At 37.5% G+C, this 144,179-nt stretch overlaps 2 protein-coding genes across 3 annotated transcripts in view; both read left to right on the plus strand.

Annotated features, from left to right (window-relative positions):
* Nucleotides 1–32,116, plus strand: part of plcb1 (phospholipase C beta 1) — a 77,514-nt gene extending 45,398 nt beyond the window's left edge. Inside the window, exons 13-32 of the mRNA XM_089120581.1 lie at nt 113–197; nt 278–464; nt 3,442–3,518; nt 5,260–5,356; nt 5,438–5,522; nt 7,321–7,445; nt 9,494–9,648; nt 10,823–10,987; nt 11,065–11,164; nt 13,468–13,572; nt 14,808–14,923; nt 17,211–17,346; nt 17,432–17,485; nt 20,032–20,251; nt 20,343–20,523; nt 22,119–22,195; nt 22,278–22,367; nt 24,056–24,113; nt 24,196–24,282; nt 27,183–32,116. Of these exons, the coding sequence (XP_088976707.1) occupies nt 113–197; nt 278–464; nt 3,442–3,518; nt 5,260–5,356; nt 5,438–5,522; nt 7,321–7,445; nt 9,494–9,648; nt 10,823–10,987; nt 11,065–11,164; nt 13,468–13,572; nt 14,808–14,923; nt 17,211–17,346; nt 17,432–17,485; nt 20,032–20,251; nt 20,343–20,523; nt 22,119–22,195; nt 22,278–22,367; nt 24,056–24,113; nt 24,196–24,282; nt 27,183–27,386 (2,404 nt within the window). The 3' untranslated portion in view covers nt 27,387–32,116. The remainder of the gene's footprint in view (nt 1–112; nt 198–277; nt 465–3,441; nt 3,519–5,259; nt 5,357–5,437; nt 5,523–7,320; nt 7,446–9,493; nt 9,649–10,822; nt 10,988–11,064; nt 11,165–13,467; nt 13,573–14,807; nt 14,924–17,210; nt 17,347–17,431; nt 17,486–20,031; nt 20,252–20,342; nt 20,524–22,118; nt 22,196–22,277; nt 22,368–24,055; nt 24,114–24,195; nt 24,283–27,182) is intronic.
* A 1,064-nt stretch (nt 32,117–33,180) lies between these two features.
* plcb4a (phospholipase C, beta 4a) lies at nt 33,181–76,725 on the plus strand. Of its 2 annotated transcripts, none has more exons than XM_039691041.2 (37): nt 33,181–33,269; nt 34,687–34,775; nt 36,351–36,431; nt 37,656–37,715; nt 38,645–38,788; nt 42,059–42,138; nt 42,543–42,596; nt 42,956–43,037; nt 43,570–43,670; nt 44,735–44,792; nt 45,016–45,124; nt 46,030–46,240; nt 47,674–47,767; nt 47,935–48,014; nt 48,933–49,017; nt 49,109–49,199; nt 49,534–49,629; nt 51,205–51,302; nt 52,665–52,809; nt 54,159–54,243; nt 55,801–55,925; nt 56,946–56,997; nt 58,515–58,617; nt 59,458–59,622; nt 60,507–60,711; nt 60,791–60,879; nt 61,178–61,307; nt 63,761–63,813; nt 63,911–63,976; nt 64,113–64,228; nt 66,013–66,088; nt 66,187–66,362; nt 69,477–69,578; nt 71,270–71,327; nt 71,416–71,502; nt 72,893–72,929; nt 76,232–76,725. In XM_039691041.2, the coding sequence occupies exons 2-37, from the start codon at nt 34,692–34,694 to the stop codon at nt 76,315–76,317; spliced, it is 3,564 nt and encodes a 1,187-aa protein (XP_039546975.2). In that variant the 5' UTR covers nt 33,181–33,269; nt 34,687–34,691; the 3' UTR covers nt 76,318–76,725. The 2 variants fall into 2 exon arrangements, with proteins under 2 accessions (XP_039546975.2, XP_039546976.2); XM_039691042.2 differs by having other exon boundaries at nt 51,208–51,302.
* Nucleotides 76,726–144,179: the final 67,454 nt, after the last annotated feature.

A 144,179-nucleotide genomic window follows, 5' to 3' on the forward strand; every position in this document is an offset into this window, starting at 1 on the left:
TCACATCCGTCGCAGAAGGACTCGTAGTTACCCAGGAATGAGAAACTAATTGAGTTCGGTGTTGTGATAGTTGTTTTATGACGGCTCTAATGTTGTTGATATTGAATCGCAGCCCCAAACAGCAAGCCAAAATGGCAGAATACTGCAGATCGATATTCGGGGACGCTCTGCTGACCGAGCCGCTTGAGAAATATCCTGTAAGTTTATCACTCCCACGTCCACTGGTGCTCTTTGTGCAGTCGAGGCGATGTTCTCATCATGAGACGTTGTGTTTCAGCTGGAATCAGGTGTTCCTCTGCCGAGCCCTCATGAGCTCATGGGAAAGATCCTCATCAAGAACAAGAAATCTCACCCGAAACCGTCCGACGGGAGCGCCAAGAAGAAGCTGTCCGAGCAAGTGTCCAACACCAACAGCGACTCGTCCAGCGTCTTCGAGCCGTCGTCTCCCAGTGCTGGACCTGCAGGTATCGCTAATATTACACACCGTTTCACCTTCAAATCTGCATGTCCATAAAACTCAATGGGCCCTATTTTAAAGCTGCTTAAAAATGATCCAAAATACAGCCAGTGTTCAAAACTCTCAGCTTGCCGTAGGTCGATTCAAAGCGGTAAGCTTTAAAGGATTAGTAAACTTTTGCTGATAATTTACTCACCCCCATGTCATCCGAGATGTCCATGTCTGTCTTTCTTCAGTCGAAGAGAAGTTAAGGTTTTTGATGAAAACGTTCCAGGATTTTTCTCCATATAATGGACTTCAATGGGGACCAAACGGTTCAAGGTCCAAATGAGAGTTTCAGTGCAGCTTCAAAGGGCTTTAAATGATTCCAGACGATGAATAAGGGTCTTATCAAGCGAAACGATCGCTCATTTAAAAAATAAATAACAAAGTTTAAGTTTTATAAGCTCAAATGCTCGCCTTGCTCTGTTCTGTGATGCTCCCCTTACGAAAAAGAAGTATATTTCAAGTTCATTTTATGTAGTATACTTAAGAAATGTTCAAGTATATTTGTAAGTATACATTACGTAGTAAGTATACTAATGTCACTATGTACTAGTAGTAAACTTGTAAGTGTACTATTTTAATACCGCTCACGGCCCACTTTTAGTACATAAAAGTATATGTTTAAGTGTACTATAAGTGTAACAGTAAGTGCACAACTAGTTCATAATTATGTATCTCATGTGTACTGGAAGTGAATTTGTGGGTATACTAGTAGTTTACTTTTTTACTGTAATACTTATACAAGTATACTTTGAATACTTAATTATACTTTTAAGTATTTCTGGATCAAAAGATTGAGTACAAGAACAGGACAAATATACTTGCTTTTCTCTCAGTATAAGTCAAGTACACTTTGAAGTATATTTCTGAGAAGTACAGGAAAAAATAAACTGAAAGTATACTTTCTTATTTTTAGTTTAAAAGAAGTATACTAATGGCACACTTGAATGAACTTCTTTTTCGTAAGGGTCGTTCATGACTCTCCTGTTCGAACTCGTTCATCAAAATGAACGAATCTTTTTTCATGTCATTTGGTTCATTCAACGAATGAAACGAACGAGTTGACTCGGGAAAAGATTCGTTATTTTGACGACCAGGAGAGTCACGAACGCTCATCACAGAACAGAGCAAGGCGAGCATTTGAGCTTATAAAACTTAAACTTTGTTATTTATTTATTAAATGAGCGATCGTTTCGCTTGATAAGACCCTTATTCATCGTCTGGAATCGTTTAAAGCCCTTTGAACAGTTTGTAGTTTGCACTGAAACTCTCATTTGGACCTTGAACCGTTTGGTACCCATTGAAGTCCATTATATGGAGAAAAATCCTGGAATGTTTTCATCAAAAACCTTAATTTCTTTTCGACTGAGGAAAGAAAGACATGGACATCTTGGATGACATGGGGGTGAGTAAATTATCAGCAAAAGTTTTTTTTAAAGTGAACGACCCTTATTTGAAACTTCTCTTAAAATGAAATGAAAACCCTTGAAATGTCACATCTATCTTCAGTGAAAAGAAAGAAAGGCCAGTAAACGGCAGTAACTCGTCATCAGCTCGATTAGCCTCACCGCGAGCCGGTCTCTGTGTTCAGCCTCATGTGGAGAGTCAAGCGTCTGACATTTCAGACCCTCCGCAGGTCCGAGACGTGTGTGTTCATGTCTGACAGAGGCGTCGGAGCCGCTGATGGATGCCAGAGGTTTGTAAAGGTTGAATCCGGACAGCATTGATGCAGAAAGCAGATGTTGAACAGCTGGGTGGGAGACCTGAACGCATGCTGAGCTCGACGCCTCCATCACACACTCGTTCACAACGTTCACAACCAAATAAAGCTTAGAAACTCCTCTGGAGAGGAACACACCTGTCAAAAGACGCCTCTCCTGCTCACCAAAGCTGCATTTATTTCATCTCAAATACAGTAAAACAGTCATATAGGAAAATATGTTTTGAATTCAAATTTGCTGTTTTCTATGTGATTATATACAGTAGTAAAATGTAATTTATTCCTGTGATCAGCATCATTACGCCAGTTTTTCAGTGTCACATGATCCTTCAGAAATCACTCTAATATGATGATTTAATGCTGATTTGCTCAATTATTAATTATGGTTCTGATTTTTTTTTTTTTTAAATGTCACTTTGCATTGTTAATGGGATTTTTTTTTTTTTAATTTTTTATCTGTTTTAAGCTTAAGGAGAAGCATGTTTTATACATATATTTATCTTAACTTATTATTCTACTCTATGCTGTAATGATGAAATTTCTCACTTGTGAGACAAATAAAAGCTGATCTCTAATCTAAATGCTTACATTTTTGTGGAAATTGTGATGCATTTTTCTTTCAGGATTCTTTAATGAATAGAAAGTTCAAAAGAACAGCATTTATTTGAAAAATAATCTTTTGTAACATTATAAATGTCTTTACTGTCACTTTTGATCAATTTAATGCAAAGTGTTCACTTCTGTTTTTATTTTAATATTAATTTTAATATGGTAGTGTATCACATTTTAGACACGAATCTGAACTGTTTTCAACATTGATGATAATCAGAAATGTTTCTTGAGCATCAGATCTAGAGTGATTTCTGAAGGATCATGTGACTGAAGACTGGAGTAATGATGCTGAAAATCACAGGAATAAATTATATTTTACTATATATTCACATAGAAAATAGATATTTTGAATTCTAAAAATATTTCCCAATATTACCGTTTTTACTGTGTTTGTGCTCAAATAAATGCAGCCTTAAAAATCGTAATTAAACCAAACATTTGACGGGGGTTACAAACCTGTCCCTTGAAAGCAGCAGATCTGGTGTGTCTCAGGCATCTGAACGCCACACACACACACACACACACACACACACACCTGCTCGATCTGATCTCAGACCTGCTCTGCTTTGAGATTGATTTGAAGTATAATGTTCTGTGTGTCGTTCAGCGCCGGCAGAGGTGGAGGCTGAGGATGACGAGGATGAAGATGATGACGATGACGACTGTAAGAAGTCCATGGACGAGGTCAGTAAGAGTTTGTGTTCTTATTGACAGGTGTGTATCCATAAGTGTTATTTATGTACAATTATACTATTTATTTATGCTATAATTGCTTTTGTTTTTATATTTTCTGTTTTAATTTTAGTTTAGAAGTTTTAGCGTTTTAGTACTTTATTTCAGTTAGTTGGAAAGGCAACATTTCTTATTTCTATTTTTGTTGGTTTAGTTTAATATATTTTTATATCTTCAATGTATTTTTATTGATTTAATAAAAACACGGTATTTTAGTAATTAAATAGAGAAATAAATTAGTACTTAAACGTATTTCAAGTAGTTGCCATGGCAATGCTTCTAATTCATATTATATTATTTATTTATTATTTATTCATTTCAGTTTGTTGCAAAGGCAACATTTCTATCTCTTTGTTGGTTACTTTTAAACAAAAATTTATATAGCTTCTTTATATATTTTTTTAATTTTAATAATTTTAGCAATTATACTGTTTTTAATTAGTTGCCATGGCAATATTTCTAATTTCTATTGTTTATTTATTTTTTTTTTATTATATTTTATTTATTTTTTTTTGGTTTCTTTTTAAAATATTTATATAAAGCTTCAATGTATTTATTGATTTTAGAATCTTTTTATTTTGGTAATTTTGGTATTTAGACTTATTTAATTAGTTGCCAAGGCAATGTTTCCAATTTCTATTATTTATTTATTTATTTATTTATTTCAGTTTGTTGCAAAGGCAACACAAAAAAAATATTTTTATATAGCTTCTTTATATATTTTTTTTAAATTTGAGTAATTTCAGCAATTATACGTTCTAATATTATATTAATATTTCTAATTATATTTTCTAATTTCTGTTTTTTATTTATTTTTATTATATTTTATTTTATTTCAGTTTGTTGCAAAGGCAATATTTCTCATTTCTATTTTTTTTTTTTGGTTTATTTTTAAAATATTTATATAAAGCTTCAATGTATTTATTGATTTTAGAATCTTTTTATTTTGGTAATTTTGGTATTTAGACTTATTTAATTAGTTGCCAAGGCAATGTTTCCAATTTCTGTTATTTATTTATTTATTTATTTATTTATTTATTTCAGTTTGTTGCAAAGGCAACATTTCTATCTCTTTGTTGGTTACTTTTAAAATATTTTTATATAGCTTCTTTATATATATATTTTTTTTAATTTGAGTAATTTTAGCAATTATACTTTCTAATATTATATTTTTATTTCTAATTATATTTTCTAATTTCTGTTTTTTAATTATTTTTATTATATTTTATTTTATTTCAGTTTGTTGCAAAGGCAATATTTCTCATTTCTATTTTTTATTTTTTTGGTTTATTTTTAAAATATTTCTATAAAGCTTCAATGTATTTATTGATTTTAGAATCTTTTTATTTTGGTAAATTTGGTATTTAGACTTATTTCAATTAGTTGCGAAGGCAATGTTTCCAATTTCTATTTTTATGTTGTTTTTCCCTCTACATTTATGTATGGCTTTATTTTTTTTTATTTCAGTTTTAGTTTTTATTTTAAGTTTGAGAAATTTTATTATGTGTTGTTGCTAAGGCAACATTTAATTTTTTTCTATTTCTAATTTCTTTTCTATTTTTTTGGTTCATTTCTAATTTTAGTTTGTCCTCTTATATTTACATTTTATATCAGCTTTATTAAAAAATGCAAAAATACAAATGTTTTCAGCAGATTGTCAAATGAGTGTGTGTGTGTGTGTGTGTTTCCTCAGGGTACAGCAGGATCTGAAGCCTTCGCCACTGAGGAAATGTCCACGCTGGTCAACTATATCCAGCCCACAAAGTTCCACTCCTTCGAGGTTTCCAAGAGTGAGTACGACTGCATGCGAGCCGAGAACACACACTGATTTGAAGATCTCGCTCAAACTCGACGTGTGTGTCTGCTTTCAGAAATCAAGCGCAGTTATCAGATGTCATCGTTTGTGGAGACCAAAGCCCTGGAGCAGCTGACCAAGACCCCGGTGGAGTTCGTAGAGCATCCTTTACCCCGTCGCCTCCAGGAGGAGTGTGTTTGAGTTCTGTAGCTACGTCACACACAACCCACATAACACATCAGACACATGACAGGAAACCAGGACAAGTGCATCTATTATTTATGCCGTAACTTATGACCCAAATAACACTTCAGAACTCTAGTCCATTCGACTCTTCTGAAGCGGTTTAGGTGTGTGTGAAGAATGCTCACATGTGCACAGAAACACACTTCACAATATCAGATCAGAGGGAATTGGATTTCTTTTATGAAAGGATATTGTTTTCATTTTATGCCATTTTTCATCAAAACCTGCCAATACATGTCTGGGTCACATTTCACCACAAATACAAATTAAAGAAATGAATGAGAAATTTACATTTGGATTAAACAGAACAAAGCCTATTTTTAGGGCCTTTTATTAACAATTAATATAATTTTAAATTTTATAAACAAAGTACATTTTCACCCTCAATATTGTGAAACACAATGATATCATATTTAAATCGCATTTATGTGTGTGTGTATATATATATAGTCCTGATATGATGTAATGGAATATATATATATATATATATTATTTCACATTCATTGTTTTACTTTTTCATTTATTTTATTTCGAACATTTTTTATTCGAGAGCCTTTATTTGAAATAGAAACTTTTTTGATTTTTGTTTTATATTTATACAAAGCTTTAGTTTATTTTTATTTCAGTTTCAGTTTTTCGTAATTTCAAGATTTCAACCTAAACTGATTTCAGGTCGTTGCAAAGTCAACATTTGAAAAGCAAAGATTGGGGTTGCTTTTTTTTTTTTTTTTTTTTTAATATTTCTATATAGTTCAATCTATTTTTTTTTATTAATTTAACTTTATTTCAGTAATTTTACAACTTAAACTTAGTTCAGTTAGTTGCCAAAGCAATGTTTCTTATTGTTTTACTTGATGAATAAAAGTGTTAATTTTAATATATATATATATATATATATATATATATATATATATATATATATATTTTCCCAAACTAAATGTGTAATATAATTTTGGGTCAGTAAATGAATCTTTATATATGTATATGTAATGCATATGTATTCAGGTGAAACTCAAACAATTAGAATATGGTGCAAAAGTTCATTTATTTCAGTAATTCAACTTAAAAGGTGAAACTAGACTCATTTCATGCAAAGTGAGATATGTCAAGCCTTTACTTGTTATAATTGTGATGATTATGGCTTACAGCTTATGAAAACCCCAAATTAAAAATTAGAATATTGTGAAAGGTTTTCATAAGCTATAAACCATAATCATCACAATTATAACAAATAAAGGCTTGAAATATCTCACTTTGCATGTAACGAGTCTATATAATATATTAGTTTCACCTTTTAAGTCGAATTACTGAAATAAATGAACATTTTGCAACCGAGTTTCACCTGAATACATATACAGTACATATATACATATAAAGATTCATTTACTGACCCAAAATCATATTACACATTACACAATATTCAAATTTATCGAGTTTCACCTGTATGTATATGTAAATATGAAAGTACATTTACCCCAAACTCTCTCTGTCTCTCTCTCTCTCTATATATATATATATATATATATATACACACACATCCAGACAAATATGATTATTTCTTATGCCAATAGAAAAAATAGTGGCAAAAAAGTCTCTATGACAAATTATAATATTACACGGACATGTTGAGTCAGATTCAGGGATGTATGGTCAATGATTTCTTGATGTATCGGTGCCGTTCATTACGTCAGTCCCTTAACTGTGGTCATTTAGATACAACAAATTTCAGCTGAGCAGAATCTATCCTAAAGGAACTCGAGTGGATTCCTCCAACTACATGCCTCAGGTGTTCTGGAACGCCGGCTGTCAGCTCGTCGCACTCAACTTCCAGACCATCGGTGAGCACATCCATAACACTCCTTCAGATAAGGGATACTTCAGCATTTAGCATTAAGCTTGTAGTAGTATTTTCAAATTACCGTGCTTTCCACCCTCATATCCCCCTGAGACGAGAGATTTATGGATTTTTTTGTCTGGAAAAAATCCTCCAATGACTCAAAAATCGTCATTTCACGTCATCGGAGGATTTTGTTGTCCAGAGGCTAAAGACTACAGTCAGTAGTTGGTCTGTCCCGCATGTCCTCAACCCGCCCATAGATATATTATTTCACATTTATTGTTTTACTTTTTCATTTATTTTATTTAGAACGTTTTTTATTTGAAATAGAAACGTTTTTGATTTTTGTTTTATATTTATACAAATCTTTAGTTTATTTTTATTTCAGTTTCAGTTTTTCGTAATTTCAGGACTTCAACCGAAACTGATTTCAGCTCGTTGCAAAGTCAACATTTGAAAAACAAAAAATTGGGGTTGCTTTTTTAATATTTCTAATTCTATATAGTTCAATGTATTTTTTTATTAATTTATCTTTATTTCACTAATTTTAGAACTTAAACTTAGTTCAGTTAGTTGCCAAAGCAATGTTTCTAATTTATTTATTTATTTTACTTGATGAATAAAAGTGTTAATTTTAATATATATATAAATATATATATTTTCCCAAACTAAATGTGTAATATAATTGGGGTTGCTTTTTTAATATTTCTAATTCTATATAGTTCAATGTATTTTTTTATTAATTTATCTTTATTTCACTAATTTTAGAACTTAAACTTAGTTTAAAGTCATAAATCGAAAATCCATAAATCAATAAAAATCCATAAATCGCCCATAGAGGGAGGATCTCACTCACAGAATGAACACATAGTGTCGGCCATCTTTTATTGGAAGCTAAGCTACCCTGTAAAAAATATTTTCATGATTTGTTATCACAACATTATTTCTTTTGTCAAATCAACTTAAATAATTTACGTATTTCAGATAACATAATATTTTAAGTTCCTGATGATTAAACCAATCACCTGCATTGTATTAACTTAATTTTTCCATTTCAGTGAACTTAAATTTTTAAGGCAGCCAGGTTACATAATTTTTTAAGTTAAACCAACAATATTTATTACAGTGTACAGTAGCAGGCTCTTGTTCTGTGAAGAAAGCTGAGTAGTCGGGGTTATCATCCTCTTTTTCCAGGACATGTCCGGCCGTCAGAGATGTATAAAGTACTAGAAACCCGGACTTGAGTAAAAGTACAAGTGCTCTATCACAAAAGTGACTTGAGTAGAAGTTGAAGTGCTCTTTAAGCACCACACTTAAGTAGAAATACTAAAGTATTCAACATTTTTTGTACTTAAGTATTTACTTTTGTACTAAAATTTACTACTTAAGTACTAAAAGCAAAAGTACAAGTATTATGTCATGTAATTATTAAGCAAGGCAGTCAAAAGTTTGAATTAGCTATCAAATAAGGCGCTTTGGTGGGTACAAATTTGCTTTGGCGGCCGCCAAAAAAAACCAATACCATTACCCTATAAAACTGGCGTGTGATTTAGACAGCATGAAAGCCAACTTGCAACGAATGATTCGTAAAATTTTTATAATTGTAACGAGTAACTAGCAGAAAAAATATCGAAGTAAAAGTATTAAATTCATCGAAAATATCTACTGAAGTAAAAGTAGAAGTATGAGAAAAAAAACAATACTCTAGTAGAGTACAGATACAGCATTTTAGTACTTAAGTTCAGTAATCATTGTTTACATGCACAGCTTTAGTTTCAATCGAACTGAATTCATTCCGATTGGTGTTACCGGTAGGCGTGGCCTCCTAGGGCAGCGAAGCAAGTGCATTCTGGGAGTTGTTGTCTTTCATCCACTTAAGCCAAAAATACATTTTCTGGCTTTTCTCAGTCTAGAAAGCTCCAAATTCAAAAATAATTTCACATTTTCTTCTACATAAATGACCCATTTTAAATACACATTCACTTTTCCAGAGGTGGAGTATCCCTTGAAATGTCAAGTGTAATTGTGTGTTTGACTCTGCTCTCTCAGATCTGTCCATGCAGCTGAACCTCGGCATGTACGAGTACAACGGGAAAAGTGGCTACCGACTCAAGCCAGAGTTCATGAGGCGACCGGACAAGCATTTTGACCCCTTCACAGAAAGCACAGTGGATGGGATCGTGGCCAACACCTTATCAGTGAAGGTCAGCTTTATCACACTCACTAGATTTATGACTTTAAGTGCATTTATTTGCAATGCACTATGCAGGATTTTTTTAATTTGATGCATTTAGAGTTTATATGAAGAGTGCCATTTGAAATTTTCTTCTAGAATGATAATTTTTATCAAACTTGTATATTTAAGTTCAGTAATTTCACTTAAATCATATTTTTAACGTTCAGAAGAAACTATCAAAAATGATTGCTATTTTGTACAAGTTGCAGTATATTTTGAGTAAAAATGCATTACGTTTACTTTATAGTTCACTTGTCACACCATACTTAACGTATGGTATTGAAATTTGGGGAAACACATACAAAACTAGAACCAATCCAATTTTTTTATTACAAAAGAAGGTTATCAGATTAATTAACTATGCACCTTACAATTCACCAAGTAATTTACTGTTTCATCAATCAAAAGTTTTATGATTTAGTCGATTTGTACACATTAAAATTTATTTACCAAGTCAAATATAATAAAACTCCTAAATGTTTGCAATTATTATTTTCCCAGCGAGAAAGTAAATATGATCTTAGAGGATTATGTATATGTAACCAACCACAAGTACATTCTACATTAAGAGAACACTGTTTATCAAATAAAGGAGTTCAATTGTGGAATAGTTGTTGTAATGAGTTAAAACAAGCCACGTCTATTTTTCAGTTTAAAAAATATTACAAGAGAATAACATTGGAATAATATACAATAGAATAAAAATGTATTAGACAGGCTTGCTTCTGGTGTGGACAATGGTCCACTAATGTGTTAATGTTAATTTTATGAACAGATGTTGTCATTAATGAGTTACATTTGATTCTAAAGTTAAGGGCAGGCATAATAAGCTTTAGCTTCCGCCTGCACCTGGTCATCTATAGTATTTATGTTTCGAATGTTTTGATTATTTGATTGATTGATTGAATGATCTGTAAATGACCAAACCGAATAAATGAATGAAAATGAAAATGAAATCGCAATGAAGATTACCTATTAATTGTGATTTACTGTAAGTGAAATAACTGACCTTGAATATAAAATCTTGATAAAAATTATAATTATAAAAGAAAATTAGACGGCTTTTGCATCTGAACTCTTCATATATATGTTGCACTTTGATGTTTTTGTGCAAAAAAAAATGTCATCACCTCTTCCATTAGATCATATCAGGACAGTTCCTGACTGACAAGAAGGTGGGCGTTTATGTGGAGATTGACATGTTTGGACTTCCAGTTGACACAAGACGAAAAGCTTTCAAGACAAAGACGTCCCAAAGCAACGCCATCAACCCTGTGTGGGACGAGGAGCCCATCGTCTTTAAAAAAGTATGATGTTTTTGCTGTACTAATCGTCAGATGGCTGGAGAGCATGAGAAATAGACTTGTGTTGTTTGTTTGGTCAGGTTGTGTTGCCCACCCTCGCTTCCCTGAGGATAGCCGTGTTTGAGGAGGGAGGGAAGTTCATTGGACATCGGATCATTCCCGTCTCAGCCATTCGTCCCGGTGAGAGTCTCTGTCATGTTTATTAAAGGTCCCGAATGTTGTTTTGGAGTCTCCTGGGATAGATTCACATGCAATTCTCCCAGTGTTTGAAACGCTTCGTTTAAGGATTCAGTCTCTCTAATGCCTGGTTCAGATTACACGATTTTCGTCCGATATTGGCACGATCCGTTTGACGTAGGGTGTCGTGGGGATTCGTGAACGACAACGGGCGTCGGGACGCAAGATTTGATTGTATCATCTCGTATAGACGAATCCGACGAGCGTTCTGTGTAGGCTGCCATCTTGTGGCGACGCCATTACTGAGCTGTTACACAGGCATATAGACATATGCACCGGTATGTAAACAAACCTCGGTGATAACGCGAACTCACCCTCGATGACAGCTACAGCCAGGCAGAATGACTTGTTGGTTTGATCTGTGACTGCAGTGGCCTCCAGTCACAGATGAAGGTACAAACGATCTTACAGATTAACGTTATTAATGAAAATAGCTTGGCAAGCTAGCTAGGCTAACGTTTGCTAATGAGGAAACTATGAAAAGATCTGTCCATTTGGCGACAATAAATAAATAAATGAATGAAATCAAATAAACAAATTCATGTTTTTCATTTGTGTCCATTATTTATCTCATTTTCACATTGCAACAGGCAAGGGTAAGGTAACGTTACAGCTAGAAAGTATACATAATATCGACCAATTAGTGTTTTTAAACCATGGAAAGAGGTCAATAATACAGCAGGAGAACAATTATGTCACATAACGTTACATTTAGCTCAGGAAAGCCATTTAATGACCATAGCATGTAAATTGAATAGAGCAAATAGCAAGAGAGGAGATTTTGCTGATCACTATATCACATATTTATTATATTTTTTTTACTTATGTCATTAAATAATTGTTATTATACGCGAATGTCCACGTCTTGTACTCGCCCAGGAAATCTGTGTAAACCGTACGGCACCAGACAGGAGCAGTCGACCCGGGGTATTCACAATGTTCTCTCTTCAAAATTGAAATTTTACTGCCACCATTGAAACAATTTATAACGGAAACTGTTTACCCACTCGACATTATACAAGGGGTAACGTTGTAACATTAGTGACAGTCGTAAATCGCGGGCTGTGTAAATTCCAGTGGACGCAAGTTGCAACTAAAACAATAGGAGGCAATGGCGCAACGCTACCCAGCAACAGCTCAGTAATGGCGCCCCGCTTACTTCCGGTAGTTTCGCCGGATTCGTCTATAGTGGGCGACAACCTACGTCGCTACGACATCACGACAAAAAGACTAGCATGTTGAATTTTTTTTACGGTCGTCCACGACGGTTCCGTCACATGTATGAGGTCGACCAATAGGAGCACAGAAGCTTTTCCGTACACAACTTTCAAAAATGGCGAAACGAAAGAGAGACGATGGTGCTAACGTTAAAACTAAAAGTAAAAATATTTATAAGAAAACAATATTTTACCTCAAGTTTTCTTTGGAGTATTCACTCAAAAAAATGAACTAGGAAGGTTGTGCACTTTACATAATATATTTATATATAGTTTACTTATAATAATTGTGTTTTTTGACTATTAAGGTCTATGTAATTGTGTCTCAACTTGACAGTACAAAATCCTAATGTGTTGTCTAAACACAAACCATTTATGTTAAGTAAAAAAATGTGTACATCCAGAGGGTGGCAGTATAGCGCGAGACGACGGCCATTTTGCCCGAACTTAATTTGATTGTGTTCAATCTGCTTGAATCTACGAACAACTTAAGTTTACTTAATCCGTTTGTGTTGGATTACGTGATTGATTTGTGTTGCCTTAACTGAAACTGGGCAGTGCTTTTAGTTGAATTAAGAGAGAATAAATGTTAAAATTAACATTCGAATCGAAATTAACATTAACGAATCGAACTGTAAAATTTGTGTCAATACCCAGCCCTAATATTTAAGCCATAGTGTTGATTTAATTAACTACAATTCATTTTGTGATTACACACTCTAAAAAATGCTGGGTTGTTTCAACCCAATTTTGGGTAAAATATGGACATACCCAGCCATTGGGTTAATTTTTTTAATTACATTTTTAACCCAACATTTCCTGCAGGAATTTTAAAAATTGTATGTTTTACATTAAATAATAGTTATTAAAGGAAAAATAGAAATGTGATTTCACCTAAAAAAAAAAAATTTTTTTTGAATATTTTCGTATATAATTATTAATTTATTCATTTAGATACATTTAAGGTTGCAACATGTAAATGCAGAGGGGTTTATTGTATTAAACGCTAATTTTCTCATATTCTCGCAGGTTATCGTTACATCGGTTTGAGAAATGAAAAGAATCAAGCTCTTACTCTTCCTGCTATATTCGTGTATATCGAGGTCAAAGACTACGTACCGGATACATTCGCTGGTAAGAAGTTCATTACTATCATCACCCGCCATCTTTAGCATATTACTACTGTGGTGTCCATATGAATGAGTGAATCTCACAAGCTGGATCATAATCAAGAAATCATACTTTGCACACAGAAAATGAACATCAAGCTGCTTTGCATTACTAGCAGTGTTGGGTGTAACTAATTACTAAGTAATTAGTTACTGTAATTTAATTACTTTTCCCTTGAAAAATGTAAAGTAAGGGATTACTCTTAATTTATCTGTAATACTTCTGATGTAATTGAGGTAAATCAATCCGATCTCACAGCGATTCGTATGCATTTTATGAGGTGTCTAAATCGTACGACAGCACTCGTATGAATTATTGTAAAATATGTATGAAAAAGTGTGAAATGTCATGAGATCAGACATAAAACAATAGTGGGTTTAACATCAAAATGTATTGTCTGATGTTAAAAAGTTTGTTTTTATAATGTAACCTTCTCCACCTTGGTCAGTTGAGAATAATTCATGCAATTTTATAGTATTTATTTGAAAGAATTAAAACAGATTCGTGTCTATCATTGTATTATTCAGCTGGTTGAGATTGATACGGGATTTTGAAAGTAATTAGTAATTAAAAGTAATTAAATACTTTTTAATTAGTACAGTAATCTAATTACACTGTTGAAGAGGTAATTAGTAACTATTAATTAATTACTTTTTTAGAGTAACTTACCCAACACTGATTATTAGCAACATATGTGACAGATATATTCAGTATTCGTCACTGTGCTTTTTGTGAGGAGCTTTTCAATCTTCATCCCAGCGGGGGTTTTATGCTCATTTGCATACCGAAACTATGAGATGGGGGATTTAGGGACAGATTTACGCCTCCAGTACCCAGAATGCTCCTGTTTGTGTTAAAAAGTGTTACAGCGGCGAGGAACAACAACACCGACCTTCTCAGCAGCGTTTCACACGTCTGCGTCTACTCGTCTGTTCTCCTGTCAGACGCAAAGACCGATCTCAAGAGACGACTTTTTTTCCTTAAAGCTTTGCCTTATTAAAGACACATAAAAACAAAGTGACCTCATCTATTTAAAGCTAAACATGCAAATATAGAAAGTGATATAGACCCCACAGAAGATGTTACAACTTTAATTTCATGTCAAGTAATCATCGATAAGACTTTATTTAAGTGCCTTCAGCTCATAGTATCTAATGTGTGTGTTTGACGTGACTGACATGTGTGTCTGTGTTGAACAGATGTCATTGAAGCGCTGTCCAACCCCATCAGATACGTCAACTTAATGGAGCAGAGATCCAAGCAGCTGGCGGCGCTCACTTTAGAGGAAGGAGAAGAGGAGAAGGACACTAAAGAGGTTCGCATCTGTCTCGCCTCGAATCTTCACACCTGGAAGTCGGTTACAAATTCTAATAAACCATCAAAACTTGAAGGAAATTCATTTTAATGGTAACACTTTACAATAAGGTTAATTTATTAAACATTAATTAATGTATTAACTAACCATGAGCAATACATTTACTGTTTTTGTTAATCTTTGTTAACGTTAGTTAATACAAATCCAGCTGTTCATTGTTTGTTCATGTTAGTTCACAGTGTATTGACTAATGTTAACAAGATTTTAATAAAGTATTAGTAAATGTTGAAATTAACGTTAACAAAGATTAACAAATGCTGTAGAAGTATTGTTCATTCTTAGTTAATGTTAACTAATGAACCTTATTGTAAAGTGTTACCATTTTAATTAATCAAAACTAAATTTGACTAAGGAATTTATCTGACAATTTTTTTTTTTTTTTTTGAAAAAGCATACAGTACATTGACTACAACATAATATTTCATTGGTTCTCTTTTGTTTTTGCATTTGTTCAAAAATTTGTCCAAAAATGATATCGGCTCAATTTGGCATGTTATCATAAATAAAATGATCAACTCCAAGCTCAACTATACGGAGGCGTATTTCATTCACTTGAAGAAAAAAAATCTACTCTGTTTTTCTGAATTAACGGGTTAATTTTTCATGAGAAAAAAAAATGCTCTGTTTTTCTGAATTAATGAGTTAATTTTTCATGAAAAAAAAAGAAATTTTTTTGCTCTGTTTTTCTGAATTAATTTTTCGCGAGAAAAAAAGTTTTTGCTCTGTTTTTCTGAATTAACGAGTTAATTCAGAAAAACAGAGCAAAAAAAAAAAATCCATGAAAAATTAACTCGTTAATTCAGAAAAACAGAGCAAAATATTTTTTTCTCATGAAAAATTAACTCATTAATTCAGAAAAACAGAGCAAAATATTTTTTCTCATGAAAAATTAACTCATTAATTCAGAAAAACAGAGCAAAAACTTTTTTTCTCATGAGAAATTAACTCATTAATTCAGAAAAACAGGGCAAAAACTTTTTTTCTCATGAAAAATTAACTCATTAATTCAGAAAAACAGAGCATTTTTTTTTCTCATGAAAATTTTACTCGTTAATTCAGAAAAACAGAGTAGAATTTTTTTTCTTCAAGTGAATGCAATACGCCTCCGTACAACTATGCAATATGTTTGAAAAACTTTAACATTTTTTTTTTTTATAATATTTGAATAAAGGGTGAAGATTTAAATTTTCCTTGGCCAGACATCAGTGTGTGTATATATATATATTTGAGGTCTACAGTATTCATATTTGAAGTAATATTCTGTGTATATATATATATATATATATATAAAATAGGGCTGTGCAAAAGTTAATTGCGATTAATCGCATCCAAAATAAAAGTCTGTGTTTACATAATATATTTGTGTGCGCTGTATATAATTATTTTGTATATATAAATACCTATGCATGCATGTATATATTTAAGAATTATTTGCGCTTAAATTCTGTATACATCTATAAATACATAATCTATATTATATAAATATAAATATTTTATATATGAATAACACATTTTCTTAAATATATACATGCATGTGTGTGTATTTATATATACAAAATAATTATATACAGCACACACAAATATATTATGTAAACACAGACTTTTATTTTGGATGCGATTAATCGCAATTAACTTTTGCACAGCCCTAATATAAAACAATGAAGACACTTCACTGCCACTAACATATACATGTACACACACGGTTCCATTGCAGACTTTTTGAGTCCCCTGTTGGTAAGTTAGTTTCAGGTCCCCTCTTGGCTTTTTTTTTTTTTTTTTTAAAATAAAAAAAATTATATTTAAATTTATATTATGAAAAAAAAAAGCGTGAAAGTATGTCATTTTTGTATGTCATTTTTGTTTCTTCAGAATGACCAGAAACACTAGTCCCCCCTAGGCCAGTGTAGAGCGATGGTCCCCTGTTTTTTAATATAGACGTGTACGTGTGTGTGTTTATTTAATTTATTAAAAAAAAGAGCCTTTAAAAGGGGCAAACCAATGCTAATGTCATATATTAAAATGAATTTCTCAGATGCAATATACATGAGCATCAGTTAGTGCTGGATTCATAATGGGATCACTTCACTAATTACTCTAAACTCTAATCACATTCCCGTTGATTTACTGTTATGAATTATTAGGTCATTTCTCCTTGATTTCAGAAAGCGCTCTGTTGCTGTTGAACTGTGTGTGTGTGTGTTTGACAGAATGGTATCTTGTCGTTCAGGCGGATCCAGGTGTTGAAAACCCCTCGGAGGTGAAGAGCGAACCCAAACCCGCGCCGGTCGAGAACGGATTGAGTCACGCTCCCAGTGCGGCTCCGAAACCAGCGTCCCAGATCAGCGCACAACCACATTCCTCAGGTCAGACCTTCACACTCACACATCAAACAAGACCAGAGAAGAATGATGAATGTTATTTGATATGCATGAATTATATGTGTTTCAGGCTCAACGAAACCAGCGGCAAAGACTGAAGATCTCATTCACAGCGTCCTCACTGGTCAGTTAAACACATTTAATGGCCTTTATCAGCTGTGGGAAAGATTCGAAAGAGACCCGATTGAGGGAAAAAAAAAATCTGAAATAACTGCACGGTTTAAATATATATAATATCATTTTAAATTATGAACTTGTGTTTTTTTTCATATTATACATATAGTGTAATAATAGTAGAATAAACAGAATAAACAATCCATGGAAAATGTAATATTATATATTTAATATATATATAATAATATATAATATATATTTAAATATTAAATATATATTATAATATTTTAGTATAATATATATATATATATATATATATATATATATATATATATATTTAATATATTAAATATAAATACTATATAAATAATATTCCACACACACAATATTTAAATTTATTAAATATTTATTAAACAAATATGTAACAAAGTTAAAGGATCACAGGTGGCTCATTATCAATTGCCACGGCTCTCGGCAAATGTGTGTGTGTATGTGTGTGTGCGTGTTTTGTAAACATAAATTATAGAATAAACAATATTTTAAAACTAATTAAAATATATGCAGATAAAATAATATAAGAAATGTAATACATATGATTTTGTTTTTGTAAACATAAATAATAGAATAAACAATAGCAGGTTATTTAAAAAATAATTAAAATATATGAACATAAAATAATACACAAAATATAATTATATATATATATAAAATTATATATATTAATTAGTAATTATATATATAATTTTGTGTTACATATGTCAATTTACACATATATATATATACAGTATATATATATATATATATAGTAGCCCTCAATCGGGTCATGGGGTTTATACGACCCCAATCGACTTTTACTTAATAAAAAAAGGTTCCCTTCCCTATATATATATATATATATATATATATATATATATATATATATTTTCTTCATGTGTCAAAAAAAAAAAAAAAAAAAAATCCGGCATAAGTCTGGAAATTTTTACACAGAAATGAAGGCCTAGTACTAGAGCATAAATGCAATGTATCATAAAAAAAATAATATTTCATATGCAAGCTAATAGTGTAGTTGAGGAATTGTGTGGTATATGAATACAAAAGTACTTTATATCTCCAAAAACACAGCATTAATGAATAGATGAGAAGTAAACAATATATATATATATATATATATATATATATTATTTGTATGATTAAAAATGTATATTTTTTGTACAATTACTCAATCAATTATTGTGGTCGTATAGACCCCGAAGCCCAGAAGTGTAAACAGGAAACCAAGACCATTTGAAGGTTAACATGTAAAATAATAGGGCTGGGTATTGAGACAAATTTCACAATTCGATTTGATTTCAATTCACAAGCTTGCTATTCGATTTGATTTCAATTCACAAGCTTGCAATTCGATTCGATTTCAATTACGATTCGATTCAATATTGATTATTTTGGATATCAGTTACAATAAATGGCAGTTTTTCTCAAGGGAATCAAATCTCTTAACTAATGCTGTAAACTATGGGAGTCTAGTTGTAGCCAATAGCTTCATTAGCCTAATATGAAGGTAATAATGAACTGTTTTGTAGCTATACAAACACTTAAATTACACTTTTATTTATTTTTATAATAAGAAGATTATATGAAATATTTAAACATTTAAATGGTGGCTGTCATAAAAACTTGCCAGATTTATTCAAAAATGCATTAAATATTGAAGAACATTAAGATTATAATGCATATGTAATATGGTGTATATATTTAGCAAAATGCTCCTCTCTAGAGTTATTTTTTCTAGCTGACTAACGAGTTTATGTGGGTTTTCTGAGGTAAATATGACGATACATGACATTGATTACAAGCTGTTTAACTGACGTCTTTCCACGGTTGAAACGTAGATTGAGCGAATCAATGTGACATGATACGGATTTGGATAAGTTGTACTCTATCTTTAACACACTTTCAGATGCTCATTCATGTTTATTTGGCGCTGTGACTGGTATTATTAAGCCGGAAGAGAGATCAGCGCTGCTGCTTCTCCAGAGCGATCTCACGCCACAGCGCCAAAACGCTATTTATGTTTTTGAATTTCTAAAGAAAATGAATGTAATTTGAAAATTGAGACTTTGTTTCATATCAATAGTAACAAAGGACAAAGATTATTGCGATTTTTTTGGATGTGCGCAGCCGCGATACAGTGTCCCATTCATTCAAATGAAACAGGATGACTAATCGATTCTTGAGATTTAAGAATCGATATCGGTTCGTTAAAATGAGAATCGATTAATATCGAGAAATCGATATTTATTACCCAGCCCTATAAAATAATAGGCTACACAAACATAAATAATACAAATAATTCAGTCAAGTTTTTTCTAAAAAATCTAAAAAGAAGCCATATTTTGCTTATGTTATATGAGACATCAAATACAATTCTGTTTTATTAGGTAGCTGTTGAGTCTAAATCATTTCGAAGTTTCACTATAAATGATTTCAACACTTCTGACACTTATTATGCATCGACGTAATAAAATCTGGAGGAGTAATTTCCTCGAACTGTTTCAGAGATGGAGGCGCAGGCCGTGGAGGAGCTGAAGCAGCAGAAGGGCTTCGTCCGAGAGCAGAGGCGACACTATAAAGAGATGAAGGACCTGGTGAAGAAACACCACAAGAAGACCACTGAGATGATCAAGGAGCACACGGCCAAATACAACGAGATCCAGCACGACTACCTCCGCAAGCGGGCCGTCCTGCTCAAATCTGCAAAACGAGACGGTAAGAAGAGGTAGGTAGACGTCCTCTGGTCGATCGCTGTGGGAGTGTGTGTCCAAACATCCGCTGGACACACACGTCTCACACACCGGGTCTGCCGTCAGGTGCCTGTCCTCCAGTCCTGAACACGGACCCTCGTTCTTCGAGCAGGAGCTGAACAGTCTGGATCAGGACAGCGGGCAGAAGCTGTCGGACCTGAAAGAGCAGCAGCAACAACAGCTCCTGAATCTGCGGCAGGAACAGTATTACAGCGAGAAGTACCTGAAGAAAGAACACATCAAACAGGTCAACATCACTCATTGCAACTTGGGTTTTTACATTTTTAACTTTTTTTTTTTAATAAATTATAGAAGATTCAACGCAATTTTTTAAAGTCAGTTTAGTATAATTTAAGTAGATTTGATGGTACGTAAAAGCTTAAAGCAAACTTACATTTTACATCAGAAATATTACTCAAAATAAGGCTCAAACATTAGGAAATTATTTCAAATAAATTTGAGTCTTGCAAATGACACTTTTATTGATTTTTATTTATAATTGACTCTTTTATTAATTTGCAATTTACTCTTTTATGACTATATATCTATATAATTTTATATAATAATTGTATGTGTATATATATATAAAGTTTAGTGTATTATTTTACATGTTAATACATTTTTTATATTTTTTTAAATAACCGGCTTATGTTTACAAAAACAAAATCATATTAATTCAAATATAATATATTTTAATTATTTTTTAAATATTGTTTATTCTATCATTTATGTTTCCAAAACACACACACACACACACACACACACTTGAGACATAGAGCCATGAGAGAACGGAGCGTCACCTGTGCGTCGCAACAATCCTTTACATTGTTACTTATTTATAATAAGGATAATAATATAAATGAATAATGCAAAATATAAAAATATATATTTCATATAAATATTAAATATTTATATATAATGTTAATAATATAATATACATTTGGTAGAATTTAAGTTGGAAATAATTTGATTGTACTTAAAAGTTTAAAGCAAACTTACATTTTGCATCAGAAATATTATAATTTTTAAACTTTTATTGATTTTTTTTATTGATTATAGATATTGACTCTTTTATTCATTTGCAAAGGACTCTTTTATGACTATATATATATATATATATATATAGTGTATTATTTTATATGTTAGTAGATTGTAATTATTTTTTAAATAACCTGCTATTGTTTAGTCTATTATTTATGTTTACAAAAACAAAATCATATGAATTGAAATATAATATTTGAATTATTTTAGAAACATTTTTTATTCTATCATTTATGTTGTACAAATCACACACACACACACACACAGTTGATAATGAGCCTCACCTGTGCGCCGTACCTATCCTTTAACTTTGTTACATATTTATAATAATGATAATAATATAAATTAATAATGCAAAATATATACATATATATTTAATATAAACATTATATATATAATGTTAATAATATAATGTACAAATATGATATGTTTCTGTCATATTACACATACAGATATAATTCAATTAACAAATCAGCAAGTTAAAAAAAAGTAAAAAAAAAAAAAAAAACATTAGCAAGTTTTTTAAATAATGCTTTTGTTCCTTTATTGTTAGTCACTTACTTTTGATAAACTTTTTACATAAAGTGTAAAATAAAAATATAAAGCAGCAAAGTGTGCAATGTAAATGTCTGCATCTAGAAAGAAGCTTTTTTTTTGCTTACCTTTGTGTGAGAAATCAAGAATAAATGACTGAAACATTTCTGATGTTCAACAAAGCTCTATATACATATACATCAAATATACATACGTATAAATATACATCAGTCAGAAAGACTGATGGCGTGTCCTCTGTGTTCGCAGGTTATCGAGAAGCTGACCGGCATCGCTGAGGAAAGTCAGAGCAACCAAATGAAGAAAATCAAGGAGCTGTGTGAGAAGTGAGTTACTAATATCACAAGCGTCTTTAATAATTCATAAGGTCATGTAGCGTCAACCTCGCTGTTTCGTCTGTGTTTACAGAGAAAAGAAAGAACTGAAGAAGAAAATGGACAAGAAGAGACAAGAGAAGATCAATGAAGCCAAATCAAAGGAGAAGCACTTGACAGAAGAGTAAGAGTTCATCTATTCATCATTTCCAGATAAAATGTGTGTTTTGGTTGAAATAATTCTTTTAAATAAATAATTCTTTTTCTCCACGGCTTGGCCTTCTGACCGCACTGAGATGCCATTTTGTCTCTCGAAAACAGAGATTTTTTAAGAATATATCAATCTGAAACATCGTTTCCTCACTGTATAGTGTAGACTGTGGAAACATATACTGTATATTTATATGATAATGTCATATATATTTAGGGCCTAAAATGAACTTTTTGCCACACCTGCCAATGGCCGGTTACTTACTAAAATGTACCGCTCATTAATATTTTTTATAGGCCATTAAACTGTTTTTGCAATGACACCAAAATTTTTAGATGGCATTTAGATTTCAATTTCAATACCACAGCTAAAATTACTAGGCTAACTAACATAAATGTAAAACGTTATTAAAGACGAGCTACAGTAGTTTTCAGGTCGAGACATTGAATAAAGTAATCAAATTACACTGGATATAGTCTTCGCTGTGAATAAATTAAACAGATTATTCCTTATTAACGTTTCAAAAGATATTCAAGCAAGAGCTGCGAGTGATTTTTTCTTTGTCCTTTTGTTGTTTGATTGACATTAAAGGAGTAGTTCACTTTTTTTTTTTTTTTTTTTACTTTTTCTGATAATTTACTCACCCCCATGTCATCCAAGATGTCCATGTCTTTCTTTCTTCAGTCGAAAAGAAATTAAGGTTTTTGATGAAAACATTCCAGGATTTTCTCCATATAATGGACTTTAATGGGGTCCAAATGGTTCAAGGTCCAAATGAGAGTTTCAGTGCAAACTGTTCAAAGGGCTTTAAACGATTCCAGACGATGAATAAGCGTCTTATATAGCGAAACGATCATTCAATGAACAAAATGAACCAAATGACTCAAACAGATTTTGATGAACAAGTTCGAACAGGAGAGTCATGAACGCGCATCACAGAACAGAGCACGGCGAACATTTGAGCTTATAAAACTTAAACTTTGTTATTAATTTATTAAATGAGTGATCGTTTCGCTTGATAAGACCCTTATTCATCGCCTGGAATCTGTTCAAAGGGCTTTAAACGACACCAGATAATGAATAAGGGTCTTATCAAGCTAAACGATCGCTTATTTAATAAATTAATAACAAAGTTTTAGTTTTATAAGCTCAAATGGCCTTGCTCTGTTCTGTGATGCGCGTTCATGACTCTCCTGTTCGAACTCGTTCATCAAAATGAATGAATCTTTTTTTGAGTCATATGGTTCATTTTGTTCCTTGAATCAACCAAATGACTCAAAAAAAGATTAATTTGAAACTCTCATTTGGACCTTGAACTGTTTGGACCCCATTGAAGTCCATTATATGGAGAAAATCCTGGAATGTTTTCATCAAAAACCTTAATTTCTTTTCGACTGAAGAAAGAAAGAAAGACATGGACATCTTGGATGAGTAAATTATCAGCAAAAGTTGTTTTTTTTAAAAAAGTGAACTACTCCTTTAAGCCAAACTAATTATTAATCGATTTGGAGACAAAAAAAGAAGATTCATTTCAGGTTATTTTCATTAATGCTCTGGGAGGCAATTAAAGGAATGGAAAGAATTGTATTATTCTTTATAAAACTGGCCTCTAGATGGCAATAAAACATAATAAATGCATCTCTCTCTCTCTCTGATTTCAGGGAGAAACTGGAGATCAACCGGTCTTATGTGAACGACGTGGTGCAGCACATTAAGAGGGTAAAAGAGTTTCCCCATCTCTCAAGATCATAAATGAGAATAAATATGATTCTTTACACTTTTCTGTCTTTTTCGTCACTAGCTGGAAGACGCTCAGACTAAAAGACACGAGAAGCTTGTTGAAACCCATAAAAGCATTCTGCAACAGATATTAGATGAGAAACCCAAGGTAAGAGTTAACAAATAACAATGATATGGTACCAGAGTAATACCTTATTTCGGATGCACACCACACCACGCTTTTATCTCATTTGGAGATTAACGTCACATAAATGAACACTGCAGAATGAAAGATATTATTATTGCTATAGTGCTGTTACTGTTATTGCTATGAAAGAGTGCTGTTGCTTTCTGGGAAGTTTGACAGATGAGTGTTGATGAAAGAGTACAGTTGCATCAATACATATTTCACAAACGTCATTGATTTTCTGCATCTGTCATTCACTATCATGCCTTTATGCTCAACAACACTTTTTTGTCAGTTGTTTAACTGGCAAATTTAAAACCTGACAAATTTAATAATAATGCTTTTTTTTATTTGAAAAATTTTAATATTTGAAATTTTGTTGTCTGAAGGGAAAACAAACAAGGTACAACGAGGATCTTATAATGTTACAGACTAAAAATCAGTGCAGATTTCATGTATGCCACGAGCTGAAAGTGGGCGTTTGTACAATTACACTTAAAGGCTTTTTCTTGCTAAACACGTAACACTATCAATCAGGCGACAGAAGGTAGAAGAGTGTGTGAATCATGCTGATCATTTAGGTGCATATCAAATATGAAGTTGAGAAATAGTTCTCTCAAATGAAAATTCACTCATCTTTGAAGGTTTGTACTGCGATGAGGGCGAGAAATGATGCCAGTTTCAATCCAGCCCTTTAAATATTTCATGAACTGTAAGGATTATATGATTTGGAGAATTGCCGTGTGATCCGGCACATTTTTAGATGCAGAAACTGAACAAATGTGCTTTTTAATGAGATTCAGAGACCGGATTCAGATGTGTGAAAACTGCCTGGATTGCAGCTCTTTGATTGGCTTATGAACTGTCAATCACTTCAGACCTGACCAATCATTTTACATGGAGTCAAGTCTCTCTCCCCGAGCATATAACTCTCCAAATTCAGTGTTTAATGTGCATAACTAAATTGATATGAGTGCATTCTTATCTATAAAAGAATCTGGTGAAATATCTCCATGCATCTGTTGATTTGGCCCGGATCGGCCCGGATCTGCTGCAGCATTAGTGAATATTGATCCGGATCTGTCAATACCGTCACATGTCACATTACTGACCCGTTCATGCCACGACTCCTGCGCTCACAGCACACACACCTTCACTCACTGAACCGCTCACTCTTAGAAGAAATGGTTCTATTTAGAACCAGAAATAGTTCCATCCCCCGCTTCATATTTGGAACTCCAAAATGGTTCTATATAGAACCTTTTTTTTTTTTGGTAAAAGGTTCTATTGGCCAAGTATGGAACCCCAGGGTATATAGAACCCAGAGGAACCCTTTTTTAAGAGTGTTTAGAACCTTTTAGGGGTTCCAAATACGTAGCGCTGATAGAACCTTTTAAGGTTCTATATAGAACCTTTTCTTCTAAGAGTGCTGAGAACTGATGAGGTTTACAGGGAGCATATCCTTATTTTTTGTTCTTTCAATTTAATATTTAATCCTCTAATAATGCTTATTTAACCTTATTTTAACCCTATTTTAAATTTATAATACATTTAAGGTTATTATTAAATTATTTTTAAATATGTTAAATTATTTTTTCAGGATCAATTCTCTCTCGGACTTTTTTTTTAATGGACTTTTCCCACATTTTATTGTTTTTAATAATAAATAATTTATTTTTTTCAAAAAATTTATCATTATATTTATTTCAAATTTAAAATAAATTATCATATAAGTTTATCTGATTTTCTTTTTTAAGGATCATTTTCCGCACTCTTCATTTACCCTTTCTCTCACTCTTACGATTAAACATGCTATTGCTTATATACTGTATATATATATACATATATATATCTTTATTATGTATTTGTTTCTTTTTCCCCCTTGGATTCCTATTATAATGTTAATCAATGTTTGTTTGTTTTTTGCTACAAAAACAAGCACGTTTTTTTTTTCATATTAATTTTTTCTCAATCTCTCTCTCTGACTCTTACAGTTAATCATGCTGCTATTTTAGACATTTCCACAATTTTAGAATTTATTTCTGTCTAATTGTTGGTTAACCTGTTTGTTTTTTGAGAAGCAAATAATAACGTTCCAAGAACATTCTTTATGGGTTTAATTTTTTTAAACCATAAAATAACGTTGCCAGAACTTTGCAGGAAGGTTATTTGTAAATAATTCAAACAGAACATTCCCTAATTATTTTTAGTTATTTTTAGTTTTAAAACCATAAAAAAATATTAATGGTTTAACTTAAAAAAGTAAGTAACCTGGTTGCCTTAAAATTTTAAGTTGATTGAACTGGAGTTAATACAATGAAGGAGATTAATTTAATCATCAGAAACTCAAAATAATAAGTTATCTGAACTAAATAAATTATTTAAGTTGATTTGACAAAAGAAAAATTGTTGTGACAAATCTTGAAAATATTTTTTTTACAGTGTGTGAACTAACCTTCCAATTACAACGTTACTGATGTTTTTGTGCAATGACCTATACAGAGCATTTAAAGGTGCATTGCGCAACATTCCTCTCTCTCTCTCTCTCTCTCTCTCTCTATATATATATATATATATATATATTGACTTTATATCGGCCATCAGCCACCCTGCTCTCTCAGATATCGGCATCGGCCATCCAAAAACCCATATCGATCGACCACTACTTTTTATAGTGTCCTGGTTCATGACGTTCCGTCACACCATTGGACTGATTTTTACATGTGCTTCAAGACATCATCATTCCCTTCCCTTAGCATCAATTGACCTTGAAAGGGATCTAACATTTGGGAGCGTTCTGGGAACGTTTTTTTTTTTTAATAACGTGCACTAATGATCAGTTTTGATTTCCTGTAGACTAATATTTTGACCTGTGTTCACAGCTTCAGAACGACCTGGATCAGGAATACCAGGATAAATTCCGGCGGCTTCCATTGGAGATCCAGGAGTTTGTGCAGGAAAGCACCAAGAGAAAGACTGAGGATGTAGAGCAAGAAGTTCTTCCTTCTTCCTCTTCCACGCTGGAGAAACTCACGCAGAAGAGCGCACAGTCTGAAGACGACACAGAAGAGGAGAAGAAAGACTGATCCGACCCTGTCAGAAACCTTCAGACCTCTTCCCACTTTTACGTTCTTACCGAGAGATATGGACGGCTTGGTGGAAACGTGGCTTAACGTCACGCTGGGAGGTTTTTTATTTCACTTTGTGTATTCTACTTGGCTGAGTACACACTAAGGTTTAAATATGAATTATTTCTAATGTTCTGTTGATGTGCTTCTCATAATAATGAGTGAAAACAAAATGGGAGAGAATGCAGGTGTATAGAGATACTAATTATCTTTAATAGAGGAATCTCACAAAAACATCACGGATCAAAACAATCCGAGTCATATTTTGTGTTCGTGTTCGAAATCGCTCCCTTTACGCTCGTTCGATATTCCCTGCATGAATCCACTGATATAGTCGTGAAGAAGTGAATGAAAACGAGTGAGTGAATCGAACACTGCTACTGCTTTAGAAACTTTGAACTCTGTCATGTATAAACCTTAATTAAACTATTTAATAATCACTTAAAAAGGAAGTTATGCCTGTGTGATATTACGCTGTAGCCACCAGCATGGACGGATGGATGATCTTGGTCGACTCTCACAGTGCATTATGGGTATTCTCTAGCCTTTGAGTGCGGCTGAATGTTCTTCACTCGTTAATATGATGCATTATGGGATTGATCGAGTGCACTCGATTACGTCCAGCACTACAAATGTCTGTTCCCTCAAATAACGCCCTATTTAGGGGAATAAGGGGCGATTTCAGACAGTATCTGAAATATGACCCGGATGTGTTCTCGACAGGCTTTGTGAGATTCACTCTTAAGGCCCGTTCACATCAACGACGATAGCCGTAACGATAAAGATATAAGATGTGTCCCAAATGATGCACTATAAACTATGTACTTTACGGTTTTGAATGAACTTTATAAGGTTATTTTTGTCATTCAACATTTGAGTCTGAAGCCCCTCCCCCTCCTCTACGTAATTCTGTACTACATTCCCCATGATGTCATGATCATGTGACCATCCGGCATCAGTTGCGTCGCTCACGGGATAGGAAAGTGTCCGTCGTATGCACTAGGGATGCACCGATATTTTGGCCGATAACCGATAATTCTTTATATTGACAGCCGATAACCAATATATATAAATCCAAATTTTTATATAATTTTTGAGAGCCTGATTATAAAAATAATAGTCTCACCATTAAAAGCCATGTCCCAAACACACAATTATAATGTTCTCGTTATAATGTAGCCGATATTAAACGTGCAGCACATGAACTGTATTTTAATATATCGGCCGAATTTTCTTTTCGGGCCGATAATGCTAACATTAAAAATCGCCCGATATTATTATGGTGGCTGATATTTCGCGCATCCTTAGGCCATGTGTCCACCAAACGCCAGAATATTTGCTGAAGACGCCGTGCTATGGGCGTTTTATTAGCGCTGCATTTTTCCGTTGAGACGTTTCGTTGCTATGATACAGAATATCCGCAGCACAGTTTACTTGTAACTAATTTCGCAGATAATTTGTTTCATACTAAAATTACATTTTTCATCCATTTTGTTCGGTTAGCTATGCTGGTTGATGTCGTTGTACAGAAAGAATGTTGGGTCGGTGTGGTATTAGCCCCGCCCCTCCTCCACTGTGATTGGACGGCAGTGATGAGCGCTGCATTTTATCAGAGAATGCCTAATTGAAGAGAATTGGCACTGGCTGGTTACTTCCGGGTTCTGGACTGGCTGCAGTAACACGTCTGTCCATGCGGGGGCGCTCGCGGTCGAGTGCAGAATGAATGGGAGTCAATGGGGTTTCACCCCCAGAAATCCACTTTTCTCAGGATGTAATTTTTTGTCAAGTAATTTGAAAGTTGCATTCAAAAGGGAGGGCTAAGAAAATACACTCAGCTGAAAATTTAATTTTTAAGTTCACTGATCTGTTCAAAAATGTGATGACGTCACACAATAGCAGAATGCTAGCGTGTTCTGGCCAACAACAGCCTAACCTGTAAGAAATCAAAAGGACATAAGTACCCGTTCATTCGACTTTTGGCCTATAATCTATATTAAACTTGCGGAATCAATAATAAAATCGATGTTAATTTAACGACAAGCAGGTGAAAGAGACACATTTAGCCGTTTAGCCCCATAGACTCCCATTCATTCTACTCTTGCCCGTGATCACCTCCAGTGGAATTCTAATGGAACTGCAACCAAGATGACACACATCGGGGCTAATAGGAAGTGCCAAGGCTCTCCGTTAGACGGGCTCTGACAAAGTTGAACATTTTTCAATTCTCGGCGACCAGTAAAAAACCCCGGGCTCTCAGCGCTTCAGGGCGAAAAAAAACGCTCAGCGCCTCATTACGCTCATGGCGTTTAAAAAACGCGGCGCTCCCATTGAAAGCAATTGAAAACATACGCCAGGCGCGTGGAAAAACACTTTGGTGGACACACGATCATCTGGATACTTTTTGACAAGTACTGTGAATTCGGACATACTTATGTTGTCACATACTGTTTTTCGCCCAGTATACCGTAGTGAAGTACGTGATTCCAGATGCAGCCATTGTATTTTCGGTTAATTGAGTGGATCATACGGGTATTTAAAGTGCACTTTTTCCTTTAGGAATTTTTCGTGTAAAGACAATACACTATTTATCCTACAAAATGACTTTGAGATATTGCATTTGTACTGTATGTGAATCGGGACGCATCTTTAGTTTTAAAAATCATCCTAAATACAAAAGAATAGCAGAGTTCATAAACATATTTACAGCCAATCATAATTCAGAGATAGAGCACTTGTGACAAAACTGCTGCGTGTGTGTGTGTGTGTGTGTGGACGATATCGCTATCTTTATCGTTCTCGTTCTTGGTTTGAACGGGCCTTTAACAGACATGAGTTTCTGAAAGCTTCATGGTTTATTTGCACTGAAACGGATTGCTGCTGTTGGTTTGGTTTGACTCTGTGCTTGCTGTGTATATATATAACAGGATTGATTTTCCACCTGTACTAATGAAACACACTGGTCTGAGGTGCTGAGAGCCTGTCCAACACTGACCTGGAACAGTTTCAGGGATGCATGCTTACAGTCAGCCCAGCGCTTGTGCTTCTACACATTTGTAAATGTCAGCAATATAGCTTGTGTTGTAATGTGATGAACTATTATCAATTTGTGAAGATGTGTTTCAAGTTATAAGCTCTATTTCTTTTCGAACCCATAGGTCGTTTTAAAAATATATAAATGCATAGTGTTTATTTGTTGTATTAAGGGACCATTTCATTTCTTCCGGTTTCTATAGGAGACTGTTTTAATTCGCTCTTTTGTTACTACAGTTTGAATTTTTCCCGGTTTGCATCAATATCACTTTAATGACTGTGTGAATCTCATGGAAACATGACCTGGTCACTTTACACCCCAAAATCAGTGACAGATTGAAATGACCAGAACAGACGCACTATAATTATAAATTCAAAAAACGATGCATAGGCTACATTGATATTTTTTTGCATTATGAAAAGATTTTTATAGTCATTATTTATTACTAATTTTTGGGGTCAAATGTGACCTGGATTTCTTGAGATTCACCTCAGTTATAAATAAAATTAGTAATGCAGATGAAGGCAAAAAAAAAAAAATTTAAAAAAAAATGGATATGCACTTTGGATGTCCCGAGGTATTATGCAATCTTTCTACATAACTCAGAAAGCATGTAATATTTCCTTTTTATTATGTAGGATATGTTTAAGGATTTTTATGCCATTGTTAATTTTTTCTACTTTATGCCATTCATCTATAATTAGTTATTTCATTAATCTGTTATATACTTCTAGATTTAAATTTTGTAATTATATCTGTAATTTTTTATATATATATATATATTTAATTATAATTGGTTTAGTTTTTCGGATTTCAAGTTTATTGACACCAAGTAAGTAATGGGTTTAAGTTTCGACATTTCGTTTTCTGTATATTTGCAAGGTTTCGATATTAATTATCTGTGAAATAGGCTACTTAAAAAAGGGCCAAAACGTGTTTCCTTTCACTTTGTTTTCAGAGCCGGTGACAGATCGCTTTGAGGAAACCCTCTTCAAACACAAATGTTGAAGCCTTGCATAATATCAATTTGCTTTGAAAAGAGTGTATGATTTCAGTGAGGTCATTGAAGCAGCTTTATCGTTCACTCGATGACTTAATTTCCCCATAATCACTAGTTTGCATGTAACATGAATCTTGTATATTCACTTCCAGTAGGCTAGTGTTATTGAATTTTTACTACACAATTCTGTGCCATTGGTTCCTTTCCACCAAAATCTTTTTTGCAATGTAAGATTACTTGAATTACTTTTATGACTCAAGAATATTTTCGATCGTTTTGAAGTGAAGTCCCGTGCCTTTGAATGTTGAATCTATGTTAGATGTGGAATGTAAAAAGTGTTGATGAATTATGAATAGAGCTCATTTTTTGTATAAACCTTACCGTAAGCGCACTTTTAAGATATTTATACTTCTACAGACTTAGATAGGCTAGATATGACGTGTCAGACTATTGGTCATGGATGCTACTGAATGCCACTTTATTATTTCCGACGTCTGTTGACAGAAAAAAAAATCCCTATTTAACGTTGAATGACATTTGATTTTGTCCACTTCTGTTATTAGTTTGACAAATATCAAGATCTTTGGAAGACAAATATTGTTGAATGTAAGTTGTGCTCGTGTTGTGCATTGGTTTTAATAAAATTGTTCTTGTGAACTTCGGGCTTTGAACAATAATGCTCATTTTGGTCGTAACTTTGGCTGTGAAATAAAGGTTTTATGACCTTTCAGACCTGTTTTACAGACTATATCACTCCTCTCACTGATGAGAATATTAATGGTGCATGTACTTTTTAAATCACTTTAAATAACTTGCTCAATTTTCTACCGATTTTCAAACGGTCTGGTTTGTTATAAACGGCAGAGATGTAGGCCTAGTTATGATACTGCATACTTATGAATAATAAGTTTAGCCTATAAATAAATAAATAATCATCCAGAATTATAGTAAGAAATTGTAATAATAATTGTAAGAAACCAAACCGTTTGTAAATCCGTCAAGAATTCAACGAGATAATGGTATTTCCTACATCAGATACCACAGAGTCCGCCAGAAAGCCTGACTGTGACAAGATGGCCGCCGGTGATGACGATAAATACTCCGCCGTGAGACATCTAGCCTTTATATACATATCTATATTAGCCAGGTTAAGTTTTTACAGTAGCCTATTTAGGCCTACTAAATTTAATTGTTGAGATTTACCTTTTATTTCCTTAAAAAACTTATTTCCTTGTATTTTAATATTTATGAGAAACTGTAACGCGGAATACGTCCCGCTCAGAGCCATGTATGGCTCTGGTCCCGCTTTTTAAATAAGAGCCAATCGCTGATTGGTAAAGTAATTGCGTCACTGACTCGTCAAGACTAAAAATGGCTCTTTTTTTGCATAAGAAACATGTATGGGACAGTTCATGTCAGATTTTGTTGTTAATTTGAAAAATGATTTGAAAGGGACTTTGGTAATATTGAAGTAATGAGGTCGTCGAACGCGTCTGGTCAAACCTATTATTATATAAAAACCATGGGTAAGCATCAGAAATAGATGGTTTGACCCTTTAAGGCACTTATATTATGGTTAATGTTTTTTTTATTTTATTTTTACCATAATTGGCTATTATAAAGTGTTCTTAATAATATTTGAAGAACGTTTTAGATGAAACCTGGATTATGATGTGTAGGCTGTGTGTGTGTGTCTGTGTAATGCAGGATGCGGCCTGTGGGTGTCGCTGTTCAGTCACATGAACTGGTTTAACATCATTCCCATCAGGCATTAAAGGGAAAATCAATCACTGGAGCAGCAGTACAGCGGGTGAGTGAACTCAAACTCGACTTTAAACTAATACAATTATGTAAACTCTGTTAAATATCCGATGAATTGCCCGATTTGTTTGGATTATTGAGATTAAATCAACTCGACAACAACATCTGTCCGTCAATCATCTGATTTGAGACAAACTGATTGAGTCAGTGCGTTTGATTCACGCATTTTGTGTATCAGTCGTTTGTTTATGTTGTAAAGCGATTCAGTAAATGTATCAGTAATTGGTTAAAGTCTTACATGTTTACATACAACATCAGATCCCACACCACACACTGCATGGTTAACCGGGGCTAGTTGTCACACTTTTACTGAGAGTTTACTTTTTTAAAGTAATTTTTGACCATACACACACTCTAAAAAAAAAAAAAAAAAACTTTTTTACATATCTATTTATATGCCCTTTTTAAAAGTGTATTATTAGGAAGAAAATCTGATCTCTCTCTCTCTCTCTCTCTCTCTCTCTCTCTCTCTCTCTCTCTCTCTCTCTCTCTCTCTCTCTCTCTCTCTCTCTCTCTCTCTCTCTCTCTCTGTGTGTGTGTGTGTGTGATGGTATTTGTGTCTTATCTGTGGTGTTTTCTGAGATATGTGCATATATATATATAAGTTTCCGTGTGCAATCTTTAATGTGTGATTCATTAACCATGAGGACCTGAGAGTGTTTTCAGGAGTACAGTGTTATTTTTCTTCTTTAAAAAAATTAAACCTGTGAATGTTGCATAACTTGAGAAATATGCATAATTGCAAAAGTGCATAATTCCCTTTAAATTATATTGTTTTTGCGATCTTGATGACAACGTTGTCGTTTATATGCAAAACTTTTCAAAAACGCAAAGGAAAAACGTTTCCGTTCTAGTACAGACCATTAAATATCGTAATAATATACAATATATTTTGCATTTTTTTAGGGCCTAATGGTGTGAAGACCCTATTGGAATTGCTCTGTTAATTTTATATTGTATTTAGGAGAATATTATATATTTTTTTATGAGAATTAAACCCATTCGCATTAAAAATACAGTATTCTCATTATCCTAATGTGTAAAACGGTGAGAACAGAGTGTGATATTTGGATGTCATGGATCATTTGTTAGGCTGTTTTTATTTAGGAATATCTTAAGATGAAATTATTTAAATCTCCTTAAAGTTGAAGATATTTATGATCTGTGGTATAGCGGAAAAAAAAAGGATTTTCAGTTGAATATGTGAACGTGCACAAGTCTTGCAATGAGTAATAATGAAAATAGTGATTCTGAGGTTTCTGAAAAAAATAATGATGATCATAATAAATGCAGGAGCATCTTTTGGGCTGGTGTTCTGAGATGTTGTCAGGCCTGGTTTATATGGACCTCCCACACAGGACTGAGAGATGAGCTCTGAATGCTGTCGTCTTATTTCCATCCTGCAGGTCAAATGGCGAAACCGTACAAGTTCAACTGGCAAAGGTCCGTTCCTCATTTCATGCAGGAAGGGGCATATTTTGACAGATTTGATGAGGTATGAATATTTCTCAGATTCATTGTCTCATTGTCTGAAAAACGTGTTTATGTGTTAAGTCATGAATAGTTTTAGAAGAGGAAGATACTAAATCCAAGAATATATAATTTTATATATATATAGATATATACATACATGTATATATGCATTTATATGTGTGGTAATCATGCATTTACTTATACTGTATATTACACATATCATATGTGTGTGTGTATATATATATGTGTATATATATGCATTTTTAATCATGCATATATATATATATATATATATATACAGTATATATATAAATGCATGATTATAAATTATATATATATATATATATATATATATATATATATATATATATATATGCATTTATATGTGTGGTAATCATGCATTTACTTATATAAATGTGTGTGTGTATATATATATATATGCATTTATAATCATGCGCATATATATAAATGCATGATTATAAATTATATATATATATATGTGTGGTAATCATGCATGTATATATATATATATATATATGCATTTATAATCATGCATTTATGTATATATATATATATAAATGCATGATTATAAATTATATATATATATATATATATATATATATGCATGATTACCACACATATAAATGCAAATATATTCTTGGATTTAGTACCTTCCTCTTCTAAAACTATATACACATATACATAAACAGACACACATATATATATATACATATAATTTCCTTTAAAATTGTAAAAATAAAAAATACATTTTTAGACCATTAGGGACTTTAATGATTGTGAGCTTGTGTCATTTATTTCAGGTCACGAAAAGTTTCTTATGGTTTCAGTGTTAAAACTAACATAAAAAATGAATATAACCATGTTGTAGTTCCCTGTAATATATCATTGTTTTAATGGTAATGCACTAAAAAAAGTTTTAAAAACTACAATTTTAAATCACCTCGATGCTTTTCAGTGAAAATGTGTTTAATTAAAGCGCTCTTTCTTTGCCTAGTACCCGGATTCATTTAAGATACTAAATATATACCATGATTTATGTAATGTTTGAAGTAATGTCATCATTGATTCGCGAGGACGATGGACGCTGGTGACTTGAATCGCAGAGGATATTGTGAACATCTGTGTTCTCAAAGACACGCGTCCCCTGGGAACGTTTTCTCGGGATGGAGAAGTTTATCTTGGAATAAAAGTTTTCTGGAAGGATGTATTCTCATGAACGACGTGTCAGAGACGGGATCTGAGCTGTTAAACCAGCGTACAGATTTCCCATGAGGCTTTCAGAGCACTTGGAGGTCTCTCTATTGATATGAGATATGAAATTCAGCTTTATTTGTTTGTTATCATTATCTCTTGAATACTTAAATTTATTCTGTTGACATTATGAAGGTGGTTTATTTTACTGTGTTTATTTCTTCCCAAAATGCGAAAAGGAGTTTCTTTCTTTCTTTCTTTCTAATGTGGAGTTTCTCATAATTTGAGCTTGTTTATACATTTATAAAACAAGATCATAAAGTGCTATAAATATTACAGTTGCATGTATTTGCAGTTGCAGTTCTGCTTTATTTCTGTTTTGCAGGATCCGTTTGTCTTTGAATCAAACTGTTTTTTCAAAGCGGATGCTTTCGGATTCTTCCTGACGTGGAAAAGTGAAGGAAAGGTACACAACTTATATGAGAACGTAATGCATTCATGTGTTATACTTGAAAAGTGTGTAGTTCACTGGTGATGTGAAATCACATCATATTTTCTGGAAAATAAGTCACAATGGGTTCAAATTAAACACACGGATAAGTCACATTGGTGTATAAGTCACATTTTACTCTCACTGTTCATTCAGAAATCATGTAAAATACATTTACAAACATTATAAACATGGACGTTAGTTCACCTCACTTCACAACAAATACTTTCAATTGAGCAGTATTCAGGACAGGAATAAAAAATATAAAACAAACATAAATTATAGTGGCATTCATTATAAACAGGGTTTGAAATGAACTTTTTTTTTTTACTCTACGGACAATTTGACTACTAAATTAGGTTATAACTAAGTTATCGGCCATTCAGAACTTCTACCAGCCAGAAAAATAGAAATGAACCAGATTAACTGTGTCACAGCTATAGGCTGTATATATACAATAATATACTTTGGATTTCATCCATTCATTTCTTATTCAAATGAAACATCTTCATCCTCCTCCTTTTCACCAAAACTGTGTTTTGTACTGTATCATAAAATGTAGGATGTTGGAAAATAGCAATGTCTTTTCTGTTCACCAAATGTTTTTTAATCTTCGCCATTTCGTCAATGCATGAACAAGCGTGCCGTTATTTGTTGCGTAGTGACGAGTGTGTTCAAGTATGAGCAGAACTTACATGAACTTCACCTGCAAAGTGAGTAAAGATAATAAGTAACACACCAAATTGGCTTGTGATTTGACAGATTACCTTTTTAATTTCAAACCCTAATTATAAACATTTATTGTAAATGTACACCAGTTTGAGTATATAGTATGACACTATAATTTTATGTCAACAATAATGATCATCAAAATGTTATTTTTTCTTGTAAATATAATAAATAGCTTGAATTTAACTCTGATTGTCCAAACCACATCTTAACACCAGGTGTAAACGGGGCATGACCTCCACCGTCCCATGCTTTGGTTCACTGCAGTTTTAAGCAGAAAATACGCCGCAATAGTGTCGACTTATGAATCTGCACTTGGTTTGTCTTAAAGCATATTTAAAACACCACATCGACACATAAATGCGTTCATTTTTAGGTTCATACGTCTAAAACATTTAAAACTTCATCTGTAGTACAAAAAAAAGCATGTCTTAACATAATCTTTATTTGTTTCATGTCTTTTTCACTTAGGAGGGTCAAGTATTAGAGTTTTCCCTGATCAACAGCATACGTGATATCAGTGTACCAAAGGTAAAACCAATCAATTCAACCTGAAACCATATTTGCTTTCTAAAAAGGAGTAGTTTTGCTGATAATTTACTCACCCCCATGTCATCCAAGATGTCCATGTCTTTCTTTCCTCAGTCGAAAAGAAATTAAGGTTTTTGATGAAAACGTTCCAGGATTTTCTCCATATAATGGACTTCAATGGGGACCAAAACGGTTCAAGGTCCAAATGAGAGTTTCAGTGCAGCTTCAAACGACACCAGACGATGAATAAGGGTTTTATCAAGCGAAACGAGCGGTCATTTCGTTCATGACTCAAAAAAAGATTCGTTCATTTTGATGGAGTTCGAACAGGAGAATCACGAACGCGCGTCACAGAACAGAGCAAGGCGAGCATTTGAGCTTATAAAACTTAAACTTTGTTTATTTTCCGCTCGTTTCGCTTGATAAGACACTTATTCATCGTCTGAAATCGTTTAAAGCCCTTTGAAGCTGCACTGAAACTCTCATTTGGACCTTGAACCGTTTGGACCCCATTGAAGTCCATTATATAGAGAAAATCCTGGACTGTTTTCATCAAAAACCTAAATTTATTTTCGACTGAAGAAAGAAAGACATGGACATCTTGGATGACATGTGGGTGAGTAAATTATCAGCAAAAGTTTTTTTAAAAAGTGAACCACTCCTTTAGTTTAGCATTTAATTTTATTGTGAATGATCCAACAGTGCATGTTATTTTTTTAAGAATCTGTCATCTTAATAACAGCTCTTTGGCATTAATGCAATTAAGTGCTACTGTTTTTTTATTTCCATTAAAAATCTTGTTTCATTCCTCAAGCAGATAAATTAATTTGTCAGCCAAACTGACAGCTCTTTAATGACCATTATGAGTAGTTGTGATGATGAACTGCTGTGTTGGTTTTCTAGTGCTCTGTTTCACACACTCTCCGCAGGACCCAAAGATTGTGTCTGCGCTGGAGGCCACGGGGAAGAGCGAAGCGAACCTGGAGGGCAGGATCATCTGCATATGCAGCGGCACAGACCTGGTTAACCTGAGCTTCATGTACATGGTCACGCAAAACATCAGCGCTGCCAAGGTAACACTCGCTGTGAGCAGGCCAGGGTTATTATAGGTTACGAAAACTACACGTCACACTTTATTTAAAGCTGTTGTACTTACACTTTACCAACATATACTTACTATAGTAATAACAGGAGATGCATAAAGCGACTTTAAAATACAAGATTGTTGCAAACTAATTGCTAACAGTCTCACACACACACACACACACATACATTCAAGTTTCAAGTTTCAAGTTTATTGTATTTATAAAGCACATTTAAAACAACCTAGGTCGACCAAAGTGCTGTACAAAATATATCTATTAAAATCCATATAAAATAAGAAAACAAAAACATAAAACAAACTATATAATATATATTAACTATATATTAGTGCTGTCAAACGATTGCAATATTTAATCGCGATTAATTGCATTGATGTCATAGTTAACTCGCGATTAATCGCACCTTTTATCTATTCTAAATGTCTCTCGATTTCTTTTTGTCCGTTTTTTTTTCTCCCCTTATTTTAATGCTCTTATCAATATGGAAAAGAGGAAAGGTTTTTTTTATTGAAAACAAGATCACAGCTCACTTTGAGAACACACAGATCACTTTGATTTTTTCAATGGGACCATTTGGCAACTTTTTTTTAAAGTAAACTTTACGTTCAGAATGTTATTGGCATCCATTTCGGCGTCTCACGCTCGTCATCCACTCAAAACGTAACGTTAACCTACTATTAGGGCGGCTCGCAAGCCCAAACAAGTGTGTGTGGCGTGCCTGTTGTTTCCGGTCTAGCTAGATCCGCTTACGTTTTGGTCGACGAAGAAACAAAACGTCCTCGTGCGCATGCCGCGTCCTGTTGCAAAAGCATGTGAAAAAAACGACAAAGTTTGCTAGGTAAAAAAAAAAGCGTGTTAATCGCGCGATAAAAAAATTGACGCCGTTAAAATGGGTTTGCGTTAACGCTGTTAATAGCGCTTTTAAACTTTACATTATATTTCTGCATATAAAAATCTGTTAAATGATATATAAATAATGTGACCAAATATTGAACCTGTCCCTGAAGGAAGTTCATCAAACTCGCATCTAGTTCCTTCTCCTGACATCTGCCCGTCACTGCCGTCCCCACTGCGGGTCTATCGGCTCCTCTCGGGGGTCCGCTCATGACCCTCTGGGATGTGCGCACTTGTGTTGAACTAGCAAGCAGCTGCTGTTTCGGGACTCAGTTGGTCTCGGCTTCATGTTTTGTCTGAAACATGTGCTTGATTCATTATTAGATTTCCAGGAAGTAAGAGTGTTTGCATTAGGGGAGAATTAGAAGTGACATCCTTTATGCCCTGGAATCTGGTGTAAAAATAGCACACTCATAAAACGCTAAGAGAGAAAAACATGTTTACTAAACAGAATCTCCCATCCATGCATTTGTTCGTTCGTTCATTCGTTAATTCATTCATTCATTCATTCATTCGTTCATTCGTTCATTCATTAATTCATGCATTTGTTAATTCATTCATTCTTTCATTCATGCATTCGTTAATTCATTCATTCATTCATTCATGCGTTTGTTCGTTCGTTTATTCGTTCTTTCATTCATTCATTCATTCATTCATTCATGCGTTTGTGCGTCCGTTTATTCATTCATGCATAAATGCATTTATTCATTCATTCATTCATGCATTCGTTCATTTATTCATTCATGCATTCGTTTGTTCATTCGTTCATTCATTCATTCATGCATTCGTTTGTTCATTCGTTTATGCATTTGTTTGTTTGTTCATTCATTCATGAGTTCGTTCGTTCATTCATTCATTCATGTGTTCGTTCGTTCGTACATTCATTCATTCACGCATTCATGCGTTCGTTCGTTCGTTCATTCATTCATGCATTCGTTCGTTCGTTTGTTCATTTATTCATTTATTCATGCATTTGTTCGTTTGTTCATTCATTCATTCATGCATTCGTTCGTTCGTTTGTTCATTCATTCATTCATGCTTTTGTTCGTTCGTTTGTTCATTCATTCATGCATTCGTTCGTTTGTTCATTCATTCATTCATTCATTCATGCGTTCGTTCGTTCGTTTGTTGATTCATTCATGCATTCGTGCGTTCGTTTATTCATTCATTCATTCATTCATGCGTTCGTTCATTCATGCATTCATTCATGCATTCGTTCATTCATTCATTCATGCATTCGTTTGTTCATTCGTTCATTCATTCATTCATGCATTCATTTGTTCATTCGTTTATGCATTTGTTTGTTTGTTCATTCATTCATGAGTTCGTTCGTTCATTCATTCATTCATGCGTTCGTTCGTACATTCATTCATTCACGCATTCATGCGTTCGTTCGTTCATTCATTCATGCATTCGTTCGTTCGTTTGTTCATTTATTCATCCATTTGTTCATTTGTTCATTCATTCATTCATGCATTCGTTCGTTCGTTTGTTCATTCATTAATTCATGCTTTTGTTCGTTCGTTTGTTCATTCATTCATGCATTCGTTCGTTTGTTCATTCATTCATTCGTGCGTTCATGCGTTCGTTCGTTCATTCAATCATGCATTCGTTCATTCGTTCATGCATTCATTCATTCATTCATGTGTTCGTTCGTTCGTTTGTTGATTCATTCATGCAATCGTGCGTTCGTTTATTCATTCATTCATTCATTCATTCATGCGTTCGTTCATTCATGCATTCATTCATGCATTCCCTCATGCATGCATGCAACCTTTTAGCCTCAATCATTTTATGTGTTTTCCCCAGTGCATTACTGAAGGGTCAGTTCACCCAAAAATCAACATTCTTCCATTGCTTACTCATGTACCCTAATATCACTCTATCTTTTTCCAATGCAAACAAAGCAGTGTGCAGGATCTGTCAAGCTCTAAAAAGCAACAAAGCATGGAAACTAAACAAAAAAGCATCATAAAAATATAATGACACTTAAGCATATGAATGAGAGGAATATACAACAGGGGTCATGGGTTTGATTCCCAGGAAATGCATGAACCGATCAAATATACTTTGTCGTGAATGGAAATGTAATGCATTCCACGGAATGAAGGAAGAAATATGGGTTTGAAATATCATGAAATTTGATCAGATTTTGCTTTCCTTGTGAATCGAAGCCATGACCGTAATGTTTCTAGTGTCATGCTCTTTCTGAGAAACTAAAAATGTTAACTCGTGCATTTGTTTTGGTTTCATATTTTTGTTTGTCTCAATCATTTTGGCCATGAATAGACTGGAAACTCAGTGACATTTGAAGTTTTCCCCTTATTTGCTTGTGCATGTTTGCAGAAATGGACAGACGGCTTGCGGTCACTGATTCAGAACTCTCGAGCGAATAACGTGTGTCCGATGACGTGCCTGAGAAAGCAGTGAGTGCCACCAGATATACATCACAGCTAACACAAGCCGCTCGAGAAAGATTTCATGAAGTATTCAAAGCCAGCATCCGTATTTCAGTCTAATTACTTATATAAGCCAATTACCCAGAAAAACATTATTAAAAAAAAAGAAGTATATTCTTGGTTGAAGTCAATCTGCTGAAAAATCATTTTGTATAAACAAGCAGAAGTCGTTTTTACAGTAATGCACGTAAAATGAAAGTCTATGAGGCAAGAAATATGAAGCATCTATTAATTAATTGCACTGGGAAATACATGTTATTTATGGCGGGTGTTTTTTAGGGGCGAATTCTGTTGTATCTGAACTGTTTATGACAATCTAGAAGATTTGTATAATGTCTTATCACTTTCATGTTCTTATTTGTGTCCTGCAGTTGGATGCGGTTGTCATTTTTGACCAACGTGAACGGAAAAATCCCTGTCAGGAGGTACTTCTAATGTGACGAGGTTTTTACATGCTTTAAATATAAACTTTATAGTTGTTCCTCACCCAAGGTTGTTTCTCAAGGCTAAATAAAGATGCGTCTTAGCCATAACTAACACATTGTTTAGATTTGTCCATGTCATATCCTTGAATAAAGACCCTCACACATTAACTTTAGTCAGGTCATATACAAGGACATACACATATATTCATAAGGATATGTATCGACACTACATTCATCATATTTCTGAGCGTCTATTAATATAAATAAATTGCTTCCACAATCTATTGAAGGACATTCACATATTGAAAAGAGTGAAGTCTATCTTTATAAGTGTTGAATGTGTGTTTGATTTTGTTCAGTATCACAAGAACCTTTGCCTCGGGCAAAACGGAGAAGGGTATTTTCCAGGCACTGAAGGATCTTGGTTTACCCAGTGGAAAGGTAATGTTTAACAGCACTTACTTTCTCTCAGATATCATCACATATATGAAGATCCAGGATAGTCTCACGTTTAGTTTTATTACATAGACCTACAAGGCTTAGTCTAGTCCCAGATTAAAAATGCAAGTTTGAGCTGTTTTGACTAAAAGCATCTTGCACTGACAGATCTTTAAATATATCAGTGGCATTGTTTTGTCTCAAGATGCACACCAGTCATTTTTATAAAAACTTCTACAACTGGCTTCATCTAAACCCTGTCTGTGAAACCAGGCCTTAAAGGGATAGTTCGATTTTGGTATGTTTTATCTTACCTCAAGGGCATCCAAGATGTATGTGTCTTTGTTTCCGCAGTATTTTCAATTTTGATATTTTTAGGTCAAACCGTTCTTGTCTGTCAGTCATATAATGGAGGTCTATGGTCACCACCTCAAAGAGCATGCACAGAGAAGTCCAGATTAAACATGATTTAATGACTCGTAAATGTAAGTACACATTGATGGCCTAATTCATTCATATTCATGTCTTTTACCAGAACGATGAGATTGAGCATGAGATCTTCACGTTTGACAAGTTCTACAGCCTGACGCAGAAGATTTGTCCCAGAACCGATATTGAAGAACTCTTCAGGAAATTGTAAGCATGCAACCTGCACTTTAGCTCTTTATTATTTTATATATACAGTATATTAAATTAAATATGAGCAACAAATATAAAGCTTTATTATGTGAAACGTGTGAAATCAGACAAGGAATTGTGTGAGCTTGTGTATTGCTTTTAGTATTTTGATAAATGATTTGTAAATAGTAATATATGGATTTGTATCTGTTATTTATTGTTATAATTTACCTTCTTTTTCCTAATGCATGGGATTTTTTCCCAAGAAAAGTCATAATATCATATCATTTCAAAATTTTAGTTCTTTCCCTTAGTATTTTTTCAATTTTTCGTATTCTCCTTTCTTTTCATTTCCTTTTTTTTGTGTGTTAATAATACCTACCACCAAAAATAAAGACAATAAATAACAAATAAATAGATATTTTTTTCATCTCAAAACATTTGTAACCACACCTGTAATACATAATAATTAAATAATAATAATTTATCATTATATCAAATATCTCTATAATCTTTTTTTTCGAAATGCATAACTTACACCTGCAAAAGAGCTGTTTTCTTTGTAAATATGTCACATTATGTAAGTGAAATGGTTTTTGAATGCAGTTTCATGCTGATATTTGAATTTTGAATTTGAATTTGAATTTGAATTTGAATTTGAATTTTGAATTTTGAATTTGAATTTTAATTTTGAATTTGAAATCTTTATTTCAAACATGAAAAAGAATATATATTTAATTCTTTGCTGTTGACATACTTCCATTACATGTGCGAAAATGAATAGGAAGAAGTAAAATTTATATACTCCTACCCCCTAAATTCTTACAGTCTTACATTTACAATTTTATATTCAATTTTTAAGAAAGAGACTCCTGATCAAACCTCTTCAGTGTCCTGCAATGGTTTTCCGTCATGTTGGTTGAGTTTTTCCCAGGAGAACAGTGTTATATTTAAACATGCACTGCCTGAGGAGCTGTAATATTAAACCATTAATCTAACTAGACTGAATGAGAAACTAGAGTAGAGTAGAGTAGTGAATGGAGTGACGTCACGGATTAATCAAGTTTTGCTTTTCTTTTCAGCAATGGAGACAAAAGCGACTGTTTAAGCGTCGACCAGTTAGTCCACTTTTTAAACGAAGTAAGCAATGTTTTCTTTCATTAACTTTTAATATCCTGCATGTCATTAGAGTTTATGCATCCTGAAGGAACAATAAACATTAGATCATATTTGATTTTAACTTCTCTTCTTCAAAGCAGCAGCTTGTTCCTTTGGCTTAACTTTGTGCATGTGTGTATATTCGAGAAATATGCTTTTCTTGAGATGTAGTGAATGTAACCTGCAGGGTTTTTCTCTTGTGTAGAATCAGAGAGATCCACGTCTGAATGAAATCCTCTTCCCGTTCTTTGACTGCAAATGCGCTTTCCAAATCATAGAGCGATATGAACCTGATGAAAAACTGAAGATGAAAGGTGTGTGTGTGTGTTATGATTAAATCTGACTATTTTGTGCAACTATTGCTATTTATTATATGGCCCTCTTGAATACTGGATTGTGATTGGTCAGGGCTGGCATTGTGCAGTTAATATATAAATAGGTTTTTTTTTTAAACAAAATCAAATAGTTTAGGTCTAGTTTATTTATTTATTATACAAGTAGCTGTTTAACCCTCAAACCGTATTCACTTTATAGCCCTTAATCCTGTAATTGTGGACAAATGTGGGCTCAGGTGTGATCCTAATTTTTATTTATTATAAATGTTATATCACTGACTTCGATAAAGTTTTATCTATCCGTTTATGGTGTTTTTTATTTTATTTTGGGGGTATTTTTTAACTTATTTACTTCAAAAAGTACCATATTTTCAATGTAAATTATGCTTATTTTTATGTTTTATTATTTTAATTTTTTTAACTACATTAAAATATCATTTAGCTAAAATCTAAAGATGAAGTGACTTTGCTGTCTTATTTTGGCTTATTTCAGAATGCTCTAAATTGCAGTTTTTCCCATTCATTTCTATGGGTGCCCATTTTTGACCCAAATACAAGATTAAGGAGTTTTTTCCACCCACTTAACATTGTAGAATTGAGTAAAAAAAAAAATGTGTGTGTTCAGGAGGCAAACTTAGGAAAAGTAGCCAAGTCTTGTACCGCTCAGATCAAGGGAAGTATTTTTTAAAAATAAATCAAAACTATTTTGCCCACATTTGTCCAGAATACGGTTGGGGATTAAGAATATAAAATATACTGTCATGTTCTCATTATTAAATTCCTGATTATGTAAACACAGTTTTGTAATCTTGCAGCACCCTCTAGTGTCGAAGTACAGTAACTTACAGATGTTAAAGGACATGATCTCTTTTGTACACTTGCAGGTCTGATGTCATGTGACGGATTCTGTCGGTATCTGATGTCTGATGAGAACGCTCCTGTGTTTCTGGACCGGTTAGAGGTGTATCAGGAGATGGATCATCCGCTGTCTCATTACTTCATCAACTCGTCTCACAACACTTACCTGAGCGGGAGACAGTTTGGAGGAAGATCTTCAGTGGAGATGTACAGACAGGTGCTGCTGACCGGCTGCAGGTACACACACTCCGCATCACTGCACGCTCATCATCTGTTTATGTGGGTGCTTTTACATGTGGAACCATTAGGGATGTGAATTTCTGCCAAAAATGCCATTCGAAAATCGAGGAGAAAAAGTCGATTATCGTTTGGAAAAAAAAAAAAAAAAAAACGCACACTCACAATGACAGAAAGGTCAATTTCATCTTTAGTGATTTGTCATCATACAAACTGGGTAACGCTTTAGATTACCGCTTTAGATTAGATTAATGATTGACTGAGCTCTGATCCAATGGCGTTGGGCATTGTCATGTTGACAGTAAATCTAACCCAATCATATTCGTATCCCTCTTCTAGACACGCCCCTGATCAACAGTAATAACAAAAACAAATATTATTCAGCATTGTGAGATCATTTGTTAGAGCTTTTTAAATGACAAAAAATACCACTCATCAACTTTTATTCATATATTGTATTTTAGATGCATAATAATATATTATTTGAAAATACCATTTGATAAAATACAGATTCTAACAAAAATGAGAATGCTAACGTAGAAATGTTAACCTGTTTATTTTGCATTTACAATAGGGCTGTCAAACCATTAATCGCGATTTATCGTATCCAAAATAAAAGTCTGTGTTTACATAATATATGTGGGTGCACTGTGCATAATTATTTTGTATATATATAAATACACACATGCATGCATATTTAAGAAAAAAAATATTATTTATATATAAAATATTTTTATTTATTGATAATATAAATGATATATAAATCTCTATTCAGTATTCTTAAATATATACAAGCATGTGTGTACTTATATATATATATATATATATATATATATATATATAATTATACACAGTGCACCCACATATATTATGTAAACACAAACTTTTATTTTGGATGCGATTAATCATGATTAATCGTTCGACAAGCCTAATTTACAATATAATTTATTTTAACAAGTTTATTTATTTATTTTAATATTTTTTAAATTATTTTTAAATGGGTAACACTTACAACTTTCTTTAAAAACAAACATTATTGCATTATTATGAGATAATTTGCTAAGAAAAAAAAAACATCAATATTGTTTGAAAAAATTCCTTATCAATTAGAGTTATTGCTAAGTATTATCAAATATTATACAACCTACCATTTGACAGAATATAAATTCTAACAAAAATTAGAAAGTGAACAAGCATATTTTACTGCCAGTACATTTTGAATAATGGCTACATGAAAATGAGAAATATTATAAAGTGGATGTTTAGTAATAAATCTGTCAACAGGCCATGAAAAAATATGTTGCAAGTGTTGTTGATGTATAGATGGTTTCACTTTTTTTTTTTTTGCAGCATATACTATAAAGCCATGCTTGAAATTGATGCTAAGTAACAGTCATTTTGAATAAATTGTGTGTGTATTGGTGTGTGTGCAGGTGTGTGGAGCTGGACTGCTGGGATGGAAAAGGTGAAGATCAGGAACCCATAATCACTCACGGCAAGGCCATGTGCACAGACGTCCTGTTCAAGGTCAACACACACACACACACACACACACCTCTTGTGTTGTTTCTTCAGTGAATGTTCCACAACAATCTTATATGAATAGTCAGCTTTGAGTTTTGAATAGTCAAGTAAATCCAGTCCAATCAGCATGAATGCCTTGACTGAAAACATTAACAGTATGTTATATGCAGGACGTCATTCAGGGAATTAAAGAGACGGCCTTCATGACATCCGAGTATCCTGTGATTCTGTCCTTCGAAAACCACTGCACGTACGTATGCGCTTTATTAATCAGAACAATTTATCCAGATCCTCTTTAAAGGAGTAGTTCACTTTTAAAAAAACTTCTGCTGATAATTCACTCACCCCCATGTCATCCAAGATGTCCATGTCTTTTTTTCTTCAGTCGAAAAGAAATGAAGGTTTTTGATGAAAACTTAACAGGATTTTTCTCCATATAATGGACTTCAATGGGGTCCAAACGGTTCAAGGTCCAAAAGAGAGTTTCAGTGCAAACTGCAAACTGTTCAAAGGGGTTTAAATGATTCCAGACGATGAATAAGGATCTTATCAAGCGAAACGATCGCGCATTAAAAAAAAAAAAAGTTTAAGTTTTATAAGCTCAAATGCTCGCCTTGCTCTGCACGTTCGTGACTCTCCTGTTCGAACTCGTTCATCAAAATGAACGAATCTTTTTTCGTGTCATTTGGTTCATTCAACGAACAAAATGAACGAGTTGACTCGGGAAAAGATTCGTTCATCTTGAAAAAAAACGAGTTTGAATAGGAGAGTCACGAACGCCCATCACAGAACAGAGCAAGGCGAGCATTTGAGCTTATAAAACTTAAACTTAAAAATAAGTGATCGTTTCGCTTGATAAGACCCTTATTCATCGTCTGGAATCGTTTAAAGCCCTTTGAACAGTTTGCAGTTTGCACTGAAAGTGTCTTTTGGACCTTGAACCGTTTGGACCCCATTGAAGTCCATTATATGGAGAAAAATCCTGAATGTTTTCATCAAAAACCTTAATTTCTTTTCGACTGAAGAAAGAAAGACATGGACATCTTGGATGACATGGGGGTGAGTAAATTATCAGCAAAAGTTTTTTTAAAAGTGAACTCCTTTAATATCTCACAAACTATATAAAGAAATGCTCAATAAACACACTGTAATTTCACCTCTCCATCAGGAAACATCAGCAGTATAAACTAGCGCGCTACTGTGAGGACATCTTTGGAGATCTTCTCCTTAAACAGCCGTTAGAGGATTTCCCAGTAAGTGTGTTTGTGTTTCGGTGTGTGTGTGTGTGTGTGTGTTTATTCAAGAGCTCGTAACACACTTACCTGCTAATGTTTTCTCTCTCAGATGGAGGCCGGATGCCCGCTGCCGTCTCCAAACGACCTCCGAGGAAAAATCCTCATCAAGAACAGAAGATTAAAACCTGACGTTGAAAAAAGTAGTGATTTTCATTTCTACCAAACACCATAGTTACTATGTGTAATTAATATGGCATCTTTTTCTTTGAAAAAAGTGGAGTGTAGCGACTATATTTGCATATTTTCTGAAGAAAATCGAGTTTTTCCCCATGCAAAAGTCTCGGAAATTCTGGTCATCATAACTAAAGGTGTGTTGACTTGACACCAGATTGGAATTACCGTAATTATGAGATTGTAACTTGTAATTACAACTTGTAAACTCTGAATTTTCGGAGAGCTGTGATGTGCCGTAAATACAGCAGAACTAAAAAACTGACGTGCGTTTAATGAGTCAAACATGGTTTTAATCCACAGAACAGCTGGAGCACTTCAGGAAGCACATGGAGGCCGGAGAGCCCAGCATCTCCACAAACATGTCTGAAGATGAGAACGAGGAGGAGACGTCCACCGGTGAGGAAGAGCCATTAAACGGGACCTATTATGACCCCTTTTTACAGGTTATAACTCTCAGGTGTCTCCACAGTGTGTCTTTGTGAAGTTTCAGATCAAAATACCCCACAAATCATTTATTATAGCATGTTGTTAATGCCCCTTTTTGGCTGAAAGCAAAAACACACTGTTCTCTTGTGTATCTTTAAATGCAAATGAGCTGCCCTTTCCAGAAGAGGGCGGAGCCTTGTGCAACTCAGGGGAGGAGCTAAGCTAACAGGGCACATAGTGACAAAGTGACTTCACAATGTATAAAAACACAAACGTGAATTTTGAGGCACTGTTTATGATTTATGGGAATATAAAAAAGGTGTGGGTGGGTTTGTACCATTATAGGGTGGTTGTGTAACACTACCCACACGCATTGATGTTCAAACACCATGTAAAAGTGAATTTTGCAGAAAAATGCATTGCTGTACCTGACATACAATGAGATCATATCCTATTATTTATTATGATATATTAAAATTATTAACTATTTGCAATACTTTTAAACTAGAGATAGTCTATAATCTCTGTTTCCTTGCGTACTAATAGCAAAAAACTACATTTATTTTAGACAAAGTGTTGTAAATTACATTCAGGCTATTCAGTATTTTAATTAATGAATCGACCCCAATGGCCTGTTTACATATAATGTTTTATAGTTCTTTAAACTATTATAAAATTTTAATATATAAAATAAATAAAATAAAAAAATAAAAATGTATACAATTTTGGTGATATGTGTGAAGATGTTGTGTCTAATAAGCCCATGAGGGCTGGGCACCATAAAAGGTGTTTGACACTTAAATAAACAATTCAATTCAATTAAAAAAATATATAAAAGCTTAGTTCCAGGGTATAAAAGGTAAATATATTTCTGCATATTCTACTACATTTAATTTAGATGTTCATGACTATTTTTTTTTTTTTTTACTCTCTCTCTCATTAACATGCTGTTATCGGTAACTAAAACTATTACAAATAATGCTTGTTAAATGAAATAAAGTCTGAATATTAGATTCAAAACTCAAAATTGAAAAACTTTAGAAATGTTGCTTTGGCAATTAACTGAAATAAAATAAGTTTCAGTACTAAAATTACTAAAGCTTGAACTAAAAAAAAGAATAAAATAGAAATATAAGGAAAACTAATAAAAATTACAAAGAGCACATACATTTACCAACACTGGAAATACTGAGAAAACAAAATCAAAATATATATTCATCATTTTATTATATAAAAATATAAAGGAAAATGTAAAAATAAAGCTAATTCAAATAATTTATAAATACTGTAATTGTATGTAAATAATATCACAGTGATATTGATACCTGTTTAACTAGAGTATTTGTCATGAATGCAAATAGTCTGAATGCAAAAATCCATCTTGACTGACTATCCTTTGCATATTTTTGAATATTATTTTCATCATGTCTCCTTCCTTAAAGTACTCTTGTTTTTTGCTTGTAGTCTGTATTTTGAAGTATTGCATTGATTTCACATTTCGTTTTTTTTTTTTTTTTTTGAGTAATGTATTTTCTCCATCTTTAGCAGAGCTGTTAAACGAAGCTCATCCCGAGCGGATTCACGGATGTCTGATCACTGAGGAAGAGAATCGGGAGGAAGAGGTTCTGCTCAGACCCAGAAAGGTTCTTACAGCATTACATTTTGACCATTACAGGGATAAATTTAAAAATATAAACTGATATTTTATTTTAATCACGATTTTAATTGATAATATATTTTTTTAATAAATACAATTAATTTACAAAAGAAATAAACAAATCTAAGATATTACCTCTTTATAAATTCTCAAATAAAAAATAAAGCAAAGAAAAAAGTAAAACTATGATATTTTATTTGCTAATAAATGACAAAGAGTTGTAATGTCATAAATGGTGCTTATCAGTGTTATTTTAGCGTCATTGATATTCAATATTAATAATTTCAGTTTCAGTTTGTTTTAGTAATTTATTTTAATATATTATTAAATATAAATATATTATTTATTATTAATTGAATAAATATTTTATTTATTATTTTTAGTTCAAGTTAAAGTGCAATGATTTCATTTTTCCTTTGTGTTAAAAAAAGAACATTCCTGTTAAACCTCTTTCTTTTCCACAGAAGAAATAGTTATACGTGTGATTGAACTATTGCTTTTAAAGTACACTGTAAAAAAATATTGATGGTTTAACTTAAAATTTTAAGGCAACCAGGTTACTTACTTTAAGTTAATTGAGTTAATACAATGAAGGAGAATGATTTAATCAGCAGAAACTCAAAATTGTATGTTATCTGAACTAAATACATTTTTTTAAGTTGATTTGACAAAAGAAAAAATGTTGTGATTACTACGCTGTAAAAAAAATATTGTTGGTTTAACTTAAAAAAAGTAAGTAACCTGGTTTGCCTTCAAATTTTAAGTTGATTGAACTGGAAAAAGTGAGTTAATACAATGAAGGAGATTAATTTAATCATCAGAAACTCAAAATAATAAGTTATCTCAACTAAATAAATTATTATAAATTGATTTGACAAAAGAAAATATTTTGTGATAACAAATCTTGAAAATATTTTTTACAGTGTAGTTATTATTTCTACATGGTTTAAATACATTTTTAAACTGGCACCTTAATGAACTTTACATCAGAACTTCTGACAGTTCTTCAGAGAGTGTGTGTCATCAGATCCGGAAATGGAGACAGTGTGTGTGTGTTGTGTCATTTGGTGAGTGTTGTGAATGCAGAGTTCAGAACTAACACACAAGCCTCTTCTCATGATAATGGACTGGACAAGCATTTATATTTCTGCCAGATTACTGTCTTTTCTACTTCTGATGATGGCAATCTCGCAGACACACACTCTCATCTACATCATAAAGACAGAAAATGAGTCTGTAGAAATGTAACTTAGTATTCCAGATTTGAGCGGGTGAGATCGGCCTGGACGGACACCGCATTTTCTTCTTTGTATTGTTGTCATGCGTTCTCTGGTGTTTATGTTTTCAGGCGGACGAGACGAATGTGGCCGACGAACTCGCATTGATTCAGTCGTACACGTATGTGGCGGCCACTACTAACATCCACCCGTATCTGTCCAGTATAGTCAACTACGCTCAGGCCGTGAAGTTCATAGGCTTTGATGAAGCCGAGGGCAAGTACATTTTGCACTAAAAACACATTAGCCAAGTTTCCATCCAAAGTTATGAATTTAACTGGAATATCGCATAAAACATTTGGGTAACACTTTACTTGAAGGGGTGTGCATAAGACATAATATGTGCATAATATGTTATGAATGTGAAGGAAAATTTATGCATGTTTATGACAACTGTCATTAAGTGTCATTCGCTCAACGAAAATGTTTTAATTAATGATACTTTTATTTAAATTGATATGTACTTGAGTTGTCTTTGCCTCTTTTGTGTTTCTTTTATGATTGTATTTGTTTTGTGATTGTGTCTAATTTATTCTGCTATCTTGGCCAGGTCTCTCTTGAAAAAGAGATGTTATATCTCAATGAGACAAACCTGGTTAAATAAAGTTTAAATAAAAAAATAAATAAATAAAAAATATGATATTTTTAATGCAAATATGACTTTGCCAACATTCTTACTTTACTAATGAATTCGTTTTATTATATTCAGTTTACATTTTAGTTATTAGAAATTTAACGCTAACCACTAAAGATTTAACGCCTTTTATTCACCTATATATTATAGAGGTAAATAAACTATAGAGATTATATCACTTTTGCTTATTTATTAGCAAATTAAATCATATGTTTAAAATACAATCTAATATTTTTTTTCTTTTTTTAAATTTTGAATCCATGTTTTATTATTAAATTGTTTTATTTTTTATTAGTAATTTTTTTTTCATTTGAAATTGTTTAATTTTCTTTAGTAATTGTGTTATGTGCTTCTGTCAGATTTTAGATTTTATTATCAAATAAAATATTAAAAAATACATGGCTATATCAGTTTTCATTAGTACATTTATTTTTCTTATTTATTAGCAAATTAAATCATATCTTTAAAATAAAATCTAATGGTTTTTTATTTTTTTAATTTGTGAATCCATTTTTTATTATTAAATTATTTTATTTTTTATTAGTAATTTTTTTTTTCATTTGAAGTTGTTTAATTTTCTTTAGTAATTACCGGTATGTTATGTGCTTCTGTCATTAACATTTAGTTTTAGTTTAATTTAATGTTTCAGTTTATCTTTTGTTCAGTTTTAAGTTTTATTCAATTTCAGGTAGTAATTTTTAGCGCTTCAACAAACTTATTTCAGGCAACATTTCTATTATTAGTTTAAGTTAATCTAATATTGCCTTATTTTATTTCACTTTGATTTCAAATAGTGTTCTAGAATTTCATATTAAATGAATGTTTTAAATATCTTTAGTTGAGGATAATATCTATCTAGACCTAGTTTGTAGAGTGTTTGTGTCACACAGGTCGTCTGGTTCACCTCCACATCTTCTCTGTATGTCCACAGAAAACAATATTCATCACAACATGTCTTCCTTCAACGAGTCTGTGGGTTTGGGATATTTAAGGACAAACGCCATCGAGTTTGTGAAGTATCCTTTCTTTTACATACTAAGCCATGTGTCTCATGCTCTTATCTGCCCCTAAAACATCTAAATGTCCATCTAAACATTTTTGCAGTGGAAAATATTACACTTTTTTTACGTTTAATTTTGAGGTTTTTGCTGTTGAGCTTGTATTTCCTTTCTCTGTCCCCAGGGGGCGTGCGAGTGCAGAAAATAAGATGGATGGTTGGAAACAGTTTGCAGTATTTTTTAGGTTTTTTATTGCAAGTACTGTTTTAATGCCTTTTATTCACCTCTAGATTTTAGATTTGATTATCAAATAAAATATAAAAAATACAAGGCTATATCAGTTTTCATATGTAAATTTATTTTTATTTATTACATTTATTTTATTACATTATTTAATTATTTTAGTTGTTAGCCGATTAAATATCTGTAATTTTCTAGATTTTAGAGGGGGATAAAATATAGAGGTAATATAATAGTTTCATTTATTTTATTCAGGAATTTTATTTTACAACTATTTGCCATTTATTAGCAAATAAAATATCATAGTTTTTCTTTTTTCTTTTCTTTTTTATTTGTGAATTTATATAGAGGTAATATCTTAGATTTGTTTATTTCTTTTGTAAATTAATTGTATGTATATAAAAAAAAATTAGGAATTTAAATCGTGATCAATATAAAACATAGTTTATATTTTATTTTATTTTTATTTCATTATATATTTGTAACTTTTTTATTTTCATTTATATTTATTCATTCATTTTTTTTTTGTAATATTGAATTCATTTTTATTCATTACATTTATTCTGTTTCATTTAATAATTGTAGTTTAATACTGAACCCTAAAGTTTTTTATTTTTTATTTTAGAGGTAATATCATAGTTTATTTATTAACAAATTAAATCATATCAATAAAATATCCTAGTTTCTCTTTTTTATTTTATTCGTGAATTGTATGTATTTTTCATTTTTTTATTAATTCATTTTTATTTGTTAAATGTATTTTATTACTTAAATTAATTTTATTTATTAGAAATTAAATTCTGAATACCTTTTATTCAGATCTAGATTTGGGCTCTTTTAAGAGTATTTTGGCCCAAAATTTCCTTGGACATTTAAGTCTCACCGAATCTCTCTTGATCATTAGAGAACACGAGAATAAATCAAGTATGATCTGTTTTCAAACACTGCAGGATCTTTTATCATAATCCAAATTTATGAAGAAAAGAGGTGAAGAAATGGCTTTTTGATCTCAAAGTCTTTTAATCAGCTGGTGTTTCTGTGATTTTTAGCAGATGTATGAAGTCAGAGTGTGTGTGTGTGTGTGTGTGTGTGTGTGTGTGTGTGTGTGTGTGAAACTAAAAGGAAAGCCTCTGAAACGCATGAGGGTCTCGAGGTTTATAATGAGAGATCCGTCATATCTCTATTCTCATCCAAAAGAGTGATTTCAAAGAGCGTTTGTACTGTGGAAACTCAGGCCGACAGTGTGAGGATGCCTTCAAGGGTGAAGTTTAAAGTGTGCGGCTCCACAACTCCCCGAAACCTTTCCGTTTGAGTTTCCTTGAATGAGATGCGCAGCTACAACAAGCGTCAGATGAGTCGCATCTACCCTAAAGGAGGACGAGTGGACTCCAGTAATTACATGCCACAGATCTTCTGGAACGCCGGCTGCCAGATGGTGTCTCTGAACTTCCAGACCCCAGGTACTGCAGACCACTCACACACACACAGAGAGAGAGAGAGAGAGAGAGAGAGAGAGAGAGAGAGAGGCAGGTTTAGTGATAAGGTTAGTGTGTGTGTGCTCCTGAAACTGGAGTTTGCTCTGGTTTGTTCTGTTGCTGTCGGCTGGAGAGGGTTTGATGTGTCAGTCATGATGTCAGAACGCTTTAATTCCAGTTCCACACTCACTCAAACAAACTGGCATTTTAATAATCATAATAACACTTCTCAGCCCTTCCAAGTGCCACATTTTTTAATTATATTTAATACTGATAATGTTATTATTATATATAATAATATAATGATAATTATTATAAATTTTTGAATCTTATTACTTATTTGATTTGAGTAAAATATGAAATGTTAAAAAGTAATAAAAAATGCATGATAATATATTAGTTAAATTTTTGTTTTGTTGTTCTTATTGAATTAATTTTTAATACATTTTTTTGTCATACATTTTTTAGTGAATCTATGTCTATTTATTATTATAATTATTATTATTAATATATATATATATATATATATATATATATATATTGTATATCTATAATTATTTTATTATATTGACACATTTAATTTTTGTGATAAATGCTTATTTATGATACCAATAATACTTTAAATTTGGTGTAAAATATGACATTTTGAAAAATAATAATAAAAAAGTATTAAAAAAATGCATGGTAGCATTTTTTTATTTTATTTTTTTATTTGGTTTTTAATTGTTATTTTTATTTATTACAATAATAATTTAATTATTTAATTTATTATCAAATTAAATATCAGACATTTAATACTGATAATACTTATTTCTTTCTTTTTGATTTTGAAGTAAAATATAAAATGTAGAAATAATATTAAAAAGGTTAACATGCATGGTAACATATATTAAGAATTTTTTTATTATTATTATTATGTTTATTAATAATTCCATCAAACATCATTTGGGGTCAAAGAGAGGTCAAACCTGTCCTGATGTTGTGTCTGATTGTTGTTTCCTGTAGATTTGGCGATGCAGCTGAACCAAGGGAAGTTTGAGTATAACGGCTCATGTGGGTGAGTAAAACACTACTAATTACACTGAATAACTCAATTAGAGGGGTTTACCTACAATTAATGCAGTGTACTTGCTGTTAATCTAGTTTGAAGCTGTAGAAAAAAGCTAAACATCAAATTAAAAGTAGGGTACGTTTGACGGCTGCGCTATTCATTATTACTCGAGTTTTTTGACAGCTATTGCATTAATGAACCATCATGTGCTCACAGATGATCCAGTTACTCTGACACATTTATCACTAGACAAAGCATCATGAGTTTCACTCAGAGAGACAAAAATACAACGCTCCATCAAGTCTAAAAGATCTTCCATCAAAGTTTCATTGATCTGAAGTGTCAGAACTTCATTGTGTCAGAACTTTTATTGCAACTAAAACCGTGTAAACGTCAACACTTGACCTTCAGAAACATATTCTACATGTCAAACATCATGCACAAAAGCAACTTAACTAACATTAAGTAGGGGGAGAGAGCGGGGCACAACCTAACACATTTTGGTTTTGGCTCATTATTAAGTTAGATGCAACTTTTTTTACACAAGCAACTTACACATATATGCTACAAATGAACACTTCAAGTTTAATTCTAGCAAATGGCAGAAGTGCAAATGGTCCAACTTACCCCATATGCGGGGTTAACTGTAACAGACAGACGGGTTAGTTAATTACACACATAATTCAGGACTATTTTATTTGTATAGTTTGATATTGTTTGTGCATCCGTATAGATAGATACCCATACATCCAATCATCCTTCTATTATGGATCAATATTATGGAGAGAGACGTAAACACAGTTTTGCAATAAATAATAATAAATAAAATCATAAAATATTTTAATTGCAATTGAAATAGATTTGTGTGTGGCAGCTGCATGTAAAATATTATTATTCATAATAATAACAACAGTAATAATAATATAAATGAGCTTAAAATCTAAATTTAAAGGGTTTATTGCATTAAAAACAGGCCATATTTTTAATAAATCAACAAGTGACCAATGCAAAGTAAACTGATGAAAACATTCCAGGATTTCTCCATATAATGGACTTCAATGGGGTCCAAACGGTTCAAGGTCCAGATGAGAGTTTCAGTGCAGCTTCAAAGGGCTTTAAACGACACCAGACGATGAATAAGGGTCTTATCAAGCGAAACGATCGCTCATTTAAAAAATTAAATAAAAAAGTTTAAGTTTTATAAGCACAAATGCTCGTCTTGCAAAACAAGTTTTGTGCTTATAAAACGTAAAGTTTTTTTTATTTATTTTTGAAATGACCGATCGTTTCAAAAAATATAAAATATCAAAAACCTTAATTTCTTTTCGACCGAAGAAAGAAAGAAATGGACATCTTGGATGACATGGGGGTGAGTAAATTATCAGCAAAAGTTTTTTTTGCTGTCAGTGTTCATTTGCATATTAATCAACACATTCATCTTGGCTATGTCCATTAGCATCGTGTTTAGCAGTGTCGGCATTAATGAAACCCATCAGTCCTGATGATATGTGTCGAACCCTCAGGTTTCTTCTGAAGCCTGATTTCATGCGCCGGCCCGATCGCATGTTCGACCCGTTCTCAGAGACGCCGGTGGACGGAGTGATCGCTGCCACATGCAGTGTCCAGGTGTGTGTCCTTTCAGTCCGACTGAACTTTAACAGGCTTCCTGTGGTCATGGGAAATCTGCAATCAGGCTTGGAAAACCACAGGAATGTCTTTAGTGAACATGCGTTTCCCTGCGTCTGAGGAAACCCTGATCGCAGCTTCTCAGTGAATCAGTCAGACTGACTAAATGATTCATTCACATCTATTTATTTACATTTTATTAATTTAAATATGTTTGTTGTTTCCAATGAATCAGCTTAAATCATTTAGAATCACTAAATGGTTTATTAAGCAATTTGTCTGAATGTTTATTATACATATATTTATTTAAATCTGCTTATTTACATTTATTAATTTCAGTTTATTAGAATTTTCAATGAATAAGTTAGACAGATGTAAATAAATAAATATGTATTGCCTACTGATTCATTTATCTGTTCAACTTATTCATTGAAAAGAACCAATTAAAGTAAATTTAAATATATGTAAATTATTAAACAATGAATTATTGCCTCCTGATTCATATATCTATTTAAATTGACTTTAATTGGTTCTTTTCAGTGAATCAGTTAGATTAAATGATTCGTACACTTTGTCTGAATATTTCTTAACTTATTTATTAATTATTATTTATTCGAATTCTTCCTTTAAAACCAAGTGAAAAGACACTTTGACACATTGCCTGAATAATAACACTTCATGTTTAATGACAGACACATTGAGTACTGAGGTTTGTTAGTGCTAGTGTTACACTGTTAATTATGTGACTGTAATGCGTGTACTGTTAATCATTCACTGTGAATGAAAGCGTCTGCTCGCACCCAGCTGTTCTTACTTCAGGAATGAGTGTTTGTCTCTCAGGTGATCTCTGGACAGTTTTTGTCCGATAAGAAGATCGGCACGTACGTGGAGGTGGACATGTACGGGCTCCCCACGGACACCATCCGGAAAGAGTTTCGCACCAGGATGGTCATGAACAACGGGCTGAATCCGGTGTACAACGCAGAATCATTTGTCTTCAGAAAGGTAACCTTTATGCCAGCGACGTCTTTGTCTCGATTACGATCTTTTTACCCTGAAGAGCCAAAGTGCTCGTTCTCAATGATTCTTAAAGGAGTAGTTCACTTTTAAAAAAAACTTTTGCTGATAATTTACTCACTCCCATGTCATCCAAGATGTCCATGTCTTTCTTTCTTCAGTCGAAAAGAAATTAAGGTTTTTGATGAAAACATTCCAGGATTTTTCTCCATATAATGGACTTCAATGGGAACCAAACGGGTGAAGGTCCAAAAGAGAGTTTCAGTGCAAACTGCAAACTGTTCAAAGGGCTTTAAACGATTCCAGACAATGAATAAGGGTCTTATCAAGAACCCTTCAAGTCATGACTCAAAAAGGTTTGTTCATTTTGATGAACTACTTTGAACAGAAGAGTCACGAACGCTCATCACAGAACAGAGCAAGGCGAGCATTTGTGCTTATAAAACTTAAACTTTGTTATTTATTTATTAAATGAGCGATCGTTTCGCTTGATAAGACCCTTATTCATCGTCTGGAATCGTTTAAAGTCCTTTGAAGCTGCACTGAAACTCTCATTTGGACCTTGAACCATTTTGGACCCCATTGAAGTCCATTATATGGAGAAAAATCCTTGAATGTTTTCATCAAAAACCTTAATTTCTTTTCGACTGAAGAAAGAAAGACATGGACATCTTGGATGACATGGGGATGAGTAAATTATCAGCAAAAGTTTTTTTTTAAAAAAGTGAACGACTCCTTTAAGGTACAATTCTTGCATAGTGTGCCTTTAAGCTATTCTAGGTCACGTCGCTCTCGTTTTACGTTTAAAAGCCCCTTCCTTTAAGTCGGAAACACAAGCAGAGTAAACGACACGCGACGCCTCGATCCCACAGGTGATCCTGCCGGATCTGGCTGTGCTCCGGGTGGCCGTGTACGATGACAACAGTAAACTGATCGGACAGCGGATCCTCCCGCTGGATGGACTGCAGTCCGGCTATAGGCACATCTCCCTGAGGAACGAGTACAACAAACCTCTGTCTCTGGCCACCGTCTTCTGCAACATCATCCTCAAAACATACGTGCCTGACGGCTTCGGAGGTAAGCACGCTAACGTGACGAAAGCAAGTCCATTGAGTTTCATCACAAGTCTTCACGCTGACAGATCTTTTCGTTTCAGCTATTGTAGATGCCCTGTCTGATCCCAAAAGGTTCTTATCCATCTGTGAGAAAAGAACAGACCAAATGAGAGCCATGGGCATTGAGACGGTGAGCATCTGCATCATTAATGCACACACAACCTTGAGAACATGTACTTGAATCAGTTCTTCAACTGTACCAATCGACTGCTAGCATTAAACTTTCAGCATTGATGTGCATTTTCAGGCATTTTTCTCACTTGTGCATCTATTTGATACACATGTTGGCTGCTTAATTTTACATGCACAAATGATTTGACAAAATAGTATTATAATTCGTACTTCAGATAATGCAGAATCCAGTCGTTTATTTCCCCATGCTGTGAAGGAGAATGATGATGTTTAATGCATTCTGGTTGTTTATTCAGTCAGATATTGCTGATGTGCCGAACGACCGCTGGATGGGGAATAAGAAGCGGAGAGAGAATTCGGCCGCGACGACACCGCAGAAGGACTCGGGGAAACTGGGACAAAATACGGTCACCTGCTCCAAAGAGGGTAACTATAAAAGTTCAAACGAGTTAGACATGGGTAGTGGCTCTGTGTCGGAGAAATAGAAGTACATAAATCAGTCCGACAGTGAATTTGGAGAGGACATCAGATAAGTTTTGAACTAATATTAAATATATATAAATATTTGATTTATAATGATAAATCTAATGCACATTTGTAACTTTAGCTAACATTTTAATTCAAAGCAATTTAGTAATTTGACATATTCCTAAGTGAAACAGGACGAATGAATATATGAATGACTGAATGAATAAATTCATCTAGAATTTAATACAATTTCTATTTTATCATTTATATATACATACAAACATGTTACAAACCTGAACCTAATGGATATATACTGTGTATAGACAGTACACAGTTATATATTGATCAAGGCGTGTGACTGTTCTGACTTTCAGCCAATTATGTCCAATTTTCAGCATCAGTTTAGAAATTCCTGTCTATTCATTGTATGCATTTAGTGTATAGTGTACCTAAAATAAAAATAATTTTATATACAGGTTTGTTGCTTAATTTCTTTGTACATAAGTTTACAAGAGGTTAATTAATACACGTTTTTTTTTATAAATATGGATTTGTATTACATCTTGTTTCATTATAGTCGAATCCAGAATCGAATCAAAATCGAAAATCGAATCGAGAATTGAAATCGAATCAAATTGAGAACTTGTGAATCGAAATCGAATTGAATTTGAACATCTGAAAATCGAATATCGAATCGAGAATTGAAATTTAATCGAATTGAGAACTTGTGAATCGAATTCGAATCGAATTTGAACATCTGAAAATCGAGAATTGAAATCGAATCGAGAACTTATGAATCAAAATCGAATCGAATTTGAACATCTGAAAATCAAATCGACAATTGAAATTGAATCGAATTGAGAACTTGTGAATCGAAATCGAATCGAATTTCAACATCTGAAAATCGAAAATCGAATCGAGAATTGAAATCGAATTTGAACATCTGAAAATCGAATCGAGAATTGAAATCAAATCGAATTGAGAGCTTGTGAATCGAAATCGAATCGAATTTGAACATCTGAAAATCGAAAATCGAATCGAGAATTGAAATCGAATCGAATTGAGAACTTGTGAATCGAAATCGAATTGAATTTGAACATCTGAAAATCGAATATCGAATCGAGAATTGAAATTTAATCGAATTGAGAACTTGTGAATCGAATTCGAATCGAATTTGAACATCTGAAAATCGAGAATTGAAATCGAATCGAGAACTTATGAATCAAAATCGAATCGAATTTGAACATCTGAAAATCAAATCGACAATTGAAATTGAATCGAATTGAGAACTTGTGAATCGAAATCGAATCGAATTTGAACATCTGAAAATCGAAAATCGAATCGAGAATTGAAATCGAATTTGAACATCTGAAAATCGAATCGAGAATTGAAATCAAATCGAATTGAGAGCTTGTGAATCGAAATCGAATCGAATTTGAACATCTGAAAATCGAAAATCGAATCGAGAATTGAAATCGAATCGAATTGAGAACTTGTGAATTGAAATCGAATCGAATTTGAACATCTGAAAATCGAATCGAGAATTGAAATCGAATCGGATTGAGAACTTGTGAATTGAAATCGAATCGAATTTGAACATCTGAAAATCGAATTGAGAATTGAAATCGAATCGAATTGAGAACTTGTGAATCGAAATCGAATCGAATTTGAACATCTGAAAATCGAAAAACGAATCGAGAATTGAAATCGAATCAAATTGAGAGCTTGTGAATCGAAATCGAATCGAAGTTGAACACCTGAAAATCGAAAATGGAATCGAGAATTGAAATCGAATCGAATTGAGAGCTTGTGAATCGAAATCGAATCGATTTTGAACATCTGAAAATCGAAAATCGAATCGAGAATTGAAATCGAATTGAATTAAGAGCTTGTGAATCGAAATCGAATCGAATTTGAACATCTGAAAATTGAAAATCGAATCGAGAATTGAAATTGAATCGAATTGAGAGCTTGTGAATCGAAATCGAATCGAATTTGAACATCTGAATCGATACCCAGCCCTAATAATAATGCAATGGGGGAATATGTGTGTGTCCTGATAATGCCAAATGTCTGATGTTACCAGTAAAAAGTGGCCGACATTATTTTAAATATATATAGTCAGTGAAAGAGTGCAAGCATATTCATGTACAATAATTCAGTAATTTCAGCTTCAGATTCATGAATATTGTTATTCTTGGAGTCCAAACCTATTCATTTAAACACCCAATGTAATATCAAAGTTAGCATTTTAATCAACAGTACAGTAGTTTTTGTTAACCTTTTACCATGTCTTGGAGTATCGCAATAATATCGTATCATGATATGTGTCGAATCGTTACACCCCTATAAAGCACACATCTCAGAATCAGTTCACATTTGCATTAACATATTTTATTTTGTGAACCTAGATGCATCAATTCTCACACCTCAACTGACCATCGATGACTTACAGCAAACGAAGGTGACAACCCAACCAGACACAATAAAGGATGTGATTTGCGTTGCTGAAATGTGAAATATGGCAGCGCTGCATTCATTTGTCTGTAATCTCTCCCCAGACCTACTTGAAACTAGTCAAGAAGCAGCAGAAGGATGTGGAGGCTTTGAAGAAGAAGCATGCTAAGGTGACTGAAGGCTTTTGTATCCCTGAGTTCATTGAATTGATTATGAACACTTTGCCGGAGTGTCACACACACTGAAGCCTGTAGGGCAGGAAAACTGACAGCACGGATACAAAGACAATCCTGCTTCCTATTTCAGGCACACGCTGCACTGCAGAGCGCCCACTGTGCTCAAGTGGACAGGATTGTTGCTCAACATGATAAAGAGAAGCAAGCGCTGGAGAAGCAACTCGAAAAAGGCTGCAAGAAAGCGAGGTGAACGTGATGTTAGTTTTTCAGTGCACTTTTCTCTTCATACAGGTACTGCCATCAAAGTTTCAGGTTTACGTGTGTACTGTGGCACCAAACACACGTGTTCACTTCAGGCACATATTTATGAATGTGAATTTCCCTCGTGATGTTTGAAGTCAGTGTTTGAGTCAGCTGTGATTTGATGATTTATTTAGTGGATGTATGAAGTCAGTTCTGCTGAAATTCACACAGATGTAGAGAGTCTCACATGAACTATCCACAACGATGCTCAAACAAACACAGTGCTGAGACATTCAGGCATTAGTGTCCATTATATATATTATTATATTATATTATATTATATTATATTATATTATATTATATTATATTATATTATATTATATTATATTATATTACTTTTTAGCATTTTATATAATCATAATAAAAATAATAATAATAAATAATAAAAAAATAATAAAATAAAAAATAATAAAAAAATCTCCATGCTATAGATAGATCATTGTAGATCTCCATGCTATAGAGTGATCATTGTAGATATCCATGCTATAGATGATCATTGTAGATCTCCATGCTATAGACAAATCATGGTAGATCTCCATGCTATAGATAGATCATTGTAGATCTCCATGCTATAGATAGATCATTGTAGAATTCCGTGCTATAGATAGATCATTGTAGATCTCCATTCTAAAGATAGATCAGCATGGAGAAAGATAGCATTAAGATCATTGTAGAACTTAATGCTATAGATAGATCATTGTAGATCTCATGATAAAGATAGATCATTGTAGAACTCCATGCTATAGATGGATCATTGTAGATCTCCATGCTATAGTTAGATCATTGTAGATCTCCATGTTATAGATAGATCATTGTAGATCTTAATGCTATAGATAGATCATTGTAGATCTCCATGCTATAGAGTGATCATTGTAGGCCTTAATGCTATAGATAGATCATTGTAGATACCCATGCTATAGATAGATCATTGTAGAACTCTGTGCTATAGATAGATCATTGTAGATCTCCATGCTAAAGATAGATCATTGTAGATCTCCATGCTAAAGATAGATCATTGTAGATCTCCATGCTATAGATAGATCATTGTAGATCTCCATGCTATAGATAGATCATTGTAGATCTCCATGCTATAGATAGATCATTGTAGATATCCATGCTATAGATAGATCATTGTAGATCTCCATGTTATAGAGTGATCATTGTAGATCTCCATGCTATAGATAGATCATTGTAGATCTCCATGTTATAGATAGATCATTGTAGAACTCCATGCTATAGATAGATCATTGTAGATCTCTAGATCATTGTAGATCTCTAGATCTCCATGCTATAGATAGATCAGTGTAGATCTCCATGTTATAGATAGATCATTGTAGATCTCCATGCTGTAGTCTCCATGTTATAGATAGATCATTGTAGATCCCCATGCTATAGATTGATCATTGTAGATATCCATGCTATAGATAGATCATTGTAGACCTTCATGCTATAGATAGATCATTGTAGATCTCCATGCTATAGATAGATCATTGTAGATCTTCATGCTATAGATAGATCATTGTAGATCTCCATGCTATAGATAGATCATTGTAGATCTCCATGCTATAGATAGATCATTGTAGATCTCCATGCTATAGATAGATCATTGTAGATCTCCATATAATGACCCGTGTAAATCAAAGCCAGAACGTTGTGAAGTGTAAGCGCTTGTTCTCAGTCATATTTTAGTACAGGAACGAACACACTCTCCCTGTTTGTTCATCCAGTGAAAGTTGCAGCCTTGAAATGAGCAGAGACATCGAAAGGCAAATGAACACCGTAACGACCAATCACAAATCCAAGGTATTGAGGTGATTTTCATTTGTTCCCTTCACATTCCAGCTACTTGCCTTTACAATTTTGAACATTAAAACAAAATGTGCTTGTGTCCCTGTCCGCAGGTGAAGGACGTGGTGGCGGCTCACGCGTCTGAATGGGCGGAGATGATCAAGTGTCATTCGTCTGAAGAGCAGGCTGTGAGAGAGCAGCACGTCATCCAGCAGTGTGAGACGCTCCGAAAGCTGATGTTCATGGAGCATGACCAGCAAACACACCAGCTCACACTCGTCCATGAGAGGTGAGCGCTTCTGAAGAGTCCGACTGAGTTTAGATGAAAGCTGGTGTAGTGTCCGTGAACTGTTCACCGCTGACGACTCGGATCTCTCTACAAAGATGTTCTTGTCTTTAAAGCTTTCTGTGCTACTGAATCACACCGTTTCTGATGTGTTTGTGGCATACAGCTAATTTGCTGAACATGAAAAGTGACTGTTTTTGCTATTTATATACTTACTATATTATATACAAAATATTTTATGCATTCATATTTTATATATATATATATATATATATGGAAACATTTATTTTTTTAATGTTTTTTTTTTTTAGGGAAGTCTCTTGTGCTTATCAAGTCTGTTTTTATTTGAACAAAAATACAGAAAAAAACAGTAATACAAATAATTGTTTTCTATTTTAATATTCTTTAAAAATACCATTTATTGCTGTGATCAAAGCTGAATTTTCAGCATCATTACTCCATTCTTCAGTGTCACATGATCCTTCAGAAATCACTTTAAAAATTATTTTAGACTCTCTAAAAATTATTAAAAAAAAATTTACCTGTGATTTTTTTTTTTTTTTTTTACGGGATACTTTGATGAATAAAAAGTAAAAAAAAAACAGTATTTATTTAAAAATATAAATCTTTTGTAACAATACACACTACCGTTCAAAAGTTTGGGGTCAGTCATTTTTTTCTTTCTTTTTTTGAAAGAAATTATTACTTTTATTCACCAAGGACGCATTAAATTGATGGTAAAGATTTATATTATCAGAAAATAATTTTTATAAGGATTACACTTTCCAAAAAAAATATTAAGCAGCACAACTGTATCCAACATTGATATTAAATTATATTAGAGTAATTTCTGAAGGATCATGTGACACTGAAGACTGGAGTCAAATTCAGCTTTGATCACAGGAATAAATTACATTTTACTATATACTAAAATAGAAAACTAAAATAGATATATATACTACTGATAGATCTATTATATATATATATATATATATATATATATATATATATGAAGAGTTCAGATGCAAAAGCCTCTAAGTGTCATTTGAAATTTTCTTCTAGAATGATCATTTTTATCAGTTCAGTAATTTCACTTAAATGACAATTTATAGGTAATCTTCATTGCCATTTAAGTGAAATCACTGAACTTAAATATACAAGCTTGATAAAAATGATCACAAAAAAAAATTATACATATACAAATATGTAAACTTTGACTGAAAATAGTGTTAAAAAGATCCACCAATAAAATTTTTAAAACTTGAAAAAGTATTTTGCTACAGTTTATATGATTGTGGTGCCTTGAAAAAGTATTTTGTTACATTTTATATGATTGTGGTGCCGTATTTAATTTAAATGAAGTCAGTGTCATTATTTTCTGGGCACACATGCCTCCTTTCCTTTCTTATGCAAACAGTGCATGCCGGATTAACAGAGGACATCACTGTGTGCCTGATAATTGCTATTAACGTCTGTGTACAGTTTTTATTGATCGTGTCCGCAGTAATTCATTAAGTGATGGATATGTCCAGGCATATATCCAGAAGTGAAGTCGAGCACACCTTCGGCATGTGCAGTCCCGGTAAAGTCCTGTATTGTGGGGAATTGCTCCATGTGAAGTGTGAGCTGCACTAATTTTGTAGGCATAACCTGATTTGCATAATTCGTTTAGTAAATCGAGTGCTGAAACAATGCTTGCTAAACAACACTATCAGTGGGTGCAATTCATTCTCACTGAATTCTCCCTTGTGTGCGTTTCTTATGGGCTTTTGTTCCATACGACACGTGTGTGTGTGTGTGTGTGTGTGTGTGTCTGTGTCTGTTCCTGCAGCTGGTGTTTTGTTCTCTGTGGAGTTAATGTAAAATATACAATAAGAACACAGAGTTATCAAGCGTTTATTATTGCAATTGCACTTTAAACCGCATATACTTTCTACTTCTGTTGCACAGTGAAAACAAGATATTATCACAGCTTTTATATTGCAATAACGGTCTCACAAATTAGTTATTTTTGTTGAAAATAAAATAAAGATAGTTAATATATGAAATAACTATGTGATAATGTCTACTGTATTTATGTATAATTAAATATTCATTCGATTATTTTCCTTTTTATTAGAAATTTGATGGACTCAAAGAAAAACATCAATTACAAATAACGGTAACACTTTACCAAAAACTTCAAAAGCATTTATTAACCTTAGTTAATGTTCATTTTAACATTTACTACTACATTATTGAAATCAAAAGTTGTTAATGAACCTGAGCTAACATGAAGTAACAATCACAGTTTTTTATACTAACATAATCAAAGATGAATTAATACTTAACAAATGTATTGCTCATTGTTCATATTAGTTAAAGGAGTAGTTCACTTTTTAAAAAAAACTTTTGCTGATAATTTACTCACCCCCACGTCATCCAAGATGTCCATGTCTTTCTTTCTTCAGTGGAAAAGAAATTAAGGTTTTTGATGAAAACATTCCAGGATTTTCTCCATATAATGGACTTCAATGGGAACCAAACAGTTCAAGGTCCAGATGAGAGTTTCAGTGCAAACTGTTCAAAGGGCTTTAAACGATTCCAGACGATGAATAAGGGTCTTATCAAGCGAAACGATCGCTCATTTAATAAATAAATAACAAAGTTTAAGTTTTATAAGCTCAAATGGTCGCCTTACTCTGTTGCTCTGACTCTCCTGTTCGAACTCGTTCATCAAAATGAACAAATCTTTTTTCGAGTCATTTGGTTAATTCAATGAACGAAATGACTCAAAACATTTGTTCATTTTGATGAACGAGTTCGAACAGGAGAGTCACAAACGCGCATCACAGAACAGAGCAAGGCGAGCATTTGAGCTTATAAAACTTAAACTTTGTTATTTATTTATTAAATGGACATCTTGGATGACATGGGGGCGAGTAAATTATCAGCAAAAGTTTTTTTTTTTTAAAGTGAACTACTCTTTTAATAGTTAGGACCTTATCACATTGAGTACTACTAACATATGTACAAAACTTGCATGGGACACTTTTTTTATATAAATATATAAACGTAAATACAGCCCTACTTTTAACATCACAGAGCAAACCGATGATTGTCCTTCTCCTCTTCCAGACAGAGTAAAGAGCTGCGAACCAACCAAGCGAAGACCTCAATGGAGAGCAGCAAAGCCATCAGTCAAGACAAAAGCATAAAGAACAAGGCTGAGAGGGAACGGTAATAACAACTGCTCCCCTTTAAAGATCATACGACCAGCATTACTTTAGAGTTGCTCTTTCCTTTGGGCTATGCTTGTATTCTGAGACATTGCTTTCACAGTGTAATGACCAAACAGAGCCAATCTTGTGCAATTTCATCCATATAATTTGGGAAAACACCTTTTATAACTATTATTGTATACTTCTCTGATTGCATTAGTGATGTTCTGGTCAGTGCACTAGTTTCCACCTTTGTAAAATTACACTTTTTTTTGTTATTCTCTCCAAATTTGACCATACAGTGCATACATCATTCAGCAAAATAAACCCCATCTCCACAATGCTTCGATATGTTGACATTAAACTTTGTTTTTTTGGTAAACATGTTTTTGCACCGTAATAAACTTCTACAAATCTATAACAACGACAAAAAAAGCCTTGTATCATCAATCTATAGACCAAACTTCACAAATGAGGTTTTCATACCTTTTTGACTTTAACACACCAATAAATTATAATAATTTTAAAGGAGTAGTTCACTTTTGAAAAAACTTTTGCTGATACTTTACTCACCCCCATGTCATCCAAGATGTCCATGTCTTTCTTTCTTCAGTCGAAAAGAAATTAAGGTTTTTGATGAAAACATTCCAGGATTTTTCTCCATATAATGGACTTCAATGGGAACCAAACGGTTCAAGGTCCAAAAGAGAGTTTCGGATGCAGCTTCAAATGTCTTTAAACGACACCAGACGATGAATAAGGATCTTATCATGCGAAACGATCGCTTATTTCAAAACTTATTCCAAAAATTTAACTTTTCTAAGGACAAATGCTAGCCTTGCTCTATTCTGTGAGGCGCGTTTGTAACGTCACGTAATACGTAATTACGTTCAAAAGGTCACGGGCGACGTAGCCGAAAGTACAGAATCAAAATCGTCCGACATCGTTGTTTTACCTTTTAATTCCTTTTTTTGTAAACAGCGTTTGAGTTAGTTTGCACGTTCAACCTATGCGTTCAACTTGTAAACACTGACTCTGTACTTCCGGCTAAGTCGCCCGTGACCTTTTGAACGTAATTACGTATTACGAGACGTTACAAACGCGCCTCACAGAATAGAGCAAGGCTAGCATTTGTCCTTAGAAAAGTTACATTTTTGGAATAAGCTTTGAAATAACCGATCGTTTCGCATGATAAGACCCTTATTCATCGTCTGGTGTCGTTTAAAGCCCTTTGAAGCTGCACTGAAACTCTCTTTTGGACCTTAAACCGTCTGGTTCCCATTGAAGTCCATTATATGGAGAAAAATCCTGGAACGTTTTCATCAAAAACCTTCATTTCTTTTCGACTGAAGAAAGAAAGACATGGACATCTTAGATGACATGGGGGTGAGTAAATTATCAGCAAAAGTTTTTTCAAAAGTGAACTAATCCTTTAATAAATTTAATATGTTTGATTCGTTGTTAGCTCTTTCATACTAACAGATTGGCGAGCATTCATCGCCCACTAATCCTCCGCGATAACACCCTGACCAGTCCGCGAACTCAACGATTTGTAAATCGGGCTTAAAATCTTGTAGTGTGAACTACTGTAGGCTGTAGTGTGTGCACAAACGTTTAAGCCAGTGCCACCTAATGGTCAAAAGTTATAACTTAGAAGCAATAATCTACTTCTAGGCTTTACAAACTCTGATATTGATATTGTTTCCGCAGGAGAGTTCGAGAGCTCAACAGCACGAACACAAGGAAGTTTCTTACGGAAAGAAAGAGGGTAACGATTCTAATCTTGTTTCAGATGTGTGTTTTTTTTCAAATGCATGTTTCTAATTATGTAAATGAACATGGGCGTTGATTGACAGCTCGCCATGAAACAGTCTAAAGAGAGCGAGCAACTCCAGGCGGCTCAGCGTGAACACCTCGAGAGGCTGGAGAAACACAACGAGGAGGTATTTGGATGTTTGGGTCGTTCCTGCTGTGCTGTGCCACTTCCACATAACCAGTGTGCTTCTGTAATTAAGCATGCATATCCATATAAAGGGATAACAGACTTCTCTTTCATATTGCGAATCTATTGAAATGTTGATTTGGTCAAACAGGATTAATGTTTTAGAGGCGCAAACCAGTGAACCGACATCACTGAAGTCATTGATCCTTAATCATGCAAAATGATGTCACTTCCTTGAAGATGATGTCATAATTCATGTTTTTATTTGACAAAAGACTGAGGATGAAAAGTGATATAGGAAAAATGAAAAAAAAATATAACTGATTATTATCAGTTAACCCTGTAAAGCCTGATATGAGAAATTAAAATGTTTATTGAAACTTTACACAGTATATTTAAAAAAGTCTAAGTATGCATATGTGTCTTTGTTGGGTATCATATTTGATAAATCAAGCTTTTATGGCTCATATAGTGAAAATATGGAGTAAAACTCCAGAAAATATGCAATTTGATGCAGATGCTGATATTTATTTAGACATATAGGAAATATGCCAATGTTTAGTGGTCGTGGGCGGAGCATAAGCAATATGACATCATATAGCTCAAAAAAATCCAAAAGGCTTGATTATTGAGAGGGTTTCGGCTTTTTGGGGATAAAAAAAAGAGTGAATATAATTTTTTTTCATTGTATGGTGGTTGTCCACACGCTGCATAGACACATTAATATGCAAACAGCTTATAAATGTGAATTTTGCATCTGATGACCCCTTTAATAACATATATCAAATGCATATAAATATCAGTCATCACTTAGTAAGATTAGTTTAATTCAAATTTAATAAAATTTAAAATGTAATTAATAAATATTTAAATGCTTAGTTTTATGATCAAATCTCTGCAGTTTTTAAACATATAATGCAATACAATGATGATTGAGAGATGAACAGATAAACCTTCCTCAAAAGCCTGATGATCATATTTGAGACTCACATTTGAACATGATTTTACTAAAAAATAATATATGGATAATCAAAGTTGCTTCAGTCTAGTTGATCTTGAAATATCAGGAACAATATAAAAGTTATTCTGATGTTGACTTGATATGAATTAGTGCAGATTTCATAGCAAAAAGGTGGACGTGTGTACAGTTACACTATAAACTATATCAGATTGAGTGTTAACAGGTTTATTAGCAATTACATTTTTTTGAAACTTGATTAGAAATGCTAATAAATGATGGTTTTGTTCTTAAATTATTTTAAATTCTAAGATATAATAGTGTGGCACGACAATATAATGCATAGCAGGAATGACCCGTTTGATGATGCATGAAACTGTCATGTGGATGTAATAAATCACTCACTATGAATTTTATTTTGTCTTTTATTTAGCTGTTGAACTCATGCTATGCAAAATCACAATGCCAAGGTAGGACTTTCTTCTCTTAAATCAATTTTACAACGCCTCCCCTTCCCATGATTCTTTCATTTCTCCTCGTATGGAAGTCCAGTCCATCATGTGTGTGAGTTATTGCTCGTCCTCCACACGTTCACAGACTACTGATCAGACAGACACGGCCGAGCCGTTCCTCATGGGTTCTCTGTTTATTTTGCCCGTCAGGAAGCTTGCACTCATCTGGAGATGTCAGTGCGTGTTCATGCTATAAAAAAATGTGTAAAAAATTGATTGAATACTGAATTTTGCCTCTTGTACCACAAATGTGAAACCTCTCTCCTCAGTTACTCAGCGTCATGCCAGTCTAAACCCTTTTGACTTTCTTTGTTCTGAGTTCACTCAGGTCTGTCAAGATCCAGAAAGGAGAAACCCTCACATTTTGGGTTTCACTGAAGAAAGTATTTCTGCCTTGTTTTTCCAGTACAAATACATAAAGCAAGATACACCCCCTTTTTGAGCATTGACGTGGAAATGCACTACCTAAACTTAAACCCTTTGGACTAAAGGCTTACGGTTGGTATCTTTTAAAAGAAAAAACTAGGCAGATTATTGATGAAATGGAATACATTTATAGAATTAAATTATGTAAAAGTTATTGACGTTTAAGTTTATTGTTACGATTCTTAAAAAAATATATAAATTAATATAGTTTTCAGCCTAAAAATGACAAAGTCAAAGCCTTATATCTAACCAATTTGAAGTTAATATCACAAACATTGAAGTTCCCATGAGAGTTTGTTTAGGCGTAATACCAAAAATAGCCACTGGGCGACATTGAATTCCATTGAGTTTAATTGCCATAACATATTAATAAATTTCTGTCTAAATATCACTTCTGTCACAAAATATGAAACCTTGAGACTCAGACCTTTCTGACAATATGTGTTTTGTCATGATTAGAAAAGGTTTTGATCATAAATTATAAAACGTGATGAAGCCCAAAAGGGGCGGAGCCTGATAAAATAATTTAGAGTACTATGTTTCTATGGTAACACAACAATATCAATTTCAAAACAGCTTTCACAGGATGAATTGTGAGTTCGTAAGCTTTCAAATGATTATGAAAACTACTAAAATATGTGATGTAATACAAAAGGTGATAAAAAATATATTTTAGGGGATAATAAATATAATACACTTTTTAGAGGATAATATTTTTTATTGACAAATACAATATTATATGTTTTATTGTGAACTTTTAGCATGCAAATCAAAGTTTGAATGATTAAAAGTGTGTTTTTTGACTTTTTGTTACAAAGGTGAAAACTGATTTGTCATATATTACTTGTCATATATTAATCCATTACTCTTCCAACATATATTTTTTCTGCAAAATCATCAACAAATATGTATTCTCGAGCCTTAGACCTTTCCAACGATATATAGTTTGCCATGATTTAGTAGAAAAATATTGAAGTAAACTTAAATATCCTGCTAGGAAGAGATTACATATTGTTTTCTGAAAAATGTAACGTTACCAAAATGAAGCAAGTTTATGATTAAAACAAGAATATCCGCCAATAGGGTCATACAAATAAACTTAATTCAAGATTATATTTTCTGACTCTATTTGTCAATATTTTAAGACTTGAGACATGACTTCTCAAGTAAATGTATCTTGATTCAAAAATGTTTAAATATTTGTACTGGAAATCAAGACAAAAAAAAAAGTATATATATATATTTATATAAATTTATATATATATATATATATATATATACAGTATATATCAACTTTTATTTATAAAGCACAATAAAAACAACAGTAGTTGAACATTGTGCTGTACAGAAGAAATAAAATATCGTAAAAAAAAAACAAGACTGACCGCAAAACTAATGAGAAGGGGGGGGGGGGGGTGTTTACATCGAAACCACCAATTTGGCCATTCAACATTAAATCAAGGACACTTGTAGGCCAGTGAAAACAGGTAGGTTTTTAACTTAGATTTAAAAACAGACTCAGTGGATATTAATCTTAAAGATACAGGAAGACTATTCCATAGTTTTGGACCAACAACAGAAAAAGCACGGTCACCTCTCGTCTTCAGCCTTGATCTTCTTATCTCACGATATATATATATATATGAAGAGTTCAGATGCAAAAGCCTCTAAGTGCCATTTGAAATTTTCTTCTAAAATGATGATTTTTATCAAGCTTGTATATTTAAGTTCAGTAATTTCACTTAAATGTCAATGATAATTACCTATTAATTGTCATTTAAGTGAAATTACTGAACTTAAATATACAAGCTTGATAAAAATTGTCATTTTAGAAGAAAATTTCAAATGGCATTTAGAGGCTTTTGCATCTGAACTCTTCATATATTTTGCAATGCATGAACTATTGCTTTAACATGTTTGACATTGCAAATGTTCTCATCTCCAGACTGAGGTTGTGCATGTTTCTTTTGCTGTTGATTTAAATGCAGTGCATAAACGAGTTGATTTTTCTATTCTCTTCATCCACTTCAATCACCAGAGGAAACACTGAATGTCACATTGCGTTTCCACTGATGGCTGGTACATAGTCCTATAATACGCTTCCCAACCAGGCTAATCTAACTAAAACACAGGACGTGTCATGTGACCAACTTCAAAATGTTGTTTGTGAGCTTGCAATATCCTCCATACAGAAATGTTTGTTCCCCAGCGCACGTCTCATGTTGAGATGTCATTCAATAAACAGGATTTGTGAAAATCCAGGGCTTTTTATAACCCGGGTCTCTCTCGATAGCATATCCTCTAGAGGCCGGCGCTGTAATTCCTCATTAAAGAGAGACTATCGTGCTGTTCCCCATGTTCCTCGTCTTTAGTGTGTAATGTTGCTGGTTGAGCATGAAAACGCTCCAGTTCTCCTCTATATCAGTGTCAGTGTTTCTGAACTCCTGAAACGCCTCCATTGTAGTCGAACACGTCACAATATTCCTCATTATAATAATTCATGCGCAAAATAAAGGGGCGGGGCCTGGTTGAGTTAGTTAGTAGTGTGTTAAACTGGCTGTGATTTCCCAATCACACTCGAAGCGCTCGACCAATCACAACACACTGCTCCAGCCGACCAATCAGAGCACAGTGTGCTTTCCAGAAGGAGGGGCTTCATAGAGACAGGAAGTAAACAGAGCGTTACTGACAGACTGGGAAGAGAGGAGCCGCAACAATGGAGAATATGAGGAGAATAATCAACATTCAACAGGAAAACTTGTTCTAGTAGAGCCTGAAACACATCAAGACTTTGTAAAAGGGCGTAACATTTTTTTTCTTCACTGTCATTACAGGCCAAAGAGACGCGGCACATGAGGACACAAGAGAGGACAGACTGACGACCAATCAAACTCGCGGCTCATGTGAGGTCACACAGTGAGAACACACCCGTAAACGCACTTTTAGTGATGTACGCTTCATATTTATTTACTTTTTATGAATGTTGAAATATTTATGAATATTGTATATGAGCACACAGATGCTTAACGAGATGAACTTTAAAATTTTGATCTTTGCTTTACAGTAACTTTTAATGTCAACATGCAATTAAAATCGACTATATTTATTTTTTAAAAGAGACATTCCTGCTATAATTGTGAATGATTCACCAGTGCTTATTATTATAAAGAATAAACGTCTTTTACAAAATAATAACTTGATTAACCCTGATTGTAAACCTGGTACAGAACGCCAACTTTTTACCACACAATCAATTTATTTTTGTATTTTGATACATATATTTTGTACATTTGCCACAACCTGAGTAAAATGAATTGTGAATGCTTTGTTTTTAGAAATTTGTCTTTAGAAATAACAGTTTTTCATACTGATGTATTATAAAGATCATCCAAAATACTTGTTACACTTGACTAAAGTAACATTACATTAAAAGGTAAGACTCAGGTAAGATGCAGTCCTAGTCCTAACCATGAACTTAAATCTGATTGGTTGATTGAAATGTTGTTTCTGGATCAACAAAGGATCATGTTTTACTGGTGAAATCTGGTTGTTTGTTGAAATGAATGGGATCATGTGAAAGCAGCTTAACGAATAATGAGCTTAATGAGCATATAATGTTTATTTTATGCATACTTGATCATGTTTTCCCTCATAGTCGTCCATCTATTTCTGTCTGCAAACATGACGTCTCTTTGTCACAATGATTATTATGCAGCATGTCAGAGATGCACAGCATTGAACACAGAAAATTGCTTTTATTATTATTGTTTGTAATACTTTCTTGACTTATTTGCACACTAAAACCAAGCTGTTGGTATCGACAAAGCGTATCGTCGTTGTTTTTGTTTATGTTCTTTGTATTCCACATTATGAATTCAATTGTAGGAAATGAAGCATTGACCGACGTGTTTCATCTGAAACTGCGACGATGATCGAATGAATTGCTTCTTTAAAAGCGTGCGATTGCAGGCGGTTTCATCATGCACACGGGTTCAAATGACCGCTTCACATAAAACACACTGAGCCAAAATGATCCACAATGAAACGTCTCCTCGCAGCTCAAATCACATGTAAGAGATTTCTGTTGACGCATCGAGTCTTGCATGACGCCTGTTCCACATCGCAGGAACATTGTCATGTAAAGTGAGCATGCAAAGATCGCTGTGGTCTATAGATTAGCCCCAGTTAGTGTTGTGTGCCGTAACAAACACACACTTGCATGCATGAGCAGTCAACATGCTATAACTGACTCGTGTCGTGTTGTCTGTCTCTGAATTAGTCGTACAATCGTTGAAGCAGATTCTGAGTTAATTGAGTGAAAACGCAAAGCCGATGTGTTATGATATAACAGCTGCTTCTGTGATTCATTTTCCTCCCACTGAAATGTGCATGAATACATGCGACTGAAAGAATAACAGCTGCACTGCGCTTAAAGCAATATCCCTGCTTATTTGCAATCTAATGACTACATAAAACTAGGGGTGTGTTATTTTATCCAAGGTTGTGCGTGTGCAAGGATGCCAATCTGAACAAATGACTTGAGTTATCAGCTGATATGACTTTTGCTTCATTTGTCTGTAAATGCGTGTGCACATTCAGGTCTTAAAATACATGCGTAAATATGAATAATAAGATAAATATGCAACCTAACATTGGCTACTACAATATATAAATCAAATTCATTACATTGGTGATGTATAAACATGAGTTCATCCACTTGGACATTTTAACCCTCAAACCGTATTCACTTTATAGCCCTTAATCCTGTAATTTTGGACAAATGTGGGTACAGAGGACATATAAATGTTATATCACTGTCTTCGATAAAGTTTTGTCTATTTTATGCTGTTTTTTATGCTATTTTATGCCATTTATGCTGTTTTTTATTATTTTGGGTGTATTTTTGAATTTATTTACTTCAAAAAGTACCATATTTTTTATGTAAATTATGCTTATTTTTTATGTTTTATTTATTTATTTTTTAACGACATTAAAATATCATTCCAATAAGTTCTTAGAGCTAAAAACTAAAGGTGAAGTCAGTTTGTGGTCACCTGGTGTCTTATTTTAGCTTATTTCAGAATGCTCTAAATTACAGTTTTTCCCATTCATTTCTATGGGTGCCCATTTTTGACCCAAATACAAGATTAAGGAGTTTTTGTAGAATTAAGTCAAAAAAATTGTGTGTTCAGGAGGCAAATTTAGGAAAAGTAGCCAAGTCTTGTACCGCTCAAATAAATCAAAACTATTTTGCCCACATTTGTCCAGAATACAGTTTTAGTATGTTCTTAGAGTATTAAATGAAATGTGAAATTTCTGTGAAAATATGCTTGTTACCATTTTTTTCATTAGATTTAAATAACGTCCTAATCACAGAAGAACTGGACATTTTACAATTCTTAAAATGTTAAACTTTTATTTTTTTATTTTTTTACAAATAAACAAAAAAATACAATCTTTAAATGTATGCTTTTAAACTCTGTTGGTGAATTGCATGGTAGACATCCATTATGTTTACAAAAATACGTTTTAAGAATGGTATGCTAACGTATAAAGACTGTTATGTAAAACTTTTCAGAAAAATAACCTTCCATGAATGGTGTATACAGTATTATTTTTAAACTAATGTTTTGGGAAGAACATTACATTAGTGTTCATGGATTTAAAGGTACTGTATGAACTTCTGTTTTGTCTGTCAGCGTCTCGTCTGTTCACTTTAATCATGTTGCGTGTCGTGATTCAGTGAGAGAACTTCCGGTTTTGATTGTGTTTCTCTGTTACACGTCCAGCTCAGTTATGTTTCATAATACTGTATTGGACGCGTTATAGCCCCCGGTCATACTGCAATTCTTGCAGCCAGATAAATAATAGAGAAGATGAGGAGGATTGTTTCGCATCCGGACCTCTTATGCTGATGAAACGGATCATCATCTGAGGAAATACAGGAGAGGTAGATTTCTCTTCAGAATATTCAACATCTGTGTTAAATGTGGAGAATTAACTGCGCCTGTCGAGAGGTTAAATATACCTCTGACTGTGGGGAATATTTCATATGTCTGAAACATAATCACAGGCCATAAAGACAGTATGAGAGCAGCAGCGTGTGGTGATCACTGAGGAGAGCGACCCGGAGCCGCCGAAGCGGGACTGTGATGAGGAGGGAGTGTGTGACCCTGTCGGGTTCATGCTGTTCCTCAACCTGCTGAGATGCTCGCTTTAAAGCGCTTCCTAAAGGTAAAACGCATAATTATCCTGCCATTCAGGACATCTTCGTCTAAGGCTGCGTGTATGGAAGTGTAATATATATATAAGCAAAAAAGAGAGATATATATTTAACAAAAAAACGTTATATTGCCAAAAGTTTTTGGACGTCTGCCATGACATCCTATTCTTAATCCGTAGGGTTAAATATGTAGTTGCTCCACCCTTTATAGCTTTAACAGCTTCAACTCTTCTGGGAAGGCTTTCCACAAGGTTTAGGAGTGTGTTTATGGGAATTTTTGACCATTCTTCTAGAAGCACATTAGTGAGGTCAGGCACTGATGTTGGACGAGAAGGCCTGGTCTGGTCTGCTCTTATTAATCCCGAAGCTGTTCTATCAGGTTGAGATCAGGACTTAGTGCAGGCCAGTCCAGTTCCTCTACACCAAACTCCCTCATCCATGTTGTTAGGGACACGTTGCTCAGTCATGTTGCAACAGGAAAGGTTTATCGCCAAACTCCAAATTGTCTTGGTATGCTGAAGCATTAAGAGTTCCTTTCACTGGAACTAACGGGCCAAGCCAAACCCCTGAGAAACATCCCCGCACCATAATCCCCCCTCCACCAAACATCCCCGCACCATAATCCCCCCTCCATCAAACAACCCCACACCATAATCCCCCCTCCACCAAACATCCCCGCACCATAATCCCCCCTCCATCAAACAACCCCACACCATAATCCCCCCTCCACCAAACATCCCCGCACCATAATCCCCCCTCCATCAAACAACCCCACACCATAATCCCCCCTCCACCAAACAACCCCGCACCATAATCCCCCTCCACCAAACAACCCCACACCATAATCCCCCCTCCACCAAACAACCCCGCACCATAATCCCCCCTCCACCAAACAACCCCGCACCATAATCCCCCCTCCACCAAACAACCCCGCACCATAATCCCCCTCCACCAAACAACCCCACACCATAATCCCCCCTCCACCAAACAACCCCGCACCATAATCCCCCCTCCATCAAACAACCCCGCACCATAATCCCCCCTCCACCAAACAACCCCACACCATAATCCCCCCTCCACCAAACAACCCCGCACCATAATCCCCCTCCACCAAACAACCCCGCACCATAATCCCCCCTCCACCAAACAACCCCGCACCATAATCCCCCTCCACCAAACAACCCCACACCATAATCCCCCCTCCACCAAACAACCCCGCACCATAATCCCCCCTCCACCAAACAACCCCGCACCATAATCCCCCCTCCACCAAACAACCCCGCACCATAATCCCCCTCCACCAAACAACCCCACACCATAATCCCCCCTCCACCAAACAACCCCGCACCATAATCCCCCCTCCACCAAACAACCCCGCACCATAATCCCCCCTCCATCAAACAACCCCGCACCATAATCCCCCCTCCACCAAACAACCCCGCACCATAATCCCCCTCCACCAAACAACCCCACACCATAATCCCCCCTCCACCAAACAACCCCGCACCATAATCCCCCTCCACCAAACAACCCCGCACCATAAACCAAAATATCTTTTTGATATTACAGTACAAATTGGTATGTAGTTTTGAGGTTGTGTTTATAGTTGAGAGAAAACTATATTGTGTTGGTTATCAAGAAAAACTGGAATTGAGCATATTATGTGTATTTATCTTAGAAATGTGCATTTCTATTAACATACATTTTTAATATGAGTCAAGTGGGGTGCACTGAATTTTGGGATACAGATTTTGTGTGCACATTGTAACAAACGTAGTTGTTCATCCAAATAATCCATGCACACACGCTATGCTGAAATAGTGTGCAGCATTCTCTTCTCTCTCTCATACTCTAGGGATGGATATGGAGATATTTGGCAGAGAAAAACACACACTGCTCTCTTGTCAGGGCAGTGTGTGTGTGTGGGCCGACGCAGAACTGAAGTGCAGGGCGACTAAAAATACAGCCGGCACGCCACTCACGAGGTGAAATTTCAATTAAGACACAAGCACTTCATCATTATTCCACTTGGCTGATGATTACGATCTGACATTTTAACACACGCACACACGCTGATATATATTCTGCCACTTTCTTGGCAAGAGGAAGAAGGCAATCGTACAATTATCACTTCAACCAGTCAATCATTTAACCTTTTCTTTGATAGATTGGCACAATTTTGATGAGGCCATAATAAGAGGGGTCAGAAATGATACGCTCCAAACCAAACAACAGCTTTGAAAGGAAAGTGATCGCGGACGCGCCCAGTCAAATGATAGAGGAGGGTTGTAAAATGCAAAGCGTATAATAAAATGGCCTTTACGCTAACTTTATGATGGGCCTTTTGAGAGGATAAAAGGCGTCTGTTTTAAGGGTAATTTCACTTGTTCTGCTTCAGGATACACTGGCTTTGAGCAGTTGATGGCAATGCAGCTCTTGATATCAGGAGTTTAATGGCTGACTACTGCTGGCCATGGAGGTGAACCAATGCTGATAAGAGTGTGTGTGTGTGTGTGTGTGTGTGTGTGTGTGTGTGTGTGTGTGTGCAGTTTTTTATCCTAGTGGGAACCTGACAGCGCATAGACTCATGGGGACTCACTGTGGGGACCTAAATTGAGATTCCCATGAGGAACAACAAGCAAGCTTATAAATCATTCAGAGTGAGTTTTTGGAAAATGCAGAAAATTTTGTGTGATGGGAGAGAAGGGGAGAGAATATACAGTTTGTACAGTATAAAAACCAGTATGTCTATGGAGAGTCCCAACAAAGAATTACCTGGTGATATTGCTTCAAGCCTGGAGATACTGCTGTCTGCATTAGCATCAGATGTGTTCAGACACAAAATCTAGATTTCCGTAACACAAATATGATTTTAATATGAAAAACGAAGCCTCAGAAGCCGCTCTGTTGTACATCTTTCTCATTACGGCCAATTTAAGTTCACAATCGCACAGAACTGAATGAATCATACAAGAGACGATCACTTTAACATGTACAAACCCTCGCGTTGTGTAAACAGGAGCCGTAGATCCCGATGTGTTCGTGTTTCAGGCAGCACGATCCTGTACGAAAGAGTGAACTTAACAAGCTCGAGGAGAAATGAAGATTAATCCAATATTTGCTTTTCACTGCGGTACAATCGTGGATATCAGCAGAGAATGCTAAACAGGCTGAGCTTTATCAAACACACGCTTCTTCATTAGGCTACATGGATTGTGCTTCAGTTCAGATTCAGTTTATTAATGTGACAAACTGCAGTGTGTGGACGTGAGGATTTACTTCGTTATTGTGAAGTAGCTATTTCACGACAGTTCATAAAAACGTGTCATTCCTCCTTATTTTGAACTGAATAAATCGCCACCCCTCTGAAACACATGATCTGATTCCTGAGAGCTGATTCTTTCAGTGAACCTTTTGAATCGGTTTGCAAATCACAGGACTGACCCGCATCCATAATGCAGTATGCATTCAGGGCTTGACATGAACTCTTTTGCTCACCAGTCTCTAACCATGTTTCCATCGACACGTTTTTATCCGAATTAAGTGATAACAGTAAAATTCGATTCAATTTCATGAATATCGACTCAAATGAAATAGGTTCGGTCTCATCGGATTTTATCTTGATCGATATACGGCTTATGCGATAAACGCTGATGGAAACGTTATTTGCCGGATAAATAATGAATTGCGATCTCAAATAACCCAGTTATTGGACTCTATCAGAATCCAGAGTTTCAAGAAGATTGGAGAAACTTATTTTTTCGACCCCCCCCAAAAAAACGACAGTGTTACCCCTTTCGTTTTTTTTTTAGAGCGAAAAAATAAGTTTCTCCAATCTTCTTGAAACTCTGGATTCTGATAGAGGGCCATGGGACTTAGACCTGAGTGCAAAAATGGAGGCTCTAGACCCTTCCAGAGCTGAGATATTGAGATACCATTATAAATATCTCAATATCTCAGCTCTGGAAGGGTCTAGAGCCTCCATTTTTGCACTCAGGTCTAAGTCCCATGGCCCTCTATCAGAATCCAGAGTTTTGAGAAGATTGGAGAAACTTATTTTTTCGACCCCAAAAAAAACGACAGTGTTACCCCTTTCGTGTTTTTTTTTTGAGCGAAAAAATAAGTTTCTCCAATCTTCTTGAAACTCGGGATTCTTATAGACGGCCATGGGACTTAGACCTGAGTGCAAAAATGGAGGCTCTAGACCCTTCCAGAGCTGAGATATCGAAATTCAAAATTTCGACCCGAAAAAAAAAACGACAGTGTTACCCCTTTCGTTTTGTTTTTTTTTCGTTTTCGGGCGAAAAATTAAGTTTCTCCAATCTTCTCAAAACTCTGGATTCTGATAGAGGGCCACGAGACTTTGACCTGAGTGCAAAAATGGAGGCTCTAGACCCTTCCAGAGCTGAGATATCAAAATTCAAAATTTCTACCCGAAAAAAAACCCGACAGTGTTACCCCTTTCGTTTTTTCCGTTTTTGGGCGCAGTGTTACCCCTTTCGTTTTTGTTTTTTTGGGGCGAAAAAATAAGTTTCTCCAATCTTCTCAAAACTCTGGATTCTGATAGAGGGCCACGAGACTTTGACCTGAGCGCAAAAATGGAGCCTCTAGACCCTTCCAGAGCTGAGATATCAAAATTCAAAATTTCGACCTGAAAAAAAAAACGACAGTGTTACCCCTTTCGTTTTTGGGCGAAAAATTTAATTTCTCCAATCTTCTCAAAACTCTGGATTCTGATCGAGGGCTGTGAGACTTTGACCTGAGTGCAAAAATGGAGGATCTAGACCCTTCCAGAGCTGAGATATCGAAATTCAAAATTTCGACCCGAAAAAAAAAACGACAGTGTTACCCCTTTCGTTTTTTTCCGTTTTCGGCGAAAAATTAAGTTTCTCCAATCTTCTCAAAACTCTGGATTCTGATAGAGGGCCACGAGACTTTGACCTGAGTGCAAAAATGGAGGCTCTAGACCCTTCCAGAGCTGAGATATCGAAATTCAAAATTTCGACCCAAAAAAAAAACGACAGTGTTACCCCTTACGTTTTTTTCCGTTTTCGGCGAAAAATTAAGTTTCTCCAATCTTCTCAAATCTCTGGATTATGATAGAGGGCTGTGAGCAGGGCCTGAAGTTAATTTTTTCGGCCACCGGCCACTGTGGCAGGTGGATTTAAAAATTCACCCGCCACAGAGACTTTTTACCAGCCATTTTTTTTTTGCCTCATAAACGTAAAAAAAAAAAAAAAAAAAAAAAACCCGGGAATTTCACAATATTCTTCTTTAACTTGTAAGAACACACATTTTAGTGCTGTCAAGTAATAATAACTCTAATAACATACATTTAAAAAAAATCTTTTTATTCATTGATTTTGACAGACACACACACAACATATATAGTATATACTCAACAGATAGACCTACCGCAGCTCGTAAACAAATCACACGCGGCTGTGTTGATGGCGGATTTAGTCACGTACAGGTCTTACTCTTAACAGCTTTTAGTTACAGCGTTCAGGAACGGTTAAATATGAACTAAATTAATAATGTTATTACTGATAAAATTACCGGGTACCGGACATTTTCTCACCGGTTCCCAACTCCCAACATGCACAGTTGCACACGCACACACATCTGTGCAACTGTCATTGTACTTTAACCTACAACAGCGACGCATTACATTATCTCATCCCATCTCATCAACAGTTTCATACTCGCACACGTAGTCAGAAAAAGAGCCTCATCTTCTTTCTGATCGCATGAACGTTACGAAACAACAGTCGCTGTCATAAATCAGCCACTCACGAACCTTGCCATTGCCGCCGATTGTTCACTTTGTATTAAAAATGTCTTCTTTACTTTTCTTTTTCTCATCCTCATCTTTTTGTTGGCTGTTTGTTTTGTTTCAGCTGGCCTCTTTACCCCAGTAATGTGCCGCCACATTTTAGCTAAAGTCCACCGCAATAGCGGACTTCGTTGAAATGTAAAAATCCTAATGAATCACTCAATTCTCATTGGCTACCCGCCAATGTGGCAGGTAGATTGACAGTGTTACCCGCCAATAGCAAAATTCACCCGCATTTGGCAGGTGGTCGGGTGTTAATTTCAGGCCCTGGCTGTGAGACTTTGACCTGAGTGCAAAAATGGAGGATCTAGACCCTTCCAGAGCTGAGATATCGAAATTCAAAATTTCGACCCCCCCCCAAAAAAAACGACAGTGTTACCCCTTACGTTTTTTTCCGTTTTCGGCGAAAAATTAAGTTTCTCCAATCTTCTCAAAACTCTGGATTCTGATAGAGGGCCACGAGACTTTGACCTGAGTGCAAAAATGGAGGCTCTAGACCCTTCCAGAGCTGAGATATCAAAATTCAAAATTTCGACCCGAAAAAAAAAAACGACAGTGTTACCCCTTACGTTTTTTTTCGTTTTTGGGCGAAAAATTAAGTTTCTCCAATCTTCTCAAAACTCTGGATTATGATAGAGGGCCACGAGACTTTGACCTGAGTGCAAAAATGGAGGCTCTAGACCCTTCCAGAGCTGAGATATCGAAATTCAAAATTTCGACCCAAAAAAAAAACGACAGTGTTACCCCTTACGTTTTTTTCTGTTTTCGGCGAAAAATTAAGTTTCTCCAATCTTCTCAAAACTCTGGATTATGATAGAGGGCTGTGAGACTTTGACCTGAGTGCAAAAATGGAGGCTCTAGACCCTTCCAGAGCTGAGATATGGAAACTCAAAATTTCGACCCGAAAAAAAAAACGACAGTGTTACCCCTTACGTTTTTTTCCGTTTTCGGGCGAAAAATCAAGTTTCTCCAATCTTCTCAAAACTCTGGATTATGATAGAGGGCCGCGAGACTTTGACCTGAGCGCAAAAATGGAGGCTCTAGACCCTTCCAGAGCTGAGATATGGAAACTCAAAATTTCGACCCGAAAAAAAAACGACAGTGTTACCCCTTACGTTTTTTTCCGTTTTCGGGCGAAAAATCAAGTTTCTCCAATCTTCTCAAAACTCTGGATTATGATAGAGGGCCGCGAGACTTTGACCTGAGCGCAAAAATGGAGGCTCTAGACCCTTCCAGAGCTGAGATATGGAAACTCAAAATTTCGACCCGAAAAAAAAAACGACAGTGTTACCCCTTACGTTTTTTTCCGTTTTCGGGCGAAAAATCAAGTTTCTCCAATCTTCTCAAAACTCTGGATTATAATTGAGGGCCGCGAGACTTTGACCTGAGCGCAAAAATGGAGGCTCTAGACCCTTCCAGAGCTGAGATATGGAAACTCAAAATTTCGACCCGAAAAAAAAACGACAGTGTTACCCCTTACGTTTTTTTCCGTTTTCGGGCGAAAAATCAAGTTTCTCCAATCTTCTCAAAACTCTGGATTATGATAGAGGGCCGTGAGACTTTGACCTGAGCGCAAAAATGGAGGCTCTAGACCCTTCCAGAGCTGAGATATGGAAACTCAAAATTTCGACCCGAAAAAAAAACGACAGTGTTACCCCTTACGTTTTTTTCCGTTTTTGGGCGAAAAATCAAGTTTCTCCAATCTTCTCAAAACTCTGGATTATGATAGAGGGCCGCGAGACTTTGACCTGAGCGCAAAAATGGAGGCTCTAGACCCTTCCAGAGCTGAGATATGGAAACTCAAAATTTCGACCGGAAAAAAAAACGACAGTGTTACCCCTTACGTTTTTTTCAGTTTTCGGGCGAAAAATCAAGTTTCTCCAATCTTCTCAAAACTCTGGATTATGATAGAGGGACGCGAGACTATGACCTGAGCGCAAAAATGGAGGCTCTAGACCCTTCCAGAGCTGAGATATGGAAACTCAAAATTTCGACCCGAAAAAAAAACGACAGTGTTACCCCTTACGTTTTTTTCAGTTTTCGGGCGAAAAATCAAGTTTCTCCAATCTTCTCAAAACTCTGGATTATGATAGAGGGCCGCGAGACTTTGACCTGAGCGCAAAAATGGAGGCTCTAGACCCTTCCAGAGCTGAGATATGGAAACTCAAAATTTCGACCCGAAAAAAAAAACGACAGTGTTACCCCTTACGTTTTTTTCAGTTTTCGGGCGAAAAATCAAGTTTCTCCAATCTTCTCAAAACTCTGGATTATGATAGAGGGCCGCGAGACTTTGACCTGAGCGCAAAAATGGAGGCTCTAGACCCTTCCAGAGCTGAGATATGGAAACTCAAAATTTCGACCCGAAAAAAAAACGACAGTGTTACCCCTTACGTTTTTTTCAGTTTTCGGGCGAAAAATCAAGTTTCTCCAATCTTCTCAAAACTCTGGATTATGATAGAGGGCCGCGAGACTTTGACCTGAGCGCAAAAATGGAGGCTCTAGACCCTTCCAGAGCTGAGATATGGAAACTCAAAATTTCGACCCGAAAAAAAAAACGACAGTGTTACCCCTTACGTTTTTTTCAGTTTTCGGGCGAAAAATCAAGTTTCTCCAATCTTCTCAAAACTCTGGATTATGATAGAGGGCCGCGAGACTTTGACCTGAGCGCAAAAATGGAGGCTCTAGACCCTTCCAGAGCTGAGATATGGAAACTCAAAATTTCGACCCGAAAAAAAAACGACAGTGTTACCCCTTACGTTTTTTTCAGTTTTCGGGCGAAAAATCAAGTTTCTCCAATCTTCTCAAAACTCTGGATTATGATAGAGGGCCGCGAGACTTTGACCTGAGCGCAAAAATGGAGGCTCTAGACCCTTCCAGAGCTGAGATATGGAAACTCAAAATTTCGACCCGAAAAAAAAACGACAGTGTTACCCCTTACGTTTTTTTCCGTTTTCGGGCGAAAAATCAAGTTTCTCCAATCTTCTCAAAACTCTGGATTATGATAGAGGGCCGCGAGACTTTGACCTGAGCGCAAAAATGGAGGCTCTAGACCCTTCCAGAGCTGAGATATGGAAACTCAAAATTTCGACCCGAAAAAAAAAACGACAGTGTTACCCCTTACGTTTTTTTCCGTTTTCGGGCGAAAAATCAAGTTTCTCCAATCTTCTCAAAACTCTGGATTATGATAGAGGGCCGCGAGACTTTGACCTGAGCGCAAAAATGGAGGCTCTAGACCCTTCCAGAGCTGAGATATGGAAACTCAAAATTTCGACCCGAAAAAAAACGACAGTGTTACCCCTTACGTTTTTTTCCGTTTTCGGGCGAAAAATCAAGTTTCTCCAATCTTCTCAAAACTCTGGATTATGATAGAGGGCCGCGAGACTTTGACCTGAGCGCAAAAATGGAGGCTCTAGACCCTTCCAGAGCTGAGATATGGAAACTCAAAATTTCGACCCGAAAAAAAAACGACAGTGTTACCCCTTACGTTTTTTTCCGTTTTCGGGCGAAAAATCAAGTTTCTCCAATCTTCTCAAAACTCTGGATTATTATAGAGGGCCGCGAGACTTTGACCTGAGCGCAAAAATGGAGGCTCTAGACCCTTCCAGAGCTGAGATATGGAAACTCAAAATTTCGACCCGAAAAAAGAAACGACAGTGTTACCCCTTACGTTTTTTTCAGTTTTCGGGCGAAAAATCAAGTTTCTCCAATCTTCTCAAAACTCTGGATTATGATAGAGGGCCGCGAGACTTTGACCTGAGCGCAAAAATGGAGGCTCTAGACCCTTCCAGAGCTGAGATATGGAAACTCAAAATTTCGACCCGAAAAAAAACCGACAGTGTTACCCCTTACGTTTTTTTCCGTTTTCGGGCGAAAAATCAAGTTTCTCCAATCTTCTCAAAACTCTGGATTATTATAGAGGGCCGCGAGACTTTGACCTGAGCGCAAAAATGGAGGCTCTAGACCCTTCCAGAGCTGAGATATGGAAACTCAAAATTTCGACCCGAAAAAAAAAACGACAGTGTTACCCCTTACGTTTTTTTCAGTTTTCGGGCGAAAAATCAAGTTTCTCCAATCTTCTCAAAACTCTGGATTATGATAGAGGGCCGCGAGACTTTGACCTGAGCGCAAAAATGGAGGCTCTAGACCCTTCCATAGCTTAGATATGGAAACTCAAAATTTCGACCCGAAAAAAAAACGACAGTGTTACCCCTTACGTTTTTTTCCGTTTTTGGGCGAAAAATCAAGTTTCTCCAATCTTCTCAAAACTCTGGATTATGATAGAGGGCCGCGAGACTTTGACCTGAGCGCAAAAATGGAGGCTCTAGACCCTTCCAGAGCTGAGATATGGAAACTCAAAATTTCGACCCGAAAAAAAAACGACAGTGTTACCCCTTACGTTTTTTTCCGTTTTCGGGCGAAAAATCAAGTTTCTCCAATCTTCTCAAAACTCTGGATTATGATAGAGGGCCGCGAGACTTTGACCTGAGCGCAAAAATGGAGGCTCTAGACCCTTCCAGAGCTGAGATATGGAAACTCAAAATTTCGACCCGAAAAAAAAAACGACAGTGTTACCCCTTACGTTTTTTTCAGTTTTCGGGCGAAAAATCAAGTTTCTCCAATCTTCTCAAAACTCTGGATTATGATAGAGGGCCGCGAGACTTTGACCTGAGCGCAAAAATGGAGGCTCTAGACCCTTCCAGAGCTGAGATATGGAAACTCAAAATTTCGACCCGAAAAAAAAACGACAGTGTTACCCCTTACGTTTTTTTCAGTTTTCGGGCGAAAAATCAAGTTTCTCCAATCTTCTCAAAACTCTGGATTATGATAGAGGGCCGCGAGACTTTGACCTGAGCGCAAAAATGGAGGCTCTAGACCCTTCCAGAGCTGAGATATGGAAACTCAAAATTTCGACCCGAAAAAAAAACGACAGTGTTACCCCTTACGTTTTTTTCCGTTTTCGGGCGAAAAATCAAGTTTCTCCAATCTTCTCAAAACTCTGGATTATGATAGAGGGCCGCGAGACTTTGACCTGAGCGCAAAAATGGAGGCTCTAGACCCTTCCAGAGCTGAGATATGGAAACTCAAAATTTCGACCCGAAAAAAAAAACGACAGTGTTACCCCTTACGTTTTTTTCAGTTTTCGGGCGAAAAATCAAGTTTCTCCAATCTTCTCAAAACTCTGGATTATGATAGAGGGCCGCGAGACTTTGACCTGAGCGCAAAAATGGAGGCTCTAGACCCTTCCAGAGCTGAGATATGGAAACTCAAAATTTCGACCCGAAAAAAAAACGACAGTGTTACCCCTTACGTTTTTTTCAGTTTTCGGGCGAAAAATCAAGTTTCTCCAATCTTCTCAAAACTCTGGATTATGATAGAGGGCCGCGAGACTTTGACCTGAGCGCAAAAATGGAGGCTCTAGACCCTTCCAGAGCTGAGATATGGAAACTCAAAATTTCGACCCGAAAAAAAAACGACAGTGTTACCCCTTACGTTTTTTTCAGTTTTCGGGCGAAAAATCAAGTTTCTCCAATCTTCTCAAAACTCTGGATTATGATAGAGGGCCGCGAGACTTTGACCTGAGCGCAAAAATGGAGGCTCTAGACCCTTCCAGAGCTGAGATATGGAAACTCAAAATTTCGACCCGAAAAAAAAACGACAGTGTTACCCCTTACGTTTTTTTCAGTTTTCGGGCGAAAAATCAAGTTTCTCCAATCTTCTCAAAACTCTGGATTATGATAGAGGGCCGCGAGACTTTGACCTGAGCGCAAAAATGGAGGCTCTAGACCCTTCCAGAGCTGAGATATGGAAACTCAAAATTTCGACCCGAAAAAAAAACGACAGTGTTACCCCTTACGTTTTTTTCCGTTTTCGGGCGAAAAATCAAGTTTCTCCAATCTTCTCAAAACTCTGGATTATGATAGAGGGCCGCGAGACTTTGACCTGAGCGCAAAAATGGAGGCTCTAGACCCTTCCAGAGCTGAGATATGGAAACTCAAAATTTCGACCCGAAAAAAAAACGACAGTGTTACCCCTTTCGTTTTTGGGCGAAAAATTTAATTTCTCCAATCTTCTCAAAACTCTGGATTCTGATCGAGGGCTGTGAGACTTTGACCTGAGTGCAAAAATGGAGGATCTAGACCCTTCCAGAGCTGAGATATCGAAATTCAAAATTTCGACCCGAAAAAAAAAAACGACAGTGTTACCCCTTTCGTTTTTTTCCGTTTTCGGCGAAAAATTAAGTTTCTCCAATCTTCTCAAAACTCTGGATTCTGATAGAGGGCCACGAGACTTTGACCTGAGTGCAAAAATGGAGGCTCTAGACCCTTCCAGAGCTGAGATATCGAAATTCAAAATTTCGACCCAAAAAAAAAACGACAGTGTTACCCCTTACGTTTTTTTCCGTTTTCGGCGAAAAATTAAGTTTCTCCAATCTTCTCAAATCTCTGGATTATGATAGAGGGCTGTGAGCAGGGCCTGAAGTTAATTTTTTCGGCCACCGGCCACTGTGGCAGGTGGATTTAAAAATTCACCCGCCACAGAGACTTTTTACCAGCCATTTTTTTTTTGCCTCATAAACGTAAAAAAAAAAAAAAAAAAAAAAAAACCCGGGAATTTCACAATATTCTTCTTTAACTTGTAAGAACACACATTTTAGTGCTGTCAAGTAATAATAACTCTAATAACATACATTTAAAAAAAATCTTTTTATTCATTGATTTTGACAGACACACACACAACATATATAGTATATACTCAACAGATAGACCTACCGCAGCTCGTAAACAAATCACACGCGGCTGTGTTGATGGCGGATTTAGTCACGTACAGGTCTTACTCTTAACAGCTTTTAGTTACAGCGTTCAGGAACGGTTAAATATGAACTAAATTAATAATGTTATTACTGATAAAATTACCGGGTACCGGACATTTTCTCACCGGTTCCCAACTCCCAACATGCACAGTTGCACACGCACACACATCTGTGCAACTGTCATTGTACTTTAACCTACAACAGCGACGCATTACATTATCTCATCCCATCTCATCAACAGTTTCATACTCGCACACGTAGTCAGAAAAAGAGCCTCATCTTCTTTCTGATCGCATGAACGTTACGAAACAACAGTCGCTGTCATAAATCAGCCACTCACGAACCTTGCCATTGCCGCCGATTGTTCACTTTGTATTAAAAATGTCTTCTTTACTTTTCTTTTTCTCATCCTCATCTTTTTGTTGGCTGTTTGTTTTGTTTCAGCTGGCCTCTTTACCCCAGTAATGTGCCGCCACATTTTAGCTAAAGTCCACCGCAATAGCGGACTTCGTTGAAATGTAAAAATCCTAATGAATCACTCAATTCTCATTGGCTACCCGCCAATGTGGCAGGTAGATTGACAGTGTTACCCGCCAATAGCAAAATTCACCCGCATTTGGCAGGTGGTCGGGTGTTAATTTCAGGCCCTGGCTGTGAGACTTTGACCTGAGTGCAAAAATGGAGGATCTAGACCCTTCCAGAGCTGAGATATCGAAATTCAAAATTTCGACCCCCCCAAAAAAAACGACAGTGTTACCCCTTACGTTTTTTTCCGTTTTCGGCGAAAAATTAAGTTTCTCCAATCTTCTCAAAACTCTGGATTCTGATAGAGGGCCACGAGACTTTGACCTGAGTGCAAAAATGGAGGCTCTAGACCCTTCCAGAGCTGAGATATCAAAATTCAAAATTTCGACCCGAAAAAAAAAAACGACAGTGTTACCCCTTACGTTTTTTTTCGTTTTTGGGCGAAAAATTAAGTTTCTCCAATCTTCTCAAAACTCTGGATTATGATAGAGGGCCACGAGACTTTGACCTGAGTGCAAAAATGGAGGCTCTAGACCCTTCCAGAGCTGAGATATCGAAATTCAAAATTTCGACCCAAAAAAAAAAACGACAGTGTTACCCCTTACGTTTTTTTCTGTTTTCGGCGAAAAATTAAGTTTCTCCAATCTTCTCAAAACTCTGGATTATGATAGAGGGCTGTGAGACTTTGACCTGAGTGCAAAAATGGAGGCTCTAGACCCTTCCAGAGCTGAGATATGGAAACTCAAAATTTCGACCCGAAAAAAAAAACGACAGTGTTACCCCTTACGTTTTTTTCCGTTTTCGGGCGAAAAATCAAGTTTCTCCAATCTTCTCAAAACTCTGGATTATGATAGAGGGCCGCGAGACTTTGACCTGAGCGCAAAAATGGAGGCTCTAGACCCTTCCAGAGCTGAGATATGGAAACTCAAAATTTCGACCCGAAAAAAAAACGACAGTGTTACCCCTTACGTTTTTTTCCGTTTTCGGGCGAAAAATCAAGTTTCTCCAATCTTCTCAAAACTCTGGATTATGATAGAGGGCCGCGAGACTTTGACCTGAGCGCAAAAATGGAGGCTCTAGACCCTTCCAGAGCTGAGATATGGAAACTCAAAATTTCGACCCGAAAAAAAAAACGACAGTGTTACCCCTTACGTTTTTTTCCGTTTTCGGGCGAAAAATCAAGTTTCTCCAATCTTCTCAAAACTCTGGATTATAATTGAGGGCCGCGAGACTTTGACCTGAGCGCAAAAATGGAGGCTCTAGACCCTTCCAGAGCTGAGATATGGAAACTCAAAATTTCGACCCGAAAAAAAAACGACAGTGTTACCCCTTACGTTTTTTTCCGTTTTCGGGCGAAAAATCAAGTTTCTCCAATCTTCTCAAAACTCTGGATTATGATAGAGGGCCGTGAGACTTTGACCTGAGCGCAAAAATGGAGGCTCTAGACCCTTCCAGAGCTGAGATATGGAAACTCAAAATTTCGACCCGAAAAAAAAACGACAGTGTTACCCCTTACGTTTTTTTCCGTTTTTGGGCGAAAAATCAAGTTTCTCCAATCTTCTCAAAACTCTGGATTATGATAGAGGGCCGCGAGACTTTGACCTGAGCGCAAAAATGGAGGCTCTAGACCCTTCCAGAGCTGAGATATGGAAACTCAAAATTTCGACCGGAAAAAAAAACGACAGTGTTACCCCTTACGTTTTTTTCAGTTTTCGGGCGAAAAATCAAGTTTCTCCAATCTTCTCAAAACTCTGGATTATGATAGAGGGACGCGAGACTATGACCTGAGCGCAAAAATGGAGGCTCTAGACCCTTCCAGAGCTGAGATATGGAAACTCAAAATTTCGACCCGAAAAAAAAACGACAGTGTTACCCCTTACGTTTTTTTCAGTTTTCGGGCGAAAAATCAAGTTTCTCCAATCTTCTCAAAACTCTGGATTATGATAGAGGGCCGCGAGACTTTGACCTGAGCGCAAAAATGGAGGCTCTAGACCCTTCCAGAGCTGAGATATGGAAACTCAAAATTTCGACCCGAAAAAAAAAACGACAGTGTTACCCCTTACGTTTTTTTCAGTTTTCGGGCGAAAAATCAAGTTTCTCCAATCTTCTCAAAACTCTGGATTATGATAGAGGGCCGCGAGACTTTGACCTGAGCGCAAAAATGGAGGCTCTAGACCCTTCCAGAGCTGAGATATGGAAACTCAAAATTTCGACCCGAAAAAAAAACGACAGTGTTACCCCTTACGTTTTTTTCAGTTTTCGGGCGAAAAATCAAGTTTCTCCAATCTTCTCAAAACTCTGGATTATGATAGAGGGCCGCGAGACTTTGACCTGAGCGCAAAAATGGAGGCTCTAGACCCTTCCAGAGCTGAGATATGGAAACTCAAAATTTCGACCCGAAAAAAAAAACGACAGTGTTACCCCTTACGTTTTTTTCAGTTTTCGGGCGAAAAATCAAGTTTCTCCAATCTTCTCAAAACTCTGGATTATGATAGAGGGCCGCGAGACTTTGACCTGAGCGCAAAAATGGAGGCTCTAGACCCTTCCAGAGCTGAGATATGGAAACTCAAAATTTCGACCCGAAAAAAAAACGACAGTGTTACCCCTTACGTTTTTTTCAGTTTTCGGGCGAAAAATCAAGTTTCTCCAATCTTCTCAAAACTCTGGATTATGATAGAGGGCCGCGAGACTTTGACCTGAGCGCAAAAATGGAGGCTCTAGACCCTTCCAGAGCTGAGATATGGAAACTCAAAATTTCGACCCGAAAAAAAAACGACAGTGTTACCCCTTACGTTTTTTTCCGTTTTCGGGCGAAAAATCAAGTTTCTCCAATCTTCTCAAAACTCTGGATTATGATAGAGGGCCGCGAGACTTTGACCTGAGCGCAAAAATGGAGGCTCTAGACCCTTCCAGAGCTGAGATATGGAAACTCAAAATTTCGACCCGAAAAAAAAAACGACAGTGTTACCCCTTACGTTTTTTTCCGTTTTCGGGCGAAAAATCAAGTTTCTCCAATCTTCTCAAAACTCTGGATTATGATAGAGGGCCGCGAGACTTTGACCTGAGCGCAAAAATGGAGGCTCTAGACCCTTCCAGAGCTGAGATATGGAAACTCAAAATTTCGACCCGAAAAAAAACCGACAGTGTTACCCCTTACGTTTTTTTCCGTTTTCGGGCGAAAAATCAAGTTTCTCCAATCTTCTCAAAACTCTGGATTATTATAGAGGGCCGCGAGACTTTGACCTGAGCGCAAAAATGGAGGCTCTAGACCCTTCCAGAGCTGAGATATGGAAACTCAAAATTTCGACCCGAAAAAAAAAACGACAGTGTTACCCCTTACGTTTTTTTCAGTTTTCGGGCGAAAAATCAAGTTTCTCCAATCTTCTCAAAACTCTGGATTATGATAGAGGGCCGCGAGACTTTGACCTGAGCGCAAAAATGGAGGCTCTAGACCCTTCCATAGCTTAGATATGGAAACTCAAAATTTCGACCCGAAAAAAAAACGACAGTGTTACCCCTTACGTTTTTTTCCGTTTTTGGGCGAAAAATCAAGTTTCTCCAATCTTCTCAAAACTCTGGATTATGATAGAGGGCCGCGAGACTTTGACCTGAGCGCAAAAATGGAGGCTCTAGACCCTTCCAGAGCTGAGATATGGAAACTCAAAATTTCGACCCGAAAAAAAAACGACAGTGTTACCCCTTACGTTTTTTTCCGTTTTCGGGCGAAAAATCAAGTTTCTCCAATCTTCTCAAAACTCTGGATTATGATAGAGGGCCGCGAGACTTTGACCTGAGCGCAAAAATGGAGGCTCTAGACCCTTCCAGAGCTGAGATATGGAAACTCAAAATTTCGACCCGAAAAAAAAAACGACAGTGTTACCCCTTACGTTTTTTTCAGTTTTCGGGCGAAAAATCAAGTTTCTCCAATCTTCTCAAAACTCTGGATTATGATAGAGGGCCGCGAGACTTTGACCTGAGCGCAAAAATGGAGGCTCTAGACCCTTCCAGAGCTGAGATATGGAAACTCAAAATTTCGACCCGAAAAAAAAACGACAGTGTTACCCCTTACGTTTTTTTCAGTTTTCGGGCGAAAAATCAAGTTTCTCCAATCTTCTCAAAACTCTGGATTATGATAGAGGGCCGCGAGACTTTGACCTGAGCGCAAAAATGGAGGCTCTAGACCCTTCCAGAGCTGAGATATGGAAACTCAAAATTTCGACCCGAAAAAAAAACGACAGTGTTACCCCTTACGTTTTTTTCCGTTTTCGGGCGAAAAATCAAGTTTCTCCAATCTTCTCAAAACTCTGGATTATGATAGAGGGCCGCGAGACTTTGACCTGAGCGCAAAAATGGAGGCTCTAGACCCTTCCAGAGCTGAGATATGGAAACTCAAAATTTCGACCCGAAAAAAAAAACGACAGTGTTACCCCTTACGTTTTTTTCAGTTTTCGGGCGAAAAATCAAGTTTCTCCAATCTTCTCAAAACTCTGGATTATTATAGAGGGCCGCGAGACTTTGACCTGAGCGCAAAAATGGAGGCTCTAGACCCTTCCAGAGCTGAGATATGGAAACTCAAAATTTCGACCCGAAAAAAGAAACGACAGTGTTACCCCTTACGTTTTTTTCAGTTTTCGGGCGAAAAATCAAGTTTCTCCAATCTTCTCAAAACTCTGGATTATGATAGAGGGCCGCGAGACTTTGACCTGAGCGCAAAAATGGAGGCTCTAGACCCTTCCAGAGCTGAGATATGGAAATTCAAAATTTCGACCCGAAAAAAAACCGACAGTGTTACCCCTTACGTTTTTTTCCGTTTTCGGGCGAAAAATCAAGTTTCTCCAATCTTCTCAAAACTCTGGATTATTATAGAGGGCCGCGAGACTTTGACCTGAGCGCAAAAATGGAGGCTCTAGACCCTTCCAGAGCTGAGATATGGAAACTCAAAATTTCGACCCGATAAAAAAACGACAGTGTTACCCCTTACGTTTTTTTCCGTTTTCGGGCGAAAAATCAAGTTTCTCCAATCTTCTCAAAACTCTGGATTATGATAGAGGGCCGCGAGACTTTGACCTGAGCGCAAAAATGGAGGCTCTAGACCCTTCCAGAGCTGAGATATGGAAACTCAAAATTTCGACCCGAAAAAAAAAACGACAGTGTTACCCCTTACGTTTTTTTCCGTTTTCGGGCGAAAAATCAAGTTTCTCCAATCTTCTCAAAACTCTGGATTATGATAGAGGGCCGCGAGACTTTGACCTGAGCGCAAAAATGGAGGCTCTAGACCCTTCCAGAGCTGAGATATGGAAACTCAAAATTTCGACCCGAAAAAAAAACGACAGTGTTACCCCTTACGTTTTTTTCCGTTTTCGGGCGAAAAATCAAGTTTCTCCAATCTTCTCAAAACTCTGGATTATGATAGAGGGCCGCGAGACTTTGACCTGAGCGCAAAAATGGAGGCTCTAGACCCTTCCAGAGCTGAGATATGGAAACTCAAAATTTCGACCCGAAAAAAAAACGACAGTGTTACCCCTTACGTTTTTTTCCGTTTTCGGGCGAAAAATCAAGTTTCTCCAATCTTCTCAAAACTCTGGATTATGATAGAGGGCCGCGAGACTTTGACCTGAGCGCAAAAATGGAGGCTCTAGACCCTTCCAGAGCTGAGATATGGAAACTCAAAATTTCGACCCGAAAAAAAAACGACAGTGTTACCCCTTACGTTTTTTTCAGTTTTCGGGCGAAAAATCAAGTTTCTCCAATCTTCTCAAAACTCTGGATTATGATAGAGGGCCGCGAGACTTTGACCTGAGCGCAAAAACGGAGGCTCTAGACCCTTCCAGAGCTGAGATATGGAAACTCAAAATTTCGACCCGAAAAAAAAACGACAGTGTTACCCCTTACGTTTTTTTCAGTTTTCGGGCGAAAAATCAAGTTTCTCCAATCTTCTCAAAACTCTGGATTATGATAGAGGGCTGTGAGACTTTGACCTGAGCGCAAAAATGGAGGCTCTAGACCCTTCCAGAGCTGAGATATGGAAACTCAAAATTTCGACCCGAAAAAAAAACGACAGTGTTACCCCTTACGTTTTTTTCAGTTTTCGGGCGAAAAATCAAGTTTCTCCAATCTTCTCAAAACTCTGGATTATGATAGAGGGCCGCGAGACTTTGACCTGAGCGCAAAAATGGAGGCTCTAGACCCTTCCAGAGCTGAGATATGGAAACTCAAAATTTCGACCCGAAAAAAAAACGACAGTGTTACCCCTTACGTTTTTTTCAGTTTTCGGGCGAAAAATCAAGTTTCTCCAATCTTCTCAAAACTCTGGATTATGATAGAGGGCCGCGAGACTTTGACCTGAGCGCAAAAATGGAGGCTCTAGACCCTTCCAGAGCTGAGATATGGAAACTCAAAATTTCGACCCGAAAAAAAAACGACAGTGTTACCCCTTACGTTTTTTTCAGTTTTCGGGCGAAAAATCAAGTTTCTCCAATCTTCTCAAAACTCTGGATTATGATAGAGGGCCGCGAGACTTTGACCTGAGCGCAAAAATGGAGGCTCTAGACCCTTCCAGAGCTGAGATATGGAAACTCAAAATTTCGACCCGAAAAAAAAACGACAGTGTTACCCCTTACGTTTTTTTCAGTTTTCGGGCGAAAAATCAAGTTTCTCCAATCTTCTCAAAACTCTGGATTATGATAGAGGGCCGCGAGACTTTGACCTGAGCGCAAAAATGGAGGCTCTAGACCCTTCCAGAGCTGAGATATGGAAACTCAAAATTTCGACCCGAAAAAAAAACGACAGTGTTACCCCTTACGTTTTTTTCCGTTTTCGGGCGAAAAATCAAGTTTCTCCAATCTTCTCAAAACTCTGGATTATGATAGAGGGCCGCGAGACTTTGACCTGAGCGCAAAAATGGAGGCTCTAGACCCTTCCAGAGCTGAGATATGGAAACTCAAAATTTCGACCCGAAAAAAAAACGACAGTGTTACCCCTTACGTTTTTTTCAGTTTTCGGGCGAAAAATCAAGTTTCTCCAATCTTCTCAAAACTCTGGATTATGATAGAGGGCCGCGAGACTTTGACCTGAGCGCAAAAATGGAGGCTCTAGACCCTTCCAGAGCTGAGATATGGAAACTCAAAATTTCGACCCGAAAAAAAAACGACAGTGTTACCCCTTACGTTTTTTTCCGTTTTCGGGCGAAAAATCAAGTTTCTCCAATCTTCTCAAAACTCTGGATTATGATAGAGGGCCGCGAGACTTTGACCTGAGCGCAAAAATGGAGGCTCTAGACCCTTCCAGAGCTGAGATATGGAAACTCAAAATTTCGACCCGAAAAAAAAACGACAGTGTTACCCCTTACGGTTTTTTCCGTTTTTGGGCGAAAAATCAAGTTTCTCCAATCTTCTCAAAACTCTGGATTATGATAGAGGGCCGCGAGACTTTGACCTGAGCGCAAAAATGGAGGCTCTAGACCCTTCCAGAGCTGAGATATGGAAACTCAAAATTTCGACCCGAAAAAAAAACGACAGTGTTACCCCTTACGTTTTTTTCCGTTTTTGGGCGAAAAATCAAGTTTCTCCAATCTTCTCAAAACTCTGGATTATGATAGAGGGCCGCGAGACTTTGACCTGAGCGCAAAAATGGAGGCTCTAGACCCTTCCAGAGCTGAGATATGGAAACTCAAAATTTCGACCCGAAAAAAAAACGACAGTGTTACCCCTTACGTTTTTTTCCGTTTTCGGGCGAAAAATCAAGTTTCTCCAATCTTCTCAAAACTCTGGATTATGATAGAGGGCCGCGAGACTTTGACCTGAGCGCAAAAATGGAGGCTCTAGACCCTTCCAGAGCTGAGATATGGAAACTCAAAATTTCGACCCGAAAAAAAAACGACAGTGTTACCCCTTACGTTTTTTTCCGTTTTCGGGCGAAAAATCAAGTTTCTCCAATCTTCTCAAAACTCTGGATTATGATAGAGGGCCGCGAGACTTTGACCTGAGCGCAAAAATGGAGGCTCAAGACCCTTCCAGAGCTGAGATATGGAAACTTAAAATTTCGACCCGAAAAAAAAAACGACAGTGTTACCCCTTACGTTTTTTTCCGTTTTCGGGCGAAAAATCAAGTTTCTCCAATCTTCTCAAAACTCTGGATTATGATAGAGGGCCGCGAGACTTTGACCTGAGCGCAAAAATGGAGGCTCTAGACCCTTCCAGAGCTGAGATATGGAAACTCAAAATTTCGACCCGAAAAAAAAACGACAGTGTTACCCCTTACGTTTTTTTCCGTTTTCGGGCGAAAAATCAAGTTTCTCCAATCTTCTCAAAACTCTGGATTATGATAGAGGGCCGCGAGACTTTGACCTGAGCGCAAAAATGGAGGCTCTAGACCCTTCCAGAGCTGAGATATGGAAACTCAAAATTTCGACCCGAAAAAAAAACGACAGTGTTACCCCTTACGTTTTTTTCCGTTTTCGGGCGAAAAATCAAGTTTCTCCAATCTTCTCAAAACTCTGGATTATGATAGAGGGCCGCGAGACTTTGACCTGAGCGCAAAAATGGAGGCTCTAGACCCTTCCAGAGCTGAGATATGGAAACTCAAAATTTCGACCCGAAAAAAAAACGACAGTGTAACCCCTTATGTTTTTTTCCGTTTTCGGGCGAAAAATCAAGTTTCTCCAATCTTCTCAAAACTCTGGATTATGATAGAGGGCCGCGAGACTTTGACCTGAGCGCAAAAATGGAGGCTCTAGACCCTTCCAGAGCTGAGATATGGAAACTCAAAATTTCGACCCGAAAAAAAAACGACAGTGTTACCCCTTACGTTTTTTTCCGTTTTCGGGCGAAAAATCAAGTTTCTCCAATCTTCTCAAAACTCTGGATTATGATAGAGGGCCGCGAGACTTTGACCTGAGCGCAAAAATGGAGGCTCTAGACCCTTCCAGAGCTGAGATATGGAAACTCAAAATTTCGACCCGAAAAAAAAACGACAGTGTTACCCCTTACGTTTTTTTCAGTTTTCGGGCGAAAAATCAAGTTTCTCCAATCTTCTCAAAACTCTGGATTATGATAGAGGGCCGCGAGACTTTGACCTGAGCGCAAAAATGGAGGCTCTAGACCCTTCCAGAGCTGAGATATGGAAACTCAAAATTTCGACCCGAAAAAAAAAACGACAGTGTTACCCCTTACGTTTTTTTCAGTTTTTGGGCGAAAAATCAAGTTTCTCCAATCTTCTCAAAACTCTGGATTATGATAGAGGGCCGCGAGACTTTGACCTGAGCGCAAAAATGGAGGCTCTAGACCCTTCCAGAGCTGAGATATGGAAACTCAAAATTTCGACCCGAAAAAAAAACGACAGTGTTACCCCTTACGTTTTTTTCAGTTTTTGGGCGAAAAATCAAGTTTCTCCAATCTTCTCAAAACTCTGGATTATGATAGAGGGCCGCGAGACTTTGACCTGAGCGCAAAAATGGAGGCTCTAGACCCTTCCAGAGCTGAGATATGGAAACTCAAAATTTCGACCCGAAAAAAAAACGACAGTGTTACCCCTTACGTTTTTTTCAGTTTTTGGGCGAAAAATCAAGTTTCTCCAATCTTCTCAAAACTCTGGATTATGATAGAGGGCTGCGAGACTTTGACCTGAGCGCAAAAATGGAGGCTCTAGACCCTTCCAGAGCTGAGATATGGAAACTCAAAATTTCGACCCGAAAAAAAAACGACAGTGTTACCCCTTACGTTTTTTTCAGTTTTCGGGCGAAAAATCAAGTTTCTCCAATCTTCTCAAAACTCTGGATTGTGATAGAGGGCCGCGAGACTTTGACCTGAGCGCAAAAATGGAGGCTCTAGACCCTTCCAGAGCTGAGATATGGAAACTCAAAATTTCGACCCGAAAAAAAAACGACAGTGTTACCCCTTACGTTTTTTTCAGTTTTCGGGCGAAAAATCAAGTTTCTCCAATCTTCTCAAAACTCTGGATTATGATAGAGGGCCGCGAGACTTTGACCTGAGCGCAAAAATGGAGGCTCTAGACCCTTCCAGAGCTGAGATATGGAAACTCAAAATTTCGACCCGAAAAAAAACCGACAGTGTTACCCCTTACGTTTTTTTCCGTTTTCGGGCGAAAAATCAAGTTTCTCCAATCTTCTCAAAACTCTGGATTATGATAGAGGGCCGCGAGACTTTGACCTGAGCGCAAAAATGGAGGCTCTAGACCCTTCCAGAGCTGAGATATGGAAACTCAAAATTTCGACCCGAAAAAAAACGACAGTGTTACCCCTTACGTTTTTTTCCGTTTTCGGGCGAAAAATCAAGTTTCTCCAATCTTCTCAAAACTCTGGATTATGATAGAGGGCCGCGAGACTTTGACCTGAGCGCAAAAATGGAGGCTCTAGACCCTTCCAGAGCTGAGATATGGAAACTCAAAATTTCGACCCGAAAAAAAAACGACAGTGTTACCCCTTACGTTTTTTTCCGTTTTCGGGCGAAAAATCAAGTTTCTCCAATCTTCTCAAAACTCTGGATTATGATAGAGGGCCGCGAGACTTTGACCTGAGCGCAAAAATGGAGGCTCTAGACCCTTCCAGAGCTGAGATATGGAAACTCAAAATTTCGACCCGAAAAAAAAACGACAGTGTTACCCCTTACGTTTTTTTCCGTTTTCGGGCGAAAAATCAAGTTTCTCCAATCTTCTCAAAACTCTGGATTATGATAGAGGGCCGCGAGACTTTGACCTGAGCGCAAAAATGGAGGCTCTAGACCCTTCCAGAGCTGAGATATGGAAACTCAAAATTTCGACCCGAAAAAAAAACGACAGTGTTACCCCTTACGTTTTTTTCCGTTTTCGGGCGAAAAATCAAGTTTCTCCAATCTTCTCAAAACTCTGGATTATGATAGAGGGCCGCGAGACTTTGACCTGAGCGCAAAAATGGAGGCTCTAGACCCTTCCAGAGCTGAGATATGGAAACTCAAAATTTCGACCCGAAAAAAAAACGACAGTGTTACCCCTTACGTTTTTTTCAGTTTTCGGGCGAAAAATCAAGTTTCTCCAATCTTCTCAAAACTCTGGATTATGATAGAGGGCCGCGAGACTTTGACCTGAGCGCAAAAACGGAGGCTCTAGACCCTTCCAGAGCTGAGATATGGAAACTCAAAATTTCGACCCGAAAAAAAAACGACAGTGTTACCCCTTACGTTTTTTTCAGTTTTCGGGCGAAAAATCAAGTTTCTCCAATCTTCTCAAAACTCTGGATTATGATAGAGGGCCGCGAGACTTTGACCTGAGCGCAAAAATGGAGGCTCTAGACCCTTCCAGAGCTGAGATATGGAAACTCAAAATTTCGACCCGAAAAAAAAACGACAGTGTTACCCCTTACGTTTTTTTCAGTTTTTGGGCGAAAAATCAAGTTTCTCCAATCTTCTCAAAACTCTGGATTATGATAGAGGGCCGCGAGACTTTGACCTGAGCGCAAAAATGGAGGCTCTAGACCCTTCCAGAGCTGAGATATGGAAACTCAAAATTTCGACCCGAAAAAAAAACGACAGTGTTACCCCTTACGTTTTTTTCAGTTTTTGGGCGAAAAATCAAGTTTCTCCAATCTTCTCAAAACTCTGGATTATGATAGAGGGCCGCGAGACTTTGACCTGAGCGCAAAAATGGAGGCTCTAGACCCTTCCAGAGCTGAGATATGGAAACTCAAAATTTCGACCCGAAAAAAAAACGACAGTGTTACCCCTTACGTTTTTTTCAGTTTTTGGGCGAAAAATCAAGTTTCTCCAATCTTCTCAAAACTCTGGATTATGATAGAGGGCCGCGAGACTTTGACCTGAGCGCAAAAATGGAGGCTCTAGACCCTTCCAGAGCTGAGATATGGAAACTCAAAATTTCGACCCGAAAAAAAAACGACAGTGTTACCCCTTACGTTTTTTTCAGTTTTCGGGCGAAAAATCAAGTTTCTCCAATCTTCTCAAAACTCTGGATTGTGATAGAGGGCCGCGAGACTTTGACCTGAGCGCAAAAATGGAGGCTCTAGACCCTTCCAGAGCTGAGATATGGAAACTCAAAATTTCGACCCGAAAAAAAAACGACAGTGTTACCCCTTACGTTTTTTTCAGTTTTCGGGCGAAAAATCAAGTTTCTCCAATCTTCTCAAAACTCTGGATTATGATAGAGGGCCGCGAGACTTTGACCTGAGCGCAAAAATGGAGGCTCTAGACCCTTCCAGAGCTGAGATATGGAAACTCAAAATTTCGACCCGAAAAAAAAACGACAGTGTTACCCCTTACGTTTTTTTCCGTTTTCGGGCGAAAAATCAAGTTTCTCCAATCTTCTCAAAACTCTGGATTATGATAGAGGGCCGCGAGACTTTGACCTGAGCGCAAAAATGGAGGCTCTAGACCCTTCCAGAGCTGAGATATGGAAACTCAAAATTTCGACCCGAAAAAAAACGACAGTGTTACCCCTTACGTTTTTTTCCGTTTTCGGGCGAAAAATCAAGTTTCTCCAATCTTCTCAAAACTCTGGATTATGATAGAGGGCCGCGAGACTTTGACCTGAGCGCAAAAATGGAGGCTCTAGACCCTTCCAGAGCTGAGATATGGAAACTCAAAATTTCGACCCGAAAAAAAAACGACAGTGTTACCCCTTACGTTTTTTTCCGTTTTCGGGCGAAAAATCAAGTTTCTCCAATCTTCTCAAAACTCTGGATTATGATAGAGGGCCGCGAGACTTTGACCTGAGCGCAAAAATGGAGGCTCTAGACCCTTCCAGAGCTGAGATATGGAAACTCAAAATTTCGACCCGAAAAAAAAAACGACAGTGTTACCCCTTACGTTTTTTTCCGTTTTCGGGTGAAAAATCAAGTTTCTCCAATCTTCTCAAAACTCTGGATTATGATAGAGGGCCGCGAGACTTTGACCTGAGCGCAAAAATGGAGGCTCTAGACCCTTCCAGAGCTGAGATATGGAAACTCAAAATTTCGACCCGAAAAAAAAACGACAGTGTTACCCCTTACGTTTTTTTCCGTTTTCGGGCGAAAAATCAAGTTTCTCCAATCTTCTCAAAACTCTGGATTATTATAGAGGGCCGCGAGACTTTGACCTGAGCGCAAAAATGGAGGCTCTAGACCCTTCCAGAGCTGAGATATGGAAACTCAAAATTTCGACCCGAAAAAAAAACGACAGTGTTACCCCTTACGTTTTTTTCCGTTTTCGGGCGAAAAATCAAGTTTCTCCAATCTTCTCAAAACTCTGGATTATGATAGAGGGCCGCGAGACTTTGACCTGAGCGCAAAAATGGAGGCTCTAGACCCTTCCAGAGCTGAGATATGGAAACTCAAAATTTCGACCCGAAAAAAAAACGACAGTGTTACCCCTTACGTTTTTTTCAGTTTTCGGGCGAAAAATCAAGTTTCTCCAATCTTCTCAAAACTCTGGATTATGATAGAGGGCCGCGAGACTTTGACCTGAGCGCAAAAATGGAGGCTCTAGACCCTTCCAGAGCTGAGATATGGAAACTCAAAATTTCGACCCGAAAAAAAAAACGACAGTGTTACCCCTTACGTTTTTTTCCGTTTTCGGGCGAAAAATCAAGTTTCTCCAATCTTCTCAAAACTCTGGATTATGATAGAGGGCCGCGAGACTTTGACCTGAGCGCAAAAATGGAGGCTCTAGACCCTTCCAGAGCTGAGATATGGAAACTCAAAATTTCGACCCGAAAAAAAAACGACAGTGTTACCCCTTACGTTTTTTTCAGTTTTTGGGCGAAAAATCAAGTTTCTCCAATCTTCTCAAAACTCTGGATTATGATAGAGGGCCGCGAGATTTTGACCTGAGCGCAAAAATGGAGGCTCTAGACCCTTCCAGAGCTGAGATATGGAAACTCAAAATTTCGACCCGAAAAAAAAACGACAGTGTTACCCCTTACGTTTTTTTCAGTTTTCGGGCGAAAAATCAAGTTTCTCCAATCTTCTCAAAACTCTGGATTATGATAGAGGGCCGCGAGACTTTGACCTGAGCGCAAAAATGGAGGCTCTAGACCCTTCCAGAGCTGAGATATGGAAACTCAAAATTTCGACCCGAAAAAAAAACGACAGTGTTACCCCTTACGTTTTTTTCAGTTTTCGGGCGAAAAATCAAGTTTCTCCAATCTTCTCAAAACTCTGGATTATGATAGAGGGCCGCGAGACTTTGACCTGAGCGCAAAAATGGAGGCTCTAGACCCTTCCAGAGCTGAGATATGGAAACTCAAAATTTCGACCCGAAAAAAAAACGACAGTGTTACCCCTTACGTTTTTTTCCGTTTTCGGGCGAAAAATCAAGTTTCTCCAATCTTCTCAAAACTCTGGATTATGATAGAGGGCCGCGAGACTTTGACCTGAGCGCAAAAATGGAGGCTCTAGACCCTTCCAGAGCTGAGATATGGAAACTCAAAATTTCGACCCGAAAAAAAAACGACAGTGTTACCCCTTACGTTTTTTTCCGTTTTTGGGCGAAAAATCAAGTTTCTCCAATCTTCTCAAAACTCTGGATTATGATAGAGGGCCGCGAGACTTTGACCTGAGCGCAAAAATGGAGGCTCTAGACCCTTCCAGAGCTGAGATATGGAAACTCAAAATTTCGACCCGAAAAAAAAAACGACAGTGTTACCCCTTACGTTTTTTTCCGTTTTCGGGCGAAAAATCAAGTTTCTCCAATCTTCTCAAAACTCTGGATTATGATAGAGGGCCGCGAGACTTTGACCTGAGCGCAAAAATGGAGGCTCTAGACCCTTCCAGAGCTGAGATATGGAAACTCAAAATTTCGACCCGAAAAAAAAAACGACAGTGTTACCCCTTACGTTTTTTTCCGTTTTCGGGCGAAAAATCAAGTTTCTCCAATCTTCTCAAAACTCTGGATTATGATAGAGGGCCGCGAGACTTTGACCTGAGCGCAAAAATGGAGGCTCTAGACCCTTCCAGAGCTGAGATATGGAAACTCAAAATTTCGACCCGAAAAAAAAACGACAGTGTTACCCCTTACGTTTTTTTCCGTTTTCGGGCGAAAAATCAAGTTTCTCCAATCTTCTCAAAACTCTGGATTATGATAGAGGGCCGCGAGACTTTGACCTGAGCGCAAAAATGGAGGCTCTAGACCCTTCCAGAGCTGAGATATGGAAACTCAAAATTTCGACCCGAAAAAAAAACGACAGTGTTACCCCTTACGTTTTTTTCCGTTTTCGGGCGAAAAATCAAGTTTCTCCAATCTTCTCAAAACTCTGGATTATGATAGAGGGCCGCGAGACTTTGACCTGAGCGCAAAAATGGAGGCTCTAGACCCTTCCAGAGCTGAGATATGGAAACTCAAAATTTCGACCCGAAAAAAAAACGACAGTGTTACCCCTTACGTTTTTTTCCGTTTTCGGGCGAAAAATCAAGTTTCTCCAATCTTCTCAAAACTCTGGATTATGATAGAGGGCCGCGAGACTTTGACCTGAGCGCAAAAATGGAGGCTCTAGACCCTTCCAGAGCTGAGATATGGAAACTCAAAATTTCGACCCGAAAAAAAAACGACAGTGTTACCCCTTACGTTTTTTTCCGTTTTCGGGCGAAAAATCAAGTTTCTCCAATCTTCTCAAAACTCTGGATTATGATAGAGGGCCGCGAGACTTTGACCTGAGCGCAAAAATGGAGGCTCTAGACCCTTCCAGAGCTGAGATATGGAAACTCAAAATTTCGACCCGAAAAAAAAACGACAGTGTTACCCCTTACGTTTTTTTCAGTTTTCGGGCGAAAAATCAAGTTTCTCCAATCTTCTCAAAACTCTGGATTATGATAGAGGGCCGCGAGACTTTGACCTGAGCGCAAAAATGGAGGCTCTAGACCCTTCCAGAGCTGAGATATGGAAACTCAAAATTTCGACCCGAAAAAAAAACGACAGTGTTACCCCTTACGTTTTTTTCAGTTTTCGGGCGAAAAATCAAGTTTCTCCAATCTTCTCAAAACTCTGGATTATGATAGAGGGCCGCGAGACTTTGACCTGAGCGCAAAAATGGAGGCTCTAGACCCTTCCAGAGCTGAGATATGGAAACTCAAAATTTCGACCCGAAAAAAAAACGACAGTGTTACCCCTTACGTTTTTTTCAGTTTTCGGGCGAAAAATCAAGTTTCTCCAATCTTCTCAAAACTCTGGATTATGATAGAGGGCCGCGAGACTTTGACCTGAGCGCAAAAATGGAGGCTCTAGACCCTTCCAGAGCTGAGATATGGAAACTCAAAATTTCGACCCGAAAAAAAAACGACAGTGTTACCCCTTACGTTTTTTTCAGTTTTCGGGCGAAAAATCAAGTTTCTCCAATCTTCTCAAAACTCTGGATTATGATAGAGGGCCGCGAGACTTTGACCTGAGCGCAAAAATGGAGGCTCTAGACCCTTCCAGAGCTGAGATATGGAAACTCAAAATTTCGACCCGAAAAAAAAACGACAGTGTTACCCCTTACGTTTTTTTCAGTTTTCGGGCGAAAAATCAAGTTTCTCCAATCTTCTCAAAACTCTGGATTATGATAGAGGGCCGCGAGACTTTGACCTGAGCGCAAAAATGGAGGCTCTAGACCCTTCCAGAGCTGAGATATGAAAACTCAAAATTTCGACCCGAAAAAAAACGACAGTGTTACCCCTTACGTTTTTTTCCGTTTTTGGGCGAAAAATCAAGTTTCTCCAATCTTCTCAAAACTCTGGATTATGATAGAGGGCCGCGAGACTTTGACCTGAGCGCAAAAATGGAGGCTCTAGACCCTTCCAGAGCTGAGATATGGAAACTCAAAATTTCGACCCGAAAAAAAAACGACAGTGTTACCCCTTACGTTTTTTTCCGTTTTCGGGCGAAAAATCAAGTTTCTCCAATCTTCTCAAAACTCTGGATTATGATAGAGGGCCGCGAGACTTTGACCTGAGCGCAAAAATGGAGGCTCTAGACCCTTCCAGAGCTGAGATATGGAAACTCAAAATTTCGACCCGAAAAAAAAACGACAGTGTTACCCCTTACGTTTTTTTCAGTTTTCGGGCGAAAAATCAAGTTTCTCCAATCTTCTCAAAACTCTGGATTATGATAGAGGGCCGCGAGACTTTGACCTGAGCGCAAAAATGGAGGCTCTAGACCCTTCCAGAGCTGAGATATGGAAACTCAAAATTTCGACCCGAAAAAAAAACGACAGTGTTACCCCTTACGTTTTTTTCAGTTTTCGGGCGAAAAATCAAGTTTCTCCAATCTTCTCAAAACTCTGGATTATGATAGAGGGCCGCGAGACTTTGACCTGAGCGCAAAAATGGAGGCTCTAGACCCTTCCAGAGCTGAGATATGGAAACTCAAAATTTCGACCCGAAAAAAAAACGACAGTGTTACCCCTTACGTTTTTTTCAGTTTTCGGGCGAAAAATCAAGTTTCTCCAATCTTCTCAAAACTCTGGATTATGATAGAGGGCCGCGAGACTTTGACCTGAGCGCAAAAATGGAGGCTCTAGACCCTTCCAGAGCTGAGATATGGAAACTCAAAATTTCGACCCGAAAAAAAACGACAGTGTTACCCCTTACGTTTTTTTCCGTTTTCGGGCGAAAAATCAAGTTTCTCCAATCTTCTCAAAACTCTGGATTATGATAGAGGGCCGCGAGACTTTGACCTGAGCGCAAAAATGGAGGCTCTAGACCCTTCCAGAGCTGAGATATGGAAACTCAAAATTTCGACCCGAAAAAAAAACGACAGTGTTACCCCTTACGTTTTTTTACGTTTTTGGGCGAAAAATCAAGTTTCTCCAATCTTCTCAAAACTCTGGATTATGATAGAGGGCCGCGAGACTTTGACCTGAGCGCAAAAATGGAGGCTCTAGACCCTTCCAGAGCTGAGATATGGAAACTCAAAATTTCGACCCGAAAAAAAAACGACAGTGTTACCCCTTACGTTTTTTTCAGTTTTTGGGCGAAAAATCAAGTTTCTCCAATCTTCTCAAAACTCTGGATTATGATAGAGGGCCGCGAGACTTTGACCTGAGCGCAAAAATGGAGGCTCTAGACCCTTCCAGAGCTGAGATATGGAAACTCAAAATTTCGACCCGAAAAAAAAACGACAGTGTTACCCCTTACGTTTTTTTCAGTTTTCGGGCGAAAAATCAAGTTTCTCCAATCTTCTCAAAACTCTGGATTGTGATAGAGGGCCGCGAGACTTTGACCTGAGCGCAAAAATGGAGGCTCTAGACCCTTCCAGAGCTGAGATATGGAAACTCAAAATTTCGACCCGAAAAAAAAACGACAGTGTTACCCCTTACGTTTTTTTCAGTTTTCGGGCGAAAAATCAAGTTTCTCCAATCTTCTCAAAACTCTGGATTATGATAGAGGGCCGCGAGACTTTGACCTGAGCGCAAAAATGGAGGCTCTAGACCCTTCCAGAGCTGAGATATGGAAACTCAAAATTTCGACCCGAAAAAAAAACGACAGTGTTACCCCTTACGTTTTTTTCCGTTTTCGGGCGAAAAATCAAGTTTCTCCAATCTTCTCAAAACTCTGGATTATGATAGAGGGCCGCGAGACTTTGACCTGAGCGCAAAAATGGAGGCTCTAGACCCTTCCAGAGCTGAGATATGGAAACTCAAAATTTCGACCCGAAAAAAAACGACAGTGTTACCCCTTACGTTTTTTTCCGTTTTCGGGCGAAAAATCAAGTTTCTCCAATCTTCTCAAAACTCTGGATTATGATAGAGGGCCGCGAGACTTTGACCTGAGCGCAAAAATGGAGGCTCTAGACCCTTCCAGAGCTGAGATATGGAAACTCAAAATTTCGACCCGAAAAAAAAACGACAGTGTTACCCCTTACGTTTTTTTCCGTTTTCGGGCGAAAAATCAAGTTTCTCCAATCTTCTCAAAACTCTGGATTATGATAGAGGGCCGCGAGACTTTGACCTGAGCGCAAAAATGGAGGCTCTAGACCCTTCCAGAGCTGAGATATGGAAACTCAAAATTTCGACCCGAAAAAAAAAACGACAGTGTTACCCCTTACGTTTTTTTCCGTTTTCGGGTGAAAAATCAAGTTTCTCCAATCTTCTCAAAACTCTGGATTATGATAGAGGGCCGCGAGACTTTGACCTGAGCGCAAAAATGGAGGCTCTAGACCCTTCCAGAGCTGAGATATGGAAACTCAAAATTTCGACCCGAAAAAAAAACGACAGTGTTACCCCTTACGTTTTTTTCCGTTTTCGGGCGAAAAATCAAGTTTCTCCAATCTTCTCAAAACTCTGGATTATTATAGAGGGCCGCGAGACTTTGACCTGAGCGCAAAAATGGAGGCTCTAGACCCTTCCAGAGCTGAGATATGGAAACTCAAAATTTCGACCCGAAAAAAAAACGACAGTGTTACCCCTTACGTTTTTTTCCGTTTTCGGGCGAAAAATCAAGTTTCTCCAATCTTCTCAAAACTCTGGATTATGATAGAGGGCCGCGAGACTTTGACCTGAGCGCAAAAATGGAGGCTCTAGACCCTTCCAGAGCTGAGATATGGAAACTCAAAATTTCGACCCGAAAAAAAAACGACAGTGTTACCCCTTACGTTTTTTTCAGTTTTCGGGCGAAAAATCAAGTTTCTCCAATCTTCTCAAAACTCTGGATTATGATAGAGGGCCGCGAGACTTTGACCTGAGCGCAAAAATGGAGGCTCTAGACCCTTCCAGAGCTGAGATATGGAAACTCAAAATTTCGACCCGAAAAAAAAAACGACAGTGTTACCCCTTACGTTTTTTTCCGTTTTCGGGCGAAAAATCAAGTTTCTCCAATCTTCTCAAAACTCTGGATTATGATAGAGGGCCGCGAGACTTTGACCTGAGCGCAAAAATGGAGGCTCTAGACCCTTCCAGAGCTGAGATATGGAAACTCAAAATTTCGACCCGAAAAAAAAACGACAGTGTTACCCCTTACGTTTTTTTCAGTTTTTGGGCGAAAAATCAAGTTTCTCCAATCTTCTCAAAACTCTGGATTATGATAGAGGGCCGCGAGACTTTGACCTGAGCGCAAAAATGGAGGCTCTAGACCCTTCCAGAGCTGAGATATGGAAACTCAAAATTTCGACCCGAAAAAAAAACGACAGTGTTACCCCTTACGTTTTTTTCAGTTTTTGGGCGAAAAATCAAGTTTCTCCAATCTTCTCAAAACTCTGGATTATGATAGAGGGCCGCGAGATTTTGACCTGAGCGCAAAAATGGAGGCTCTAGACCCTTCCAGAGCTGAGATATGGAAACTCAAAATTTCGACCCGAAAAAAAAACGACAGTGTTACCCCTTACGTTTTTTTCAGTTTTCGGGCGAAAAATCAAGTTTCTCCAATCTTCTCAAAACTCTGGATTATGATAGAGGGCCGCGAGACTTTGACCTGAGCGCAAAAATGGAGGCTCTAGACCCTTCCAGAGCTGAGATATGGAAACTCAAAATTTCGACCCGAAAAAAAAACGACAGTGTTACCCCTTACGTTTTTTTCAGTTTTCGGGCGAAAAATCAAGTTTCTCCAATCTTCTCAAAACTCTGGATTATGATAGAGGGCCGCGAGACTTTGACCTGAGCGCAAAAACGGAGGCTCTAGACCCTTCCAGAGCTGAGATATGGAAACTCAAAATTTCGACCCGAAAAAAAAACGACAGTGTTACCCCTTACGTTTTTTTCAGTTTTCGGGCGAAAAATCAAGTTTCTCCAATCTTCTCAAAACTCTGGATTATGATAGAGGGCCGCGAGACTTTGACCTGAGCGCAAAAATGGAGGCTCTAGACCCTTCCAGAGCTGAGATATGGAAACTCAAAATTTCGACCCGAAAAAAAAACGACAGTGTTACCCCTTACGTTTTTTTCCGTTTTCGGGCGAAAAATCAAGTTTCTCCAATCTTCTCAAAACTCTGGATTATGATAGAGGGCCGCGAGACTTTGACCTGAGCGCAAAAATGGAGGCTCTAGACCCTTCCAGAGCTGAGATATGGAAACTCAAAATTTCGACCCGAAAAAAAAACGACAGTGTTACCCCTTACGTTTTTTTCCGTTTTTGGGCGAAAAATCAAGTTTCTCCAATCTTCTCAAAACTCTGGATTATGATAGAGGGCCGCGAGACTTTGACCTGAGCGCAAAAATGGAGGCTCTAGACCCTTCCAGAGCTGAGATATGGAAACTCAAAATTTCGACCCGAAAAAAAAACGACAGTGTTACCCCTTACGTTTTTTTCCGTTTTTGGGCGAAAAATCAAGTTTCTCCAATCTTCTCAAAACTCTGGATTATGATAGAGGGCCGCGAGACTTTGACCTGAGCGCAAAAATGGAGGCTCTAGACCCTTCCAGAGCTGAGATATGGAAACTCAAAATTTCGACCCGAAAAAAAAACGACAGTGTTACCCCTTACGTTTTTTTCCGTTTTCGGGCGAAAAATCAAGTTTCTCCAATCTTCTCAAAACTCTGGATTATGATAGAGGGCCGCGAGACTTTGACCTGAGCGCAAAAATGGAGGCTCTAGACCCTTCCAGAGCTGAGATATGGAAACTCAAAATTTCGACCCGAAAAAAAAAAACGACAGTGTTACCCCTTACGTTTTTTTCCGTTTTCGGGCGAAAAATCAAGTTTCTCCAATCTTCTCAAAACTCTGGATTATGATAGAGGGCCGCGAGACTTTGACCTGAGCGCAAAAATGGAGGCTCTAGACCCTTCCAGAGCTGAGATATGGAAACTCAAAATTTCGACCCGAAAAAAAAAACGACAGTGTTACCCCTTACGTTTTTTTCCGTTTTCGGGCGAAAAATCAAGTTTCTCCAATCTTCTCAAAACTCTGGATTATGATAGAGGGCCGCGAGACTTTGACCTGAGCGCAAAAATGGAGGCTCTAGACCCTTTCAGAGCTGAGATATGGAAACTCAAAATTTCGACCCGAAAAAAAAACGACAGTGTTACCCCTTACGTTTTTTTCCGTTTTCGGGCGAAAAATCAAGTTTCTCCAATCTTCTCAAAACTCTGGATTATGATAGAGGGCCGCGAGACTTTGACCTGAGCGCAAAAATGGAGGCTCTAGACCCTTCCAGAGCTGAGATATGGAAACTCAAAATTTCGACCCGAAAAAAAAACGACAGTGTTACCCCTTACGTTTTTTTCCGTTTTCGGGCGAAAAATCAAGTTTCTCCAATCTTCTCAAAACTCTGGATTATGATAGAGGGCCGCGAGACTTTGACCTGAGCGCAAAAATGGAGGCTCTAGACCCTTCCAGAGCTGAGATATGGAAACTCAAAATTTCGACCCGAAAAAAAAACGACAGTGTTACCCCTTACGTTTTTTTCAGTTTTCGGGCGAAAAATCAAGTTTCTCCAATCTTCTCAAAACTCTGGATTATGATAGAGGGCCGCGAGACTTTGACCTGAGCGCAAAAATGGAGGCTCTAGACCCTTCCAGAGCTGAGATATGGAAACTCAAAATTTCGACCCGAAAAAAAAACGACAGTGTTACCCCTTACGTTTTTTTCAGTTTTCGGGCGATAAATCAAGTTTCTCCAATCTTCTCAAAACTCTGGATTATGATAGAGGGCCGCGAGACTTTGACCTGAGCGCAAAAATGGAGGCTCTAGACCCTTCCAGAGCTGAGATATGGAAACTCAAAATTTCGACCCGAAAAAAAAACGACAGTGTTACCCCTTACGTTTTTTTCAGTTTTCGGGCGAAAAATCAAGTTTCTCCAATCTTCTCAAAACTCTGGATTATGATAGAGGGCCGCGAGACTTTGACCTGAGCGCAAAAATGGAGGCTCTAGACCCTTCCAGAGCTGAGATATGGAAACTCAAAATTTCGACCCGAAAAAAAAACGACAGTGTTACCCCTTACGTTTTTTTCAGTTTTCGGGCGAAAAATCAAGTTTCTCCAATCTTCTCAAAACTCTGGATTATGATAGAGGGCCGCGAGACTTTGACCTGAGCGCAAAAATGGAGGCTCTAGACCCTTCCAGAGCTGAAATATGGAAACTCAAAATTTCGACCCGAAAAAAAACGACAGTGTTACCCCTTACGTTTTTTTCCGTTTTTGGGCGAAAAATCAAGTTTCTCCAATCTTCTCAAAACTCTGGATTATGATAGAGGGCCGCGAGACTTTGACCTGAGCGCAAAAATGGAGGCTCTAGACCCTTCCAGAGCTGAGATATGGAAACTCAAAATTTCGACCCGAAAAAAAAACGACAGTGTTACCCCTTACGTTTTTTTCCGTTTTCGGGCGAAAAATCAAGTTTCTCCAATCTTCTCAAAACTCTGGATTATGATAGAGGGCCGCGAGACTTTGACCTGAGCGCAAAAATGGAGGCTCTAGACCCTTCCAGAGCTGAGATATGGAAACTCAAAATTTCGACCCGAAAAAAAAACGACAGTGTTACCCCTTACGTTTTTTTCAGTTTTCGGGCGAAAAATCAAGTTTCTCCAATCTTCTCAAAACTCTGGATTATGATAGAGGGCCGCGAGACTTTGACCTGAGCGCAAAAATGGAGGCTCTAGACCCTTCCAGAGCTGAGATATGGAAACTCAAAATTTCGACCCGAAAAAAAAACGACAGTGTTACCCCTTACGTTTTTTTCAGTTTTCGGGCGAAAAATCAAGTTTCTCCAATCTTCTCAAAACTCTGGATTATGATAGAGGGCCGCGAGACTTTGACCTGAGCGCAAAAATGGAGGCTCTAGACCCTTCCAGAGCTGAGATATGGAAACTCAAAATTTCGACCCGAAAAAAAAACGACAGTGTTACCCCTTACGTTTTTTTCAGTTTTCGGGCGAAAAATCAAGTTTCTCCAATCTTCTCAAAACTCTGGATTATGATAGAGGGCCGCGAGACTTTGACCTGAGCGCAAAAATGGAGGCTCTAGACCCTTCCAGAGCTGAGATATGGAAACTCAAAATTTCGACCCGAAAAAAAACGACAGTGTTACCCCTTACGTTTTTTTCCGTTTTTGGGCGAAAAATCAAGTTTCTCCAATCTTCTCAAAACTCTGGATTATGATAGAGGGCCGCGAGACTTTGACCTGAGCGCAAAAATGGAGGCTCTAGACCCTTCCAGAGCTGAGATATGGAAACTCAAAATTTCGACCCGAAAAAAAAACGACAGTGTTACCCCTTACGTTTTTTTCCGTTTTCGGGCGAAAAATCAAGTTTCTCCAATCTTCTCAAAACTCTGGATTATGATAGAGGGCCGCGAGACTTTGACCTGAGCGCAAAAATGGAGGCTCTAGACCCTTCCAGAGCTGAGATATGGAAACTCAAAATTTCGACCCGAAAAAAAAACGACAGTGTTATCCCTTACGTTTTTTTCCGTTTTTGGGCGAAAAATCAAGTTTCTCCAATCTTCTCAAAACTCTGGATTATGATAGAGGGCCGCGAGACTTTGACCTGAGCGCAAAAATGGAGGCTCTAGACCCTTCCAGAGCTGAGATATGGAAACTCAAAATTTCGACCCGAAAAAAAACGACAGTGTTACCCCTTACGTTTTTTTCCGTTTTTGGGCGAAAAATCAAGTTTCTCCAATCTTCTCAAAACTCTGGATTATGATAGAGGGCCGCGAGACTTTGACCTGAGCGCAAAAATGGAGGCTCTAGACCCTTCCAGAGCTGAGATATGGAAACTCAAAATTTCGACCCGAAAAAAAAACGACAGTGTTACCCCTTACGTTTTTTTCCGTTTTCGGGCGAAAAATCAAGTTTCTCCAATCTTCTCAAAACTCTGGATTATGATAGAGGGCCGCGAGACTTTGACCTGAGCGCAAAAATGGAGGCTCTAGACCCTTCCAGAGCTGAGATATGGAAACTTAAAATTTCGACCCGAAAAAAAAAACGACAGTGTTACCCCTTACGTTTTTTTCCGTTTTCGGGCGAAAAATCAAGTTTCTCCAATCTTCTCAAAACTCTGGATTATGATAGAGGGCCGCGAGACTTTGACCTGAGCGCAAAAATGGAGGCTCTAGACCCTTCCAGAGCTGAGATATGGAAACTCAAAATTTCGACCCGAAAAAAAAACGACAGTGTTACCCCTTACGTTTTTTTCCGTTTTCGGGCGAAAAATCAAGTTTCTCCAATCTTCTCAAAACTCTGGATTATGATAGAGGGCCGCGAGACTTTGACCTGAGCGCAAAAATGGAGGCTCTAGACCCTTCCAGAGCTGAGATATGGAAACTTAAAATTTCGACCCGAAAAAAAAAACGACAGTGTTACCCCTTACGTTTTTTTCCGTTTTCGGGCGAAAAATCAAGTTTCTCCAATCTTCTCAAAACTCTGGATTATGATAGAGGGCCGCGAGACTTTGACCTGAGCGCAAAAATGGAGGCTCTAGACCCTTCCAGAGCTGAGATATGGAAACTCAAAATTTCGACCCGAAAAAAAAACGACAGTGTTACCCCTTACGTTTTTTTCCGTTTTCGGGCGAAAAATCAAGTTTCTCCAATCTTCTCAAAACTCTGGATTATGATAGAGGGCCGCGAGACTTTGACCTGAGCGCAAAAATGGAGGCTTTAGACCCTTCCAGAGCTGAGATATGGAAACTCAAAATTTCGACCCGAAAAAAAAAACGACAGTGTTACCCCTTACGTTTTTTTCCGTTTTCGGGCGAAAAATCAAGTTTCTCCAATCTTCTCAAAACTCTGGATTATGATAGAGGGCCGCGAGACTTTGACCTGAGCGCAAAAATGGAGGCTCTAGACCCTTCCAGAGCTGAGATATGGAAACTCAAAATTTCGACCCGAAAAAAAAACACGACAGTGTTACCCCTTACGTTTTTTTCCGTTTTCGGGCGAAAAATCAAGTTTCTCCAATCTTCTCAAAACTCTGGATTATGATAGAGGGCCGCGAGACTTTGACCTGAGCGCAAAAATGGAGGCTCTAGACCCTTCCAGAGCTGAGATATGGAAACTCAAAATTTCGACCCGAAAAAAAAAACGACAGTGTTACCCCTTACGTTTTTTTCCGTTTTCGGGCGAAAAATCAAGTTTCTCCAATCTTCTCAAAACTCTGGATTATGATAGAGGGCCGCGAGACTTTGACCTGAGCGCAAAAATGGAGGCTCTAGACCCTTCCAGAGCTGAGATATGGAAACTCAAAATTTCGACCCGAAAAAAAAAACGACAGTGTTACCCCTTACGTTTTTTTCCGTTTTCGGGCGAAAAATCAAGTTTCTCCAATCTTCTCAAAACTCTGGATTATGATAGAGGGCCGCGAGACTTTGACCTGAGCGCAAAAATGGAGGCTCTAGACCCTTCCAGAGCTGAGATATGGAAACTCAAAATTTCGACCCGAAAAAAAAACGACAGTGTTACCCCTTACGTTTTTTTCCGTTTTTGGGCGAAAAATCAAGTTTCTCCAATCTTCTCAAAACTCTGGATTATGATAGAGGGCCGCGAGACTTTGACCTGAGCGCAAAAATGGAGGCTCTAGACCCTTCCAGAGCTGAGATATGGAAACTCAAAATTTCGACCCGAAAAAAAAACGACAGTGTTACCCCTTACGTTTTTTTCCGTTTTTGGGCGAAAAATCAAGTTTCTCCAATCTTCTCAAAACTCTGGATTATGATAGAGGGCCGCGAGACTTTGACCTGAGCGCAAAAATGGAGGCTCTAGACCCTTCCAGAGCTGAGATATGGAAACTCAAAATTTCGACCCGAAAAAAAAACGACAGTGTTACCCCTTACGTTTTTTTCCGTTTTTGGGCGAAAAATCAAGTTTCTCCAATCTTCTCAAAACTCTGGATTATGATAGAGGGCCGCGAGACTTTGACCTGAGCGCAAAAATGGAGGCTCTAGACCCTTCCAGAGCTGAGATATGGAAACTCAAAATTTCGACCCGAAAAAAAAACGACAGTGTTACCCCTTACGTTTTTTTCCGTTTTCGGGCGAAAAATCAAGTTTCTCCAATCTTCTCAAAACTCTGGATTATGATAGAGGGCCGCGAGACTTTGACCTGAGCGCAAAAATGGAGGCTCTAGACCCTTCCAGAGCTGAGATATGGAAACTTAAAATTTCGACCCGAAAAAAAAAACGACAGTGTTACCCCTTACGTTTTTTTCCGTTTTCGGGCGAAAAATCAAGTTTCTCCAATCTTCTCAAAACTCTGGATTATGATAGAGGGCCGCGAGACTTTGACCTGAGCGCAAAAATGGAGGCTCTAGACCCTTCCAGAGCTGAGATATGGAAACTCAAAATTTCGACCCGAAAAAAAAACGACAGTGTTACCCCTTACGTTTTTTTCCGTTTTCGGGCGAAAAATCAAGTTTCTCCAATCTTCTCAAAACTCTGGATTATGATAGAGGGCCGCGAGACTTTGACCTGAGCGCAAAAATGGAGGCTCTAGACCCTTCCAGAGCTGAGATATGGAAACTCAAAATTTCGACCCGAAAAAAAAACGACAGTGTTACCCCTTACGTTTTTTTCCGTTTTCGGGCGAAAAATCAAGTTTCTCCAATCTTCTCAAAACTCTGGATTATGATAGAGGGCCGCGAGACTTTGACCTGAGCGCAAAAATGGAGGCTCTAGACCCTTCCAGAGCTGAGATATGGAAACTTAAAATTTCGACCCGAAAAAAAAAACGACAGTGTTACCCCTTACGTTTTTTTCCGTTTTCGGGCGAAAAATCAAGTTTCTCCAATCTTCTCAAAACTCTGGATTATGATAGAGGGCCGCGAGACTTTGACCTGAGCGCAAAAATGGAGGCTCTAGACCCTTCCAGAGCTGAGATATGGAAACTCAAAATTTCGACCCGAAAAAAAAACGACAGTGTTACCCCTTACGTTTTTTTCCGTTTTCGGGCGAAAAATCAAGTTTCTCCAATCTTCTCAAAACTCTGGATTATGATAGAGGGCCGCGAGACTTTGACCTGAGCGCAAAAATGGAGGCTCTAGACCCTTCCAGAGCTGAGATATGGAAACTTAAAATTTCGACCCGAAAAAAAAAACGACAGTGTTACCCCTTACGTTTTTTTCCGTTTTCGGGCGAAAAATCAAGTTTCTCCAATCTTCTCAAAACTCTGGATTATGATAGAGGGCCGCGAGACTTTGACCTGAGCGCAAAAATGGAGGCTCTAGACCCTTCCAGAGCTGAGATATGGAAACTCAAAATTTCGACCCGAAAAAAAAACGACAGTGTTACCCCTTACGTTTTTTTCCGTTTTCGGGCGAAAAATCAAGTTTCTCCAATCTTCTCAAAACTCTGGATTATGATAGAGGGCCGCGAGACTTTGACCTGAGCGCAAAAATGGAGGCTTTAGACCCTTCCAGAGCTGAGATATGGAAACTCAAAATTTCGACCCGAAAAAAAAAACGACAGTGTTACCCCTTACGTTTTTTTCCGTTTTCGGGCGAAAAATCAAGTTTCTCCAATCTTCTCAAAACTCTGGATTATGATAGAGGGCCGCGAGACTTTGACCTGAGCGCAAAAATGGAGGCTCTAGACCCTTCCAGAGCTGAGATATGGAAACTCAAAATTTCGACCCAAAAAAAAAAACGACAGTGTTACCCCTTACGTTTTTTTCCGTTTTCGGGCGAAAAATCAAGTTTCTCCAATCTTCTCAAAACTCTGGATTATGATAGAGGGCCGCGAGACTTTGACCTGAGCGCAAAAATGGAGGCTCTAGACCCTTCCAGAGCTGAGATATGGAAACTCAAAATTTCGACCCGAAAAAAAAAACGACAGTGTTACCCCTTACGTTTTTTTCCGTTTTCGGGCGAAAAATCAAGTTTCTCCAATCTTCTCAAAACTCTGGATTATGATAGAGGGCCGCGAGACTTTGACCTGAGCGCAAAAATGGAGGCTCTAGACCCTTCCAGAGCTGAGATATGGAAACTCAAAATTTCGACCCGAAAAAAAAAACGACAGTGTTACCCCTTACGTTTTTTTCCGTTTTCGGGCGAAAAATCAAGTTTCTCCAATCTTCTCAAAACTCTGGATTATGATAGAGGGCCGCGAGACTTTGACCTGAGCGCAAAAATGGAGGCTCTAGACCCTTCCAGAGCTGAGATATGGAAACTCAAAATTTCGACCCGAAAAAAAAACGACAGTGTTACCCCTTACGTTTTTTTCCGTTTTTGGGCGAAAAATCAAGTTTCTCCAATCTTCTCAAAACTCTGGATTATGATAGAGGGCCGCGAGACTTTGACCTGAGCGCAAAAATGGAGGCTCTAGACCCTTCCAGAGCTGAGATATGGAAACTCAAAATTTCGACCCGAAAAAAAAAACGACAGTGTTACCCCTTACGTTTTTTTCCGTTTTTGGGCGAAAAATTAAGTTTCTCCAATCTTCTCAAAACTCTGGATTATGATAGAGGGCCGCGAGACATTGACCTGAGCGCAAAAATGGAGGCTCTAGACCCTTCCAGAGCTGAGATATGGAAACTCAAAATTTCGACCCGAAAAAAAAACGACAGTGTTACCCCTTACGTTTTTTTCCGTTTTTGGGCGAAAAATCAAGTTTCTCCAATCTTCTCAAAACTCTGGATTATGATAGAGGGCCGCGAGACTTTGATCTGAGCGCAAAAATGGAGGCTCTAGACCCTTCCAGAGCTGAGATATGGAAACTCAAAATTTCGACCCGAAAAAAAAACGACAGTGTTACCCCTTACGTTTTTTTCCGTTTTTGGGCGAAAAATCAAGTTTCTCCAATCTTCTCAAAACTCTGGATTATGATAGAGGGCCGCGAGACTTTGACCTGAGCGCAAAAATGGAGGCTCTAGACCCTTCCAGAGCTGAGATATGGAAACTCAAAATTTCGACCCGAAAAAAAAACGACAGTGTTACCCCTTACGTTTTTTTCAGTTTTCGGGCGAAAAATCAAGTTTCTCCAATCTTCTCAAAACTCTGGATTATTATAGAGGGCCGCGAGACTTTGACCTGAGCGCAAAAATGGAGGCTCTAGACCCTTCCAGAGCTGAGATATGGAAACTCAAAATTTCGACCCGAAAAAAAAACGACAGTGTTACCCCTTACGTTTTTTTCAGTTTTCGGGCGAAAAATCAAGTTTCTCCAATCTTCTCAAAACTCTGGATTATTATAGAGGGCCGCGAGACTTTGACCTGAGCGCAAAAATGGAGGCTCTAGACCCTTCCAGAGCTGAGATATGGAAACTCAAAATTTCGACCCGAAAAAAAAACGACAGTGTTACCCCTTACGTTTTTTTCAGTTTTCGGGCGAAAAATCAAGTTTCTCCAATCTTCTCAAAACTCTGGATTATGATAGAGGGCCGCGAGACTTTGACCTGAGCGCAAAAATGGAGGCTCTAGACCCTTCCAGAGCTGAGATATGGAAACTCAAAATTTCGACCCGAAAAAAAAACGACAGTGTTACCCCTTACGTTTTTTTTCCGTTTTTGGGCGAAAAATCAAGTTTCTCCAATCTTCTCAAAACTCTGGATTATGATAGAGGGCCGCGAGACTTTGACCTGAGCGCAAAAATGGAGGCTCTAGACCCTTCCAGAGCTGAGATATGGAAACTCAAAATTTCGACCCGAAAAAAAAAACGACAGTGTTACCCCTTACGTTTTTTCCCGTTTTCGGGCGAAAAATCAAGTTTCTCCAATCTTCTCAAAACTCTGGATTATGATAGAGGGCCGCGAGACTTTGACCTGAGCGCAAAAATGGAGGCTCTAGACCCTTCCAGAGCTGAGATATGGAAACTCAAAATTTCGACCCGAAAAAAAAACGACAGTGTTACCCCTTACGTTTTTTTCCGTTTTCGGGCGAAAAATCAAGTTTCTCCAATCTTCTCAAAACTCTGGATTATGATAGAGGGCCGCGAGACTTTGACCTGAGCGCAAAAATGGAGGCTCTAGACCCTTCCAGAGCTGAGATATGGAAACTCAAAATTTCGACCCGAAAAAAAAACGACAGTGTTACCCCTTACGTTTTTTTCCGTTTTCGGGCGAAAAATCAAGTTTCTCCAATCTTCTCAAAACTCTGGATTATGATAGAGGGCCGCGAGACTTTGACCTGAGCGCAAAAATGGAGGCTCTAGACCCTTCCAGAGCTGAGATATGGAAACTCAAAATTTCGACCCGAAAAAAAAACGACAGTGTTACCCCTTACGTTTTTTTCAGTTTTCGGGCGAAAAATCAAGTTTCTCCAATCTTCTCAAAACTCTGGATTATGATAGAGGGCCGCGCGACTTTGACCTGAGCGCAAAAATGGAGGCTCTAGACCCTTCCAGAGCTGAGATATGGAAACTCAAAATTTCGACCCGAAAAAAAAACGACAGTGTTACCCCTTACGTTTTTTTCAGTTTTCGGGCGAAAAATCAAGTTTCTCCAATCTTCTCAAAACTCTGGATTATGATAGAGGGCCGCGAGACTTTGACCTGAGCGCAAAAATGGAGGCTCTAGACCCTTCCAGAGCTGAGATATGGAAACTCAAAATTTCGACCCGAAAAAAAAACGACAGTGTTACCCCTTACGTTTTTTTCAGTTTTCGGGCGAAAAATCAAGTTTCTCCAATCTTCTCAAAACTCTGGATTATGATAGAGGGCCGCGAGACTTTGACCTGAGCGCAAAAATGGAGGCTCTAGACCCTTCCAGAGCTGAGATATGGAAACTCAAAATTTCGACCCGAAAAAAAAAACGACAGTGTTACCCCTTACGTTTTTTTCAGTTTTCGGGCGAAAAATCAAGTTTCTCCAATCTTCTCAAAACTCTGGATTATGATAGAGGGCCGCGAGACTTTGACCTGAGCGCAAAAATGGAGGCTCTAGACTCTTCCAGAGCTGAGATATGGAAACTCAAAATTTCGACCCGAAAAAAAACGACAGTGTTACCCCTTACGTTTTTTTCCGTTTTCGGGCGAAAAATCAAGTTTCTCCAATCTTCTCAAAACTCTGGATTATGATAGAGGGCTGCAAGACTTTGACCTGAGCGCAAAAATGGAGGCTCTAGACCCTTCCAGAGCTGAGATATGGAAACTCAAAATTTCGACCCGAAAAAAAAAAGACAGTGTTACCCCTTACGTTTTTTTCCGTTTTCGGGCGAAAAATCAAGTTTCTCCAATCTTCTCAAAACTCTGGATTATGATAGAGGGCCGCAAGACTTTGACCTGAGCGCAAAAATGGAGGCTCTAGACCCTTCCAGAGCTGAGATATGGAAACTCAAAATTTCGACCCGAAAAAAAACCGACAGTGTTACCCCTTACGTTTTTTTCAGTTTTCGGGCGAAAAATCAAGTTTCTCCAATCTTCTCAAAACTCTGGATTATGATAGAGGGCCGCGAGACTTTGACCTGAGCGCAAAAACGGAGGCTCTAGACCCTTCCAGAGCTGAGATATGGAAACTCAAAATTTCGACCCGAAAAAAAAACGACAGTGTTACCCCTTACGTTTTTTTCAGTTTTCGGGCGTAAAATCAAGTTTCTCCAATCTTCTCAAAACTCTGGATTATGATAGAGGGCCGCGAGACTTTGACCTGAGCGCAAAAATGGAGGCTCTAGACCCTTCCAGAGCTGAGATATGGAAACTCAAAATTTCGACCCGAAAAAAAAACGACAGTGTTACCCCTTACGTTTTTTTCAGTTTTTGGGCGAAAAATCAAGTTTCTCCAATCTTCTCAAAACTCTGGATTATGATAGAGGGCCGCGAGACTTTGACCTGAGCGCAAAAATGGAGGCTCTAGACCCTTCCAGAGCTGAGATATGGAAACTCAAAATTTCGACCCGAAAAAAAAACGACAGTGTTACCCCTTACGTTTTTTTCCGTTTTTGGGCGAAAAATCAAGTTTCTCCAATCTTCTCAAAACTCTGGATTATGATAGAGGGCCGCGAGACTTTGACCTGAGCGCAAAAATGGAGGCTCTAGACCCTTCCAGAGCTGAGATATGGAAACTCAAAATTTCGACCCGAAAAAAAAACGACAGTGTTACCCCTTACGTTTTTTTCCGTTTTCGGGCGAAAAATCAAGTTTCTCCAATCTTCTCAAAACTCTGGATTATGATAGAGGGCCGCGAGACTTTGACCTGAGCGCAAAAATGGAGGCTTTAGACCCTTCCAGAGCTGAGATATGGAAACTCAAAATTTCGACCCGAAAAAAAAAACGACAGTGTTACCCCTTACGTTTTTTTCCGTTTTCGGGCGAAAAATCAAGTTTCTCCAATCTTCTCAAAACTCTGGATTATGATAGAGGGCCGCGAGACTTTGACCTGAGCGCAAAAATGGAGGCTCTAGACCCTTCCAGAGCTGAGATATGGAAACTCAAAATTTCGACCCGAAAAAAAAACCGACAGTGTTACCCCTTACGTTTTTTTCCGTTTTCGGGCGAAAAATCAAGTTTCTCCAATCTTCTCAAAACTCTGGATTATGATAGAGGGCCGCGAGACTTTGACCTGAGCGCAAAAATGGAGGCTCTAGACCCTTCCAGAGCTGAGATATGGAAACTCAAAATTTCGACCCGAAAAAAAAAACGACAGTGTTACCCCTTACGTTTTTTTCCGTTTTCGGGCGAAAAATCAAGTTTCTACAATCTTCTCAAAACTCTGGATTATGATAGAGGGCCGCGAGACTTTGACCTGAGCGCAAAAATGGAGGCTCTAGACCCTTCCAGAGCTGAGATATGGAAACTCAAAATTTCGACCCGAAAAAAAAAACGACAGTGTTACCCCTTACGTTTTTTTCCGTTTTCGGGCGAAAAATCAAGTTTCTCCAATCTTCTCAAAACTCTGGATTATGATAGAGGGCCGCGAGACTTTGACCTGAGCGCAAAAATGGAGGCTCTAGACCCTTCCAGAGCTGAGATATGGAAACTCAAAATTTCGACCCGAAAAAAAAACGACAGTGTTACCCCTTACGTTTTTTTCCGTTTTTGGGCGAAAAATCAAGTTTCTCCAATCTTCTCAAAACTCTGGATTATGATAGAGGGCCGCGAGACTTTGACCTGAGCGCAAAAATGGAGGCTCTAGACCCTTCCAGAGCTGAGATATGGAAACTCAAAATTTCGACCCGAAAAAAAAAACGACAGTGTTACCCCTTACGTTTTTTTCCGTTTTGGGGCGAAAAATTAAGTTTCTCCAATCTTCTCAAAACTCTGGATTATGATAGAGGGCCGCGAGACATTGACCTGAGCGCAAAAATGGAGGCTCTAGACCCTTCCAGAGCTGAGATATGGAAACTCAAAATTTCGACCCGAAAAAAAAACGACAGTGTTACCCCTTACGTTTTTTTCCGTTTTTGGGCGAAAAATCAAGTTTCTCCAATCTTCTCAAAACTCTGGATTATGATAGAGGGCCGCGAGACTTTGATCTGAGCGCAAAAATGGAGGCTCTAGACCCTTCCAGAGCTGAGATATGGAAACTCAAAATTTCGACCCGAAAAAAAAACGACAGTGTTACCCCTTACGTTTTTTTCCGTTTTTGGGCGAAAAATCAAGTTTCTCCAATCTTCTCAAAACTCTGGATTATGATAGAGGGCCGCGAGACTTTGACCTGAGCGCAAAAATGGAGGCTCTAGACCCTTCCAGAGCTGAGATATGGAAACTCAAAATTTCGACCCGAAAAAAAAACGACAGTGTTACCCCTTACGTTTTTTTCCGTTTTCGGGCGAAAAATCAAGTTTCTCCAATCTTCTCAAAACTCTGGATTATGATAGAGGGCCGCGAGACTTTGACCTGAGCGCAAAAATGGAGGCTCTAGACCCTTCCAGAGCTGAGATATGGAAACTCAAAATTTCGACCCGAAAAAAAAACGACAGTGTTACCCCTGACGTTTTTTTCCGTTTTCGGGCGAAAAATCAAGTTTCTACAATCTTCTCAAAACTCTGGATTATGATAGAGGGCCGCGAGACTTTGACCTGAGCGCAAAAATGGAGGCTTTAGACCCTTCCAGAGCTGAGATATGGAAACTCAAAATTTCGACCCGAAAAAAAAAACGACAGTGTTACCCCTTACGTTTTTTTCCGTTTTCGGGCGAAAAATCAAGTTTCTCCAATCTTCTCAAAACTCTGGATTATGATAGAGGGCCGCGAGACTTTGACCTGAGCGCAAAAATGGAGGCTCTAGACCCTTCCAGAGCTGAGATATGGAAACTCAAAATTTCGACCCGAAAAAAAAAACGACAGTGTTACCCCTTACGTTTTTTTCCGTTTTCGGGCGAAAAATCAAGTTTCTCCAATCTTCTCAAAACTCTGGATTATGATAGAGGGCCGCGAGACTTTGACCTGAGCGCAAAAATGGAGGCTCTAGACCCTTCCAGAGCTGAGATATGGAAACTCAAAATTTCGACCCGAAAAAAAAAACGACAGTCTTACCCCTTACGTTTTTTTCCGTTTTCGGGCGAAAAATCAAGTTTCTCCAATCTTCTCAAAACTCTGGATTATGATAGAGGGCCGCGAGACTTTGACCTGAGCGCAAAAATGGAGGCTCTAGACCCTTCCAGAGCTGAGATATGGAAACTCAAAATTTCGACCCGAAAAAAAAAACGACAGTGTTACCCCTTACGTTTTTTTCCGTTTTCGGGCGAAAAATCAAGTTTCTCCAATCTTCTCAAAACTCTGGATTATGATAGAGGGCCGCGAGACTTTGACCTGAGCGCAAAAATGGAGGCTCTAGACCCTTCCAGAGCTGAGATATGGAAACTCAAAATTTCGACCCGAAAAAAAAACGACAGTGTTACCCCTTACGTTTTTTTCCGTTTTTGGGCGAAAAATCAAGTTTCTCCAATCTTCTCAAAACTCTGGATTATGATAGAGGGCCGCGAGACTTTGACCTGAGCGCAAAAATGGAGGCTCTAGACCCTTCCAGAGCTGAGATATGGAAACTCAAAATTTCGACCCGAAAAAAAAAAACGACAGTGTTACCCCTTACGTTTTTTTCCGTTTTTGGGCGAAAAATTAAGTTTCTCCAATCTTCTCAAAACTCTGGATTATGATAGAGGGCCGCGAGACATTGACCTGAGCGCAAAAATGGAGGCTCTAGACCCTTCCAGAGCTGAGATATGGAAACTCAAAATTTCGACCCGAAAAAAAACGACAGTGTTACCCCTTACGTTTTTTTCCGTTTTTGGGCGAAAAATCAAGTTTCTCCAATCTTCTCAAAACTCTGGATTATGATAGAGGGCCGCGAGACTTTGATCTGAGCGCAAAAATGGAGGCTCTAGACCCTTCCAGAGCTGAGATATGGAAACTCAAAATTTCGACCCGAAAAAAAAACGACAGTGTTACCCCTTACGTTTTTTTCCGTTTTTGGGCGAAAAATCAAGTTTCTCCAATCTTCTCAAAACTCTGGATTATGATAGAGGGCCGCGAGACTTTGACCTGAGCGCAAAAATGGAGGCTCTAGACCCTTCCAGAGCTGAGATATGGAAACTCAAAATTTCGACCCGAAAAAAAAACGACAGTGTTACCCCTTACGTTTTTTTCAGTTTTCGGGCGAAAAATCAAGTTTCTCCAATCTTCTCAAAACTCTGGATTATTATAGAGGGCCGCGAGACTTTGACCTGAGCGCAAAAATGGAGGCTCTAGACCCTTCCAGAGCTGAGATATGGAAACTCAAAATTTCGACCCGAAAAAAAAACGACAGTGTTACCCCTTACGTTTTTTTCAGTTTTCGGGCGAAAAATCAAGTTTCTCCAATCTTCTCAAAACTCTGGATTATTATAGAGGGCCGCGAGACTTTGACCTGAGCGCAAAAATGGAGGCTCTAGACCCTTCCAGAGCTGAGATATGGAAACTCAAAATTTCAACCCGAAAAAAAAACGACAGTGTTACCCCTTACGTTTTTTTCAGTTTTCGGGCGAAAAATCAAGTTTCTCCAATCTTCTCAAAACTCTGGATTATGATAGAGGGCCGCGAGACTTTGACCTGAGCGCAAAAATGGAGGCTCTAGACCCTTCCAGAGCTGAGATATGGAAACTCAAAATTTCGACCCGAAAAAAAAACGACAGTGTTACCCCTTACGTTTTTTTTCCGTTTTTGGGCGAAAAATCAAGTTTCTCCAATCTTCTCAAAACTCTGGATTATGATAGAGGGCCGCGAGACTTTGACCTGAGCGCAAAAATGGAGGCTCTAGACCCTTCCAGAGCTGAGATATGGAAACTCAAAATTTCGACCCGAAAAAAAAAACGACAGTGTTACCCCTTACGTTTTTTCCCGTTTTCGGGCGAAAAATCAAGTTTCTCCAATCTTCTCAAAACTCTGGATTATGATAGAGGGCCGCGAGACTTTGACCTGAGCGCAAAAATGGAGGCTCTAGACCCTTCCAGAGCTGAGATATGGAAACTCAAAATTTCGACCCGAAAAAAAAACGACAGTGTTACCCCTTACGTTTTTTTCCATTTTCGGGCGAAAAATCAAGTTTCTCCAATCTTCTCAAAACTCTGGATTATGATAGAGGGCCGCGAGACTTTGACCTGAGCGCAAAAATGGAGGCTCTAGACCCTTCCAGAGCTGAGATATGGAAACTCAAAATTTCGACCCGAAAAAAAAACGACAGTGTTACCCCTTACGTTTTTTTCCGTTTTCGGGCGAAAAATCAAGTTTCTCCAATCTTCTCAAAACTCTGGATTATGATAGAGGGCCGCGAGACTTTGACCTGAGCGCAAAAACGGAGGCTCTAGACCCTTCCAGAGCTGAGATATGGAAACTCAAAATTTCGACCCGAAAAAAAAACGACAGTGTTACCCCTTACGTTTTTTTCAGTTTTCGGGCGAAAAATCAAGTTTCTCCAATCTTCTCAAAACTCTGGATTATGATAGAGGGCCGCGAGACTTTGACCTGAGCGCAAAAACGGAGGCTCTAGACCCTTCCAGAGCTGAGATATGGAAACTCAAAATTTCGACCCGAAAAAAAAACGACAGTGTTACCCCTTACGTTTTTTTCAGTTTTCGGGCGAAAAATCAAGTTTCTCCAATCTTCTCAAAACTCTGGATTATGATAGAGGGCCGCAAGACTTTGACCTGAGCGCAAAAATGGAGGCTCTAGACCCTTCCAGAGCTGAGATATGGAAACTCAAAATTTCGACCCGAAAAAAAAACGACAGTGTTACCCCTTACGTTTTTTTCAGTTTTCGGGCGAAAAATCAAGTTTCTCCAATCTTCTCAAAACTCTGGATTATGATAGAGGGCCGCGAGACTTTGACCTGAGCGCAAAAATGGAGGCTCTAGACCCTTCCAGAGCTGAGATATGGAAACTCAAAATTTCGACCCGAAAAAAAAACGACAGTGTTACCCCTTACGTTTTTTTCAGTTTTCGGGCGAAAAATCAAGTTTCTCCAATCTTCTCAAAACTCTGGATTATGATAGAGGGCCGCGAGACTTTGACCTGAGCGCAAAAATGGAGGCTCTAGACTCTTCCAGAGCTGAGATATGGAAACTCAAAATTTCGACCCGAAAAAAAAACGACAGTGTTACCCCTTACGTTTTTTTCCGTTTTCGGGCGAAAAATCAAGTTTCTCCAATCTTCTCAAAACTCTGGATTATGATAGAGGGCTGCAAGACTTTGACCTGAGCGCAAAAATGGAGGCTCTAGACCCTTCCAGAGCTGAGATATGGAAACTCAAAATTTCGACCCGAAAAAAAAACGACAGTGTTACCCCTTACGTTTTTTTCCGTTTTCGGGCGAAAAATCAAGTTTCTCCAATCTTCTCAAAACTCTGGATTATGATAGAGGGCCGCAAGACTTTGACCTGAGCGCAAAAATGGAGGCTCTAGACCCTTCCAGAGCTGAGATATGGAAACTCAAAATTTCGACCCGAAAAAAAACCGACAGTGTTACCCCTTACGTTTTTTTCAGTTTTCGGGCGAAAAATCAAGTTTCTCCAATCTTCTCAAAACTCTGGATTATGATAGAGGGCCGCGAGACTTTGACCTGAGCGCAAAAACGGAGGCTCTAGACCCTTCCAGAGCTGAGATATGGAAACTCAAAATTTCGACCCAAAAAAAAAACGACAGTGTTACCCCTTACGTTTTTTTCAGTTTTCGGGCGTAAAATCAAGTTTCTCCAATCTTCTCAAAACTCTGGATTATGATAGAGGGCCGCGAGACTTTGACCTGAGCGCAAAAATGGAGGCTCTAGACCCTTCCAGAGCTGAGATATGGAAACTCAAAATTTCGACCCGAAAAAAAAACGACAGTGTTACCCCTTACGTTTTTTTCCGTTTTTGGGCGAAAAATCAAGTTTCTCCAATCTTCTCAAAACTCTGGATTATGATAGAGGGCCGCGAGACTTTGACCTGAGCGCAAAAATGGAGGCTCTAGACCCTTCCAGAGCTGAGATATGGAAACTCAAAATTTCGACCCGAAAAAAAAACGACAGTGTTACCCCTTACGTTTTTTTCCGTTTTCGGGCGAAAAATCAAGTTTCTCCAATCTTCTCAAAACTCTGGATTATGATAGAGGGCCGCGAGACTTTGACCTGAGCGCAAAAATGGAGGCTCTAGACCCTTCCAGAGCTGAGATATGGAAACTCAAAATTTCGACCCGAAAAAAAAACGACAGTGTTACCCCTTACGTTTTTTTCCGTTTTCGGGCGAAAAATCAAGTTTCTCCAATCTTCTCAAAACTCTGGATTATGATAGAGGGCCGCGAGACTTTGACCTGAGCGCAAAAATGGAGGCTCTAGACCCTTCCAGAGCTGAGATATGGAAACTCAAAATTTCAAACCGAAAAAAAAACGACAGTGTTACCCCTTACGTTTTTTTTCCGTTTTCGGGCGAAAAATCAAGTTTCTCCAATCTTCTCAAAACTCTGGATTATGATAGAGGGCCGCGAGACTTTGACCTGAGCGCAAAAACGGAGGCTCTAGACCCTTCCAGAGCTGAGATATGGAAACTCAAAATTTCGACCCGAAAAAAAAACGACAGTGTTACCCCTTACGTTTTTTTCAGTTTTCGGGCGAAAAATCAAGTTTCTCCAATCTTCTCAAAACTCTGGATTATGATAGAGGGCCGCGAGACTTTGACCTGAGCGCAAAAACGGAGGCTCTAGACCCTTCCAGAGCTGAGATATGGAAACTCAAAATTTCGACCCGAAAAAAAAACGACAGTGTTACCCCTTACGTTTTTTTCAGTTTTCGGGCGAAAAATCAAGTTTCTCCAATCTTCTCAAAACTCTGGATTATGATAGAGGGCCGCGAGACTTTGACCTGAGCGCAAAAATGGAGGCTCTAGACCCTTCCAGAGCTGAGATATGGAAACTCAAAATTTCGACCCGAAAAAAAAACGACAGTGTTACCCCTTACGTTTTTTTCAGTTTTCGGGCGAAAAATCAAGTTTCTCCAATCTTCTCAAAACTCTGGATTATGATAGAGGGCCGCGAGACTTTGACCTGAGCGCAAAAATGGAGGCTCTAGACCCTTCCAGAGCTGAGATATGGAAACTCAAAATTTCGACCCGAAAAAAAAACGACAGTGTTACCCCTTACGTTTTTTTCAGTTTTCGGGCGAAAAATCAAATTTCTCCAATCTTCTCAAAACTCTGGATTATGATAGAGGGCCGCGAGACTTTGACCTGAGCGCAAAAATGGAGGCTCTAGACCCTTCCAGAGCTGAGATATGGAAACTCAAAATTTCGACCCGAAAAAAAAACGACAGTGTTACCCCTTACGTTTTTTTCAGTTTTCGGGCGAAAAATCAAGTTTCTCCAATCTTCTCAAAACTCTGGATTATGATAGAGGGCCGCGAGACTTTGACCTGAGCGCAAAAATGGAGGCTCTAGACCCTTCCAGAGCTGAGATATGGAAACTCAAAATTTCGACCCGAAAAAAAAAACGACAGTGTTACCCCTTACGTTTTTTTCCGTTTTTGGGCGAAAAATCAAGTTTCTCCAATCTTCTCAAAACTCTGGATTATGATAGAGGGCCGCGAGACTTTGACCTGAGCGCAAAAATGGAGGCTCTAGACCCTTCCAGAGCTGAGATATGGAAACTCAAAATTTCGACCCGAAAAAAAAAACGACAGTGTTACCCCTTACGTTTTTTTCCGTTTTTGGGCAAAAAATCAAGTTTCTCCAATCTTCTCAAAACTCTGGATTATGATAGAGGGCCGCGAGACTTTGACCTGAGCGCAAAAATGGAGGCTCTAGACCCTTCCAGAGCTGAGATATGGAAACTCAAAATTTCGACCCGAAAAAAAAACGACAGTGTTACCCCTTACGTTTTTTTCCGTTTTTGGGCGAAAAATCAAGTTTCTCCAATCTTCTCAAAACTCTGGATTATGATAGAGGGCCGCGAGACTTTGACCTGAGCGCAAAAATGGAGGCTCTAGACCCTTCCAGAGCTGAGATATGGAAACTCAAAATTTCGACCCGAAAAAAAAACGACAGTGTTACCCCTTACGTTTTTTTCCGTTTTCGGGCGAAAAATCAAGTTTCTCCAATCTTCTCAAAACTCTGGATTATGATAGAGGGCCGCGAGACTTTGACCTGAGCGCAAAAATGGAGGCTCTAGACCCTTCCAGAGCTGAGATATGGAAACTCAAAATTTCGACCCGAAAAAAAAAACGACAGTGTTACCCCTTACGTTTTTTTCCGTTTTCGGGCGAAAAATCAAGTTTCTCCAATCTTCTCAAAACTCTGGATTATGATAGAGGGCCGCGAGACTTTGACCTGAGCGCAAAAATGGAGGCTCTAGACCCTTCCAGAGCTGAGATATGGAAACTCAAAATTTCGACCCGAAAAAAAAACCGACAGTTTTACCCCTTACGTTTTTTTCCGTTTTCGGGCGAAAAATCAAGTTTCTCCAATCTTCTCAAAACTCTGGATTATGATAGAGGGCCGCGAGACTTTGACCTGAGCGCAAAAATGGAGGCTCTAGACCCTTCCAGAGCTGAGATATGGAAACTCAAAATTTCGACCCGAAAAAAAAACGACAGTGTTACCCCTTACGTTTTTTTCCGTTTTCGGGCGAAAAATCAAGTTTCTCCAATCTTCTCAAAACTCTGGATTATGATAGAGGGCCGCGAGACTTTGACCTGAGCGCAAAAATGGAGGCTCTAGACCCTTCCAGAGCTGAGATATGGAAACTCAAAATTTCGACCCGAAAAAAAAACGACAGTGTTACCCCTTACGTTTTTTTCCGTTTTCGGGCGAAAAATCAAGTTTCTCCAATCTTCTCAAAACTCTGGATTATGATAGAGGGCCGCGAGACTTTGACCTGAGCGCAAAAATGGAGGCTCTAGACCCTTCCAGAGCTGAGATATGGAAACTCAAAATTTCGACCCGAAAAAAAAAACGACAGTGTTACCCCTTACGTTTTTTTCCGTTTTCGGGCGAAAAATCAAGTTTCTCCAATCTTCTCAAAACTCTGGATTATGATAGAGGGCCGCGAGACTTTGACCTGAGCGCAAAAATGGAGGCTCTAGACCCTTCCAGAGCTGAGATATGGAAACTCAAAATTTCGACCCGAAAAAAAAAACGACAGTGTTACCCCTTACGTTTTTTTCCGTTTTCGGGCGAAAAATCAAGTTTCTCCAATCTTCTCAAAACTCTGGATTATTATAGAGGGCCGCGAGACTTTGACCTGAGCGCAAAAATGGAGGCTCTAGACCCTTTCAGAGCTGAGATATGGAAACTCAAAATTTCGACCCGAAAAAAAAACGACAGTGTTACCCCTTACGTTTTTTTCCGTTTTCGGGCGAAAAATCAAGTTTCTCCAATCTTCTCAAAACTCTGGATTATGATAGAGGGCCGCGAGACTTTGACCTGAGCGCAAAAATGGAGGCTCTAGACCCTTCCAGAGCTGAGATATGGAAACTCAAAATTTCGACCCGAAAAAAAAACGACAGTGTTACCCCTTACGTTTTTTTCCGTTTTCGGGCGAAAAATCAAGTTTCTCCAATCTTCTCAAAACTCTGGATTATGATAGAGGGCCGCGAGACTTTGACCTGAGCGCAAAAATGGAGGCTCTAGACCCTTCCAGAGCTGAGATATGGAAACTCAAAATTTCGACCCGAAAAAAAAACGACAGTGTTACCCCTTACGTTTTTTTCCGTTTTCGGGCGAAAAATCAAGTTTCTCCAATCTTCTCAAAACTCTGGATTATGATAGAGGGCCGCGAGACTTTGACCTGAGCGCAAAAATGGAGGCTCTAGACCCTTCCAGAGCTGAGATATGGAAACTCAAAATTTCGACCCGAAAAAAAAACGACAGTGTTACCCCTTACGTTTTTTTCCGTTTTTGGGCGAAAAATCAAGTTTCTCCAATCTTCTCAAAACTCTGGATTATGATAGAGGGCCGCGAGACTTTGACCTGAGCGCAAAAATGGAGGCTCTAGACCCTTCCAGAGCTGAGATATGGAAACTCAAAATTTCGACCCGAAAAAAAAACGACAGTGTTACCCCTTACGTTTTTTTCCGTTTTTGGGCGAAAAATCAAGTTTCTCCAATCTTCTCAAAACTCTGGATTATGATAGAGGGCCGCGAGACTTTGACCTGAGCGCAAAAATGGAGGCTCTAGACCCTTCCAGAGCTGAGATATGGAAACTCAAAATTTCGACCCGAAAAAAAAACGACAGTGTTACCCCTTACGTTTTTTTCCGTTTTTGGGCGAAAAATCAAGTTTCTCCAATCTTCTCAAAACTCTGGATTATGATAGAGGGCCGCGAGACTTTGACCTGAGCGCAAAAATGGAGGCTCTAGACCCTTCCAGAGCTGAGATATGGAAACTCAAAATTTCGACCCGAAAAAAAAACGACAGTGTTACCCCTTACGTTTTTTTCCGTTTTTGGGCGAAAAATCAAGTTTCTCCAATCTTCTCAAAACTCTGGATTATGATAGAGGGCCGCGAGACTTTGACCTGAGCGCAAAAATGGAGGCTCTAGACCCTTCCAGAGCTGAGATATGGAAACTCAAAATTTCGACCCGAAAAAAAAACGACAGTGTTACCCCTTACGTTTTTTTCAGTTTTCGGGCGAAAAATCAAGTTTCTCCAATCTTCTCAAAACTCTGGATTATGATAGAGGGCCGCGAGACTTTGACCTGAGCGCAAAAATGGAGGCTCTAGACCCTTCCAGAGCTGAGATATGGAAACTCAAAATTTCGACCCGAAAAAAAAACGACAGTGTTACCCCTTACGTTTTTTTCAGTTTTCGGGCGAAAAATCAAGTTTCTCCAATCTTCTCAAAACTCTGGATTATGATAGAGGGCCGCGAGACTTTGACCTGAGCGCAAAAATGGAGGCTCTAGACCCTTCCAGAGCTGAGATATGGAAACTCAAAATTTCGACCCGAAAAAAAAACGACAGTGTTACCCCTTACGTTTTTTTCCGTTTTCGGGCGAAAAATCAAGTTTCTCCAATCTTCTCAAAACTCTGGATTATGATAGAGGGCCGCGAGACTTTGACCTGAGCGCAAAAATGGAGGCTCTAGACCCTTCCAGAGCTGAGATATGGAAACTCAAAATTTCGACCCGAAAAAAAAACGACAGTGTTACCCCTTACGTTTTTTTCCGTTTTCGGGCGAAAAATCAAGTTTCTCCAATCTTCTCAAAACTCTGGATTATGATTAGTGATCGACCGATATATCGGCCGGCCGATATATCGGGCCGATATTTGAGGTTTTTACGTGTATCGGAATCGGCCGATACACCGCTGCGCGTTCGCCGATAGTTTTTTTTTTTTTTCGGCGTTATTTATAGACAGGCGGCCACGGGCAGCTCCGTGCTGCTGGAGATGCTGCAGTTCACGTGCCCCGCCCTCCACCACTAGCAGAGTGCAACCTGCTCTTCACGAGAATGGTAACTTAAACTTTCAAAGGATCTTTTATGTTTGACTGCTGAAATATTGTCAAACACTTTGAAAATGGAAACACGTCGCCCTATAACTGTTATGTGCTTGCAACTAAGCAAGTTTGTGGGTCCAAATGGAAAACGCGAATGCCTCGTCTATAAAACTTAACTGCTTGCCATTGTATTAGGGAGCTGCAAATAGCTAAGGTGTAGGCTATCAGTTCAGTATGCATTAGGACTGTCTATGAATATTCTACATTCGAATATTTATTAATTTTGAAGGTGAAAATTAATATTTGAATGTGGAAAAACACGCCCGCGGTTGCAGACTAATAACGTTAACTGCACAGGTCGCTCGGAGCGCTCACTGTCGGTTAAAAGTTATATACTGTGAAACTTCAATCACTGAATGAAGCCTGCAATATTTGGGACAAGAGTCGCGACTCGCAACCTTAAATTGCTTGCACAAAACTCTTGATCAGCACTTAATATTTGTTTGTTGATCATTTAACCGACGCGCAGAGAGCGTGAGGGCGAGAGAGAGAGAGAGTGCCTGTGCGAGACAGAGTGAGCTCTGCGGTCTTGGCCATTAGTTGATTTACTTGCTTTTTAATACGTTGTCAAATATGTTTAAACTCAAATAAACTATCTAATACTAGTAGTTATGTCGCTTTGTATTAATGTGTCCTGTTATTGACGTAATGCGCGTCAATAACAAAACGCGCAAAGGGATGTTCGAATATGTTTTTTAGAGGGAATATGCAAACGCCATTTGAGCAATTTTGACAGCCCTAGTATGCATACGGTAGCTGTTATGAACACTGGTCATAGGATTAAGTAATGCCAACTTTGTTCTGTGCTTTTTGTGGATATTTATTCAGCGCCCACCTGGTTGAGGTTTGGACGCGTGTGGTGTGTCCCTCGCCATCGCAGTGATATTACAGACTAGACATGCTCATTTTATTTTATGTAGAAAAATTGAAACCATGCAGTAGGCCTACATAGTTCGTTTCTTTTAAAATGAAGTACAGTGTGCACTGTGCACTTTATTATGCTGGTTGCTACTGTGTGCAATAGTGTAATTATTTAATTTATGCTTAAATATTCATTTTCAGCACTGAACTTTTTTTGTTCTACTTTATGTTTTTAATATTTGTTCAATTGTTTATCTACTTGTTCTTGTTCTACCTCATATTTTTTTTACTATTTGTTAAATATTAATTTTTGAAGTTAGTTAAATGTTACTTTTATTAAATTGAGACCTGTAACATTTCTTAACGTCATGTCATTTTTATGATGTAAATTGAGGGAGCAAAATGTATCGGCTCCAAATATCGGCTCAAGAAAATCGGCAGCCCGTATCGGTCATCGGCTAAGGCTGATGGGAAAAAAATCGGTATCGGTATCGGCACTAAAAAATCCATATCGGTCGATCCCTAATTATGATAGAGGGCCGCGAGACTTTGACCTGAGCGCAAAAATGGAGGCTCTAGACCCTTCCAGAGCTGAGATATGGAAACTCAAAATTTCGACGCGAAAAAAAACGACAGTGTTACCCCTTACGTTTTTTTCAGTTTTCGGGCGAAAAATCAAGTTTCTCCAATCTTCTCAAAACTCTGGATTATGATAGAGGGCCGCGAGACTTTGACCTGAGCGCAAAAACGGAGGCTCTAGACCCTTCAAGAGCTGAGATATGGAAACTCAAAATTTCGACCCGAAAAAAAAACGACAGTGTTACCCCTTACGTTTTTTTCAGTTTTCGGGCGAAAAATCAAGTTTCTCCAATCTTCTCAAAACTCTGGATTATGATAGAGGGCCGCGAGACTTTGACCTGAGCGCAAAAATGGAGGCTCTAGACCCTTCCAGAGCTGAGATATGGAAACTCAAAATTTCGACCCGAAAAAAAAACGACAGTGTTACCCCTTACGTTTTTTTCAGTTTTCGGGCGAAAAATCAAGTTTCTCCAATCTTCTCAAAACTCTGGATTATGATAGAGGGCCGCGAGACTTTGACCTGAGCGCAAAAATGGAGGCTCTAGACCCTTCCAGAGCTGAGATATGGAAACTCAAAATTTCGACCCGAAAAAAAAAACGACAGTGTTACCCCTTACGTTTTTTTCAGTTTTTGGGCGAAAAATCAAGTTTCTCCAATCTTCTCAAAACTCTGGATTATGATAGAGGGCCGCGAGACTTTGACCTGAGCGCAAAAATGGAGGCTCTAGACCCTTCCAGAGCTGAGATATGGAAACTCAAAATTTCGACCCGAAAAAAAAACGACAGTGTTACCCCTTACGTTTTTTTCAGTTTTTGGGCGAAAAATCAAGTTTCTCCAATCTTCTCAAAACTCTGGATTATGATAGAGGGCCGCGAGACTTTGACCTGAGCGCAAAAATGGAGGCTCTAGACCCTTCCAGAGCTGAGATATGGAAACTCAAAATTTCGACCCGAAAAAAAAAACGACAGTGTTACCCCTTACGTTTTTTTCCGTTTTCGGGCGAAAAATCAAGTTTCTCCAATCTTCTCAAAACTCTGGATTATGATAGAGGGCCGCGAGACTTTGACCTGAGCGCAAAAATGGAGGCTCTAGACCCTTCCAGAGCTGAGATATGGAAACTCAAAATTTCGACCCGAAAAAAAAACGACAGTGTTACCCCTTACGTTTTTTTCCGTTTTCGGGCGAAAAATCAAGTTTCTCCAATCTTCTCAAAACTCTGGATTATGATAGAGGGCCGCGAGACTTTGACCTGAGCGCAAAAATGGAGGCTCTAGACCCTTCCAGAGCTGAGATATGGAAACTCAAAATTTCGACCCGAAAAAAAAACGACAGTGTTACCCCTTACGTTTTTTTCAGTTTTCGGGCGAAAAATCAAGTTTCTCCAATCTTCTCAAAACTCTGGATTATGATAGAGGGCCGCGAGACTTTGACCTGAGCGCAAAAATGGAGGCTCTAGACCCTTCCAGAGCTGAGATATGGAAACTCAAAATTTCGACCCGAAAAAAAAACGACAGTGTTACCCCTTACGTTTTTTTCAGTTTTCGGGCGAAAAATCAAGTTTCTCCAATCTTCTCAAAACTCTGGATTATTATAGAGGGCCGCGAGACTTTGACCTGAGCGCAAAAATGGAGGCTCTAGACCCTTCCAGAGCTGAGATATGGAAACTCAAAATTTCGACCCGAAAAAAAAACGACAGTGTTACCCCTTACGTTTTTTTCAGTTTTCGGGCGAAAAATCAAGTTTCTCCAATCTTCTCAAAACTCTGGATTATTATAGAGGGCCGCGAGACTTTGACCTGAGCGCAAAAATGGAGGCTCTAGACCCTTCCAGAGCTGAGATATGGAAACTCAAAATTTCGACCCGAAAAAAAAACGACAGTGTTACCCCTTACGTTTTTTTCCGTTTTCGGGCGAAAAATCAAGTTTCTCCAATCTTCTCAAAACTCTGGATTATGATAGAGGGCCGCGAGACTTTGACCTGAGCGCAAAAATGGAGGCTCTAGACCCTTCCAGAGCTGAGATATGGAAACTCAAAATTTCGACCCGAAAAAAAAAACGACAGTGTTACCCCTTACGTTTTTTTCCGTTTTCGGGCGAAAAATCAAGTTTCTCCAATCTTCTCAAAACTCTGGATTATGATAGAGGGCCGCGAGACTTTGACCTGAGCGCAAAAATGGAGGCTCTAGACCCTTCCAGAGCTGAGATATGGAAACTCAAAATTTCGACCCGAAAAAAAAACGACAGTGTTACCCCTTACGTTTTTTTCCGTTTTCGGGCGAAAAATCAAGTTTCTCCAATCTTCTCAAAACTCTGGATTATGATAGAGGGCCGCGAGACTTTGACCTGAGCGCAAAAATGGAGGCTCTAGACCCTTCCAGAGCTGAGATATGGAAACTCAAAATTTCGACCCGAAAAAAAAACGACAGTGTTACCCCTTACGTTTTTTTCCGTTTTCGGGCGAAAAATCAAGTTTCTCCAATCTTCTCAAAACTCTGGATTATGATAGAGGGCCGCGAGACTTTGACCTGAGCGCAAAAATGGAGGCTCTAGACCCTTCCAGAGCTGAGATATGGAAACTCAAAATTTCGACCCGAAAAAAAAACGACAGTGTTACCCCTTACGTTTTTTTCCGTTTTCGGGCGAAAAATCAAGTTTCTCCAATCTTCTCAAAACTCTGGATTATGATAGAGGGCCGCGAGACTTTGACCTGAGCGCAAAAATGGAGGCTCTAGACCCTTCCAGAGCTGAGATATGGAAACTCAAAATTTCGACCCGAAAAAAAAACGACAGTGTTACCCCTTACGTTTTTTTCAGTTTTCGGGCGAAAAATCAAGTTTCTCCAATCTTCTCAAAACTCTGGATTATGATAGAGGGCCGCGAGACTTTGACCTGAGCGCAAAAACGGAGGCTCTAGACCCTTCCAGAGCTGAGATATGGAAACTCAAAATTTCGACCCGAAAAAAAAACGACAGTGTTACCCCTTACGTTTTTTTCAGTTTTCGGGCGAAAAATCAAGTTTCTCCAATCTTCTCAAAACTCTGGATTATGATAGAGGGCCGCGAGACTTTGACCTGAGCGCAAAAACGGAGGCTCTAGACCCTTCCAGAGCTGAGATATGGAAACTCAAAATTTCGACCCGAAAAAAAAACGAGTGTTACCCCTTACGTTTTTTTCAGTTTTCGGGCGAAAAATCAAGTTTCTCCAATCTTCTCAAAACTCTGGATTATGATAGAGGGCCGCGAGACTTTGACCTGAGCGCAAAAACGGAGGCTCTAGACCCTTCCAGAGCTGAGATATGGAAACTCAAAATTTCGACCCGAAAAAAAAACGACAGTGTTACCCCTTACGTTTTTTTCAGTTTTCGGGCGAAAAATCAAGTTTCTCCAATCTTCTCAAAACTCTGGATTATGATAGAGGGCCGCGAGACTTTGACCTGAGCGCAAAAATGGAGGCTCTAGACCCTTCCAGAGCTGAGATATGGAAACTCAAAATTTCAACCCGAAAAAAAAACGACAGTGTTACCCCTTACGTTTTTTTCAGTTTTCGGGCGAAAAATCAAGTTTCTCCAATCTTCTCAAAACTCTGGATTATGATAGAGGGCCGCGAGACTTTGACCTGAGCGCAAAAATGGAGGCTCTAGACCCTTCCAGAGCTGAGATATGGAAACTCAAAATTTCGACCCGAAAAAAAACCGACAGTGTTACCCCTTACGTTTTTTTCAGTTTTCGGGCGAAAAATCAAGTTTCTCCAATCTTCTCAAAACTCTGGATTATGATAGAGGGCCGCAAGACTTTGACCTGAGCGCAAAAATGGAGGCTCTAGACCCTTCCAGAGCTGAGATATGGAAACTCAAAATTTCGACCCGAAAAAAAAACGACAGTGTTACCCCTTACGTTTTTTTCCGTTTTTGGGCGAAAAATCAAGTTTCTCCAATCTTCTCAAAACTCTGGATTATGATAGAGGGCCGCGAGACTTTGACCTGAGCGCAAAAATGGAGGCTCTAGACCCTTCCAGAGCTGAGATATGGAAACTCAAAATTTCGACCCGAAAAAAAAAACGACAGTGTTACCCCTTACGTTTTTTTCCGTTTTTGGGCGAAAAATCAAGTTTCTCCAATCTTCTCAAAACTCTGGATTATGATAGAGGGCCGCGAGACTTTGACCTGAGCGCAAAAATGGAGGCTCTAGACCCTTCCAGAGCTGAGATATGGAAACTCAAAATTTCGACCCGAAAAAAAAACGACAGTGTTACCCCTTACGTTTTTTTCCGTTTTCGGGCGAAAAATCAAGTTTCTCCAATCTTCTCAAAACTCTGGATTATGATAGAGGGCCGCGAGACTTTGACCTGAGCGCAAAAATGGAGGCTCTAGACCCTTCCAGAGCTGAGATATGGAAACTCAAAATTTCGACCCGAAAAAAAAACGACAGTGTTACCCCTTATGTTTTTTTCCGTTTTCGGGCGAAAAATCAAGTTTCTCCAATCTTCTCAAAACTCTGGATTATGATAGAGGGCCGCGAGACTTTGACCTGAGCGCAAAAATGGAGGCTCTAGACCCTTCCAGAGCTGAGATATGGAAACTCAAAATTTCGACCCGAAAAAAAAAACGACAGTGTTACCCCTTACGTTTTTTTCCGTTTTCGGGCGAAAAATCAAGTTTCTCCAATCTTCTCAAAACTCTGGATTATGATAGAGGGCCGCGAGACTTTGACCTGAGCGCAAAAATGGAGGCTCTAGACCCTTCCAGAGCTGAGATATGGAAACTCAAAATTTCGACCCGAAAAAAAAAACGACAGTGTTACCCCTTACGTTTTTTTCCGTTTTCGGGCGAAAAATCAAGTTTCTCCAATCTTCTCAAAACTCTGGATTATGATAGAGGGCCGCGAGACTTTGACCTGAGCGCAAAAATGGAGGCTCTAGACCCTTCCAGAGCTGAGATATGGAAACTCAAAATTTCGACCCGAAAAAAAAACGACAGTGTTACCCCTTACGTTTTTTTCCGTTTTCGGGCGAAAAATCAAGTTTCTCCAATCTTCTCAAAACTCTGGATTATGATAGAGGGCCGCGAGACTTTGACCTGAGCGCAAAAATGGAGGCTCTAGACCCTTCCAGAGCTGAGATATGGAAACTCAAAATTTCGACCCGAAAAAAAAACGACAGTGTTACCCCTTACGTTTTTTTCCGTTTTCGGGCGAAAAATCAAGTTTCTCCAATCTTCTCAAAACTCTGGATTATGATAGAGGGCCGCGAGACTTTGACCTGAGCGCAAAAATGGAG

Source organism: Pimephales promelas, chromosome 15 (genome assembly GCF_988280905.1).
Source record: "Pimephales promelas chromosome 15, fPimPro1.hap1.1, whole genome shotgun sequence".
Lineage (NCBI taxonomy): Eukaryota > Metazoa > Chordata > Actinopteri > Cypriniformes > Leuciscidae > Pimephales > Pimephales promelas.

Excerpts from the sequence above, each read along its gene's own strand:
- plcb4a (XM_039691041.2), top strand. The coding sequence starts at position 34,692 with ATGGCGAAACCGTACAAGTTCAACTGGCAAAGGTCCGTTCCTCATTTC. Across the intron at positions 37,716-38,644 it reads GTGATATCAGTGTACCAAAG|GACCCAAAGATTGTGTCTGC; the intron begins GTAAAACCAATC and ends CACTCTCCGCAG. Across the intron at positions 60,880-61,177 it reads GAGCCATGGGCATTGAGACG|TCAGATATTGCTGATGTGCC; the intron begins GTGAGCATCTGC and ends TTGTTTATTCAG.